General features: G+C 36.4%; 20 protein-coding genes across 20 annotated transcripts; 8 read left to right on the top strand and 12 right to left on the bottom strand.

Annotated features, from left to right (window-relative positions):
* Window positions 1–71317: 71317 nt before the first annotated feature.
* Window positions 71318–75588, top strand: HER10_EVM0006015 (ATPase). The gene is made up of 4 exons (XM_035475613.1): window positions 71318–71831; window positions 71890–72329; window positions 72392–73023; window positions 73084–75588. The coding sequence occupies exons 1-4, from the start codon at window positions 71415–71417 to the stop codon at window positions 73824–73826; spliced, it is 2232 nt and encodes a 743-aa protein (XP_035330703.1). The 5' UTR covers window positions 71318–71414; the 3' UTR covers window positions 73827–75588.
* HER10_EVM0007027 (WD domain-containing protein) lies at window positions 73952–75409 on the bottom strand (the record flags this gene model as incomplete). Its single annotated transcript, XM_035476594.1, has 1 exon — window positions 73952–75409. The coding sequence occupies one exon, from the start codon at window positions 75407–75409 to the stop codon at window positions 73952–73954; it is 1458 nt and encodes a 485-aa protein (XP_035330760.1).
* A 677-nt stretch (window positions 75589–76265) lies between the features above and the next one.
* HER10_EVM0012352 (uncharacterized protein) lies at window positions 76266–77806 on the top strand (the record flags this gene model as incomplete). Its single annotated transcript, XM_035481748.1, has 8 exons — window positions 76266–76629; window positions 76716–76741; window positions 76799–76927; window positions 77029–77131; window positions 77203–77216; window positions 77283–77520; window positions 77581–77675; window positions 77756–77806. Exons 1-8 carry the CDS (start codon window positions 76575–76577, stop codon window positions 77804–77806), a joined length of 711 nt encoding a protein of 236 aa, XP_035331049.1. The 5' UTR covers window positions 76266–76574.
* Window positions 77807–77905: 99 nt separating this feature from the next.
* Window positions 77906–81145, bottom strand: HER10_EVM0000006 (M protein repeat protein). The gene is made up of 3 exons (XM_035469804.1): window positions 80511–81145; window positions 78989–80433; window positions 77906–78911 (listed from the first exon to the last, which is right to left on the bottom strand). Exons 1-3 carry the CDS (start codon window positions 80683–80685, stop codon window positions 77955–77957), a joined length of 2577 nt encoding a protein of 858 aa, XP_035330328.1. The 5' UTR covers window positions 80686–81145; the 3' UTR covers window positions 77906–77954.
* A 934-nt stretch (window positions 81146–82079) lies between these two features.
* HER10_EVM0001609 (alkaline phytoceramidase) lies at window positions 82080–84400 on the top strand. The gene is made up of 9 exons (XM_035471353.1): window positions 82080–82813; window positions 82896–82934; window positions 83001–83148; window positions 83227–83366; window positions 83443–83508; window positions 83577–83691; window positions 83752–83898; window positions 83963–83965; window positions 84023–84400. The coding sequence occupies exons 1-9, from the start codon at window positions 82709–82711 to the stop codon at window positions 84151–84153; spliced, it is 894 nt and encodes a 297-aa protein (XP_035330439.1). The 5' UTR covers window positions 82080–82708; the 3' UTR covers window positions 84154–84400.
* A 360-nt stretch (window positions 84401–84760) lies between these two features.
* HER10_EVM0005551 (prefoldin subunit) lies at window positions 84761–85809 on the top strand. Its single transcript, XM_035475164.1, has 3 exons — window positions 84761–85072; window positions 85160–85326; window positions 85484–85809. Exons 1-3 carry the CDS (start codon window positions 85043–85045, stop codon window positions 85644–85646), a joined length of 360 nt encoding a protein of 119 aa, XP_035330673.1. The 5' UTR covers window positions 84761–85042; the 3' UTR covers window positions 85647–85809.
* A 1989-nt stretch (window positions 85810–87798) lies between these two features.
* HER10_EVM0006659 (uncharacterized protein) lies at window positions 87799–91535 on the top strand. The gene is made up of 2 exons (XM_035476239.1): window positions 87799–89597; window positions 89652–91535. Exons 1-2 carry the CDS (start codon window positions 88524–88526, stop codon window positions 89883–89885), a joined length of 1308 nt encoding a protein of 435 aa, XP_035330737.1. The 5' UTR covers window positions 87799–88523; the 3' UTR covers window positions 89886–91535.
* On the bottom strand, window positions 90121–91535 carry HER10_EVM0010968 (uncharacterized protein). The gene is made up of 2 exons (XM_035480412.1): window positions 91254–91535; window positions 90121–91114 (listed from the first exon to the last, which is right to left on the bottom strand). The coding sequence occupies exons 1-2, from the start codon at window positions 91288–91290 to the stop codon at window positions 90174–90176; spliced, it is 978 nt and encodes a 325-aa protein (XP_035330971.1). The 5' UTR covers window positions 91291–91535; the 3' UTR covers window positions 90121–90173.
* Window positions 91536–91549: 14 nt separating this feature from the next.
* On the bottom strand, window positions 91550–93568 carry HER10_EVM0003379 (Dor1-like family protein). Its single transcript, XM_035473057.1, has one exon. It carries the CDS (start codon window positions 93407–93409, stop codon window positions 92075–92077), a length of 1335 nt encoding a protein of 444 aa, XP_035330542.1. The 5' UTR covers window positions 93410–93568; the 3' UTR covers window positions 91550–92074.
* A 1060-nt stretch (window positions 93569–94628) lies between these two features.
* Window positions 94629–95697, top strand: HER10_EVM0007610 (TLC domain-containing protein; the record flags this gene model as incomplete). Its single annotated transcript, XM_035477162.1, has 2 exons — window positions 94629–95111; window positions 95179–95697. 2 exons carry the CDS (start codon window positions 94629–94631, stop codon window positions 95695–95697), a joined length of 1002 nt encoding a protein of 333 aa, XP_035330797.1.
* A 569-nt stretch (window positions 95698–96266) lies between these two features.
* On the bottom strand, window positions 96267–99875 carry HER10_EVM0000207 (SH3 domain-containing protein; the record flags this gene model as incomplete). Its single annotated transcript, XM_035470001.1, has 4 exons — window positions 96267–96292; window positions 96354–98186; window positions 98249–99605; window positions 99678–99875. 4 exons carry the CDS (start codon window positions 99873–99875, stop codon window positions 96267–96269), a joined length of 3414 nt encoding a protein of 1137 aa, XP_035330344.1.
* Window positions 99876–101522: 1647 nt separating this feature from the next.
* Window positions 101523–105197, bottom strand: HER10_EVM0001932 (AMP deaminase). The gene is made up of 4 exons (XM_035471664.1): window positions 105064–105197; window positions 103304–104880; window positions 102113–103233; window positions 101523–102053 (listed from the first exon to the last, which is right to left on the bottom strand). Exons 1-4 carry the CDS (start codon window positions 105068–105070, stop codon window positions 101705–101707), a joined length of 3054 nt encoding a protein of 1017 aa, XP_035330459.1. The 5' UTR covers window positions 105071–105197; the 3' UTR covers window positions 101523–101704.
* Window positions 105198–105616: 419 nt separating this feature from the next.
* On the bottom strand, window positions 105617–107251 carry HER10_EVM0003490 (AMP deaminase). Its single transcript, XM_035473165.1, has 5 exons — window positions 106941–107251; window positions 106856–106881; window positions 106759–106775; window positions 106360–106703; window positions 105617–106304 (listed from the first exon to the last, which is right to left on the bottom strand). Exons 1-5 carry the CDS (start codon window positions 107199–107201, stop codon window positions 105708–105710), a joined length of 1245 nt encoding a protein of 414 aa, XP_035330552.1. The 5' UTR covers window positions 107202–107251; the 3' UTR covers window positions 105617–105707.
* Window positions 107252–107807: 556 nt separating this feature from the next.
* Window positions 107808–111646, bottom strand: HER10_EVM0008103 (protein phosphatase PP2A regulatory subunit B). Its single transcript, XM_035477637.1, has 6 exons — window positions 110709–111646; window positions 110565–110605; window positions 110366–110463; window positions 109642–110293; window positions 108976–109571; window positions 107808–108899 (listed from the first exon to the last, which is right to left on the bottom strand). Exons 1-6 carry the CDS (start codon window positions 110750–110752, stop codon window positions 108876–108878), a joined length of 1455 nt encoding a protein of 484 aa, XP_035330821.1. The 5' UTR covers window positions 110753–111646; the 3' UTR covers window positions 107808–108875.
* A 1204-nt stretch (window positions 111647–112850) lies between these two features.
* On the bottom strand, window positions 112851–117802 carry HER10_EVM0005675 (putative MutS domain V). Its single transcript, XM_035475281.1, has 6 exons — window positions 117101–117802; window positions 116925–117038; window positions 116562–116869; window positions 116461–116481; window positions 116097–116411; window positions 112851–116030 (listed from the first exon to the last, which is right to left on the bottom strand). The coding sequence occupies exons 1-6, from the start codon at window positions 117642–117644 to the stop codon at window positions 115695–115697; spliced, it is 1638 nt and encodes a 545-aa protein (XP_035330682.1). The 5' UTR covers window positions 117645–117802; the 3' UTR covers window positions 112851–115694.
* HER10_EVM0012205 (uncharacterized protein) lies at window positions 112970–114004 on the top strand (the record flags this gene model as incomplete). The annotated part of the gene is made up of 1 exon (XM_035481605.1): window positions 112970–114004. The coding sequence occupies one exon, from the start codon at window positions 112970–112972 to the stop codon at window positions 114002–114004; it is 1035 nt and encodes a 344-aa protein (XP_035331041.1).
* On the top strand, window positions 114688–115483 carry HER10_EVM0010900 (uncharacterized protein; the record flags this gene model as incomplete). The annotated part of the gene is made up of 2 exons (XM_035480345.1): window positions 114688–114971; window positions 115042–115483. The coding sequence occupies 2 exons, from the start codon at window positions 114688–114690 to the stop codon at window positions 115481–115483; spliced, it is 726 nt and encodes a 241-aa protein (XP_035330969.1).
* Window positions 117803–118502: 700 nt separating the features above from the next.
* HER10_EVM0009256 (MutS domain V) lies at window positions 118503–121850 on the bottom strand (the record flags this gene model as incomplete). Its single annotated transcript, XM_035478747.1, has 6 exons — window positions 118503–119608; window positions 119662–120088; window positions 120143–120235; window positions 120326–120742; window positions 120799–121028; window positions 121088–121850. The coding sequence occupies 6 exons, from the start codon at window positions 121848–121850 to the stop codon at window positions 118503–118505; spliced, it is 3036 nt and encodes a 1011-aa protein (XP_035330885.1).
* Window positions 121851–122357: 507 nt separating this feature from the next.
* Window positions 122358–123592, bottom strand: HER10_EVM0005211 (transmembrane protein 32). Its single transcript, XM_035474833.1, has 2 exons — window positions 123174–123592; window positions 122358–123102 (listed from the first exon to the last, which is right to left on the bottom strand). The coding sequence occupies exons 1-2, from the start codon at window positions 123227–123229 to the stop codon at window positions 122718–122720; spliced, it is 441 nt and encodes a 146-aa protein (XP_035330649.1). The 5' UTR covers window positions 123230–123592; the 3' UTR covers window positions 122358–122717.
* A 263-nt stretch (window positions 123593–123855) lies between these two features.
* On the bottom strand, window positions 123856–126444 carry HER10_EVM0005462 (HMG box protein). Its single transcript, XM_035475078.1, has 3 exons — window positions 125592–126444; window positions 125451–125522; window positions 123856–125394 (listed from the first exon to the last, which is right to left on the bottom strand). The coding sequence occupies exons 1-3, from the start codon at window positions 125823–125825 to the stop codon at window positions 124156–124158; spliced, it is 1545 nt and encodes a 514-aa protein (XP_035330670.1). The 5' UTR covers window positions 125826–126444; the 3' UTR covers window positions 123856–124155.
* Window positions 126445–132626: the final 6182 nt, after the last annotated feature.

The raw sequence follows: 132626 nt of genomic DNA, 5'->3' as shown, positions 1-132626 counted from the left end.
GTGCTCGCTGTTGTCAATACTGGATACGGAACCGTTCTCCAGCTGCTGAACGCGCTCATCGAGCGCAGCGTTGGCGCGGAGGGCCTCCAGCTGCTTCTTGGTGCTTCGAAGCTCTGCAGTGGCTGTGCTGGAGACCTCAATGTTTTCCTTGGTCATCTCGTAGAGCCGCTCGGTGCTGTTACTCAGCTGGCCGATCATGGAGACCAGCACCTGCTCGAGCTGGTGCTGGGCGATGCGCATCTTCAGCTGGCTCTCGATCCAGGCGTGGAGGGCGACACCGTCGTTCTTCGCGTATAGATCCTGAATGAACTTGAGGTTGGCGGGGTGCTGCTTGGTGTCGCCGAAGAGTCCCTCGTCGCGAATCTGAACGGGGGCAGCGTGCTCATTGGTGATGCGACGGAGGAAATCGAGGCGGTCATTCTGCGCGATGGAGGGCAGAAACTGCTCGACAGGCTGGTCGGCGAGGTCGACTTCGGGGTCGAACACAGGGAGCTCGGCGGTCTCGTCAGCGCCTATCATGCTTTGGCGCTGCTCGTACAGGCGGCGGCCCTGCTGGAAGTCATCGGTACGGAGGGACATCTGTCCTCCCTGGCTCTTGTCTCGGACCATGGCGTCTAGTGGAGGGGGTGTGTGTTTGGGGGGGTGTCGATTGCTCTGCGCGGTTGATCGGTCGGCTGTCGCTCGGCGTCGCGCTTCTTCTCGACAAGGGTGGCTGTTCGCTACAGCGGGTTTTGATAGGTTGAGATATTGTCGTTCCGTCTCCGGAGAAGGATTTGTAGTAGACGTTGAGTAGTGTCACGAAAGGGAACTCGAGGCAGGTCGAAACGCTGCTATATTGACCTAATAGACGTAACTCAACGTGAAGAGGGAAAAAGTAGACCAGTGGGCGGAATCTGGGGCGCTGGGCTTTTGGGCTCAGCGGTCCAGTGGTCACGTGACCCGTAGGGGGTCCGCTCGGTGCCTGAGGCTCGAGCGCACAGGGGCCTAGCGCCCAGTGCCGTGACAATAGTATATTAATAGTATATATTTAAAATAAATAATTTAATAATAATAATAATAATAATAAATAAAAGAAATAGCGTTTTTAACTTTAATAAAAGAAACGAGGTAATTAATATATAATATAAGTATAAATTAACGTATACTAAATATTAATAAAGTTAGTATTATTCTTAATAATAATAAGAAGGGTATTTTTAATATTACTATTATAAACTACTATTACTTAGATAGGCTACGAACTTAGCTAAATATATAAATAAGTTTAAAAAATAATAATATCCCTTACCTAATATTACTATTAATTTATAATTATAAACTTTATAAAGAAAGAGTTTTTTTAAAAAAAAAGAAAGTTATAAAAAATAGTTTAATAAAATTATAAGAGTATTTATTAATATTATATATTAATACCGTCCCTTTGGGGTCGGCCCGCCTTATTAGGGGCTATTTTCGCCCTATAGGTAAGCTAATTTATGAGGGTTAATATTAAGTTTTTATTATATATATTACTTAATAAACTTTATAACTAATAATAGCCGGCTATAGCTATTAATATAGTTTAAACTATTATTAATAATATAATATATTAATCGCTTTCCGAATAGCTAAAAACTACTTTCTATTTTCTAGCCTTTTTAATAACTCTAAATTTCTTTTTTAGTTTCTTTAAACCTCTTATTTTATTATTATAATATTAAAATATTAATTATATTTTAAAATTAATTAAATATTTCGTTAAGGCTATATTATATAAGTTCAGTACTAACGATAATAATAACTATAAAGGTATTTACGTTTTAGATTTTTAAATTAATAATAACTAGCTTATACTCTCTAAGTAATCCTTTTATAAATCGATTATTAAGTATAATATTAATAAAATCGAATTACTAAGTATACTCCTAAGATATCCTTATAAATTAACGAGTTATTAATATCTTAGTATTTTAAGTATTCTTAAAATAAATAGTTTAATAATAATAACAATAAATAGCAAAAGAAGTAGTTTAATAAAAAAACGAAGTAATAAATATATAATATATAAAAGTTAACGTGAGGGCCGCCTCCGACCTTTGCGGCCGACTATTGCGGCTAACCATTACGGCCGACCTCTGCCGTCGACCTTTCCGGCCGGCGCCGCCGCGTGAGTATGTCGCTCAGCCTGTCGTTAGCAAGCAGCTAAAGAGGGCAGCTTACCCATCCCGAATTAAATAGCGGTTTTCGTATCGAAATCACTATATTACGTTAAGCGTACTTAGGGTATATTATGCGTATTATATAGTTAAAAAGTATACCGTATTATATAATTTCCTTGAAAGCGTGATCCTATTAAGGTCGATCTTTGTACTTATAAAGCCGGAAAAAACCACTATATAAAAGTTAACGTATACTAGATATTAATAAAATAGTATTATTCTTAATAATAGTAATAAGGGTATTTCTAATACTACCGTTATAAGCTACTATTACCTAAAGGGTAGTAAACTTAGCTAAATAAATAGCTTATATAGTGGTTTTTGGCTTTATAAGTATAAAAGATTGACCTTAATAGGATTATGCTTTAAGAAATTATATAATACATATTAATTATATAATATATATAATATGCCCTAAGTACGTACTAATATAATATAGTGATTTTAATACGAAAACTGCTATTTAATTTAGGATAAATAAGCTACCCTTTTATTACGTAATAGCGCTAGTTAAAAGGTTAATAGTAAAGGTTAGCTATAATAATTAGTTATAATAGTTAGTTATAAAGGTTAAAAATAGCTTTTAATAAGGAAGTTACTTACCTTAACTATAGAGGTTCTAAACTTTAATAATAACGTAGAGGTTTTTAGAAAAAGGGCTAAAAGGGCTAATATTTACTACTCTTTAAAGCTTATAAAGATTCTTTTTATCCTTATTATTTCTAATATTACTTAAAATTACTTTTTATTTAAACTAAACAAATTTACTAAATAAACTTACTAAACAAACTTATTAATATATAAACTACTACCTAAATAACTAATTAAATTACTAATTAAGAGGTTAGCTAGTTAAAATATTACCTCAATGAGAACCTATTTTAAAAATACCTATTAATAAGTCTACCCCTCTCGGGCTAGGCGCCTACTTCGGCTAGCTCGATACTATAGCTATTATAGCTAATATAAGTATACCTAAGAACTAATAAAGTACTTTTTAGTAATATAGAATTTAGCTAAGTAATATTATAAGTACTATAAATAACTAAGTTAATATAAATACTAAGATTTAATATATTAATATTAGCTTAGTTATAATAGTTATAATAAGCGGGCTAGAAGAGTATAGGGTTAGGGTAATAAGCTAGTACTAACCTTAAATAGTTCTTATAAGCCCCCCCGGGTAATAATAATACTTATATAAAAAAAGAGATCGTACTAGACCTAGCTACTTATGCGGGCTAGTACTAGGAGGTCCTATACGTATTAAAGTAGGTAAAGCTCGCCCTATAGACGGCTAGAAGTAGTAGAAAGTTAGGAGCTATTAATAAAAGGGAGATAATAGTCGAGTTAGTTAACTACTATTTTAGTTAATAATTAAGTACGGAGCACAATATACCTAGTTTTCCTTAATACGTAATATATAGTACGGCCCTAGTAGACTGCTCTATTAGGGGGAAATAAGTAGTTTATAAAATAGTAATATCGCTTAATATTATTATTAATCCGTAATTATAAACTTTATAAGAGGAAAGTTTAAAAGTAGAAGAAAATTATTAAAAATAGTCTAATGAGATAGTAAGAGTATCTATTAATATTATATATTAATACTATATAACTAATATTAAGAATTACGAGTAGTTAGTAAAGGTAAAAATACAAAACAAATATTAATACTACATAACTAATATTAAGAACTGCCTAAGTAATAAGTAAAAGTAATATATAAAAATAAATAACTTTTAAAATAAATAGCTAGTAGTACGGCTAGATATAAGTACTTTTTAATAAAAACTCTATATATATATAGGGTACTATTATACTTTTTAACTTAATATAATATATATTATTATAGCTAGCTAGTCGTAATAAGTATATTAATAAAAGTTAAGGCTACGATAACTAAGTAAATAGTATTATAATCGTAAATAGCTTTTAAAAACTATATTTATAAATTATAAAATAAATAAGGCTTTAATAATTAATTATATTCTTATTAAAGGGGTTCTTAATAAAAATAACTAAAACGGTTTATAAAATTTAATATTAAGTTAATTATTAAAAAAGTTATAAAAGTTTATTTTAAACTTAGTTTAAGTTTATATTATATATAAATCTCGTTTTTAAATATATTTTTATAATATTTATTACGGTACTAGGCACTAGGCTATACGCCGGGCCTCAGGCACCGGGCGGACCCCAGGTTACGTAACCACTAGACCGCTAAACCTAAAAACCTAGCGCCCTAGATTCTACTTATTAGTTTATTTTTCTTTTTTATATTAAGTTATATTTATTAGGTTAATATAATAGCGTTTTAACCTACCTCGAGTTCCTTTTATAATATTATTTAATATTTATTATAAATCCTTTTTAGAAATAGAACAATAATATTTTAATTTATTAAACTTATTATAATAAATAATTACTTTTTAAAAAAAGTATAATACTAAATAATAATTAATTAATTAATTACGTAAAGTAATTAATACCCTAAATACGTATTAAAAAGAAGTATAATACTAAATAATAATTAATTAATTAATTACGTAATTAATACCCCTAAATACGTATATACCCCTCTATTAAATATTATAATCCGAGATAAGAGCTAGAGAAGATAAATATCCTTTTATATTAATAATTTTAATAAAACTATTATTTATATAAGTAATATTAGAATATAATAAGTACTAATAAAATTATTAAGCTCTTTATATTTAACCCTAAAATTAACCTTACTAACTAACTTATTAAATAGTTTTTATTCTTTATTATATAAAATAATTATTTTAATTTCTTTTATTATATTATTAATAAATACGCAACCCTTATTTAAATTTATAATAAAGGACTTTTAATAATATTAAGTAGTACTTTATTAATTTTAAGTTTATTTAAGACTTATATTTTAAAAATAATAATATTACTTTTTATATTTAAATTAAAAGCTAGCTAAAAATACGTATTACTTAGTACTAATTTAAGTAAGTACTAGTCTTTATAATTAGCTAACTAAGTAATAATACTAAATAATTTTATAAAATAATTAAAAAATATTAAAGTTTTTAATATAATTATTATAAAGTTTTAAAATACTAAAAGTAGTTAAAAAGGCCCTTTATATTAATATTACGCTTAATAAGCGTATTTAATAATTAAAAACGGCTCTATATTTAGTATTAATAATAATAAGTATAATAATAATAACGAGGCTTATTACGTACTTAAGTAGTATTTTACTTACTTCGAGGTATAGAGTAGTTACGAAATTACCTTAGTTTTAATTTATTAACCCTTTATTAAATTAAATAAAATACTTAACATCCTTATTTTATTAATAATAATAATAATAATAAGGGCTTAAAGTTTTACTAGCTCTAGCGTATTATAAAGGTTTTAAAAATATAAATTATAATATTAATAATTATTATTTAGAATATATTATTAATAAGATTAATAATAGTATAGCTAAGTTTATTTATTTTATATTAATTATTAATAAAATTTAGATTACTAATTAGCTATTATATAAGCTAAAATTAGCTTATATTAGTCTAATTACTATAAATAATATTAGTTAAAAGTTAGATATTTTTATTAGTAGTTAAAAGTTAGATATTTTTATTAGTATATTTAAAAATATTTATTAAAAACGCTTTATATTTACTAAACTTACTTATATTAATAAACTCCTAAGTTTTAATAAAGCGCTATTTTTATAATAAACTCCTATATATTTTTAAAATTAGGTTATTTTTAAATATTTAAATAAGAATACTATTTTTAGAAATATATTAAGTACCTTATTTAGCTTATTAATATTATATAGCCCTAGTAACTAGTAATAGATTTTAAAAAGTATTATACTTATTTATATTATTACCTTTATTAAAAATAGAAAGGTAGTATTATTAAGTAGTATATTCGTAATTAAATTATTAACTACAAAACTATTTTAAAGCCCTATTTTAAAAGCTTAAGGATAGTAGTACTTATTTTATTTATAATAAGTTTAGTTATATTTTTAAAGATTACTTTAAAAAGCCCGCTATTACTATAATTATTATAAATATTATTATTAATAAGTAGTATATTTTAAACTTAGAAAACTAAGCCCCTTAATATAAATAACCTCTTAACTAGGATAAGTATAAAAAATAAAAGATTAGTAATTTATTTAGTAAACTTATAGAACTTTATAAAAGGTAACTTTTAAAATCGAGTTTATAATAATATTTAATAAATATAGAATTTATTTAAAAGCTTTATTTAATATAAGAGCTAATAAGTATAGATTTATAAATAATTACGTAACTTTATTATTATAAGATTTTTATATAGCCTTATTTAATAAATTATTATACCCTATCCTTATTATTAAATTTAATAATAAGTAATTAAAAGATATTAGCGTAGTATAGATTATTAACTTATATATTAACTATTAAGTTTTTAAAAATACCCTTATTTTAATTTAATATAAGGTATTATAATTTAATTTTTAAATAGAAGTAGTTTAAGTATTATAAAATTAATTTAAATATACGTTATAAGCGCTTAATATAGTTTAAGGATTTATTATTATAAAATACCCTTTATTATTATTAGGGATATAGAGGACTTATATACCCTAAGGTTATTAATATATAATATTAAATTAATACTAAATAATAGTAAGAAATATTTAAAATAGATATAATATAATATAATAAGTAATTATAAAAGAAGTGGATAATACTTAGGCTTATTAAAATATTTTATTAACTATAAGGCTTATAAAATTAATATATATAGTAGTTTAACCCTTTAGGGTCGGCCCGCCTTATTAGGGGCTATCTTCGCCCTATGGGCAAGCTAGTTTCCGAGGGTTAATATTGAGTTTTTATTACGTATATTACTTAACAAACTTTATAATTAATAATAACCGGCCGTAGCTTAACTATTACTAATAACGTAATATATTAATCGCTTTCTAAATAGCTAAAAATTACTTTCTATTTTCTATTTTTTTTAATAACTCTAGATTTCTTTAATCTCTCTAAGCTTTTTATTTTACTGTTACGAGCTTAGGGTATTAATTATACTCTAGAGTTAACTAAATATTTTAGGCTATATTAATATTATATAAATTAAGTACTAATAATAATAATACTTATATCGATATACTTATTTTAGATCTTTAAGTTAATAATTTTTAATCCGTATTCTTTAAAATAACCTTACTATAGTTCGGGGTTTTTAATAATACTTATAAAATCGAACTTCTAATAAGAAAGCCCTAGGGTCGATAAGTCTTAGTATATTAATAATATATATTTAAAGTAAACAATTCGATAGTAATAATAATAAATAATAATAAAAGTAGCGTTTTTAACTTTAATAAAGGAAACGAAATAATAAATATATAGTATAGGTATAAGTTAATATATATTAGATATTAATAAGGTCGGTATTATTCTTAATAATAATAACGAGGATATTTTAATACTACCGTTATAAGTTATTATTACCTAAACGGGCGCGAACTTAGTTAAGTATATAGTAAGTACTTATAAAATAATAATATCCGCGCCTAATATCGCTATTAATCCGTAGTTATAAACTTTATAAAGGAAAGTTAAAAAAAGTAAGAAAATTAAAAAAATAGTTTAACGAGATAGTAGGGGTATCTACTAATACTATATATTAATACCGTATAACCGATATCGAAAACCGCCGGATTAGTAGAGGTAGAATTAAAAATAAATATAGTAGTTTAATAATATTAAAAATACTTAAAAGATAAATTATACGCTTATTAATACGTTATTAATATTTATAAAAAAATAAAACCCGCATAGGCTTTTATTTAATAAAAAAAGAAAATAATAGTATTTTAAATATTATTTTTATTAATACTTTAGTATTAAAGATTAATTTAAAGTGCGAGGATATAAAGCTAGGTTTTATATTATTATACGAGCTAGATTATATAATTAAAAATAAGTAAAAAAAGACTTTTAAAGGATAATAAGAAATTTAAAACCTTATTATTATAAAGTTTTAAAAATATTAAGGTTTTAAATAGATATATTTAGTAAAATAACTAGTAATATACTAGTATTATATTATAATTATAATTATAAAATAGAGCTTATAGAGAGAGCTAAGAAAAGTTTATATATTACTCCTTTTATAAATAATTAATACGAACTAAGAGTAATTAAAGCTTATTTTTTAAAATACTTTTATAAAGGATTTATTAAGCTTAGTAATACCCTTTTATATTATTAATATTATTTATTAAAAATATAATAATAGTTTATAGTTTTATATTAATTTTAAAAAGCTAAATAAGATTATAAAAAGGACTAGTATTTTTATTTTTAATTAACGAGATATTAATATAGCTAAGCTAAGCTAAGGTATTTATTAAACTTGATATTAAATAAGCTTTTATTATATTTATTTTAACCCTGTTTTAGAGGACTTTATAACTTTTATATTTATTATGGGGTATATAAATATAAAGTACTATTTTAGTTTTATAATAAGCTAGTTATATATTAATAATATATAAATAATATACTAATAAAGTATTTAAACAATTTTTATATACGTATATAAATAATATCCTAAATTTTTAAATAACCCTTTATAATATTATAAGTACGTTATAAAAGTATTAGATTATTTATAAAAAGCTAGATTATAGGTTAATATTAAAAATATAAATTTAGTATTATTATTACGAAGTACTTAAGTTTCGTAGATATAAATTTAGTATTATTATTACGAAGTACTTAAGTTTCGTAGTTAGTATTAATAGTATATAATTTAATAAGGATAAAGTTTTATTATAAAGAACTAAAAGCTATTTATAATACTTAGGTATTTAGTTATTCTTTAGCTTTTATAATTTCTATAAGAGGTTTATAAAGGATTATAAATACTTAATTAGGCTATTAATAAAGTTAATTAATAAGGGCGTATTTTTTAATTTAATATTAATTATAATACTATATTTAAAGTACTAAAGCTAGCCCTTATAACGGCGCTTATATTCTATTATTTTAAGCTTAAGCTACTTATATACTTAGAGATTAATATATTAAATTTAGTATATACTAAAGCCTAAGTTTAATAATAAATATAATAGCTTATAATATTTAATAACGTTTTATTTAAAAATTATAAATAAAATAAAGCTTAATTATATTATATATAATAAAGAGATATTAATAATAATTATTTATTTAGAAAAGTAATATACTAAGTTTATTAGCTATTATTAAAAATTTAATATTATTATAAATTATTAATTATTTTTATTTTTATAATAAAGCGCTTACTTAATTTATAATAAGTTTACTAAGCTAACGCCCTAGCTAATTTTAATATTTAAATTTAGTACTACTTAGAATAAGAAAATATATTTACTAATATATTATTAAAAAAACGAGGATATTAAAACCTAATAAGTATTAAAAGAGGCTAACTAAACCTAGGTCTTATTATTATTAAAATTATTATTATTAAATATTATTATTAAGCTATAAGTATTATTAAAAACGTGGTATAATAGCCTGAGCTTATTATTAGGTTTTTATATTAGAAAATAAGCTCTAGGGTATTTATTAATTAAGAAAGTACTAAAGTTTAACTACGACCTATAATAATATTATTAATATTAATATAGACGTTAATAACTAAGGGTTATAACTAAAAATTTAAAATAATAAATTATTTATAATAAATAATAAGCTTATTATATTTAAAGAAAATAGTTTATATATTATAATAATTTATAAAGTTTATAAATAAAAGCTCTTATAAATAAAAGCTCTTTACGTACTTAGAGCATAATAAAGTAATTAAAATAATTAAGTAGTAATATTATTAGTTTAGTTTTATAACAAATATATATTAATACGTTAAAAACTATTATATATACTATTACTCTTCAAAACCTTATAATAAGCCTAAGAAAGCTAAGGCCTCTATTTATATTTAACTACTTATAATAATATATTTTAATAAATTTTATAATAATACTCTTTAATTAAAAAGCTATAATATAATATATATAATAGTTAATAAGCTAAATAAAAAATAATCTTAGTACTTTATTATAAAATTATTATAATACGAGATATAAGCTAAATATTTTATAAGCAGGTATTACTAATTTTTAAATTACCTAAGATTATTATTTTTAATTACGGCCTTAATTTATATTAAATTTTTAAAAGAGCTTTATATACTTTATAATATTAAGTTATAATTATTAATAATAAATTATTTATAGATTAATAATTAGACTAAAATCCTAAACTAATATATTTTTAATAGTTATAGCTAGTTAATTATTATTAAAATAATTAGAATAATATATTATTTATAGTAAACTTTATTTATATAGCTTAACTTAATAAAACTACAGTTATTATTATTTAAAATTAAATTTAATTACTAATTTTAATTATTTTTAATTAGGTTATTAAAACTTAATATTTTAATTTAAGTAAAAGAAGCTTAATTATATAAAGGCTTAGTAAATAGCTTAGGTATTTATAAAGTTTAAGAGATTATTAAAGATAATATAGAGGTTATTTAAATAAGATATTAGAAGTACGCTAACTATTATTAACGGCTTAATAATTTAAAAGTTAGTAATAAGGTATTTATAAATATATTTTATTAGAAAATTAATAATATTAATAAGCTATAGTAGCCCTAGGCTAGTCCTTAGTATATTATAAGTATTAGCTTAAGTAGAATATAAATTATAAAGCTATTTATAAAGAGTAAAGCTTACTTAGTTTTTATTTAAATAAACTTTAAAAGATTATAAAGGATTTTTATTTAAATAGTACTAGGACCCCCGTTATTAGTTTATTATAATATTAACGAGTTTAAGTATAAAGTCTTATAATTATTATAATTATAAGTATAGTATAATAAATTATAATATTAAGCTAATTAAAAGGGTATAATAACTTAATATAATATAATACTAAGAGCTTTTATTATATACTAATAGTATTATAAGCTTTCTATAAATAATATTTTATAATTATAGGATTATTATAGAACTTTTTATTATAAATAGAAATAGTAGCTAGTAATAGCCTAGCCCTATTATAAATTAATAATAATACCATAATAATTTTATAATAATAAATTTATTAGTAAATACTTAAGGGACTTATTAAACTTCTTTTTTATAATTTTTTAAAAAGCTATTATTAATAAATTTAAGATTATTATTTAAAAGCTAATTTTTGTTTTATATTATTATATATTCTATTAATAATTCGATTAGTCCTAGAATTAATAAAGAATTTTCTTATTTTTAATAATTAGCAAAATAGTTATTATAATATATTTTAATTTATTATTATTAATATTAAATATAACTAATCGCTTCTAAGCCCTTTAGTATAATAGAGGCCCTATAAGAAGTATTTTTATTAATAATAAGATCTATAATTTATATTATAACTACTTAGTTAATATTAATAATTATAATATTTTTATTATTTTTTATAAATTTTAATTATTAATAATTATAAAATTATACTATTTAGTACCTTATTTAAAAATTAAATTAAAAAGAGGATCTAGAGGATAATAATTAAAGAGGTATAATAAAGGATTAATATACCTAGGTTATAATAATAATTAAAAATATATACTAAGGTTAGTATTTTTTATTTATAATAGCAATATAAAAGATATTAATAATAATACGGATTATTAATACTTTATAAAGTTTATAATAGACTTTTTAAAATAAGCTTTAGCTTATAATAGTTTTATTATTTAATATTTAATAAATTAGAGCTATATTAATATTAATTTTTATTTTATTAATATTTATAAAAAGTTAAATACTAAGTTTTATTAATAAATAATAAAATAAAGGAAAATAATAAATAATTAGTTAGATTTTAGTAATTTATAAAGAGATAATTATAAAGGATTTAAATAGAACTTAAGTATTATAGATAGTACTTTTATACTAGAGGGGTAATATTATAATACTAAGTATTAGGCCCTATATACCCAGGCTTTAAGTACTAAGTAGACCCCTATAGGTTATATAATTACTAAATTATTAAGCCTAAAAGCTTAGTACCTAAATTCTATTTACTAATTTACTTTTTTTATATTAAGTTATGTTTATTAGGTTAATTATATAGTAGTTTAACTTACTTCCTTTTTATAATATATTTTTATTTATTAATAATTAATAAATAAATATTAATAATTATTTAGTTAGGGTAATTATAGCGATTACTTTATTACTTAATTACTCTTCTTATTTATATATAATTTATTTTATAGTTTTTATTTTATAAAATAAGTCTTATATTTTTAAAATAATATATATATATAATATATTATAACTACTATAAGCTTACGGGCAAGCCTAATCTTAATTATATATATTAAATTATAATATTAAGTTTTTTTAAAGGTCTAGTCTTATAAACCTATAAATAAGTTAATAGGGTCCTTATTTAAGTTACTTTAATTTTTTAAAAATACTTTTATTAAAATATTTATTAATTCTTTAATTTATTATTACTTTAAACTAGCTCTTAAAATAAAAGAGCGTAGTTTTAAAATTATAATACCTTATTTATTTCAGTACTTAGCGAGTTAGAGATATAAAATACTTAAAGAAAAATTAAATATTATAAATATACTTGTTATAGTCGTTCTTATAATATATTAGCTAGCGTAATTTATAATTATAAGTTTTTTTATATAGCGGCGTTTTTGTTTTATTAATAAATATAATAAATTATTTTCTAATTAAGGCTAATTATTTAAAATATAAAAAGAGATAAAAGAAATTCTTTTATAAGTAGATTAAAATTTTATATTAAGTATAAGTTAAAATAAATAAATCCTTATTAAAATTAGACTATTTATAAATAGTAAAGAAGATAATATTTCAAAGAGTAAGGCGATCCCCGGCCCTTTTAAAAGTAGCCTCTTTTAATAAGTCCTTATTAATATAGGAAGTATAATTTAGTAGCGCTTTTAATATAATTAATTAGGATATTATAATAGTTAGGAGTTTTAAGTTTAATTTTAATTTTAGTACTCCTTGAGAAATTACTAAAAGTTCTAAAAGTTTATAATAAGTTCTTAAGTATTTTTTTATATTTATAATTTTTCTATTTAATTAGGAATTTTATATTTTATTCTTAGCTTTATAATTAATAATTTATTTAACTTCTTATTTTAATTTATTAAGTTTTATAATAATATAATCTTTTATATATAAGCTTTTAAGTACTAATTTAAAAATAAAATATAAAAACTAAATAATACTTTATTATATTTAAAAGTCTTAACTTATAGTTAATATTTAAAACTTTTAAATAATTTTAAAAGTTTAAGTTTTTAATAATTTAATTTATTATTTAATTATTTCGTTTTAATATTATAATAAAAAATATTATTTCCTTTTTTAAAATTAGTCCTCTAATTTTTAATTTATTTATATTTTTTTATATATTAATATATAAACTCGAGATTTAAAAATACTTTTTTAAATTTCTTTAAGTTTTATTATACTTATTATTACTTTAATAACTTATAATCCTTATTATACTTCTTTATATATTATTAATTAGTATTTATAATTTAAATAAAACAGGGATTTTTATACATTTATTAACTATATTATTATATATAAATTAGGTTATTAATAATAATATTACTTAATTATTTTAGTTATAGTTTATATAATAATAAAAGTATATCTTAAGAATTTAGTTAATTTTTTTATTTATTTATTAGTTTATAGATAAAAAGAAGTTAATAGTTTATAATTTATATTAAGTTATAAAATTAGAGATTATAATTAATAATAATAACTCTAAGGAATATATATACTAATTCTTTTATATTACTTACTTTTCTATAAAGTGTAAAGTAAGTAAACTTAGTAAGTTAATTAACTATAATTAAAATATTATCGTATTTTATTTTTATAAATAGTTTTTAAATCTTAATAATTTAATAATAAAGTCTTATAAAATCAATTATTATATTTCTATAAGTAATTATAATAATTATAGCTCGCTATAAAGCTTATATAGGCTATTTTTATTTCTTTTATAAATTGCGTAGTCCTTAATTACTTTTATAATTTTAATACGTATAGCGAATTTGTTATAATACTAATAGATTCGTTTTTGTTACGGCACTGGGCGCTGGGCCTGTGCGCTCGAGCCTCAGGTACCGAGCGGACCCCTACGGGTCACGTGACCACTGGACCGCTGAGCCTAAAGCCCAGCGCCCCAGATTCCGCCCACTAGTCTACTTTTTCCCTCTTTACGTTGAGTTACGTCTATTAGGTCAATACAGCAGCGTTCCGACCTGCCTCGAGTTCCCTTTCGTGACATTTTTACGTTTTAATCCTTAATAACCGTATATAAATATGTTATAAATTTCTATAATAAGCTTAAAAATTATTTTTTAATCGGGATAGTATTAATTTTTTAATTATTATTAAAAGCTTTATAGTTAATATAAAGTTATTATCCTTTTTATTTAAAAATAACTCATATTTCTTTAGGGACCGTAATTTCGTAATTAAGTTTTTATTAAGAGTATTTATTTCACTATTTTTAAACTTTTTAATAAATAATCTAGAAATTATATTTAAATAAGAATTTACTCTATTTAACTTATCGTTTATTTAGGTTCTTATTTATTATAAAGTTTATAAGATTTTTATAGTTTATATAAATTATAATTTTATATTTAATTTTAAATAATTATAATTTCTATTCTTAAAATACGTTAATAATAACTATTAGTTCTTTATTATAAATTTACGAATTTAATTTTATTTTATAAAATATTTTAGAATAAAAATAGTATAAATAAAGCTTTTTTATTCGTTTTATTATCCTAAAACTACTTTTATAATAAAGTCCGAAGTATTAGTTTTAATTTTAAAAGGTTTTTAGGGTTTAGGATTATAATATTTAGTTTAGAAATAACTATATTCTTAACTTTAATAAATACTTTTTATATTTAAAATCTTAAATAAATAGAGTATCTTTTATATTAAGTTATTAAGGGTTTAACAATATTAATATAACTTTTAAAGAATTAATAAAAATTAATAAATCCTAAAAATCCTTATATATTTTTAATATTTTATAATATAAGCTAATCCTAATTATTTTTATTTTTAATATTTATATATATATTTATTTTGATATAATAGTATATTTAAAGAAATCTATTTTCTAAATATAGAACTTATATTTAAAGGGTTCGGTATATAGTTTAGTATCCTAAGGTATTTAAAATATTATATAAATATACTTCTTATATATTTTAAAGTTTAAAAAATATTATTGATATAAATAATAATAAAAATATCGATATACTCTTAGAATATATATATAGTTAACTATTATTTAAAAATTATTAAAATATTAATAAATCTAAAGGGTATAATAAAATACTTAAAAGTCCTTTATAAATCCAAAATACTATTTTTATTTATTTTTTTAATTTAAACTTAATTAAATACTTTTTAAAATCTATTATAATAAACTAATTCGTTTTATAAAATAAATCTTTTAATTTAGTAATAAAGAGTAAAGAATAGTAATTCTTTTTATAATTTTATTAAATTTCTTATAATTAATAATAAGTTTTTATTTTTTATTTTTTTAATATAAAGAATAGGGATAATATTATAAAAGATTTTAAAAATTAAATATATTTTTTATGCTTTTATTAATATATCTATTAAAATAATCTTATTTTTTTAATTTATAAAATATATAAAAACCTAGGTTATACTCTTTTAACCGTTAATCCGTAATTATAAACTTTATAAAGGAAAGTTAAAAAATAAAAGAAAATTATAAAAATCGTTTAATAAGATAGTAGGGGTATTTATTAATATTATATATTAATACTATATTTGTATTTTTATTCTACCTTTACTAATCGCTCAGGTAGTTCTTAATATCGGTTATATAGTATTAATATATAATATTAATAGATACCCACTATTTTATTAGACTATTTTTATAATTTTCTTTTACTTTTTAATTTTCCTCTTATAAAGTTTATAACCACGGATTAACGGCGATATATTAATATTATATAACTAATATTAAGAACTACTGAGCAATTCGTAAAGGTAGAATTAAAAATAAATACTCCTTTTTAAATTCGATTTTTATATCCTAATTACTATATTTTAATAATCTTATTTCTTTAGGTTCTATAAATAGTTTTAAGTATATTTAGTACTCCTCGGTATAATCTAAAGTTATTACGATCTTTAATTATTAGTACTAGTTATAAATATCTTATTATTTTATTATTCTAATAAAAGCTATATATTATATTTATTTTAGTTTTTAAGTACTATTATAAATCCGTTTAGTTATTTAATAACTAGATTTTTATAGGACCTAGCTAGTAATCTCATTTATTTATAAGTTATGCTTTTATAATTCCGAAACTCTTAGGATAATATTAAGGTCTTTAATTTTTATATTATTATATTATAATTAGTTTTTATAATTATTAATATATATTAAGAAGTATACGGTTTTTAATTAATATATTTATTATTATAGTTAACTTTTTCTTTTTACTACTATTTTATTAAACTTTACTTTTAGCCAACCTAATTTAATAATAATACTATCCTCTCGTTCTAGCCTATCTACTATTAATATAATTTAACCTTAATAATACTTAATTACGCACTATATACTAGTTTATTAAATACTAAGAGCCCTTATAAAACGAGTAACTATTATTATAATATTAATAAAAAATCATATTATTATTAATAAATTAGCCCTAATCTAAATAAAGTTTATATTTAATAATAACGTATTTAAGAATATTTTAAAAAGTATTTAGTCTTATTTTATTTTATATACTACGTATATAAAAAGCTACACCTATATAAGTATATCTTTATATATAGTTTCCTTTTAATAATATATACTAGTATATATATATCTTATTAAATTAAAAGTATAATAGTACTTTATAATACGTTAAAGCTTCTATTAAAAGGTACATATACGTCTAGCCGTATTACTAGCTACTTATTAGTTACATAGTATAATACCTGGGCGGGTAAATAGCTTATAAAGTTATTTACTTAATTATAGCTATAAATAATATATAGTAATATTATTAAAACTAGAACTACTTAAGGTTATACTACTATAATTTTTAAACCTTTTAGTTTATATTATGCTAGACTATTATAATATAACTAATATATTATAAGTATCTTTATTTATAGAACTTTAATACCCTTAAAGTAAATATAAGTAATTTATCGAGCTATTAAATAATAAGTAAATCCTTTTTATATCCTTAAGTCCTCGAATTATTTATTTTTAAATAACTTTATATAATAAATAACCTAATAAACTTACCTATAGTTTTTAATTTAATATTATTACTTTAATTTACTTATACTTAAATAGCTTTATTATTAGCTTCGATTTCTATTATATTTTTAAGGGTATATTTTATTTAATAATACTTTATTTCTTTTTTATATCCTTTAAAAAACGGGCCTTTTTATTATTTACTCTAGCTATATTAAAAATAAATAGTATTTATATTAAGCATTTTAAAACGTATTTAAATAAATTAGAATTAGTAAAAGTTTTTTTTTTTAGAGGGGTTAGGTTATTAATAATATTATTTTTTTATTAATATTATAGTAACGGCTACTTGCTTTATAAGGGCCCTGGGTATTTAACGCTGCTTATAACGATAGAATCACAACCGGTACGTGGCGCGTAGTCGAGTATTATCGAGGCTAAATTGTATTAATAGTAGATAGGGCTGCTGCGAGGATTGTAATAAGAGGAAGGCGTTATTACTAAATTAGTTTAGTTAGAAGTAAAGTGACTACTAGAAGTCGAGTAATAAAATACTTAGTACTTAGTCTAGTAATATAATTATCGTTTAAAAAGTTAAAAAGTTGGCTATTAGTATATAACCTTAAAAGTTATTAATAAAGTAGTAGTAAGCGGGCGGGCCCTATAAGAAGATGGTTATACTTTTATTAGTAATTACTCTTAGTAAATCACTATAATAACTAGAGGCTATTTTAAAAGTATAACGTTATAATTATTTAATTTTAATATATTTATAATAAATAATAAAAAGCTTTATTTTTAGGAGTATAAAAATAAGAAATAAAGTATTATTAAATACGAAATACCCTAAACTTATAATAAAAGCCTAGTATAACGGCCTTTGTTTTAAGTAATAATAAGCTAGATCTAAAATATAAAACCTAATTAATATAGCTAAGCCTATTAAATTAAGTAAAATAATCCGTATTATAATATATATTATTTATAATATTAAGTAGTAAAGTTATTATAATAAAAGTAAATAATTCGAGGATTTAAAGATTTAAGAATATAAAAAAATATAAAGGATATAAAAAATAAAAGGATATAAAAAATATAAAAGGATATAAAAAATATAAAAAAAAGATCTATTCATTATTTAACAGCTCGATAAATCTCTTATATTTACTTTAAGGGTATTAGAGTTCTATAAATAAAAATATTTATAGTACGTTAGTTATGCTATAAATAATCTAATATAACGTAGGCTAAAAATTTAAAAACTATAATAGCGTAACCTTAAGTAGCTCTAATTTTAATAATATTGCTACGTATTATTTATAGTTATAACTAAGTAGACGACTTACTATTTACCCTTGGGTATTACGCTATATAACTAATAAATAGCTAGTAGTATAACTAAACGTGGTGCCTTTTCTAATAAAAGCTCTATGTATATTATAGGGTACTATTACTTTTTAACTTAATAAAATACGTATATATTTGTATATATTATTAAAAAAACTATATATAGAAATATACTTATAGCTTTTTGCACGTAGTGTATAAAATAAAATAAAACTAAATAATTAATATAAATTATCCTTTTATATTTGTAATAAATTAAGCTTATTCGCTACTCTTAGTAATATAAAACTTCTTTAAGCGCCGATATTAATTATAATATATAGTTTATATTTATTTATTTTAAATTTAATTATTAAGTATATATTATTACGTTATTTAATTATATATAAGAACTTATTTTTAATTCTCGCCTTTTATTATTCCTTTATAATTAGGTTAATTAGTTTCTTAATATTCTATTTTTAATAATTTCTTTTATTTATTTATGTTTTTATTTTATTTTTACTAATTGCTCAGGTAGTTCTTAATATCGGTTATATAGTATTAATATATAGTATTAATAAATACCCCTACTATATTATTAAACTATTTTTATAAAAATTTTTTTAACTTTCTTTTTATAAAATTTATAATCATAGATTAATAACGATATTAAGTACTCGATACTACTACTTTATAAACTTATTACGTACCTAGCTAAGTTCGTAGCCTTTTTAAATAATAATAGTTTATAATAATATTTAGTAGTACCGAGATACCCTTATTACTATTATTAATAATAATATTAACCTTATTAATATATATTTTTAACTCTTATTTATATATATGTGTCATAGGTTTTCGCATTTGATCTACGTACTGTCTCTTCTGTTTATCTAAGCGTGCTTACATAATACCAGTGGATTTCCGGATCCGCGGGTCCCAGGTTGACCCAATACATTGCTACGTGTTTACATTACATAATCGCCCATACGCCTACGTCCGGGCAGTAGCACTTTTAAGCTAACCGGTTCGGCGCCACCCAATATACTGACTGCGATGACTAATCACATTACTAATCCGGTCACGTGACATGTCACGTGGGTCCGGTACACGATGTGGAATTTACGATGCGCGCACACGTGAGGTAACGGATTGACGTCACTCAATTGGCCGTGTGCAGCCGCCACCTTCCGAGTGGTCACGGGGTACGTATTTCCGTGCTTACGTAGTTGCCAGTTACGTAAGCGCAGAAAAACGTCGACTGCGGGCGGATTCGAACCGCCTTCCTTGGAATCGAGCTAAAAATTAGCCGAGACGCTTGGACTCCCCAGACTCACACCACTGAGCCACGCAGCCATTTATATATATATATACTATATATTCGTTATTTTATTTTTTTTATTAATATTAAAAACTACTATTATAAGCTATTATTATTAATTTTTTATTTAAATATATATAATTAATAATTAAGATATTAAAATAAGCTATTATTAACTTATAGTATTATTTTTATAATAAGAGGTTTAACCTAAGGCTATAATACTAATTAATATTATTTTAAAAACAGAAATCTATAAATATAGCTTTAAATAACTAAACTTAAGAAAAACTTATAATAATTAAAAAAATTAATATTACTATTATTAAAATATTAATTTTATAAAGGAGCTTTGATATTAAGATTGATATTAAAATAAAAATCGATTCTTTAGTATAATTAAGGAATTATATAGCTAAACTTAGGCTGAGAAGTAATTATTTAAAAAGTTAGAAATTTATAAAAAATAATTTTTAGTTATTTAAAAGTAATTAATATAATTTAACGTATTTATTAATATTTTAAGTTTGGTTAGTATTAGTAATTATGGCTAGCTATTATTAGTTATAATATTTATTATATACGTAATAAGAACTCGATATTAACCTTAATAAGACTGGTTTATTTATAGGGCAAAAATAGCCCTTAATAAGGTGGGCTAACCTAAAGGTTCTTTTTTTATTTATATTATTTTAATTATTCTCTTTAAGCTCTTAATATAAAAACGTAATAAATCTAGTATTAATCGTATATATATTCGTTTTATTTTATAAAATTATTATTTTACTATTATATAAGAAAGTAAGGTCTAATCTAAATATTACTTTATTAATTTTATTAAAGTATATAACTATTTAATTTAGTAATTAGTTATTAATATAAACGTCCTTAATAAGTTAATTATTATATTTTTAAAAATAGAAGCGATTATTTTTTAATAAGAGGTATAGAAGGTATTTATTATTTAAATATTCTATTTAAAATAGTTTTTATAAAAATTATTTTTAGTATTAAATAAGGGTAATCTTTTTTATTAATAGTATTATAAATACCTTTTAAATTCCTTAATTTTATAAAATTATATTATTTATTTATCTTTATATAGATTAATATTCTTATATTATAGTTTATCAGGTCCTTATTAAAGCTAATATTATTTATATTAAAATAAAATTTTTAATTAATCTCTACTTAAATATATTATTAAATAACGTTGCGAATTCGTCTAAATTATAAAATAATTTTTAATAAAAATAGGGTTATTAGAACTTATTTTAAGTTTATCTTTTTAAATTAAAATTTTATTTTTATTTTTAACTTTAAAATTAAAATTAAGTCTTTTAATTATTTTAATTTTATTTTTATATTCTTTAATTTTATTTTTATATTCTAAGTCTTTAAGCTAATTTTTAACTTTATAAATAAACTTCTTATTTTATTATTCTATTATATTATATAAATAGACTTAATTAAAATATTATTTAGTTAAGATTTTTTAATCTTAAGGTTATTTATTATCTTATTATATTACGTAAACAAGTTATTTATAATTTTTCTATATTAAGTCCTTTTTTTAAACTTAAAGAGTTTAATATAGTCTCTTTAGTAGAGGTACTCTAATAAAGGGGTAGGACTATAGCCTAGTTAGGTAGTTATATAACTAAGACGTATTATATAAAATAAGACTACGATTAAAAAGTAATACGGAAAATAATATAAAAATAGAAAATAAGTAATATAAAACGTACATTTTAATAATTATTCTTTTTATAGGAGGATATAATTAAGCTATATAATATATATAAAGGTTATATATTATATATAATTATTATAAAATAATTAAGGAAAATATTATAAGTACCCCCGTATAAAAATAACTATTTTAGTTATACTAAAAACTAATATTTTTATCTTAACTTTTTTTATTCTTATATTTTAATTCTAAAACTTTATAATATACTTTTTATTTATTATTATTTAATAAGTTTAAGTAAGCGCTAATTTTTATTTTTAGTTTTAAAAACTTATATTAATTATGGCTGAGTATTTAAAAATAATTTTAAATTTAGGGGTAATTATTTTAATTAAGGTATTAAGTAGGGGTTTAATAATAGTTATTTTATTAACTTTTTCTTTCAAACTAATAAGCTCGTTTATAAATTTAGCCTTAGTAATAGTTCTTTTTATATAGTTTTTTTAAGCTTTTTATAATAATAATAAGTTAGTTGTAGATATAAATATTAAGGGTAGGAGCTTATTATAAGTTTTTAATAAAGAATAGTTATTATACTCGCGTTATATATTATATAAGTAGCGTTTTTAAGTCTTAGTTATAATTTATAAAATAATAGCCCCGCTATTTTAATATTAATTACGTCCTAAAGTATAATTACTTTATATACGTTATTAGTTATATTAAACTTAACTTGATTAAAACGGATTTTAAGTTTAGTAACCTTAGTAGCGTAATCCTTAATATAATAATAAAAGTATTTAATTATTATAATAAACGCTTTATTTTTATTAATATACTCGATTTTATAAAGTATAAATAAGTCGAAGCGTCCTAGTACTACGAGGGTACTTATAATAATATTATTAACATAGTTCTTATTACTTATATAAATATTATTAAAAATTAATATATAAAAGAGAAGTACTTAGTCTAGGTCTTTTTATTTTTATATTTTATAAGCCTTAATATAGGTTTTAATAACTTTATAATATATTATATTAAAAATAGGAGCTTATTTATTATTAAAGCCTATTTTAGTTTACGCGTTTTTATAATAAAATCTAAATTATATATAAACTTTAGTTTAGAGAGTAGGATTTAATATATTTTTAAACTTATATTTAATACGCTTTAAGGTTTTATTCTAAATATTTATAGCCTTATGGGGTTTTTATAAGTATTATTAAAATTACGGAGTTTTTTTAAAGTACAGGGTATATAATAACTCTTTATAAATAGTACTTATAGAAAGAAATATATCTTTTTAAGTATTTTTTTATAAATATTAATAAACTTAAAGAAGTTATTATAGTTCTAGTAACTATTTATTTTATATTTTTGCCTTTACTAATTACTCAGGCAGTTCTCGGTATTAAGTATATAATATTAATATATAATATTAATAAATACTCTTATTATCTCGTTAGACTATTTTTTTAATTTTTTTAATTTTTTAATTTTCCTTTTATAAAGTTTATTATTATAAATTAATAATAATATTAAGTATAACGCTATTACTTTATAAGCCCTCGTACCTAACTAAGTTCGCTACCCTTTTAAGTAATAGTAGCTTATAATAATATAATACCGGAGATACCCTTATTACTATTATATACTGATTACTAATATACGCTTCTAACTCCTACTCGCACATATAGACTATATATTCGTTACCTTGTTTCCTTTATTAAAGTTAAAAACCGCTACTTAAATACATATAATTAATATTTAAAATACTAAGATAAGCTATTATTAATCTATAGTGCCGCCTCTATAATAAGAGGTTCGACCCTAAGGCTATAATATTAATTAATATTACTTTTTAAAAGAAATCTATAAATATAGCTTTAAATAATTAGATTTAAAAAACCTAAATAGTTAAGAAAAAGTAAATTAGTATTACTATTATTAAAATATTAGTTTTATAAAAGAGCTTTAATATTAATATTAAAATAGAAATCGACTTTTAATATAGTTGAAAAACTATATAACGAGGCTAAAGAATAAATATTTAAATAAATTAAAAATTTAAAAAAGATAAGTTTAAAGTATAGTTTTCGGCTATATAAGAAATAATTAGTATACTTTAATATATTTATTAAAATTAGTTAATATAATAACTACGGCCGGCTATTATTAATTATAAAACTTATTAAATAATATATATAATAAAAACTTGATATTAACCCTCGTAAATTAGCTTACTTATAGGGTAAAAATAGCCCTTAATAAGGCGGGCCGACCCTAGAGGGGTTTTAGTAACTATATTTATTATTATTATAAGTTTTAAGGATTATTTTTATATTAATAAATTTATTCTCGTTATGAAGGTATTTTTAGAGCTACTAAAGGACTTTTTTTTAATATATTTAATAATTTTAAGTTTATATATAATAGTTTTAATAAGGTCCTCTATAAATTAAAAAGCTCTTTTTATTAAAGAGAGAGAACTAGGATATAATTTTAATTTTATTATTGTTTTTATAGCGTAATACAGGGCGTTATTAATTATTAATAATATTATAATACTTTATAATAGTACTACTATTATTTATAATTTTATAGGGGTAATATAGTTATCAAGAGGGTAGTAATTATAATCTTAATATAAAGAATAGGGCTTATAATATTTATATAAAATACGTTCATTAAGCTTAGTATTAGAATTATTAAAAGTTTATATAGAGGGCTATATATAATTTTATTAAAGTTATTAAAACTATTATTATTAAAATTATTAATATTAGAGGCCTATATACGGGTGAGGGATTATAAGTCCGATATTATTTATCTACTTATAAATAATAAAAAGCGTTTTAAGTTTATTATTATTAAGCTTAGGAGATCTTTTAATTATAAAAAGTAGGTTAGTATATTATAAAATTAAGTATATTAATAATAAACTAGTTACGCGTTTTAAGTCCTATTTATTTTAAGTTTTATATAAAAATAAAGTAATATAATAAGTATTTGTAGCTCGTAAATATTATAAGATTTATTATAATTAATAAAAGTATATATATTATAAAGGAACTTAAGGTAGGTCGAAATACTACTATATTAATTTAATAAACGTAACTTAATATAAAAAAAGAAAAAGTAAACTAGTAAATAGAATTTAGGGTACTAAGTTTTTAAACTTAGTAGTTTAGTAGTTATATAACCTATAGTAGGTTTATTTAGTACTTAAAGCCTGGGTATATAGGGGCTTAGTACTTAATATTATAATATTACCCCCTCTAGTACGAGAAGTACTATTCGTAGTACTTAAGTTCTATTTAAATTTTTATAATTATTTTTATAAGTTATTAAAATCTAATTAATTATTTTTTTATTATTTATTAATAAAGCTTAGTATTTAACTTTTATAAGCGTTAATAAGATAGAGGTTAGTATTAATATAGCTTTAGTTTATTAAGTATTAAATAATAAAATTATTATAAGCCGAAGTTTATTTTTAAAAAGTTTATTATAGATTTTATAAAATATTAATAATCTAAGTATTATTATTTACGTTCTTTATATTATTATTAATAAGGAGGTACTAGTTTTAATATATATTTTTAATTATTATTATAACCTAAGCATATTAGTTTTTATTATACCCTTATACCTCTAATTATTATTTTTAAATCTTTTTTTAATTTAGTTTTTAAATAGGGTATTAAATAGTATAATTTTATAATTATTAGTAGTTAAGGTTTATAAAAAGTAATAAAAATATTATAATTATTAATATTACTTAAATAGTTATAATACGAATTATAAATCTTATTATTAATAAAGGATATTTCTTAATAGTAAATATAAGGGCCTTTATTATATTAAAGGGTTTAGAGATAGTTAATTATATTTAATATTAATAATAATAAGTCGAAGTATATTATAGTAGTTATTTTATTAATTATTAAAAATAAGAAAATTCTTTATTAATTTTAAGACTAGTTAAATTATTAGTAAAATATATAATAATATAGAGCGAAAAATTAGTTTTAAATAATAATTTTAAATTTATTAATAATAGTTTTTAAAGAGATTATAAGAGAAGGAAGTTTAATAAGTTTTTAAGTATTAATAAATTTATTATTATAGGGTTATTATAGCATTATTATTAGTTTATAATAAGGCTAGGTTATTATTAGCTACTATTTTTATTTATAATAAGAGGTTTTATAATAGTTTTATAGTTATAAAGTGTTATTTATAGAAAGCTTATAGCGCTATTAATACGTAGTAAAAGCTCTTAATATTATATTATATTAGGTTATTATTATATTTTTTTAATTAGCTTAGTATTATAATTTATTATATTATATTTTTAATCGTAGTAGTTATAAGACTTCGTACTTAGGCTTATTAATATTATAATAAACTAATAGCGGGTCTTAGTACTATTTAAATAAGGGATTTTTATAGTTTTTAAAGTTTATTTAGGTAGAAAACTAAGTAGGCTTTGCTCTTTATAAGTAGTTTTATAATTTATATTTTACTTAGGTTAGTATTTATAATAAGCTAGGGGCTAGCTTAGGTTATTATAGCTTATTAGCGTTATTAGTTTTTAGTAAGATATATTTATAAATATTTTATTATTAACCTTTAGGTCGTTAATTAGCGTATTTTTAATATTTTATTTAAATAATTTTTATATTATTTTTAGCAATTTCTTAAGCTTTATAAATACCTTAGGTTATTTACTAAGCTTTTATATAGTTAAGTTTTTTTAATTAAGTTAAAGTATTAGGTTTTAATAGCTTAGTTAAAAATAGTTAAAGTTAATAACTAAATTTAATTTTAAATAATAATAATCCCGTAGTTTTATTAAATTAGGCTATATAAATAGAGTTTATTATAAATAATATATTATTCTAATTATTTTAATAATAATTAATTAAGGGCCGTAGCTATTAAAAGATATATTAGTTTAGAATTTTAGTCTAATTATTAGTTTATAAATAGTTTATTATTAATAATTATAATTTAATATTATAGAGCGTATAAAGCTCTTTTTAAAATTTAATATAAATTAGAAGTTATAATTAAAAGTAATAATTTTAAATAGCCTAAAGATTAATAATACTCGTTTATAAAATATTTAGTTTATATTTTATACTATAGTAGTTTTATAATAAGGTATTAAGATTATTTTTATTTAGTTTATTAATTATTATATATATTATATTATATCCTTTTTAGTTAGGGGGTATTATTATAAAATTTATTAAGATATACTATTATAAGTCCCTTTGGGGTCCGGCCCGCCTTATTAGGGGCTAACTTCGCCCTATAAATAAGCTAGTTTACGAGGGTTAATATCGAGTTTTTATTTTATATATTATTTAATAAACTTTATAATTAATAATAACCGGCCATAGCTATCGATACTAATATAGCTTAAACTATTATTAACGACGTAATATATTAATTACTTTTTAAATAGCTGAATACTACCCTTACTTTCTCCTATCTTATTTAATAATAACCTCTCCTTAATATTCTTATTTAATATACTTACCTATACTCTTTTAAACTCCTAATTATATTATTAAGTTTAGGCTTATTTATATTATTATATTATATTAAAAGGTGCTAATAAAAGTAATACTTATTATAATATATTTATTTGTTTTTATAAATTAATATTATAAAAGTAATATCTATTAAAATAGTCTCTTTATAGCTCAGTTATTTAATATAATAATTATAGGATCGAACTTTTAGCTATTAAGGAAGCCCTAAGGGTTAATAAGTTATTAATATCTTAGTATTTTAATAAAATAGGCTTAAATAAGTAAATAATTTAATAGCGATAATAATAATAATAGTAGTAATAGCAGTAATAACAAACAATAAGGGAAGTAATATTTTTAACTTTAATAAAAGAAATAAAATAACGAATATATAATATATATATATATAAGTTAAAATATAAGTCGGTATCGTTATTAATAATAATAACGAGGTATCTCCGATACTACTATTATAAGCTGCCGTTACCTAAAAAGGTAACGAACTTAGCTAGGTATAAAATAAGCTTATAAAATAGCTGCGTGCTTAATATTGCCGTTAATCCGTAATTATAAACTTTATAAGAAGGAAAATTAAAAAAAAAAAAAATTATAAAAATAGTCTAACAAAATAATAAGAGTATTTACTAATACTATATATTAATACTGTATAACCGATATTAAGAACTACCTGAGCAGCTAGTAAAAATAGAATATAAAATAAATACTATTATAAGTAGTTAAGTATAAGTAGAAGCCTTAGTTTTTAAAGGCTTATTATAGGGTTTTAAAAGTAATAGTATATATAATAATTTTTAATATATTAGTATATATTTATTATAAAGCTAGGTTAGTAATATTACTATTTAATTATTTTAATTATTTTATTATACTTTAGGTATACAAAGAGCTTTTATTTATAGGCCTTATGGATTATTATAATATATAAACTATTTTTTTAAATATAATAAGCTTATTATTTATTATAAGTAATTCGTTATTTTAGATCTTTTAACTTATAACCCTTAGTTATTAGTATTTATATTAGTATTAGCGATATTATTATAGGGTTATAATTAAGCTTTAGTACTTTTTAATTAGTAAGTATTCTTAGAGCTTATTTTTAATATAAAGGATTTAATAATAAGCTCAGGCTACTATATTACGTTTTTAATAATACTTATAACTTAATAATAATATTTAATAATAATAGCTTTAATAATAATAAGACCTAGGTTTAGTTAGCTTTTTTAGTATTTATTAGGTTTTAATATTTTTATTTTTAATAATATATTAATAAGTATATTTTTTTACTTTAAGTAGTACTAGATTTAAAAATTAAAATTAGTTAGGGTACTAGCTTAGCGGGCTTATTATAAGTTAAGTAAGTACTTTATTATAAAAATAAAAATAATTAGTAGTTTATAATAATATTAAATTTTTAGTAATAGCTAATAAGCTTAGTATGCTATTTTTTTAAATAAATAACTATTATTAATATTTTTTATTATATATAGCGTAATTAAGTTTTATATTATTTATAGTTTTAAATAAAATACTATTAAGTATTATAAGCTATTATTTATTTATTATTAAATTAGGGCTTTAATATATACTAAGTTTAATATATTAATCTCTAAGTATATAAGTAGTTTAAGCTTAAAATAATAGAATATAAGCGCCGTTATAAGGGTTAGTTTTAATATTTTAAACGTAATATTATAGTTAGTATTAAATTAAAAGGGTATACTCTTATTAATTAGTTTTATTAATAGCCTAGTTAAGTATTTATAGTTTTTATAAACTTTTTATAAAAATTATAAAAACTAAGGAATAATTAGATATTTTTAAGTATTATAAATAGCTTTTAGTTTTTATAATAAAGATTTTATTTTTATTAAGTTATATATTATTAATACTAATTACGAAGCTTAAGTATTTTATAATAATAATACTAAATTTATATTTCTTAATATTAGCTTATAATTTAGTTTTTATAAGTAGTTTAGTATTTTTATAATATATTTATAATATTATAAGGGTTATTTAAAAATTAGGATATTATTTATATATATAGTATAGAAATTATTTAAATATTTTATTAGTACGTTATTTATATATTATTAGTATATAGCTAGTTTATTATAAAAGCCAAAGGGTAGTATTTTATATTTATATATTTTATAATAAGTATAGAAAGTTATAAGGTTTTTAAAATAAGATCGAAGTAAATATAGTAGAAGGTTTGTTTAATATTAAGTTTAATAAATATTTTAATTTAGTTTAGTTATATTAGTATTTTATTAATTAGAAGTAGAGGGTATTAGTTTTTTTTAATTTTATTTAGTTTTTAAAATTAATATAGAACTATAGGCTATTATTATGTTTTTAATAAATAATATTAGTAATATAAAGGTATACTAAGCTTAATAAATTCTTTATAGAGGTATTTTAAAAATAAGCTCTAATTATTTTTAATTTAGGTATTAATTATTTATAAAGGGGTAGTATATAAGTTTTTAGCTTCTTTTATAAGTTTTATTTTATAATTATAGTTATAATACGGTGCTAGTATATTACTAGCTATTTTATTAAATATATTTATTTAGGGTTTTAATATTTTTAAAAGTTTTATAATAATAAGGTTTTAAGTTTTTAGTTATTACTTTTAGGGGTTTTTTTATTTATTTTTAATTATATAATCTAGCTTATATAATAATATAGAGCTTAGCTTTATATTTTTATATTTTAAGTTAATTTTAAATATTAGGTACTAATAAAGGTAATATTTAAGGTATTATTATTATTATTTTTATTAAGTAGAGGCTTATATAAGTTTTATTTTTTTATAAGTATTAATAGTATATTAATAAGTACGCAATTTATTTTCTAAGTATTTTTAGTGTTATTAGATTATTATATATATTAGTTCTACGAGCTTTGTAGTTAATAAAGTATTTTAATAAGTTTAAGTACTATTTTTTTATAGTTACTTATTATATTATATTATATCTGTTTTAAATATTTTTATTATTATTTAGTATTAATTTAGTACTATATATTAATAATTTTAGGGTATATAGGTCCTTTATATTTTTAATAATAGTAAAAGGGTGTTTTATAATGGTAGATCCTTAGGCTATATTAAGTACTTACGGTATATATTTAAGTTAATTTTATAATACTTAAATTATTTTTATTTAAGGATTAGGTTATAGCACCTTATATTAAGTTAGAATAGGGTATTTTTAAAAGGATTTAATAATTAATATATAAATTAGTAATTTATATTATGTTAGTATTTTTAATTACTTATTATTAAATTTAGTAGTAAGATAGGGCGTAGTAATTTACTAAATAGGGCTATATAGAAATCTTATAATAATAGGGTTATATAATTATTTATAAATCTATATTTATTAGCTCTTATATTAAGTAAGGTTTTTAAATAAATTTTATATTTATTAAATATTATTATAAGCTCGATTTTAAGGGTTATTTTTTATAAGGTTTTATAAGTTTATTAAATAAATTACTAATTTTTATTTTTTATATTTATTTTTAGCTAAGAGGTTATTTATATTAGGGGTTTAGTTTTTAAATTTAAAATATATTACTTATTAATAGTAGTATTTATAATAATTATAATAGTAATAAGCTTCTTAGGGTAATTTTAGGAGATATAGCTAGATTTATTATAAATAAAATAAGTATTATTATCTTTAAGTTTTTAATATAAGGCCTTAGGGATAGTTTTATAATTAATAGTTTAATTATAAATATATTACTAGTAATATTACTTTTTTATTTTTAATAAGGGTAATAATATAAGTAAGTATAGTATTTTTTAGGGTTTATTATTAATTACTAGGGGCTATATAGTATTAGTAAGCTAGGCAATATACTTAATATATTTTTAAAAATAACGTTTTTATTTAAGTATTTAAAAATAACCTAGTTTTAGAAGTATATAGGAGTTTATTATAAAAAGTATTTTTATTAGAACTTAAGGAGTTTATTAATATAAGCAAGCTTAGTAAATATAAAATATTTTTAGTAAATATTTTTAAATATAATAATAAGGGTATTTAGTTTTGGGTATTTAGTTTTAATTAATATTATTTATAATAATTAGATTAATATAAACTAATTTTAATTTACATAATAACTAGTTAATAGTTTAAATTTTATTAATAATTAATATAGGGTAGATAAATTTAGCTACGCTATTATTAATTTTATTAATAATATATTTTAAATAATAGTTATTAATATTATAATTTGTATTTTTAAAACGTTTTATAATACGTTAGAATTAATAAGGAATTTTAGGCCCTATTATTATTATTATTAATAAAAGTAGGGACGTTAAGTATTTTATTTAATTTAATAAAAGATTAATAAGTTAAGGTTAGGGTAACTTCAACTACTTTATACCTCGAGGTAAATAAGGTACTACTTAAACGTATAATAGGCTTTATTATTATTACTATACTTATTATTATTAATACTAAATATAGAGCTATTTTTAATTATTAAATATACTTATTAAGTATAGCGTTAATATAGAGGGCCTTTTTAGTTATTTTTAATATTTTAAAACTTTATAATAGCTATACTAAAAATTTTAATATTTTTTTAATTATTTTATAAAGCTATTTAGTATTATTATTTAGTTAACTAATTATAAAAATTAGTATTTATTTAAATTAATATTAAGTAATATATATTTTTAACTAGTTTTTAATCTAAATATAAAGAGTAATATTATTATTTTTAAAGTATAAGTTTTAAATAAATTTAAGGTTAATAGGGTATTACTTAGTATTATTAAAGAGTTTTTATTACGAATCTAAATAGGTTATATATTTATTAATAATATAATAAAAAAATTAAAGTAGTTATTTTATATAATAAAGGGTAGAAATTATTTAATAAGCTAGTTAGTAAGATTAATTTTAAGGTTAAATATAAGGAGCTTAGTAATCTTATTAATACTTATTATATTTTAATATTATTTATATAAATAACGGCCTTATTAGAAATTATTAATACGAAGGGATATTTATTTTCTTTAGTTCTTATTTTAGATTATAAGGGGTATATACGTATTTAGAGGGTATTAATTACTTTATATAGTTAATTAATTAGCTATTACTTAATATTACGCTTCTTTTTAATAAGGGTAGCTATTTATTATAATAGGTTTAATAAGTTAAAATATTATTATTTTATTTTTAAAAAAGGATTTATAATAGACGTTAAATAGTATTATAAAAAGGAACTTAAGGTAGGTTAAAACGCTATTATATTAACTTAGTAGACGTAACTTAACGTAAAGAGGGAAAAAGTAGATTAGTAAGTAGAATTTAGGGCGCTAGGCTTTTAGGCTTAGCGGTTTAGTAGTTATATAATCCGTAAGGGGTCCGCCCGGTACTTAAAGCCCGGGCGTATAGGGGCCTAGCGCCTAGTACTATAATATATATAGTTTAATAAAGAGCTATATAATAAATTTAAGTAATTAATAAAAAAAGGGCTAGTTAATTATTATAAGTAATTTATTTAAATTATTACGAGAGGGTATATTATATTATTATAAATAAAAAAAGTTAAGGGCTATAAATAGTTAAGTAACTAAGTAAATATAAGTATAAATAATAAGAATATATAAATATAAATACTAAAGCTAGTAATATAAAAATAATAAGTACCTTAATAAATACTTTCTTTTTTATTTTACTAAGCTATAGTTCTTATAAATACAAAGAAAATTATAAAAAAGTATATTAAAAGAGAATTATTTTTATTTATAAAGGGAGTTAAAAGCCTTTTATTAAATTAAAGTTAGGTCTTGATAAAGGAGTATTTTATATTTTACAATATACTAAAGTTATTTATAAAAAGTCAAAGTTCTATAATAAGTAAAAGAAGGTCTTTTTATTAGCGTTAAGGTGATATAGTTATATTAAGTAGTTTTTATTTTTTTATAATATTCTTTTTTAATTAAGAGGGTTTATAACCTTAAATTCTTTAACGAGGTTATTAGCGTTTAGTAAAAGATTTTTATATAGTTTTTATATATTATAAGTTAAAGTTTAATTTATTTATTTAATAAGATATTTAATTAATTTAATTTATTTATTTAATAAGATATTTAATTAATAAGTATTTTTTTATTATATAACCCTATATTATGAGCTTTTAATTTTATATTTATTAATACTATTAATAATTATAAAATTAGGTAATAATTAGATCTTTTAAATAAGTTTTAGCCTAAGGTATTTTTTAAAACTATATATTAAAAACTACGGTGTGTATATTTTATTAAAATAAAAATCTAATTTATAAGTAAGTAAGTTAATTATATAGATTATATAAAAGGCCCGCTTATTTAAAGAATTATTTCTTTTTAAGTTTACTTAAAAATAATATTTATTATTTAGTTTTAAAAATATTTTATTATTTTTATTTATTTTTAATTCTACCTCTACGAATCGCTCAGGTAGTTCTTAATATTAGTTATATAATAAATATATAGTATTAATAAGTACCCTATTATTTCATTAAACTATTTTTATAATTTTTTTATTTTTAATTTTCCTTTTATAAAATTTATAACTACGGATTAATAATAATATTAAGCGCGCGGCTATTTTATAAACCCTTATACTTAGCTAAGTTTATTACCTTTTAAGTAATAGCTTTATAATAATAATATCTAAAATACCCTCGTTATTATTATTAATAATAATACTAATTATTAACGTATATTTTAATTTATATATATATATATATTATATATTCGTTACCTCGTTTCTTTTATTAAAATTAAAAATACTATTTCTCTTACCGTTTATTATTATTACTATTTAATTATTTACTTATTTAAATATACTTTATTAAAATACTAAGATATTAATAACTTATTAACCCCTAGGGCTTCTTTAATAATTAGAAGTTTAATTTTACGGTTATTATATTAAACGACTGAGCTATAAAACCGTTTTAATAAGTACTACCTCTATAATATTAATTTATAAAAACGGATAAATATATTATAATAAGAATCGCTCTTATTAGCGCCCTTCTAATATAATATAATAATATAAATAAGCTTAAACTTAATAATATAATTAAAAGTTTAGAACGAGTATAAGGAGCATATTAAATAAGAATATTAAAGAGAAACTATTATTAAATAAAATAAAGGAGAAAGTAAAGGGTAGTATTTAGCTATTAAAAGGTAATTAATATATTACGTTATTAATAATAGTTTAAACTATATATTACGGCTAGCTATTATTAGTTATAAAATTTATTAAGTAATATACGTAATAAAAACTCGATATTAACCCTCGTAAACTAGCTTACTTATAGGGCGAAGATAGCCCCTAATAAGGCGGGCCGACCCCAAAGGGTTTATTATTTTTATAAAATATTATATCTTAGTACTTATTATTATATTACTATTTTTAAATAGCCTTAGTAATATTAATAAATATTATAGCTTTTTATTAATAAACATCCCAAAGTATATTAACTAATTTTATTAATAATATTATAGTTCTAATATAGTTCTAATATAATTAAGTATTAAATATAGTTTAAACCTAAATATTAATTTATTTAGTAAGTAATTAATTATAACTATTAGTAAATTATTAAGTATATATTATAATACTAATAAGATATTAATTTATAGGATTTTTAAGGAGGTAAAAATATAAAAACAATTACTATTTTTATTATTTAGTTATTTTACTTACTTTATTCGTTTATTTAGGGTAGTATATAATTAAAATAAGTAAACTTTAATTACTTAGAATATTCCTTTTCAAACTACGGAAACGAATTTAGGGTCCCTATTATTAATAATTTCTTATAATAATCCCTAGTTATATAGGAGTAATGCCTAGAGTAGTACCTTAGCTTAATAATATATTTTATATTATACGTTTCTTAATATAAGTATTACTTTTTAAGAACTTATATATTATTAATAAAGTATTAAGTATTTAGAAATTAAGTAATAATTAAAAACTATACTTTATAAGGGCTTTTAATATATTAATAATAAAGTTAATAATAATATTATTATATAGGATACTAAGTTATATAATAAGTTAGAGATTTCTTATTAATAAGGTACACAATATATTTAGTTTTTATAATATACTAAGTAGTATTATATATAATTTATTATAAAGCGCTTTTTATAAAAATAGAATTATTATAGCTTTATAAAGAGTTTTTTTTTTATATAAAAGTTCTTATCGTAAGTAAAATAAATTATATCCTATATAGTAGTTTTTTCTGGCTTTATAGGTACAAAAGATCGACTTTAATAGGATTATATTTTTAAGGGAAATTATATAATATAGTATACTTTTTAACTATATAATATATATAATATGCCCTAAGTACGCGCTTAACGTAATATAATAATTTTAATACGAAAACTGCTATTTAATTTAGGATAAGTAAGCTACCCTTTATGCAATAGTACTAGCTAAAAAGGTTAATAATAGAGGTCGGCCGTAATAATTGGTTATAATAGTCGGCCATAAAGGTCGGAAGTAGCCTTCCTTAACTACAAAGGTTCTGAACTTTAATAATAACGTAGAGGTTTCTAGAGAAAGGGCTAAAAAGGCTAATATCTATTACTTATACTAGAGCTCGCAAAGATTCTTTTTATCCTTATTATTTCTAATATTACCTAAAGCTCTATTTAAACTAAATAAATTTACTAAATAAACTTACTAAATAAACCTATTAATATATAAACTACTACTCTAAAAATACCCGTTAATAAGTCTACCCCTCTCGGGCTAAGCGCCCACTTCGGCTAGCTCGATACTATAGCTATTATAACTAACGTAAGTATATTTAAAAAATAGTAAAATATTTTCTAATAATATAAAATTTAGCTAAGTAATATTATAAATATTATAAATAGCTAAGCTAATATAAATATTAAGATCTAATATATTAATATTAGCTTAGTTATAATAATTATAATAAGTAAGCTAGAGGAGTATAGGGTTAGGGTAATAAGCTAATACTTTAAATAGCTCTTATAAGCCCCCCCGGGTAATAATAATACTTATATAAAAAAAGAGATTATACTAGACCTAGCTATTTACGCGGGTTAGTACTAGGAGGTCTTATACGTATTAGAGTAAGTAAAGCTTGCTCTATAAACGGGTAGCGGAAGGTCGGGAGCTATTAATAAAAGGGAGATAATAGTCGAGTTAGTTAACTACTATTTTAGTTAGTAATTAGGTATAGAGTATAATATACTTAGTTTTCCTTAATACGTAATACATAGTACAGCCCTCGGGGATTGCTCTATCGGGGAAATTATATCCTATATAATTAACTTCGATATATAGCTTATAATTATTATTAATAATATAATAAAGTAATTTATTATTATTTAGGTATTATAATAAGACCGGTTTATATGCTTTTAATAATACTTCTTATAGTATTTTAAAAACCGTAATAACTTATATAAGTATATAATATTCCTTATTTAAGTTATATATTTATTATATAAAATTTTAAATTTTATATAATTTTTATTATTTTAATAACCTTGGATAATCTTATTAGTAAGGTTTTAGAGTATAATTATAACTATCCCCATAGCTTATTAAAATTATAATCTTTTATTAATTATATACTTTATAACTATATTTAATATATTTACGAATTTCTTAGGGCTAATATTTTTGAGCTTATTTTAGTACGGGAAGTGCTATATAAAATCTATACTTAATATTAATAATTTAAATAAGGCGTTAAGGATAATATTAAGCTTCTTAAGTACATAAGTAATACGGAGTTTAAACTATAATAAGTAGTTTACTATATTAATATGTTAAAGATTAGCCTTATTAAGGTCTATAATATATAATAATATATAAATAATAATACTCTTAGTTATTACGCAGTTAATAAGAATATTAACCTTATAACGATTAAATTATATAAATTTTCTAAGCTTTTTATTATTTAAATTACTATTATTATTTTTATTTTTATAGCTCCGAACCGTTTTTTATTATTATAGTTATTTAGAAGAAGAATATTACTAACTTAACGTACTTCTATATAAGGTCCTTATTAAGTATTAACATACTATCCTATTTAATATTTAATTAAAAATTATTAGTCCGAATCCTTAAGAAGTACGTATTAATTTTAAAAATAATAGCTTTTTAAGTTATAATAAGACCGTTTTATTTATATATAGAATAAGTATTATAGCGAGTTTTATACTTTTATTTCTTTTAAAATAGGTTTAAACGTTTCTTTTATAATAATTTACTTAATAAGTACGTATTTATTTATTTTTAAGCTACCCTTAGGTTTAGAGATTAGTATTAAGCTAAGTCTTTTTTTATTAAGAGGGTATATAATTACGTTATATTATAATATACTTATATAAAGCTAGCTTATTATTTTAAAATATATTTCAAAATTTTTAAGAGTTTATAAAAACGCGAGCTTTTAAGAAAACTAAATATAATTATTTATTTTTAAATATTATTATTATTTATAATATACTTAAATAGGACTATTTTTAAGAATTTTATAAAGGATTTAGCTATATTAATATATATATAGTTCTTATTAAGGATATTTATAACGATTTATAAATACTTAAAATACTCTTTTCTATTATTATTAAAGATTATAATATTATTATAAATATTTAAATAAAGTATTAATATTTAAAAAGAGGTAGTTTATAAAGTATTTAGCGTATATTAATACGTTTTAAATTTTATAAAACTATATTAGAGTACTCGAGCCCATGGGGGCTAGTTATAACTATATAATTATAATATTTAGAATATATACTTAACTAATAAAAACCTAGAAGTATTAAATATAAATATAACTTTTTTATTATATAGTAGTTTTATAATATTATCCTAGTTTAGTAATAAGTAAATATTTAGTATTATTTATTTATTAAGTAGCCTTATATTAATTACGATTTAGCCCTTTATTTATTTTTTATTTATATCGTATTTTTATATTATAAATAAGGAGTATATAATAGCTATTAGTTTTATATTATTTAGCTAGCTTTATTTAAAATATATTATTTTTAAGTTTACTATTTATAAATATACGATTTATATATTAAAAAAACTTATAAACTACTTATTTTTAATTTTATTATTTTTAAATAAGTTAATCCGTATATTATTTTTATTAAATATAAGGATAATCCCGTAATTATAATATAAGTCTACTTAGTTAAGTATTTTTATTAGCCTCTGAACGTATATCCTATTCTTTATATATACTTTAACCTTATATTTATTTTTAATTATAAATATTAATTTTAATTTTAAAATACTATAAGGGTATATTAGTATAGTATTTATATTTCATTTTATCTAAGTTTTTAGTAATTATAAAAATATATTTTTAGTAATATTACGTAGCTCGTTTCTTATTATTCTTATAATTTAGTTTAAAATATTATTATTAATTATTTAAGTAACTTTTTTTATTTTATAAAAATAAGTTATCCTAAGTATAATCCTTATTTAAGGAGTATAAGCTTATTAAAATAATTAAATATTTATATTATATAGGGGCTCTTATAATTATAAATAGATTTTAAGACTGCTAAGTAAAGCGGTTAGAATATATATATTAAATTTTTATTATTATCTTGTTTTTATAAGGGTAAATTAATAAAGTTTATTAGTACGATTTTGCGCTTTTTAGGTGGATAATATAGTTATTTTAATAAGTTATTCATTATATAATTAGGAAGCGTCCTTTAATAAACGTATTGGGCTATATTATATATTAATTATAATATAACTATTTACTTATTAAAGTTAATAACGAGGCTATAAGTATTATAAAATAAGGTACTAAGTAGTATTTATATTACGAAGTTATTAACTATTTTTATTATAATTAATACATAGGTTTTTACCTTTATTTTATAAATAAACTTTAATAAGTATAAGTTAAAAATAGTTTTTATTAATAATAAACTCCTTATTAATACTTTATATTTTCTTAGCTTTAATAAGGCGTATTATTAGTTTTTAAGTATACTATAAGAGCTATTATTTATTTACTATACTACGGATATACTAATATTTACGTAAATAATATAATTTTCTAAGCTTTTATTAATACAGGCTTAGATTTTTATTTAATCTTTTAATAATAGGTTTTATTATAACTTTTATAATTTAGCTCGTTACGTATATAAAATTAATTTCTTATTATTATAGGGACGTAATACGGAATTTAGTTAATTTTTTATCCTCTTTTTTCATTATATAAGAGGCGTTTAATATACTCTTCTATATTATTTTATTATATTATTAAGTTAGGTATTATGGTTATAATAATACTCGTTTCTTTTAAGCTAAATCGGTCCCTTCTTAATTTATATTTTTTATATATATTTAGGTAATAGTATTATTTAGTTAGTTATTATAATAATCGTTTTTATTTACATATAAATATATAATGAAAAAAATTTATTAATTAATTCGTTAATACGGGCTTTTACGTTTTTATCTTTTAAATAAGCTAAATATTTATAAAATTATTAGGTCCTCGTTTAGAATAATAAGCTTTATAGTACCCTTTATTACCTAGGTTAGGCCCTAAATTAGTTACTAGGTTTTTATTTAATAATAAGAATTATTATAATTACGTAGCCCGTTCCTCTTAGGGTATTTATTTCTATTTTAAATAAATTAGTTATATTATTAATTATTATCTTTAGGTAGTTATAGGGGTCGATTTATATAATCTTATATTTAATAATTGGCTTTTTAATAAACTAAGTCTTTACTTTTTTTATTAATATATTAATACTTAATATATATATTTTAAATATACCTTAAGCTTTTATTATAATACTTAAAAGATTTTACAATACTTTACGTTTTTAATAAGTATTATATATTTTTAAATATATTAGTTTTATAAGTTTATAAAAAGTTTATAATTTTAAAATAAAGTTTTTATAAAATTAGATAAGTTATTATTATAGCTATATATATTTTTATATTTCAATATATTAAAATAATCTTAAACAAAAGAGCAGGTCTTGTTAGTATTATAGACTTTTATAAGAGTAAAATAGTTATAATTAAATTATTTCTTAGCTTTTATTAAAATTTACGGAGCTTTTATAAATAATTATTTACTTAGCGTTTTATAATATTACTTTTTTAATTCGAAGAGTTAGTAATTTTATTAACTCCGTATTACTTTTATAAACTAAAGTAAAGCTTAATATAATTAACCTTATAATATACGGGTTAATTATAAATCTTTTATAATTTAAATTTATATTTTGATATTATAATAAAAGTTATTTAAGTTTTATTAAAAATAAGCTCTAAGTTATATTTTATTTTAGGGATCTAACTAAAAAGACTTATATTCTTTAATAATAATTACATAACTAGGGGCGTCATATTATACGCTCTTAATATATTACTTAATACTTATATTAAGGCCTTAACAAAGTTATTATTATTATTTATAAATAGTAGCTTATAGTTAGTATTAAAGATAAGTATATATTAAGGGCTTAATTTTATTAAATAATTAAGTAAATAAGGAGAGTATTATAATAAATACGCTATATATTAAAAAAGTATTATTAAAATTATTATTATTAATAAAGTTAATAGGGCGGTTAGTTATATAAGTTCGTTTATATAAAAGGATAGGGTCCCGGTTAGTATAAATAAAAGGTAACTAGCTTAAGTATTAATTTAATTTTAAAAGTACTCTTAAGAATATTAACGTTATAAAGCTATTTAATAATATTACTATATTAATTTATAAACTTAAATAATTACTTAATAATTTAATAAACTAAGTTTAATTCTCCTTAAGTTTAGTAAATAAAAGGTTTATAAAGAACGAACTTAGTACAGCTATAGTACGTATTAGTATTTATTATTATTATATAATTTTTAAATATTTAGCTTATAAGTATTATAATTTTTAATAAGAAATAGGGGTGGTTATAATAAGTTGTTAGTAATATAAATTTTTAGTTTTTATTATTATTATTTTTAAGGATTCTATTTTTATTATATTTAAGCGCTCCTATAATATATAATATAATATTATTATAATAATATTTAGTAAGTATTATTAAAAGTTTATATAGCGGTTTTAATAATATTATTCTTAAAATTACTAGTAGTATAGTTAGGTTTTAGCTCTAAATTAAGGCTATAAATAAAGGTTTTAAAAGGGTATTATAAAGCCGTTTTATAAATATAAGTATATTCTATACTTTATTAATTATTTTATTATATTATAAATTTTATATTATAGCGTCGTACAGTTTTTATTTTAATAATATAAGTAATTTTTAAGATTTCAGGTTACTTATTATTATAATAGGGAAGTAATTATTATTTTAATTAGCGTAATATAATTTTTAAAGTTAGTTTTATAAGATTTATTTATTAATAAATAATATAGCATAATATCTAAGTATTTATAAAAATATAATATTAATTATTAATAAGCTTTAATATAACCTAGCCTAAATATTACTTAGCTTAGTTATAAAAGGTTATATTAAATAGGGTATTTTTTAAGGTCCTATATTTGTTTATTTATTTATTCTACTCTACTAATCGCTCGGGCGGTTCTCAATATCGGTTATATAGTATAATATATAATATTAATAAATACTCCTACTATCTTGTTAAACTATTTTTATAATTTTTTTACCTTTTAAACTTTCCCTCCTATAAAGTTCATAACTATAAATTATTAACAGCGATATTAAGTGCTTAACGCTACCACTTTATAAGCCGCTTACTTAGCTAAGTTTACTACCCTCTAAATAATAATAGCTTATAATAATATAGTACCAGAGATACCCTCGTTACCGTTATTAAAAATAATACCGACCTTACTAATATCTAGCACGCTTCCAACTCTCACTCGCACACAACACACACATACTACACATTCATTACCTCATTTCCTTTATCAAAATTAAAAACCGCTATTATAAACTATTACTACCAATTCCTCTTAAACATATACAATTAATACTCAAAATACCAAGATAAGCTATCGTTAATCCATAGCGCCGCCTCTATAGCAGGAGGTTCGACCCCAAGGCCACAATACTAATCAATACCGCCTTTTTAGGGTCCTATATATTTACGCTATAAGCTCGTAAATAAAAAAAAAATTTCTTAAATTATAAAATAATTATATTATTATTTAATATAATCTTCTTAATAGAGGGTATTTTAATAAAGGGGTAGGATTATAGCCTAGTTAAGTAATTATATAACTAAGATATATTATATAAAATAAAATTATAATTAAAAGTAATACGGAAAGTAATACAAAAATAAAAATAGGTAATATAAAATATATATTTTAATAATTATCCCTCTTTATAGAGGATATAGTTGAGCTATTTAAATATATAAAGGTCACGTATTATACGTAATTATTATAAAATAACTAAAAGAAATGTTATAGAGTTATTCCTCGTATTTATTCAAAATTCTTATATAATTTTTTTAAAAAAGTAAAAGTATTTTTATAATAAGGTCTATCTTAGCTTTTTTTTATATTTTTATAAATCTAAAAGAGTATAATAATATATTTAATATTATTATTTTTAAAATAAGAGTTTAGTAAGTAAGTATTTTTTTTTAGTTATTATTAAGGTTTTAATATATAATATAATATCGTATCCTAATTATCTACTATTTTAAATTTTTTGAGTAATATTTTATTTATCTTTTTAGGTCGGCCCATTATTAGGGCTAACTTTACCCTCACGGGTAAGCTAGTTTACGAAGGTTAATATTAAGTTTTATTACGTACTTAATGAACTTCATAATTAATAATAGCTAGCTATAGTTTAAAATACTAACGATCTTATTATAATATATCAATTACTTTTTAATAGCTAAATACTACCCTTATTTTCTCCCTTTATTTTATTTAATAATAGCCTCTCCTTATTAATATTCTTTTTATATACTCACTTATACTCTTTTAAATTACTAATTATATTATTAAATTTAAGCTTATTTATATTATTATATTATATTAAAAGGGTACTAATAAAAGTAACGCTTATTATAATATATTTATTTATTTTTATAATATTATAGAGGTAGTATTTATTGAAACGGTTTTTATAGCTCAGGGTTATTTAATATAATAGCTATAAGATTAAATTTTTAGCTATTAAAGAAGCCCTAGGGGTTAATAAGTTATTAGTATTTTAGTATTTTGATAAAGTTTATTTAAATAAATAAATAGTTAAAGAATAATAATAATAATAATAATAATAATAATAATAATAATAATAATAATAATAATAATAATAATAATAATAATAATAATAATAATAATAATAATAATAATAATAATAATAATAATAATAATAAATAGTAAAAGAAGTAGCGTTTTTAATTTTAATAAAAATAAGGTAATAAATATATAGTATATATAAGAATTAAAGTATATATTAATAGTTAATATTATTCTTAATAATAATAATAAGGGTATTTCTAATATTATTATTATAAAGTTATTATTTAAAAGGCTACGAACTTAACTAAGTACGCGGGTTTATAAAATAGCCGCGCTTAATATTATTATTAATTTATAATTATAAATTTATAAAAAAAAAAAAAAAAATTAAAAAAATAGTTTAACGAAATAATAAGAGTATTTATTAATACCATATATTAATATTATATAACTAATATTGAGAACTACGAGCAATTTATAGAAGTAAAATTAAAAATAAATATCTTATTTATTTTTATTATTTTAATAAATAAAATAGTCATTATTATAATAAGCTATTTATAAGAGTTATATATAAAGGACTTTTTATATATATAATTATTTGATTTAAAAGGGTTAATATTAAATATACTTAAGTTATTAGTAATCTCTAGTTATATATCCTAATTTATTATAGTTTTAATATTTAAACTCTTTTTTTAGTAAGGTTATTCTTTTTAATAATACTTAAGTTTATAAGTTTACTATAATAGCTTATAATAATAGTTATAAGTTTATATTTATATCTATTATTAAGCTTAGGGTAATTATGTTATATATAGTAGTTTTTCTAGCTTTATGCAAAAGATCGACCTTAATAGGATTACGTTTTTAAAAGAAATTATATAATATAATATACTTTTAATTATATAATATATATACCCTAAGTACGCGCTTAACGTAATATAATAATTTTAATATAAAAACCGCTATTTAATTCGAGATAAGTAAATTACTTACTTTATCACGTAATAATACTAGCTAAAAGGTTCATAGCAGAGGTTAACTATAATAATTAGCTATAATAGTTAGTTATAAAAGTTAAAAGTAGCCTTCTTTAATCATAAAAGTTCTGAACTTTAATAGTAATATAAAGGTTTTTAAAAAAGGCTAAAAGGCTAATATTTACTATTCTTTTACTATACTAGAGCTCGTAAAGATTCTTTTATCCTTATTACTTCTAATATTACCTAAAGCTCTATTTAAACTAAATAAATCTACTAAATAAACTTACTAAATAAACCTATTAAACGAACTTATTAATATAAACTACTACCTAGATAACTAATTAGATAATTAATTAAGAGGTTCGCTAATTAAAATACTACTTTAATAAGAACTTACTCTTTTAGTATATAGTTAATAGTTAGCGAGCTAGGACTCTAAAAATACCCCTTAATAAGTCCCCCCCTCTAGGGCTTAATAAATTCTTAAGCCCCCTTAATATCTTAATTATTATAATTAACGTAAGTATACCTAAAGAGTAGTATAATACTTTTTAATAATACGGAATCTAGTTAAATAATAATATGAATATTATAAATAACTAAGCTAGTATAAATATTAAAATTTAATATATTAATATTAGTTTAGAAATTATATTTTATAGAGTTAAAAATCTTTTTAATATAGGTTATATTATAAATATAAAAGATTATATAAAGGGTCCCCTAACTCTTAATAAAAAGGAATACGTAATACGGGATCTAATTACTTATACGGGCTAGTATTAAGAGGTATTATATATATTAGAGTAAGAATAGCTTGCCTTATAGACGGCTAGAACTTAGGAGGACTTTACGTAGTAGAAGGTCGGGAGCTGCTTTTTTAGTTAGTAATTAAATACGGAGCGTAATATACTTAGTTTTCCTTAATACGTAATATACGGTACGGCCCCGGCGGATTGCTCTATCGGGGGGGTAATTACTCTATATATTCTATTTTTTATATTTAAAACGTCGTTTATAAAGTTTATTATTAATTTTAATAATTATATTAATATAGTTATAAAGTCTATTTAGTCGGTCCTAATAAGAGAGTTTATTCTTAACTTTTTTTTTTAAACTATAATAAAAGGCTATTATAAGTATTTTACTATTTTATTTAAGTTTAGAAATAATTTATTAAAATTCCGAAGTATATTTATTAGTTAATCCCTTTTAAATAAGGTTTATAAGTTTTTATTTCCCTTTAGGGTCGGCCCGCCTTATTAGGGGCTATCTTCGCCCTATAAATAAGCTAGTTTACGAGGGTTAATATTAAGTTTTTATTATATATATTACTTAATAAACTTTATAACTAATAATAACTAGCCATAGCTACTATATTAATTAATTTTAATAAATATATAGAATTATATTAATTACTTTTTATATAGCTAAAAACTATATTTTAAACTTATTCTTTTTAAATCTTTTAATTTATTTAAATACTTACTTTTTAACCTCGTTATATAGTTCTTTAATTATACTAAAGAATCGATTTTTATTTTAATATTAATATTAAAGCTTTTTATAAAACTAATATTTTAATAATAATAATACTAATTTACTTTTTCTTAACTATTTAGGGTTTTTTAAGTCTAATTATTTAAGGCTATACTTATAGATTTTTTTAAAAAAATAATAATTAGTATTATAGCTTTAGGGTTAAACCTCTTATTATAAAGGTAGTACTATAAATTAATAATAGCTTATTTTAGTATCTCGAGTATTAATTATATATATTTAAAAAGAATTAGTAATAATAGCCTATTATAATTTTTAACTTTAATAAAGAAAATGAAATAATGAATATATAATATATATATATATATATGAATAGGAGATATGAATAGGAGTTAAAAGCGTATATTAGTAATTAGTATTATTCTTAATAATAATAATAAAGGTATTTCTACTACTATATTATTATAAACTATTATTATTTAAAGAAGTAGCGAACTTAGTTAAATACGAGGGCTTATAAAGTAGTAATATCGTACTTAATATTATTATTAATTTATAATTATACACTTTATAAGAGGGAAAGTTAAAAAAAAAAAAATTAAAAATTTTTTTAATAAGATAATAGGAGTATTTATTAATACTATATATTAATATTATATACTTAATATTAAGAACTACTTAAGTAGCTAATAAAAATAAAAATATAAAATAAATAAGTTTTTATTTAGTAATTCGTTTTTATTAGGTTATTAAAAGTTTTTAAGTCTTTTTTAAACTTATTATAATTATTAAAAATCTTTTGATATTTACTTTTAGATTTTATATTTATTTTTAAAATAATCTCTTATAAAGGGTTCGAACTAAGTAAAGGTTTTTTTTAAAAAGGATATTATATAATAAACCTTATTTATTTTAATAATAAAAAGATTTATAATAGTATAAGTAAGCCTTAGTTTAAATAAAAAATTTAAAGTATATTTAGGATTTATTATAAAGTTCTAGTTTAGAGTACTTAGTTCTAAGTACTAAAAGGTCAGGATACTAAGAACTAAGTATAAAGCTACTTATTCTCGTTCTTAAACTTAAATATTATATTATATAATTATTATATAATAAGTATAGCTACTTAAGTAGGGTATATAGTACTATTATTATTAATAATTAATATATTTATACTATTTAGTCAGTCTTTTATAAAATGAATTTATTAAATAAAAGTAATTAAAGTATTATAACTAGCTAGTTATAATAAGTATATTAATAAAATTTAAGGTTATAATAACTAAGTAAATAATATTATAATTATAAATAGTTTTTTAAAGCTATATTTATGAATTATAAAATAAGTAAGGCTTTAATAATTAATCGTAGTTTTATTAAAAGGGGTTTTAATAAATAGTTAAAAATAATTATAAAATTTAATACTAAATTAATTATTGAAAAACTATAAAAGTTTATTTTAAGCCCGGCTTAAATTTATATTATATATAAATCTCGTTTTTAAATATATCCTTTATAATACTTTTATTTTATTTATTAATAATTAATAAATAAATATTAATAATCGCTTACTTAGGATAATTATAGCGATTACCTTATTACCTAATTACTCTTCTTATTTATATATAACTTATTCTATAGTTCTTTTATTTTATAAAATAATTCTTATGTTCTTAGAATAATATATATATAGTACGCTATACGCTACGAGCTTATGGGGTAGGCCCTAGTCTTAGTTATATATATTAAGTCGTAGTATATATATATTAATATATATTATTAAAAAAACTATATATAAAGATATATTTATATAGGGTGAGCTAGTTTATATACGTAGTATATAAAATAAAATAAAACTAAATAATTATAATTTAATATTATAAAATATATAAAGCTCTTTTTAAAAATCTAATATAAACTAAGAACTATAGTCCGAAGTAATAATTTTAAGTAGTTTAAAAATTAATAATACTCGCTTATAAAATATTTAACTTATATTTTATATAATAATAGTTTTATAATAAAGTACTAAAATAGCTCTTTTACTTAATTTATTAATTATTATATACTATATATTATAATTATTTTAATTAGTATTATTATAAAGTTTATTAAAATGTATTATTATAAGTAATTAAATATAAATAGAAGCCTTAATTCCCTAAAAACTTATTATAAGGTTCTTAAAAATAATAATATATATAATAGTTCTTAATATATTAATATATTACGAAAAGGAACTTAAAATAAGTTAAAACGCTACTATATTAACTTAATAAACATAACTTAACGTAAAAAAAAAAAAAATAAACTAATAAGTAGAATCTAGGGCGCTAGGTTTTTAAACTTAGCGGTCTAATAATTATATAATTTATAGGGGGTCCGCTTAGTACTTAAAACCTAGGTATATAGGGGCTTAATACTTAATATTATAATATTACCCCCCCTTTTAATATAAAAAATACTATCCATAGCGTTTAAATTCTATTTAAATCCTATATAATTATCTCTTCGTAAATTACTAAAATTTAACTAACTATTTATTATTTTCTTTTATTTTATTATTTATTAATAAAGCTTAGTATTTAACCTTTTATAAGCGTTAATAAAATAGAAATTAATATTAATACGGCTCTAATTTATTAAGTACTAAATAATAAAATTATTATAAACTAAAACTTATTTTTAAAAAGTTTATTATAAACCTCGTAAAGTATTAATAATTTAAGTATTATTATTAACGTTTTTTATATTATTATTATAAATAAAAAATACTAACCTTAGTACGTATTTTTAATTATTATTATAACCTAAGTATATTAATTCTTTATTATACTTTTCTAATTATTATCCTCTAGATCCTCTTTTCTAACTTAGTTTTTAAATAGGGCATTAAATAGTATAATTTTATAATTATTAATAATTAAAGCTTATAAAAATAATAAAATATTATAATTATTAATATTAATTAAATAATTATAATACGAATTATAAATCTTATCGTTAAAAATACTTCTTAATAATAAATATAAAAGCCTTTATTATACTAAAAACTTAAAAACGGTTAGCTATATTTAATATTAATAATAATAGGTTAAAATATACTATAATAACTATTTTATTAATTATTAAAAATAAAAAAATTCTTTATTAATTCTAGGATTAATTAAATCGTTAATAGAATATATAATAATATAAAATAAAAAATTAGTTTTTAAATAATAATTTTAAATTCGTTAATAATAGTTTTTAAAAAATTATAAAAAAAGTTTAATAAGTCCCTTAGGTATTTATTAATAAATTTATTATTATAAAGATCGCTATAGTATTATTATTAACTTATAATAAGGCTAAGTTATTATTAGTTATTACTTCTATTTATAATAAAAGTTCTATAATAATCCTATAGCTATAAAGTATTATTTATAAAAGTTTATAATATTATTAACACGTAATAAAAGCTCTTAATATTATATTACGTTAAATTATTATTATACCTTTTAATTAGCTTAGTATTATAATTTATTATACTATATTCGTAATCGTAGTAATTATAAAACTTTATATTCAGGCTTATTAATATTATAATAAACTAATAATAGGGGTCCTAATACTATCTAAATAAAGGATCCTTTATAACTTTTTAAAATTTATTTAAATAAAAACTAAGTAAATTTTATTCCCCGTAAGTAGTTTTATAATTTATATTCTACTTAAATTAATACTTATAATAAGCTAGGGACTACTTTAGGGCTACTATAACTTATTAATATTATTAATCTTTTAATAAAATATATTTATAAATACTTTATTATTAATTTTTAGATTATTAAGCTATTAATAATAGTTAATATATTTCTAATATTTTACTTAAGTAATTTTTATATTACCCTAGTAATCTTTTAAGCCTCATAAATATCCTAAACTATTTACTAAGCTTTTATATAATTAAGCTTCTTTTAATTAAATTAAAATATTAAGTTTTAATAACTTAGTTAAAAATAATTAAAATTAGCAGCTAAATTTAACCTTAAATAATAATAACGTAATTTTATTAAATTAGGCTACGTAAATAAAGTTTATTATAAGTAACATATTACTTTAATTATTTTAATAATAATTAACTAGGGCTATAGCTATTAGAAAATATACTAATTTAAAATCTTAATTTAATTATTAATTTATAAATAATTTATTATTAATAATTATAACTTAATATTATAATATAAAGCTCTCTTTAAAAATCTAATATAAATTAAGGGCTATAGTTAAAAATAATAATCTTAAATAGCCTAAAAATTAATAATACTTATTTATAAAATATTTAGTTTATATTTCGCATTATAATAATTTTATAATAAATATTACGGCTAGCTAGTCATAGTAAATATATTAATAAAAATTAAGGCTACGAATACTAAATAAATAATATAATTATAAATAGCTTCCCTAAAGCTATGTTTATAAGTCGTAAAATAAGTAAAGTTTTAGTAATTAATTATAGTTTTATTAAAAGGGTTTTAATAAAAATAACTAAAAGCGATCGTAAAATTTAATACTAAGTTAATTATTAAAAAGCTATAGGAATCTATTTTTAAGCGGCTTAAGTTTATATTATATATAAGTCTTATTCTTAAATATATCCTTTATTTTTAAATTATTTATAATTAATTTAATTTAAAATAATTATTTAGTCCCTAAGTCGTATTAAATTATTTTAATTTAAAATAATTCTTATTTTATTAATATATAACTTATTTTATAGTTTTTTTTTTACGAGTAGCTATATCCCTATTTTATTTATATATATAATATATTATAGCCGCTATAATTAGTAAACTAGCCTTTAGGTTAGTTATATATATTAAGTCGTAATATTAGCTTCTTTTTTAAAAGTCTAGTCCTATAAATTTATAAATAAATAATTATAAACTAAGTTAAGGTTTATTAAGTTTATTTCTATAATATCCTAATACTATATTAAGTTATATTTAAAACCCAATTTTTATAAAGCTCGTTATAATAAAATTAAGTACAATTATTAAGCTCTTAGTATCTTTATAGCGCATAGAGAATATAACGTAATATTATATTCTCTTTATTTTTAATATAATTATATATATAAAATAAATCTGTTTAACTCTAAATATTATAATAAGTATGCCGCTCGTAGCTTATTAAATTATAATAATAATAACGTAATAAATACTTATAAGTTTTTCTTCATATATTAATTTTTAGTACTGATTTTATTATAATAAACTGTTATTTTAAGGAATAAAAAAATAGAATGCGAGGAGTAAGAGGCTAAGGAGGCCTTAAAAATATTATAAACTTAGCTAATAACTACTTTAAGTTATTTATTTTATTTAAAAAATAAAAGCGTTTCTTAAAAGCGTAGTTTAAATCTTATTTATTATAAAATATAGTTAATAAAAAGTAAAAAGCTAAAAGAAATTTTTAAAAGTATAAAAATACGTATTATAAAGGATTTAGTTACTTAGGGCGCTCTAAATAAGACTAACTAGTCTTTTTAATATTAGCTTTATTAATTTAAAAATCCCGGTTATAAACAGCCTTTTAAGACTTAGCTATTTTTATAATTATTAAAAATTATTATATATTCTAAAAGTTATTATATAGTTCTTATATATTTTCTTTATATCTATAATTTTTTATTTAATTAAAAATTCTTATATTTCGTTCTTAACTCTATAATTAATAATTCGTTTAATTTTATATTCTAGTTTATTAAGTTTTATAATAATATAATTTTCTGTATATAAACCTTTAAGTACTAATTTAAAAATAAAATATAAAAAACTAAATAATATTTTATTATATCTAAGAATCTTAGCTTATAATTAACGTTTAAAACTTTTTAAATAATTTTAAAAAGTCCGAGTTTTTTATAATTTAATTTATTATTTAGTTATTTTATTTTAATATTATAATAAAAAAAATCCCTTTAGGGTCGGCCCGCCTTATTAGGGGCTATCTTTGCCCTACGGGTAAGCTAGTTTACGAGGGTTAATATTAAGTTTTTATTACGTATATTACTTAATAAACTTTATAATTAATAATAGCTAGCCATAATACGTAGTTTAAACTATTACTAACGACGTAATATATTAATTACTTTTAAATAGCTAAAAACTACTTTTTATATTTTACCTTTTTAATAACTCTAGATTTTTTTTAGTTTTCTTAATTTACTCTTATATTATGATTTTAAAATATTAATAATACTAGAGTTAATTAGGTATTTCGAGGTTCTAATTATATTATATAAGTTAAGCGCTAATAATAGTAATACTTATATTAATATACTTACTTCGGTTTTAAGTTAATAGTATTTAGGCCGTATTTCTTAAGACGACTTTGTTATAATTCTAGGTCTTTTAATATAATATTTATAAGATTAAACTTCTAGCTATTGAGGAAGCCCTAGGGTTAATAATTTCTAGGTATCTTGGTATTTCGATAGTATATATTTAAAGTAGATAATTTAATAGTAATAGCAATAGCGATAGTATAATAACGATAGTATAATAGTAATAGATAGCAAGGGAAGTAGTTTTTAATTTTAATAAAGGAAATAAAATAATAAATATATAGTATATAAGAGTTAACGTTTACTAAATATTAGTAATTGGTATTATTCTTAATAATAGTAACGAGGGTATTTTTAGTATTATATTATTATAAGCTACTATTACTTAGAAGGGTAGCGAACTTAGCTAGGTACGAAGGCTTATAAAGTAGCTGTGCGCTTAATATTGCTATTAATCCGTAGTTATAAACTTTATAAAAAGAAAAGTTTAAAAAGTAGAAGAAAATTATAAAAATAGTTTAATAAGATAATAAGAGTATTTATTAATACTATATATTAATACTATATAACCGATATTAAGAACTGCCTGAGTAGCTAATAAAGGTAGAAATATAAAATAAATAATAAAAAAATAAGTATTATCTCCTCTTTTAAAATTAGTCCTCTAATCCTTAATTTATCTATATTTTTCTTTATATATTAATATATAAACTTAAAATCTAAAAATATTTTTTTAAATTTCTTTAAATTTTACTACGCTTATTACTATTTTAATAGCTTATAATCCTTATTATACTTCTTTATAAACTATTAATTAGTATTTATAATTTAAATAAAACGGAATTCTCTTATATTTTTACTAATTATATTATTATATATAAATTAAGCTATTAATAATAATATTACCTAATTATTCTAATCGTAGTTTATATAATAACGGAAATATATTTTAAGAATTTAATTAATTTTTTATCTAACTATTAGTTTATAAATAAAAAAAGTTAATAATTTATAATTTATATTAAGTTATAAAATTAGAAATTTTAAAACTTTAAAATAAATAAAAAGCTTTTATTAAAAATAATTTCTTTTAGTTTATTATAATTAATAATAACGATTTTAAAAAAATATATACTAACTCCTCTATATTATTAACTTTTTATAAAATATAAAATAAGCGAACTTAGTAAATTAGTTAATTATAATTAAAATATTATTATATTTTATATTTATAAATAGTTCTTTAAACTTTGATAATTTAATAATAAAGTCTTATAAGATCGATTATTATACTTTTATAAGTAGTTATAATAACTATAACTTATTATAAGGTTTATATAAGCTATTTTTATTTTTTTATAAGTTACGTAATTTTTAATTACTTTTATAATTTTAGTACGTATAATAGATTTATTATAATACTAACGAATCTATTTTACGTTTTAATAACTCCTTAATAACTATATATAAGTATATTATAAATTTTATAATAAGCTTAGGTTATTTTTAATTAGGTTAGTATTAATTTTTTTATTATTATTAAAAGCTTTATAATTAGTATAAAACTATTATCCTTTTTTTAAAAAAATAATTTACGTTTTTAAGGATTATAACTTTATAATTAGGTCTTTTATTAAGAGCGTCTACTTTACTATTTTCTAAACTTTTTAATAAATAATTTAGAAATTATATTTAAATAAGAATTCGCTCTATTTAATTTATTATTTATTTAAGTTCTTATTTATTATAAAGTTTATAAGATTTTTATAATTTATATAGATTATAATTTTATATTTAATTCTAAATAATTATAATCTTTATTCTTAAAATACTTTAATAATAGCTATTAGTTCTTTATTATAATTTATTAATTTAATTTTATTTTATAGAATATTTTAAAATAAAAATAATATAAATAAAGCTTTTTTATTTATTTTATTATTTTAAAACTATTTTTATAATAAAATCCGAGGTATTAATTTTAATTTTAAAAGGTTTTTAAGGGTTTAGAATTATAATAATTAGTTTAAAAACGATTATATTTTTAATTTTTATAAATACTTTTTATAACTTAGGGTTTTAGATAAATAGGGTATTTTTATATTAAGTTATTAAGGGTTTAATAATATTAATATAATTCTTTAAAAATCGTCGATAAAAGTTAATAAATCCTAAGAATCTTTATATATTTTTAACGTTTTATAATATAAACTAGTCCTTAACTATTTCTATTTTTAATATTTATATATAGATTTATTTTAGTATAATAATATATTTAAAAAAGTTTACTTTTATATATAGAACTTATACTTAGAGTTCAGTATATAACTTAATATTTTAAAATTTTTAAAATACTATATAAATATACTTTTATATATTTTAAAATTAGAAAAAAAATAAGAATATTATTAATATAAATAATAATAAAAATATTAATAAACTCTTAGAATACGTAATTAATTATTATTTAAAAATTATTAAAGTATTAATAAATCCGAAGGTATAATAAAATATTTAAAAAGTCCTTTATAAATTTAGAATATTATTTTCTATTTATCTCTTTTTTAATTTAAATCTAATTAAATATTTTTTAAAATCTATTATAATAAACTAATTAGTTCTATATAATAAATTTTTAAATTTAATAATAAGAAATAAGGGTAATAATTCTTTTTATAATTTTATTAAGTTTTTATAATTAATAATAGGTTTTTATTTTTTATTCCTTTTTAATATAAAAATAAGGGTAATACTATAAGAAATTTTAAAATTAAATATATCCTTTTATAAGCTTTTATTAATATATTTATTAAAATAGTCTTATTTTTTTAGTTTATAAAATATATAGGGAGGAACCTAGGTTATGCTCTTTTTTAGTTCGATCTTTATATCCTAACTATTATATTTTAATAATCTTATTTCTTTAGGTTCTATAAATAATTTTATATATATTTAGTACTCCTAAGTATAATCTAGAGTTATTAAGATCCTTAATTATTAGTACTAACTACGAATATCCTATTATTTTTATCGTCCTAATAAAAGCTATATATTATATTTATTTTTATTCTTTAAGTATTACTTAAAATCTATTTAAACCCTTTTTTAAATTATTTAGTAACTAGATTTTTTATAAGACCTAGCTAGTAATTTAATTTATTTATAAGTTATGCTTTTATAATTACGAAATTCTTAGGATAATATTAAGGTCTCTAATTTTTATAATATCATATTATAGTTACTCTTAGTAATCGTTAATATATATTAAAAGTATATAATCTCTTAATTAGTATATTTATTATTATAATTAACTCTTTCTTTTCTATTATTTATAATTAATATAAGTTATCTTTTTATACTATATTAGGTCGAGTTTATTTATTATTCTTAATAATATAAAACTTCTTTATATACCACTATTAATTATAATACGTAATTTATATTTATATATTTTAAATTTAATTTATAAATATGCGTTATTATATTATTTAATTATATATAAGAACTTATTTTTAATTTTATTTTTTTATTATTTTTATAATTAGCTTAATTAGTTTTTTAAAAATCTATTCCTTAATTATACTTCTTATTTAATTTATTTTTTTTATTCTCTCTAAACTCATAATTTAAGAACATAATTGTTACGGCCAGCTAGTCGTAGTGAGTATGTTAGCAGAAGTTGAGGCTGCGATAACTAAGTAAACAGTGTCGTAGTCGTGGATAGCTTCCCTGAAGCTATGTCTGTAAATCGTAAGGTGGGTAGGGCTTCGGTGATCAATCGTAGTCTTGTCAGAAGGGGTTCTCAGTGAAGATAGCTGAAAGCGATCGTAAGATCTGATACTAAGTTGATTGCTGAAGAAGCTATGGAAGTCTGTCCTTGTGCCCGGCTCAAGTCCACACTATATACAAGTCTCGTTCCTGAACATATTCTTTGTCCGTATGTTTACCCAACGGTTCCCGTGTTCTGAACATACGGGTTCCGTATCGTGAAAGGACGGACCCCGTATCTCGAACGTACGAGTTCCTTATCTCTTATCGTCACGTGACTTGTCCCATAGTTCTTCCGTCCCGAGAGTCGCCCTGAGTTCGTGTTCCCGCATATATGGTGTGGTAGCCGCCGTAGGTCCTGTGGGGCAGGCCCTGGCCTTGTCATGCGTGTTGGGTCGTAACATCAGCTCCTCCTCTCAAAGGTCTAGTCCTCTAGGCCTATAAGTGGTCCCTTGTTCCCAGGTTGGGAATCATCAAGCTTGCCTTTCTAGCGCAATGTGCTGACACGATGTCAGGTCGTGTTGAAAAACGTTCTTTGAAAAACACTATCTCGAAACTTCGGTCGGCTTGTGACGACGTGTTTGATCGTTTTGGTTCTAGCGACGTTATGCCCTGCACTCGGTGTTTTCGCGCCAAACGTCCATGTCGGATGGCTGATGGCGCCAAAACGTGCCAAGGCTGCAAAACCTGAAGCGTTCTTGCGATGGTCTCGTTGTGGCATCGAGTCGTTCGTGCTTCCGCCGTTGTTCCGGTTTCTTAGGCTGACTATTTCGTAGTGCAACGGCTGAGTGACCAGCGTCAAGAATGGGAAGAGAAGGAGGAGCAGGCTAGCGACGCCTTGCTCGATCTTCATGAAAAACTGGCTCGGATACAGTCAGAGGTTGCTGAGGCAGCGGGCCGTCTTGCTCGTATCCGGGCGATCCGAAAGAAAGTGAAGGAGAGGCATGTGGAAACTTTTGCTCGTGGTATGCAGGAGTTGGAAGAAGAGGATGGTGTTCTTCCTGCGCTGGATGCTCACGAGCGGTGGGTCGTGAGCGATCTCCAGGCTGCTGGCGTTTCTAATGATGCCGACTGGCCTTCTTTCGGGATTGGCGACGAGTTCGCGTCCCTGGGGCCGTTGGTGTCGTCTTCTGGTAATCCTCGAGAAGCTGTCGAGAGTTCTGGAGGTTCGTGACGGGTTCCCATGTGTTTTCCTCGTGTCCGTAGTTTTCCATTTGATTAAGAATTCTTTTGTTTCGTTCCTGACTCTATGGTCGATGATTTTTCGACTTCGTATTCTGGTTCATTGGGTTCCACGATGATGCAATCTTCTGTGTGAGCCCTTAGGTGCTGGTTCGAGAAGTGAAATGTGAAAGACTGGATGACACTTCATCGTGTCTGGTAGTCTCAACTTGTAGTTGACGTTTGAGACTTTCTGAATGATTTCGAAAGGTCCGAGCTTTTTGTAGTTTGTCGCTTGGTCGTTTTGTTTTGATGTTGCGGCGAAGGAGGTAGGCGCTATCTCCCTCTTCAAGGTTGGTCCTCCAATCCTTGATCTATTCGCGTTTTTCTTCATGCGTTGACGTACAAACTCGAGATCCAAAGATGCTTTCTTCTGGATTTCTTTGAGTTTTGCCACGCTGGCCACTGCTTTAACAGCTTGTGGTCCTTGTCGTGCTTCTCCGTACACTGTTGGCTGATATCCGTAGTTCAAGTAGAACGGGGATTCTCTTGTGCTTTCGCCAACTGCGCTGTTGTATGCGAATTGGGCCATTGGTAACAATGTTACCCAGTTGTTCTGATCGTAGTTCACATAACAACGGAGGTATGTCTCGAGAATCTGGTTGATTCTTTCTGTCTGTCCATCGGTCTGCGGGTGGAAAGAGGTTGACAGTTTGTGATCTGTACCAAGTTGCGAGATCAGGGATCTCCAAAACTTTGAAGTAAACAGAGAGCCTCTGTCAGAGATAATTTCCTTCGGCGTACCGTGGTTGGCAACAACGATTTTGAGGAACGTGTACGCTAACTCCTCTGCGCTGCTGGCCTCTTTGTAAGGTATAAAGTGGGCGAACTTGGTGAGTCGATCGACTATAACCAAGATGCTGTCGTACCATACGTTCGTGAGTGGTTCTTTGGACTTTGGTAGTTTGACGATAAAGTCCCATGAGATTGATTGCCATGCTTCCGTTGGTGGTTGCAATGGTTGCAGCTCGCCATAGGGCTTGTGCGGGCTGTTCTTGCTTTTCTTGCAGGTCGCACAGTCCTTAATTGCTTCCGCAATTTCTGCGCGTGTGGCGGATTTGTCGTAGTGCTGGCGAATCCGTTTCCACGTTTTGGTAACTCCTTGACCGTGTGCAGGTGCACTGTGAATTTCCATGATGAGCTCAGGGTCATCCTTCCAGTCGGGCTGGTACTGATCCTTCTGGCTATCATAAGCTTCGTAGTTGGTACAAGGCTACCGTCTTCTTCTTGTTTGAGGATAACCTGTGTCTCCTCGGGGACCGTGACTTCGTGGTCGGGTCTTCTGCTGAGAGCGTCTGCTCTGCTGTTTTCTGAACCTTTCCGATAAATGATTCGGAAGTTGTATTCAGATAGGAACTCGCTCCATCTGACTTGTCGTTTGTTCAGGTTCTTGTTTGTCGTGAAGTTCGCGAGATTCTTGTGGTCTGTGTAGACTGTGACTTCATGCTTGGTTCCGGATAACTGTGGTCTCCATTCTCGAAATGCTTCGATGATGGCCATCAGTTCTTTGTCGTGGATTTGCCAATTCAATTCTGCTCCGTGAAATGCTTTGGAGTAGAAACAACATGGGTGAAGCTTTCCTTGTTCGTCTCGTTGTCCCAAGACCGCTCCCATGGCGAAGTCTGAGGCGTCAGTCTCGACTTCAAAGGGCTTCCGGGGGTCTGGAATTCTGGTAACTGGTTCCGAGACGACCATATTTTTGACCTTGGTGAATGCTTCTTCGCACTTGGGATCCCAAATGAATGGGGCATCCTTTCGTGTCAAGTTGTTGAGAGGTCTGACGATGTTGGCATAGTCCTTGAGAAATCGTCGATAGAAGTTGACGAATCCAAAGTCCTTGTACGTCCTTGACGTTCTGCGGTGTAGGCCAGTCCCTGACTGCTTCCACCTTTGATGCTTGCATGTGATTTGTCCTGGCGTGATGGTGTATCCGAGGAAGTCTACCTTCTGTACGTGAAACTCGCACTTGGAGGGTTCGGCGTACAGTTTGGCATCCTGGAGTTTCTGAAATACCATGTGGACATGCTCCTTGTGTGTTTCGAGGTCGGGAGAAGATGAGAACATCATCAATGTAGACAACAACAAAGATGTCAACGAACTCCCGGAGTACGTGGTTGACCATCGTTTGAAAGGTTGCCGGAGCATTGGTAAGTCCGAAGGGCATGACGAGGTACTCGAAGAGTCCTCTGCGAGTCCGAAATGCCGTCTTCCACTCGTCTCCTTCCTTGATTCGAATCTGGTTGAATGCTTCCTTGAGATCTATCGCGGTGAACCAGTTGGCTCCGTGAAGTAGGTCTCTGAGCTCAGTGATGAGGGGTAAAGGATAGCAATTCTTCTTCGTGATTTCGTTGAGTTTCCTGTAGTCGATAACTGGTCTCGATTTTCCTCCTTTCTTTGGTACGAAGAATAAGGGAATCCTGCGGGGATTTCGAAGGTCGAATATGTCCTTTTCGAGCTTCTCGTCGATGTACTCGTCGAGATAGTCTTGTTCTTCTTGATTCATAGGGTATATTGGATAGAACCGGGTTGCGTTCCTTCTTTGAGTTCGATTTCCATATCCCAGCTGCTGTGTTCTGGTAACCCTGTTTCTTCAGGTTCCATGAATAGTTTCGTGTATATCCGGTACTCCTCGGGTATAGTCTGGAGTCGTTGCGATCCTCGATCGTCGGTACCGGTGCGAACATCCTGTCGTCTTCTATCGTCCTGATGAAGGCTATGTATCGTGTTTGTTCTTGTTCTTCAGGTGTTGCTTGAAATCCGTTTGAACCCTTTTCTTAGGTCGTTCAGTGACTGGATTTTCCCATAGGACCTGGCCAGTGGTCCAATCTATCCGTGGGTTGTGTTTTCGTAACCACGAGATTCCTAGGATGACGTCGATGTCTCCAATCTCCGTGATGTCGTACTGTAGTTGTTCTTGTTGATCGTTGATATATGTCGAAAGGTGTACGGTCTCTCGATTGACATATCCGTCATCATAGTCAACTCTTTCTCCTTCTACCGTTTGTAGTTTGTATGGATTGTCCTTCCATACCCATGGTAGGTCGAGTTTGTTCATTACTCTTGGTGATATGAAACTTCCTTGTGCGCCGCTGTCGATTATAGCGCGCAGTCTGTGTCCGTGTATTTCGAGTTTGACCCATAGGTGTGCGTCGTTGCACTGTCTGGTTGCACATAGGAACTTGTCTTCGATTTTCGCCTTTCGTCGTTCCTTTGCGATTGGCCTTCCTAGTTTTTGACAGTCTGTTTCTCAGTCGTGCTTCTTGTTCAATTTGTTCCTCTCGTTCCTCCAGGCTTGGGATTTGGGAACGTAGTGGATCTGACAATGGTCGTGTCTACATTCGTCCCATTCCATGTCGTTGCTGTTCTGGCATCGCATAGGAAAGCATGGGTCTGGTTCGAATGTTGCCTTGTCGAGTCCATTGAAGTATGTGAGCGTCCAGTTCGGTAGTTGGTCGTCGACGTAGACGTCCTTGATAGGTCGGTCGTCGCGTCTTCGGGGTAAAGCGACTTTCTTTCTTGGGTGAGAGATGCCAGAGACACTTATCGTCGAGGCATTCTGCCCAAAATAATTCTTCGTGGAATGCGTCCTTGGTGTTGAGCAAGGAGCTATCTCTTTGACTAGTGGTGTCATAGGTACTTCCTTAGGTTGACTAGTTCCGTGGAACTGTACTGTCTGGTCGTCTTCGTACGGATCAATGTTCTTACACCGTGGTTCTTCGGGTTCCTCATCAGAGCTGGTGTCGTCCACTAGGATAGAATCCATGGTCGATCTCCGTCTGAGCACGTCGTCGAGCGACGTCGCGAGGTTCGTCCGAATCATAGGGTGATTCTTCGTCGAAGGTGTGGCTGCTGGAGCCGATCTCAAGTTCGTCCTTCTTGAGTCGAAAGTCTACCTTTCCATTCTTGATTTCGAAGTCAAGATTGGGCCTCTTGATTACTTCGATTTTGTCTTCGCGTTCTAGGTTCTTGAGTTGTTCTTTGACCTTGCGAATGAATTTTTTGTTTCCGTCGTCTCGTCGCATCACACAGATGGATTTGGTCGGGATGTCGTCCGATGGGGTCCCTTCTTCCTAAGGGATTGTTTCTTGTTGTTTCGTCGTGCCATGTGGGCGAGATTACCCATGATTTCTTCTGTGTCGGGCCTCTTTCTTCGAATTTGAGGAGTTGCTCCTTGTACTTGCCTGAAGTCTTTGCATGATTCTTTCTTCAAGGAGATGAAGGGTATCCTTCATGATGGGGTCTGTCTTGGCCTTCTCTTCTATATTCTGGCAGATTTGAGAGAGTATGGCGACATTCGATGTTGTTATCCTCGAGGGTGAGAGGTCGGTAGATGGGTATCTCTTCTTCTGGTTGCCACCGCTAGTCTTGACAGGTGGTGGGGTGGTGTCGTATCCGGGTCGTTCGTTGTTCTTGGGTTTTTAGGGTACCATCCGGTTTGTTCCTTACTGTCTTGGTGAATAAGGCAGTTGTCGTCGTGCAAGCCGTCCATGAGAGTTGTGCGTGGGAATTTCCTTGCTCGCGATATTGGCTCGTTTTTCTGGAACGGGTTGGTGTTGGATGCGTTTGGGTTGTCGGCAGTCTCTAGCCATGTGTCCTGGCTTGTCGCAGTTGTAGCATTTGAAGTCCTTCCTGGGGCGGTTGTCTTCTCTCTTGGCGACACTGAGATCCATGGGACCGTCATGTTGTCCGTAGGCAGTGCTTTGTCGGTTGTTGTTCCAGTTGTTGCGAGGTCGCTGGTTCGCCTGGAAACTGCGTTGAGGTTGCCATTGGTACTTGCGTCCGGTGTTAGGTCGTTCCTTCCTTTCCTTCTTGCGTTCATAGAGTCGGTTGTCAATTCTGATGGCGAGTTCTCCGTACTGAAGGAAGTCTTCTGGTCTGTCGAGCTTGACCAGCTCGTCCTTGACTTCGTCCTTCAGTCCTTGGTAGAACATGAACATTTTGGTGTCGTCAGTGAGGTCCAGTTGGGCACTGAGACGTCTGAATTCGGCGGAATATTCCTTTGCCGATTTGGTTTGTCGTAGCTGCGCTAGGTCGCGTTCAGCTTGTCGTTTCTCGTCAGGGTCCTGGAATAGGGACCTGAGAGCTTCTTCGAATCCATTGAAGTTACTGTAGATGTCGCGTACTTCAGTAGAGCACTCGTCAAGAGTTTCTTTGCTGAGATATTCTTCCTGGATAGGTTCAAACCACTTGAGGGCTCGTCCCCTGAGGAAGCTGGCGGCGTGCACAACTTTCTCGGTTTCGCTGGTGAAGTCTCCGTGATGGAAGTTCTGATAGTTTTTGACTTGAATCAGAAATCCCTTGAGAGTACCTGGGGTGCCGTCATAGGTGATGGGTGCGCTGAGTTTGAGTTTCTGTCGTCCTCCTGGATGGGGTACCAATGATGTTGGCAGCGGCTCGGAGAGTGTTGACCTCTCCTGAAGCGCCTGAACATTGGTACTTGCTTCTTGTTCTCTGAGTCGGATGACTTCGTTCTCCAGGTCCTGAATGCGCTGAGGCCATTCCCGAACTGCTGGATCATGATCTTGAGGTTTTGGAGCTCATTCGCGGTTTCGTTGTACATGGTCTGTACCTTGGCGATGTCTGCGTCTCCTTTCTTGACTCTCGCGGAGTCGATCGTGGGTCTCTTTTTGAGGTGACCTCATCGTCGGAGTCGACGTTCATAGGAGCTGTCTCCATTTCCTCGGCCAGGCTTCGAACAGGTTGTTTGGAAGAGGCTGAAGAGCCCGGGGTGGAGAGATTTGGCTGAGGCGCGGGACGACATCGTTCGTACTGTTTAGTTAGTTTTTCGTAGAGTGAACTTACTGAACAGGAGCAATCAAAGTGTTACGGCCAGCTAGTCGTAGTGAGTATGTTAGCAGAAGTTGAGGCTGCGATAACTAAGTAAACAGTGTCGTAGTCGTGGATAGCTTCCTGAAGCTATGTCTGTAAATCGTAAGGTGGGTAGGGCTTCGGTGATCAATCGTAGTCTTGTCAGAAGGGTTCTCAGTGAAGATATGGCTGAAAGCGATCGTAAGATCTGATACTAAGTTGATTGCTGAAGAAGCTATGGAAGTCTGTCCTTGTGCCCGGCTCAAGTCCACACTATATACAAGTCTCGTTCCTGAACATATTCTTTGTCCGTATGTTTACCCAACGGTTCCCGTGTTCTGAACATACGGGTTCCGTATCGTGAAAGGACGGACCCCGTATCTCGAACGTACGGAGTTCCTTATCTCTTATCGTCACGTGACTTGTCCCATAGTTCTTCCGTCCCGAGAGGAGTCGCCCTGAGTTCGTGTTCCCGCATATATGGTGTGGTAGCCGCCGTAGGTCCTGTGGGGCAGGCCCTGGCCTTGTCATGCGTGTTGGGTCGTAACAATAATAGATCTAATAATAATTATATTTATATTTATCTTATTTTATATAGTTATTATTTTAGTATTATATAAGAAAATATAAGTCTAATCCGAATATTACTTTATTAAGTTTATTAAAATATATAAGTATTTAGTTTAATAATTAGTTATTAATATAAATATTCTTAATAAGTTGGTTATTACGTTTTAGGGTAAAATTACTATCCTTTTAAATAAAAATATTAAAAGTATTTATTATTAAGGCATTTTACTTAAAATAATTCTTTATAAAATACGTCCTTAGTATTAAATAAAGAGCTATTTTTTTAGTTAGTAATATTATAAGTATTTTTTAAGTTAATTAGTCTTATAAAATTATATTATTTAATTATTTTTATATAAGTTAATATTCTTATACCGTAGTTCTTTAAGTTCCTTATTAGAACTAATATTATTTATATTAAAATAAAATTTATAATTAATCTCTATTTAAGTATATTATTAAGTAACGTTATAAAGTTCGTTTAAGTTATAAAGTAATTTTTATTAAAAATATAATTATTAAAGCCGATTTTAAATTTATTCTTTTTAAATTAGAAATTTATTTTTTATTTTTAATTTTAAAATAAAAGTCGGGCTTTTAATTCCTTTAATTCTATTTTTATATTCTAAGTCCTTAAGCTATTCTTTAATTTTATAAATAAACTTCTTATTTTTATTATTTTATTATATTATATAAATAAACTTAGTTAAGATATTATTTAATTAAGGTCCTTTTTTTAGAAATTATTTTTATTATCTCGTCGTACTATATAAACGAGGTTATTTATCATTTTTCATATTAAGTCCTCTTTTTTAAATTTAAAAGGTTATTTTTATACTTATTTAGAGCCTCTATATAATTCTTTTTTAAAAAAATAAAGTATTTTTATAATAAGGTCTATTTTAGCTTTTTTTATATTTTCGTAAATTTATAAAAGAATAGTAATATATTTAATATTATTATTTTCGAAAATAAGAGGTCGGTATATAAGTATTTCTTCTTTTTAATTACTACTACTAGGGTTTTAATATATAAGGTAGTATTATATCCTAACTATTCGTAATTCTTAAGTTTCTTTAGATAGTATCCTATTTATTCCTTATTATTTAAATAAATAAGGTAGTTATTATTATAATAGGCCGTTTATAAGAGTTATATATAGGGGACTTCCTTATTTATAACGTTAACTCGTTTTAAAATAAGTTAGTATTAAATATACTTAAGTTATTAATAATTTTTAATTATATATCCTAGTTTATTATAGTTATAGTATTTAAAATCTTTTTTAAAACGGTTATTCTCTTTTTAATAATACTAAGGTTTATAAGACCGTTATATTATCTATAAGTATAGTACTCTATTAGTTATTATTCTAATTATTATAAGGTCGTTAGGTTACTTAAAAATTACGTTAGGATTATTATTAATATTTATATTTAATATTAGGTTATTTTTTTTTATATATTTATAAAATTAGTTACTAATTCGGATAGCGAGTTTATTATATTAAAAGTTATTTAATTTATTAAGCTTAACTAGTTCATCTTTAACTTTATCTTTTAATCCTTAATAAAATATAAATATCTTAATATTATTAATAAAATCTAGTTAGGTACTAAAATATTTAAATTTAGTAAAATATTCCTTTATTAACTTAGTTTATCGTAGCTATATTAAGTCGTATTTAGCTTATCGTTTCTTATTAAAATCCTAAAATAAGGACCTAAGAACTTTTTAAATTTACTAAAACTATAATAAATATCGCATACTTTAATAAAATATTTATTAAAAATCTTTTATTAAGGAACTCTTCTTAAATAAGTTTAAATTATTTGAAAGCTCGTTCCTAAAACTAATAACATATATAACTTTTTAATTTCGTTAATAAAATCTTTATAATAAAAGTTTTAATAATTTTTAATCTAAATTAAAAACTTTTAAAAATACTTAGGTATTGTTATAAATAATAAGTACGTTAAGCTTAAGCTTTTATTAACCTTTATAAAGAAGTATAATAATAATATTAGCTATAATTTAGAGTATATTAACTCGTTAAATAAGGAATTCGGCTTTTTAGTTTTATTTTTAGTTACCTAAAAGTATCATTTAATATTTTTAAACCTAAGTAATATTATTATTATTTTTCTTAATTATTTTAATAAGTTTAGTATATATTTCTTTAGAGATTACAACTTCTCTATTTTTATAAAAGTTAATATTTATAAAGTTAAGTTCCTTAATAAGCTCCTTAGCTAAGGTCTTATTCTTATTAAAACCGCTCTTAAAAAAGTAAGAGTTATTTTAAAAATATCGTTCTTATTATTTAGTTAGTTATTATAAAATAAACTTATTAAATAAGAGTAATTAAAGTATTATAGCTAGCTAGTTATAATAAGTATATTAATAAAAGTTAAGGTTACGAATACTAAATAAATAGTATTATAATTATAAATAATTTTTAAAATTATATTTATAAATTATAAAATAAATAAAGCTTTAATAATTAATTATAATCTTATTAAAAGGGTTCTTAATAAAAATAACTAAAAGCGATCGTAAAATCTAATACTAAGTTAATTATTAAAAAGCTATAAGTCTATTCTTTAAGCCCGGCTTAAGTCTATATTATATATAAGTCCTATTCCTAAATATATCCTTTATCTCTTAAGTTATTTATAATTAATCTAATTTAGAATAATTATTTAGCTCTTAAGTCGTATTAAATTATTTTAATTTAAAATAATCTTTATTTTATTAATACGTAACTTATTTTATAGTTCTTTTATTTTATAAGGAGTAGCTATATCCCTATTTTACTTATATATATAGTGTGCTATAGCTGCCGTGGCCGGCGGGCTGGCCTCTGGGTTAGTTATGCATGTTGGGTCGTAATAACTACTATAGAACTTCTTTTTATAAATAAAAATAGCAGCTAGTAATAGCCTAGCCCTATTATAAGCTAATAATAACGCTATAATAACCCTTATTATAATAAATTTATTAATAAATATAAATAATTAAAAGACTTATTAAACTTCTTTTTTATAACTTTATTAAAAGCTATTACTAACGAATTTAAAATTACTATTTAGAAATTAATTTTTATTTTATAATATTATATATTTTATTAACGATTTAACTAGTCCCGGAATTAATAAAGATTTTTTTATTTTAATAATTTATTATAGCTACTACGGTTTATTTTAATCTATTATTATTAGTATTAAATATATCTAACTACTTTAAAGCCCTTTAACATAATAAAGGCCCTTATATTTATTATTAAAAGGTTTTATTTATTAATAATAAGATCTATAATTCGTATTATAATTATTTAATTAACGTTAATAACTATAATATTTTTATTATTATTTTTAAGCTTTAATTATTAATAATTATAAGATTATACTATTTAATACTCTATTTAAAAACTAAGTTAAAAAGAGGATCTAAAAATAATAATTAAAAAGTATAATAGAGGATTAGTATACTTAAGTTACGATAATAATTAAAAATACTTAATAAGGCTAATACTTCTTTATTTATAATAATAATATAAAAACATTAATAATAATACTTAGATTATTAATACTTTGAAACTTATAATATACTTTTTAAAAATAAGCCTTAGCTTATAATAACTTTATTATTTAGTACTTAATAAACTAAACCTAGGCTAATATTAATCTTTATTTTATTAATATTTAAAAAAGTTAAGTATTAAGCCTCGCTAATTAATAATAAAATAAAAGAAAATAATAGGTATTTAATTAAATTTTAATAGTTTATAAAAAGATAATTATAAAGGATTTAAATAAATAATTAAGTATTATAAATAGTACTTCTTATACTAAGAGGGGGGGGTAATATTATAATATTAAGTATTAAACCCCTATATACTCGGGCTTTAAATACTAAGCGGACCCCTTATAAGTTACGTAATTACTAAACTACTAAGCTTAAAAACTTAGTACCCTAAATTCTATTTATTAGTTTATTTTTCCTTATTAAGTTATATTTATTAAGTTAATATAATAGCGTTCTAACCTACCTCGAGTTCTTTTTTATAATAAAGTTAAACTAAGGCTTATAAATTTAAAAATTTATTAGTATTATATAAGCACACGCGCAATTAAATAAATAAAAATAATAGTATATAGATTAATACGAAATCTTATAATATATATATAATACCTAGGTAAGTAGATAGTAAATCGTTTATTTAATTATAATTATAAATAATACGTAATAATATTATTAAAGTTAGAGCTACTTAAGGTTATATTACTATAGTTTTTAACTTTTTAACCCGTATTATACTAAATTATAGCATAATTAATATATTATAAATATCTTTATTTATAAAACCTTAATATTTTTAAAATAAATATAAGTAATCCGTTAAGTTATTAAATAATAAATAAATCCGTTTTTATATTCTTAAGTCCTTATATTATTTATTTTTATATAATTTATTTATTTATTTTACTTTTACTAATTACTTAGGTAGTTTTGATATTAGTTATATAGTATTAATATATTTATTTTATATTCTACTTTTACTAGCTACTCAGGCGGTTCTTAATATTAATTATATAGTATTAATATATAGTATTAATAAATACTCCTATTATCTCGTTAGACTATTTTTATAATTTTTTTATTTTTTTAACTTTTTTTATAAAGTTTATAATTATGGATTAATAACGATATTAAGCGCGCAGTTATTTTATAAGCCCTCGTACCTAGCTAAGTTCGCTACTTTTTAAGTAATAGTAGCTTATAATAATAGTATTAAAAATACCCTCGTTACCGTTCTTAATAATAATACTAATTTCGTTAACGTATATTTTAATTTATATATATATATACTATATATTTATTACTTCGTTTTTATTAAAGTTAAAAACGCTTCCTTATTTTATTATTATTACTATTATTACTACTATTATTATTATTGTTATTATTGAATTATTTACTTATTTAAGCCTATTTTATTAAAATATTAAAATATTAATAACTCGTTAACCCCTAGGGTTTCTTTAATAATTAAAAGTTTAATCCTATAGCTATTATACTAAATAACCCTGAATTATAAAAGATTATTTTAATAAATACTACTTTTATAATATTAATTTATAAAAATAAATAAATATATTATAATAGGTATTACCCTTATTAGTACCCTTTTAATATAATATAGTAATATAAATAAGCTTAGACTTAATAATATAATTAAGAGCTTAAAAGAGTATAGGTGAGCGTATTAAATAGGAATATTAAAAAAGGTTATTATTAAATAAAATAAGGGAGAAAATAAGGGTAGTATTTAGTTATTTAGAAAGTAATTAATATATTACGTTATTAATAATAGTTTAAGCTATATTAATATTAATAGTTATTATAGCTAGTTATTATTAGTTATAAAGTTTATTAAGTAATGTATATAATAAAAACTTAATATTAACCCTCATAAACTAGCTTACCTATAGGGCGAAGTTAGCCCCTAATAAAGCAGGCCGGACCCTAAAGGGTAGTATTAATATATAATATTAATAAATACTCTTACTATTTCGTTAGACTATTTATTTTTATATAATAAATAACTTAATAAACCTACTTATAGCTTTTAAATTTAATATTATTACCCTAACTTACTTATATTTAAGTAGTTTTATTATTAACTTTAATTTTATTATATTTTAAAAGTACGTTTTATTTAATAATATTTTATTTTTATACCCTTTAAAAAACAGGACTTTTTATTATTTATTTTAATTATATTAAAAATAAATAATATTTATATTAAATATTCTAAAATATTTATTTATTTTTAATTCTATTTTTACGAATTGCTTAGGTAGTTCTCAATATTAGTTATATAATATTTATATATAGTATTAATAAATACCCTATTATCTTATTAGATTATTTTTATAATTTTCTTTTACTTTTTAACTTTCCTTTTATAAAGTTTATAATTACGGATTAATAGTAATATTAAGCGTATAGCTACTTTATAAGCCCTTATACCTAGCTAAGTTCGCTACCCTTCTAAGTAATAGCTTTATAATAATAATATTTAAAATACCCTCGTTACCGTTATTAAAAATAATACTAATATTTTAACTTATATATATATATACTATATATTTATTACCTCGTTTCTTTTATTAAAATTAAAAAACGCTATTTCCTTCGCTATCTATTATTACCGTTATTTATTACTATCTAATTATCTACTTACTTAAGTATATTTTATTAAAATATTAAAATATTAATAACTCATTAACCCTAGGGCTTCTTTAATAACTAATAAAAGTTTAATCCTATAATTATTATATTAAATAACTGAGTTATAAAACCGTTTTAATAAATACTACCTTTATAATATCGACTTATAAAAATAAATAAATATATTATAATAAGTATTACCCTTATTAGTACCCTTTAATATAATATAAAAATATAAATAAGCTTAGATTTAATAATATAATTAAGAACTTAAAAAGAGTATAAACGAGTATATTAAATAAGAATATTAAAAAGAGTTATTATTAAATAAAATAAGAGGAAAAATAAGGGGTAGTATTTAGTTATTTAAAAAAGATTAATATATTATATCGTTAATAATAATTAAGTTATAGCCGGCTATTATTAATTATAAAGTTTATTAAGTAATATATATAATAAAAACTCAATATTAACCCTAATAAAACTAGCTTATTTATAAGGGCAAAGTTAGCCCCTAATAAGGCGGGCCGGACCCTAAAGGGGTATTCTAAAATATATTTAAATAAATTAAAATTAATAAAGTTTTCGTTTTAATTAAAAATTAAATTAGTAATAACAATATTTTTTTATTAATATTATAATAATAATTATTCGTTTTATAAAAGCCTTAAGTATTTAATATTATTTATAATAACAGAATTATAATTAATATATAGTACGTAATATTTACTAAGATAGTAAGAGTATTTATTAATACTGTATATTAATACCGTGTAATTGATATTGAGAACTGCCCGAGCGATAAGTAGAGGTAGAATTAAAAATAAATAAATATTATAAAAACGCTCTAATATTTTATAAAAATAAAAAAAAAAATAAAAATAAGTTAAGCTTTTTTATATACATAATATATAAAAAAATTAATAAAAAACTAAGTAATTCTTTTTTTTTTAAATATTGAGTTGACGTTTTTATTTATTGAGAAGGACTACGAGTAATGCCGTGTACTGTGTGCTATATCTAAATCCTTGGGTCCCCACTATCTGCGTGGGTGGAAGTCTACGTGCTTTAAGCTCAACCTCCCTGTAAAACTACTGGTCCCTCGCCGCGGACAACACTGCATCGTTGACTACATAACTAGTTAATGAGTGTCTCAATTGCAGCATCTTATTGCAGCATTCAATGGGCGTTTCCGCAACCCAAACCGCTCCACATGGGCGTCGTCAATCAAAAAAGTCTACAGGCGTTGTCAGGGACGACTCAGATGATGAGCTTGGCATAGATGATCTTCCATGGGAATGGATTTTCGAGTCCAATGATGCGGATACCTCACAGGACCATGGCGACGACACGCAAACCTCTCGGAAGCGGAGGAGAGCCAACACTGAGACGCGGATCATGGGTGCCCGAATGGGCAAGTTTGAGTGCTACGTTGGCGACTGTGTTCTACTGAAGGCGGAAGGGTCCAACGAGGCCTGGGTCGCCATAGTCTGCGAGTTTCTAGAAGAAGAGGATGGCGAAAAAGCAGCGAACTTCATGTGGTTCTCGACAGAGAAGGAAATCCGTAACAAGGAGAGGAAACGGTCGGATTTCCTGCCTGTATGTCATCCGACCCAGGCTAACTGATGGTGCCAACGCTTACTCTTGAGTCATCTAGAATGAACTATACATCTCACCTTCGTGGGATGTAAATCCGCTCGCCGCTGTCAACGGCACAGCCGTCGTCATTTCTCATCGGGTTTTCCATGAAAAGTACCCGTCGGGCAAGATACCTCGATCCTCACCCGATTATGGTAAGACCTTCATCTGCCGTCGCGCATGTAACACAAGAACAGCAACCTACACAGATGAGTTTGTGTGGGAAGAAGTGTATCATGCGAGTGAGCAGGGCGTTTCTGATCTGATCGGGTTTGTCAAATCACAAACAAAGTCGACGCGACATCGTCAGGCAGCGAGGCAATCAACACCGGAGCAGTCATACAAGATGACCACAGATCGTTCGGCGGGTGCATCGACGCCTAAACGAACCCCGAGGGCCGAACATTCAACGCCCAAGGGAGACGCCCGGATAACGACGACACCTGGGTCTCGTAAACGGTATGTCTCTGCTCCATCCCTGATTCATCAGGCGCCTCGCCTAACCGGCCGTGTTCATGCAGGATCGTGGTGAAGAAGACACTCGAGTTCACGCCTTTAGGTACGAGAGTACTGTCACCAAAACGTTTGCAGTCTTCGCCTTTTCAGCTGGCTCGTTCCCAGCTCCACGTTGCCTCCGTACCAAGAAGCTTGCCTTGCCGGGAGAGCGAGTTCAACCTGGTGTATTCACACCTGGAGGCAGCCATTGCGGATGGTTCAGGAAGCTGCATCTATATTGCTGGTACTCCAGGGACAGGGAAGACGGCCACTGTCCGAGAAGTGATATGTCGCCTAGAAGATAGCGTGAAGGCCGACGAGCTTGACGATTTCATATTCGTAGAAATCAATGGCATGAAGATCACCGACCCTCACCAGTCCTACACCCTCCTATGGGAGGCACTCAAAGGCGAGAGAGTTAGTCCTACACAAGCCATCGACCTTTTAGAGAGAGAGTTCAGCAATCCAAGTCCTCGCCGGACGCCGTGCGTTGTGCTGATGGATGAACTGGACCAGCTGGTGACGAAGAACCAGAGCGTCATGTACAACTTTTTCAACTGGCCTGGCCTTCGACATAGCAGGCTCATTGTCCTAGCCGTTGCGAATACCATGGACCTTCCGGAGAGAACTCTGAGTAACAAGATCAGCAGTCGCATAGGTGAGTTCCATGCATGCATATTGCGAAAAGTGTTCAGAGCTGACGTGACAAACCCTGCAGGCTTGACAAGAATCACATTCCCAGGCTATAACCATGAACAGCTCATGAAGATTATTCAGTCCAGGCTGGAATGTGTGCCCGGGAGCATCGTGGAGGCAGACGCTATTCAATTCGCCAGCCGGAAGGTGGCTGCAGTAAGCGGCGATGCAAGAAGAGCCCTGGACATCTGTAGACGAGCTGTAGAGCTCGCCGAAGGCGACACCCGTATCGAGACGCTTGTAGTTGACCCCGAGGCACGACGATCAACCCCGAGCAAAGGCAGACCATCAGGTGCGCCAGTCAAGGTTACTATCGCCACAATCAAACGTGCCATCAACGAGGCCACGACCAATCCTGTCCAACAACACCTTCGGTCTCTACCTTTCGCACCCAAGCTATTCCTGTGTTCGTTGCTAGTCAGAATCCAAAGAAGCGGCACTGCTGAGACGACATTCGGCGATGTAGTGGACGAAATACACCGCATCATCAACCTGGACACGGCGACTCTCGAATCCACCATCCTCGGAGCTCTGTCGACGGGGCCATCAGGAAGTGACGTCGGCCAGGGCAATGGTAGTATTCGGGTAGTCCAGTCTCTGGCGCTTCCTCAGGCGGCGCTTGAACTAATGGGCGCTGGCATCATTGTACTAGAAGCGCATAAACCAGAACGACCAAGCAAGGTGCGTCTCGCTGTGGGTGATGAGGAGGTCAAGATGGCGTTTCGAGATGATGGAGAAGTAAAAGCCTTGGGTCTGTTTTTCTAGGTCACCGTCTGAAATATAGGTCCCGAATGCAGGCAGGCTTTGGGGTCGGGTATCTATTAATGACAAGTAAGGCTGGGGTTTCCGAGCCGATCCTACTTTCTTCTACATGAATCCTTTGCTAGTATCTAGAACTTGCGTCTGGCCAGTGTTGGCTGCCAAACAATGGGGTGTGACTCAGGTGTCGCCTTCTCATCCTGCTTCCATATCTTGATCGTCTTGTCGGCCTCTCCGCAAATCAAACGCAACCCGGAGCGATCAAACGTAGAACTCATGATGCCCGCCTCGGCGTCCAAAGACCCCGGCTGTGCCGTAGTATCTAGAGCCTGGAAGCGATGGCCTGTCTTCCAGTCCCAGAAACTCATGGAGCCATTATCGCCACCCGAAAACAAAACGTTTTCCTGGTTAACGCTGAGCGTATTGACGATGGCGTTGTGGCCGTCGAAATTCTGCATGAAGGCTCCTTCGGGACATTTCCACTGCTTGATACTTCCCGTGCTACCACTAGCAAACGTAAACTCTGAGGGATGCGTGGCCAAGGCTCTGACGCCCTTTTTGTGATGCGTCAAGACACCCATGGTCTTTCCGGCAGCCAAATCCCAAAGTCTCACTGTCGCATCTAAAGAGCCGGTCATGACCTGAGGATCGGCCTCTTGACACTTGACGTCCGATACGGTCCCGGTGTGGCCGGATAATACGTGAATGTTGCTTCGGGTTCGCATGTCCCAGACTCTTGCGACACCGTCTCGACCACCAGTGACCAGTACGTCTAAGGTAGGATGAAGCGCAAGTGTGTAGACGCCGCTTAGATGGCCATGGTAGTGGCGGATAACCTTGTTTGTCTCGAGATCCCAGCATTTGACCATCTTGTCTTCGCCACAGGAGAACAAGTAAGGGTGGCGCGGGCTTACGGCAAGGCCACGTACGGTCGATATATGACCAGTCAGAGTCAGGCGTAAGGAGCCGGTGGCTAAATCCCAGATCTTGATAGTCCTGTCGCCAGCACCACTTGCAAACCACTTATTGCCTGGCTCGACCGCTAAGCTCCGAACCCATCCCAGGTGACCAGAAATGACTCTCATTAGCTTCCATGGCGGATGCCACTCAGGCCTGGCGCCGTGAGGAGTTGACGCGCCCGCTCGGGTCAGACTTGTGGGCTGAGAAAGCTGGGAGTTGTTGTCTTTGGCGCCGGGTCTTTCGTTATTGATGGGAGGAGCGCCAGGGCCGGGTCCATTGGGGCCCTCAAGTAGCTTCTGTGCAGAGTTTCGTCTGACGACAGCCTGCTCTGGCTTGAAGTGTGTCTTGATTCGCCGTGCCTTCGTGGGAGCGGGCTGCTTAGCAGCAAGAGCTGGTGGAAGCTGCTGAACCCCGAAGTATTCGAGCTTGAAACGGCGATCGGCACTCGTTTCGTCGCTGGGCCTCTCGGTCGACGAGTCGCTAGGCTCGTTTCTTTGTCGTTTCCTGGAGGAGAGGCCGGGAGCCTGGGGGTAAATTGTTCTGGTCGTCTTCTGATTGCCGTCTAGGAGGGACCTTAAAGGGGTGGTGTCGGACGAGGGCGCCGTCGGTTCAGCCATGGCGGCTCCCATCGCAGTGGCGACCTTACTGGGTGAATGGAGCGGAAGTATCGCAGAAGCGCGTTCTGGTTGAATTTTCGTTGATTCGACGATCTTGTTTATGTGCCAGGTGCCGAATGGTTATTGTGGTGCGTCGCGGTATGGCGGAACGAGATGGGATGGATGGAAAAAGACTGACGCGCCCGAGTCTTGAATTGGATATCCATCTGTAGCGGTGGTCTGAGTGGGTACGTAGTTCTATGGCCGTGTACCTAGGTACCGGTGTGCGCTCCTACCTTACCTACCTTACCTTACCTAGGTAGGTACCTAACGGTATTTACGTAGAGGAGGGAGGTACCTTGCCTCAATTAGGTACCACCAGGCTTCAGGTACCTAATTTGGGACTTGGAGCAATGACCCTTTGAGGCGTCGCTTTACCGAGAGATCCATGGTCATGGATATTTCTGAACGAAGTCACAACCGTGAGTAAATGACGTACAACCGGTTTTCTTTAAGCTTGACTTAGCTGTTAAAGGTGTAAGGTAAGGTGCCTTAGCCTCACTACCTTGGACGTATACTACGTATAAACCTAGATCTCACCTATCATCTAGCTTCTCTCACTGGACAATGGTTCCAGACCTCTTTGTGGGCTTGGTCACTTACATGACTGAGAAATCTTGCTGCGTACCTTACTTATGTGAGGTAATGGTAGTGACAACGTTGCTCATTGCCTACTGGCTCCGGACGGCGGCTGAAGTGAATTCCTCGTTGCTGAACTTTGTACACATTGAAGAAAAGGTGGCAGTGACCAACTACCTCACCTTACCTAAGAACCTGCATTACTTGAGGACGGACTCCTCTTGGCTACCTCAATAACTGCCCTCCTTACCTTTCATCATTTCATCTCGGACAAGGGACACGCGAAAATTCCAATCGCTACTAGTTCCCTCTCGAACTCGGCTTCCTGGTACAATAGGTTTTCGTCCGGGTTGTGATCGACTATCTCTCGCGACTCCCTACAGTCTAATTCCACCTACAACTTTGCACTCCTCTCTCACCGAATTGACTTCCCCCGGTATTTGACCCCAACATCAACTTCACGCAACGACAGTTTTCTTCGTATCACAGCACGCCACCAACCATTGGTCACCATTACAAGACTGTCGGGGATTACAACCAGAAGGAGGTAGCAGTCAAAATGGCAGAGACCCAGGACAAGTTTCCTCTTCATACTGCAGCTCGGGAGGGCAAAGGTACTTACTCTGCCAAGAAGGCAGCCGCCATCGTTTTGCTTCTCAAAAACGCTTTGTCGTAAGAATGTGGCTAACCGGACTTGAAGTATCTATCGCAGAAACCATACTCAAGGTAGCTTATATTCTGAAGCCACGCAAGGGGTATGCATTGACAGACTTCGGACTATAGACGGAGCCCAAGCTCGCTGCACGAGAAGATGATGACGGCAGGCTTCCCATACACTGGGCCGCGTCCTCCAACTGCATCGACATCGTCATTCTGCTTACGCAGAGTCGCAGCTTTGACCCTGATGTTCAAGTAAGTGAGATTTCTAGGAGGCTTTGCTCTGAGGATATCTCATGATTGCCAGCCATCTACTTGAATGTAAACATACACTAAGCTCAACTCTCAACACTCAGGATGGCAGCGGCTGGACGCCGCTGATGATCTCTGCAAGCCTCAAAGATGGCGACGATCTCGTCAATTTACTTCTCCAAAAGGGCGCCGATGTCAACCTGAAGAGTAAGATATTCTCATTATGCTTGTTGCGCCCCCAGATTTGAACCCTTTTAATAATTACTTGCATTTTCCAGACCATAACGGACAGGTGAGTAGGACGGATTTTTATTGCTATCGCTATTCCTGTTTAGGACCTAATTCAGGTTGATCACAGAGTGTTATGCACTTTGTGGCGTCAAAAAACAACTTGGACGTCGCAAAGAAGCTTCTCAACCACGACCCGCCCGCGTCCACCAAGATCCGCGACAAACGCAGTCAGTATGCCATACATAGGGCTGCCGCCATAGGCTCAGTTCCGATGGTGGCACTTCTGATCAAACACGGGAGTCCTCTCAATGCCACCGACGCTTCTGGCTACACTGCCCTGCACCACGCTGTTGCTGAGGGCCACGGTGCGTCTCGTTCCCAGCCTCAGCTACGCGATATGAAGTACAACTGACATTCTATCTCAGGTGACACAGCAGTAGCTTTGCTAAAGGCTGGCGCCGTGATCAACAAAAAGGACAATGATGGATGTCTCCCTTTAGATTTGGCCCCTGATAAGGAGGTACGTGATGATATCAGCTCGACAGAACTTCTGCTTCACAAACTACATTGGCTAATCTGGGGGCTCGAGAGCCTTTGCAGGTTCGCCGATTCATTGAACGCGCAGCCGAGGAGGACGGCATAGAGCTATGAGTTAGCTGAGCTAGCCATAGGAATAGCATACATTCTTTTGCCTCCCCGGCTAGGGCGGTGGTGAGAACACACTCTTCCATGGACTCGCAGCAAATGACAGCCGCTTGAAGAATACGTTCAGTTTGTGTGCTCAGCACTTGATATTCCTTTATCTGATGGTGCGCTCTACTAAGTCTCGATACATGGCCTTGACATCCTGCACGTCAGCCCGCAACTCCTCTACTAGCTCGCTCTTCTCCCCGAGTAATTCTAGTGTTGTCTGGTATCTCGAGTTCAAATCCTCAACCTGTCCCTCCAACTCGGCTACCCGTCTTGAAGCCGTCTTGCTCGACTCCAGTTCCTTCATCAAGGAAACAATCTCGGCTCTAGCTTCGTCTCTTTGTCCCGATATGCGCGCCAGCTCTTCTCGGGACGTTACTTTCTCCGCTTCCAAACGACGAATGGCCGCACTCATTCTTTCGACCAGCTGCACTGAAGGCCCTGCACCAACCGTTGACACAGAAACCATATCATGCATCATTTGGCGAGGTGAAGACGATGTTTCCACGCCGTCAAACAAATCGTCCTTGTCGCCTGCATAGGATGTGGGCGTAGGCAACGAGTCTGAAGGCAACTCAAACGAAGTAATGGACGGCGCAACCGGTAGACTGGAGCCGCTGGGCAGCATGGGCGGTCTGGCTGGAGGCTGGCTTGACAGTCTTCTCCCTAGCTGTGAACCCTCTTGGAAGCCGTCTGTTCCGCTAGTCGGGGTCGATATCTTACGACCCTTGCCAGATACACTGTGCAGAAGTAGCAGGTCATTACTCATCGTGCGCGTAGGTACGGAAAGCAAGGGCGAGTCTGGGCGACTCTGAACTCTAGATCCAGGACCGGGTAAGTGGTCTTCCAGCCAAGGCCGACGGTCGGGCTCAACGGTTTCATTCTTCCAAGCTGTCTGCTGCTTTTCGAGGTCGAGCCTCGCCTGAGATAGCGCTGCCTCGGCGCTCTCTGCTCTTTTCTGCAGCGTCTCATTACGAGCTTGAACACTCTCGATATCCCGTTGATAGTTCGGAAACCTGCTCGTGAGCTCTTGAAGCTCCTCATCCTGGCGTTTGCATCGGGTTGCCTGTAATCGTTTAGAATAGTGATACTCAATGACAGTAGCTCCAGCAAATGGTCTGGAGGAATAGTCATGTGCCTTACAGTCTCTCTAGCCTTTTTCCGCATGTCTGATTCGCGTCGCAGAGCATCATCCCTCTCGCGCTCAAGGTTGGCTACTCTTGCGACCAAACTGGCCTCGATACCCTGCCAATTTTCGGCAGCAATGGCATGCTGTGTCTGCAGTGTTTCCACTTGACGCAAAAGTTTGACTTGAGAATCACCCACAGCGCCAGAGGACGCTTCTTCTGCTAGCGCACGCATCGCCTCCAGCTTCCCCTCCATTGCTTGAAGCTCCCCCTTCATCTCGAGTTCCTTGGCACGGGCGCGTTCGGCGGCGCGCGCTGCTTTTGCTTCTGCCTCTGCTGCACTTTCCTTTGCCCGGCCAGCGATGAGGCTTCGCTCCAGCTGCAACGCAGCAACGGTATCTTCAAGATCTTTGACGCGGCGTTTCTCGGCGGTTAGCGCCTCCTCGGTCGCTTTGCCTACAGCGGAAGTAGCCTGGTCAGAGGCCCTCCGGAGATCATCCCGTAGCCTCTGCATTGTTGATTTATTAGTTGACACTTCATCGCGCAACGCGCTTAGTTCATCTTGCATTCCGTTGGATTTGATCTGCAGTTCTTGGTTCGACTGTTCGAGTTCCTCAACGCGACTGGCTCGGGGCCGCAGAGTCTCCATGTCGGCAATCAGCTTTTCTTGACGAGCACGTAGCTCTCCCAAAGTTTTCTCGTCGCCTGCGATCTGCGCCCTGAGTTTCCTAATAATGACCCGATGTTTCTGCTCAGTAGCGGCCAAATTCCGGCCTTCGTCCATAAGAGCCGTAATCTTCATGTCCCTTTCGGCGAGTATTCGCTCGTGAGTCCCCGCAGCTGCCGCCGCTGCAGACGTTCGTGCGGCGTCTGTAGCATCCCGTGCCAGGAATTGCAGCTTTGCCTGCATGGACTCAAACTGTTCGACATAACGATGCATCTCCTCCTGTTGCTCTTTTGCTGACTGTTCTGCTCTAGCTTCCAGAGCCTCGACCTGTGCATGAAGTACGGCACAATCCTGGCATTCGAGACGGTTGCCAGTGAAGGTGGTGGCCGTCTCGAGTTCTGGTTGTTGGCCGGGGGCGGCAGAGACACTGTCTTGTTGAGCCTCCGAGTCTCGGCTCCTCTCTGGCGAATTCGGAGCTCGCTGGCTATCCAGAGGATCTTCTTTGGAAGCCTCGACGATATCGCCCTCATTCTGCACGGTGTTGTTGGGTACGGCGGCCTCAGTCGTGACAGCTACCGGCGTTGGAGTGTTTGCCAGGCTGATGGTATCGGCACCCCGTTTTGGAAGCGTACCGGCTCCTGGACGGCCGCCATCAGCGCTCGGTCGAGCACTCTGGGAGTCGGATGTTATGCTACGGGCATCGGACGGCTGGGTGTTTTTAGCGGCAATGGCCTTTGCAAGACGCTCTTGTAGGCGGTCGTTGGTACGGCTGCTCGTTGAGGATCGAGGCTGGCCTGAAGTAGATGTGGTCAGTACGATTGTTGTGGTATCACTCCATGACGGTTCGAGCCATAGGGAGGGAGTGGTTTACTTATTTGCTGGTCCTTGGAGGGAGCCGTGGTAGAAGCTGTAGCAGACTGGGGAGCTTGCGGTGGGATAGCTCCATTCTCTCCCTCAGCAAGCATGTTATCGAGACGGGCCTCGACGCCGGCAACAGCCTGCTGGAGGAAAGAGCCCCAACGCGTCGACTTTGCGGGGGCTGCCATAATGATGATCGGCTGATGTATCGGTCCTGAATACCTAGAAACGAAGACGGCTGGGCTATGCCTCGTGGCTGTTGTGTGTTTCGGAGGTCATGAACATTTCGAGTACGCCTTGAAAGACCGTGATACAATGGGAGTGAAACGAGCTGCCGTACAACCGACTCGCAAGAAGAGAGTTGACAGTCTTCCCTGTACTCGACAAGAAAGTGTGGAGGTTGCGCGTTCGGTGACGAAAAACAACAAGAAGCTTTGGGATTCGTGGTGCTGGAGGTGGGCCGGTTGCGACCAAGAAGAGCAGTGCAGTACAGCGCGGCAGCTAGTAATCGGGTTGAGCGTCGATCGGCTGAGAAGAAGTGGAAGGATGAATGTATTGGTTCTCTGTGGCAGGTGTGTAGACAAAGAATGCTCACATGGACAACCAACGTGGCATGTAAGGGAGCTGGAGCAATATCGTTTATTTAGGTTGGGCAGAGCGCAGTTGCGGTTCCGTGTCGGGTCGCGGCAAGGCAGGGAGGTAAGGTACTACGTACAGAGTACACTCGGCACCAATACATGAGAAAACCGCAGTTTCTTACAGCACGAAGATCTAGCTCAAGGAGGGGTGACCGTTTCACGCTGGGCGCCTCACTTACCCAACTCAATGGGTGTACAGCTCCGGTATTACATTGAAATTTGCCTCTGGTTCAAGTGAGGCAGTTTAGAAGAGTCCAACGTGATCGAATAGGCACACCTATAGCCCAAGGTCGTGATATTATGGTACTGTACTCCGTATGCCATCATCTATCTTTCCGGCCACCTGGTAATTAGCTCCATGGCACGGATTCATCAAGACGACTTGATGGGTAAACAGTACCTTTTCTGCAAGGATCCCTTGCTAAAGTGGCTAATGGCGTTCTATGGAGACCTTTTACACGGAGAACAACGCAAGTCGTGACTAGGTTGACGCGAACCATAGACTCTCCAAGGTAGATCACTGTGGTTTGTAACAGTCGGAAAGATGGTCACTGCGCTGCTATCACCACAATACCAACTCGTAAATTTTGAGAGACTCATTCCAGCGGGCATGAAAGTAAGCAGGAAAATGACCTTATAGGAGCCTCCAATCCGATTACCCATGCGAGTAACGTGCATATGTGCATCCACTGCATCCCGGTACGAAGTACCTACCTTAGGGGCTGCAAGAGGTTAAGGTACGTCATCCTCCACTGGGGCCTCGGAACGTCCACCGGAGCTAAACCGAGTCGTGTCTGCAACGTGTAACCAACGAGGTACCACGGATTGTCTTTGCTATCTTCGTTGATTTATGGGCAGAACTCATTCTTTACCTTGGGGTATAAGTCCGTAATCACTTGCGTTGATCGTAGTGCGTCTTCTTTCCTACTCCCACAAAGTTGCAGGCCCTACGCTCGTCGTGCTCTCATACCTCGGAATTCTAAACATCAGACAACGAACGGGCAAAGGCCACAAATTAGTCCAAGACAGTCAGCCCTCTTTAACTTGCAACCTGCAGTACCAACCAAAGTGCTTGTGGCTGTCTATCTCTTTACTGTGCAACTGGAGCTCAACCGACGGAATCTGGCCCAGTCTATTGCAAGATACTTACTGATTCAAATTCCCTCCGAGCGACCCGGCACTTTCTACAAGTCTAGTGGTACTCCCCCTCTTTACATCCCCCGTCTCCTTCTCCCGTTCTCCCGTTCTCCCTTTCTCTCGTCCTATTATTCTCGCTTGTATACTCCGTGTTTACCGGGCGTGCGCCTTGCTGTTCTGCTTCCTCACCTTTGTGTCTCCGGTGCCGCTTGGAACACGTAGACGGAAAGTTTAAAAGATTTTAGAGCACTCGGATTCCTTCACATTCTCTGCAACCGTGGCAAAGACCCAGTACAACCCTTTTTCTCTCTCAACAAAGCTGAAATCTGCGTTATTTTGAACCAGGGCCCATTTGAGCTGGACAAACAGCTGCTCACTTCCCTCTGCCTCTTGTCTCGCTCGCCCGGGTTGATCCGGCCAAGGTCGTTCGTTACAAATGGCTTCATCTCCACTGTTCCAGGCCTTGCGTGTGGCGTATAATGATGATTCTCCAGAGGGCTACTGGGGAGAGAAAACTTCAACTCTGAATTTTTGCGAAGAGGTGAGAAACTCGTCGTCCACCGGTGTAACCGCTCTTTGCCATTCTTGGTGTTGCTGACCCCTGCTTACCTTTGTCGACATAGGACTATGTAGTTTCTTATTACTGTGCTGAAGTTTGCAATGTAAGTTACTGCCATATTCTCCTGCTTCAGTCAGCTCTCATCTTTACTGACTTGACCCTTTAAAAGACCCTGACCAACCTCTTGTTCCTATGGCTTGGCTTCAAAGGCGTACATAACTGCGTATCTCAGGGTCACCCACGCATTTTCCTAGTCGCATATCTAGGATACATTATTGTTGGACTGGGCTCTACTGCCTTCCATACATCCTTGAAGTGTTCGTCCTCGCTCCTCGCTCAGGACATATTCTGCTATCTGCACGCGAAATACTGAACTGACAAAATTACATGGCTAGACCCTATGCAGCTTATCGACGAGCTATCCATGATATACACCACGTGTCTCATGGTCTTTGCAACATTTTCATTCTCAAAGTCTAGCAGATTTTCGGTCTTGTTGGGCGGCGGTCTCGTTCTCTTGGCTGGTCTTATCACGGTGGGTGCATTCAGAACCAATGCCATACACGGCGTGATGATTGTGAGAACCTAACGTTCTGACCACTGTGCAATAGTCCTACTACCACATCACCAAAGATCCGGCTTTCCACCAGGCCTGCTATGCGGCGTTGACAGCAACGGTAATACTTCGAACTCAACCAGCGCTCAGAATGCCTTCCTTGTCGAAATACTGACTGACGCTGTGCAGGTTGTTTTACGCAGCTTGTATGTCATGGAGACGCAGCTGCGGCCAATTCTGGCACGAAGAAACAAGGACAAGGCCGATATCATTCTCAAAACCATGTGGATCATGGTTGGAACAGGTCTTCTGGAACGGCCCCAAACCATACACGTTATTCTACAATGCTGACATGACTGGTTAGGACTCAGTGTCTTCCTCATGGGGTTTCTCATTTGGAATATTGACAATGCGTTCTGCAGCCAGATAAGGCAATGGCGACGACAGCTTGGTTTGCCTTGGGGTGCACTGCTAGAGGGCCATGCTTGGTGGCACTTGATGACAGGTGTTGGTACGTTTTCCGATTGGAGCGGTACTGTCATTCCTACTAAGACCGTTGCTAATGTGATGTATAGGAGGTATGGATCAGAGAACATACGGCATTCCCACCTCCGACATGTGCTAATGAGTTATAGCTTACTACTACATTACATGGGGCATATGGCTACGCAGATGTCTCGAGGGCCGCGAAGATGAGTACAAACTCGTCTGGCCAAGGTCGCTTTCGTCGATACCGCTAGTGGTCAAAGCAGAGAAGTCGGACTGAGAAATCCGGATATGAATGGTGGACAGACAGACAATCCGTAGCCTTCAAGGCAAGATTGCACCGGCACACCAGCCGAGGGCTTGGCGACAGCAGTCGCGTGCCTATTCTCAAGCAAAGGAAGACACAAGCACCTCTAGGAGCCCTGTTTAGAACCATTGGCAGATAGATGTATCTAGCAGCCAGCACTGCTGGGCGCAGATGGCAGGATGACATATGCCTGCACCTACGGCATACTAGAAATACCCCCATCAGTTGCAATCGAATTGAGTCAGACACAAAATGTAAAACTTGTGTGACCTTTTGCAAAGTGAAAGGAAGTGTAATTCCTTTTTTCTATTCATCTACCTCACCTCAGGTGCCCTACCTTACGCGGTACGCCAGTTAACCTAAGGTAATGTAAGTGCGGAGCCAGTGAGCATGACGCAGCGATAAATGCATAAACCCCTGGAGGTAGTTTTGCTTGTTGCATATCTTACCAAAACCTACTGCCACTGGGAGGTACCCACGGTGCCACGGTACCTTAGGAAGGCAAGGAGTGCCTTAAAGTCTGGCTTAATTTGTGACGGTCAATAATACCTTACCTGTATAGCTAGATACCGCCTTTCCGAATCAATCCACTACACACTAAAGGTACACGCATTCACCATCCACTAACTATCCCCACCGTGTCGCGAGCTTCAGCCAAACGAAAACCCCATCCCATACTTGCGATCTCACGCCTCAGCCTGCCCACAACATCGTCGCCAACGACACTGAGTTGACTTGCGAAAACCACAACTTCCTCCGCGACAGCTTTATCGTTTGAGCTACAAAGAGCCACTTGCCAGTACCAGGGGCATCGATCCAACGTGGCCCGCCAGGAACCGTCTCATTATTACATCAAGTCAACATGTCTATCCCGAACCAAGCGCTTGAAAAGGTGAGAGGACAACAACGATGGAACCCCTTGCCTTGGGTCTCTACGCTGCGCTTCAGCTACCGCCTACTCACACGTGTATCTCTCTAGCTGATTCGAGAAATCGAAAGCCAAGCAATGGTGGCCCAGCAGCAGATTGGCCAGGCACGCACACAGATGACGGCAAAGCAACGAGAAATGCGCATGGTCCGTCTGACGCTTGATGAGGTTTCCACCTTGCCCCCAAACTTGAACGTCTACGAAGGTGTCGGCAAGATGTACGTAAATTCCCTGCTGACCCATGTTCTTGTTTTTGTGATTGTGTGCGCTGCAGCCGAATTCCGTGTTTGACGGACGTCGGATGACGAAGCGGCTGCAGCCAGGACCAGAGTATATGGATTACATTGCTGACGCCGAGCCTCGGGGGCGGAAAAGGTTCGTCGCGTTGCCCACCCCGCAGCTTACACAGAAGCTGGAGGGCCAAATCAAGGATAGGGAGGGCGAGGTTGAGAAGCTGAGCCAGAAGCTGCACTACCTGGAGACAACGTACAAGAACAGCCGGCAGCACATTGACCAGATGCTCAAGGCGCAGTCATGATGACAGATGCTGTAAGAGACCAGAGGAAGGGGGGCCAAATGATGGGGTCAGGAGCTTATCGAATCAGGGACAACGGAAGAAGAGGCGGAGGTGGAATGTTTTGTCATGCAATCATCTTTAAGCATCGGGATGGGACGACAAGCATCACCGAGTTGATAAGCACTTCTGCGGCTCCGAGTACGGGTAGTACAGCATTTAAAGACGTATTTTCTCGAGCCATCGCTCGCAATGCGGCGCGGGCAAAGTACTTGTGCATGTTCGTGGCCATTTGATGCTAGCCTCGTCTGGGGGGGGTTCTTCTTCGAGCATCGAATTGACCACAGTTGGAACTGGCTCGGGAACATGAGGGCGCAAGCAGCGGTGCTGTGACGGACGACCGAGAGCACTCTTTGCGATGCAGAGCTCGATTCATGCGTGTCAGCATGCGGTGACGACTCTCATATGAGCGATGACTCTGTGAGGTGACTGAAGATCGGGACGAGATACTCGTACGCACTGACAAGAGGTGGGACAGTTAGACGAAGAGGAGCGAGTGTCGTGCGCTAACGATTTAGGCGCCGCGCCTCTCTCTCCCACGTCGGCAAAGTGCAATGCCAACGGTCTCGCGTGTATGTTCGTCTAGAGCAGATGGGTCTTCTCTGGGCGAGGTGGGAGAATAAGACTCTGGTGGGACATTTCGACAACCGCCGCCCAGGCGGTCTTGGGTACACTCAAGCGTATGTTACCTTGAGGTAGTACGACGTAGCCATCTTCTGTCCGTTCTCCGTCCATCGATGATACAATACTCTAATCGCTCTGGGCCTGCAGAAGGGTCTAGTAGGTCGACCATGCGACTGGGGCGAGTTTGCCGCCAACAGCTTCTGAAAAGAGCAGTCCCATCTAAACTATCTTGGTTGTCTCCCCTTACCTTCTAAACTACCGGCGGTCAACCCTCTTGTGGTACATGGCTGTGTGTGTGTACACCCAAGGTAAGACCCGGCGGCTGAGGTTCAGCTCTGGTGACCTGGGCCTGGCCCGTTGGTACTTGAGGGTACACGAGCTGATTCGGGCTGCTATAATTACCTGGGTACGTAGGCAGCCGCGAAAAGGGTGCTTCACGATATTGGTCCATGTTCGACCACCTAGCCAGGGCAAGGAATCCATGGCCTGAGTGAAATGTTTCACTGCGCCAGCCAGACTATTCCCGCAAGATGCCACGACTGGGCCCAAAAACGGCTGCCTGGTCAGGTGGGTTGGGTTGATGGATGGTTGGCGGTTTGCTGGAGCGTGAAGGCTTGCCGCTCATCGCTGGAGGACTCAGAGGGTCAGAGGTGAGGGGGTGACCGGGGTGTCGGGGCCGGGGTTGGAGACTTTGACCCCACAAGGGATTTGCAGTGCCATCCGCCTACAACATGTGCCTACCTTACCCTCTTTGCCTCCCTACCCAAGGTCTGACAAAGTATCACGGCAAGGTAAACGATGCTCTGAGAGCACCACCTACCCATTTCGCTTCCATTCGTACCAAGAAACAACTCAAGTTGCCTTATGAGACGTTGGCCTATAGCGAACGCCCTGTGCTGAGGTTCCCTAGGTAAGGTACCTTAGGTAAGAAGCCCGTCCTTCTCAATCTCCGTACTACGTACGTGCTCCGTCCATGCTCAGTACTCCGTACGGAGTACATACTACGTACAGGCCGTCGAACCCACTCTGTCAGCAATCGCGCAGCCCTACGACATCAGGCTAAGCCGTTTCGGGCCTCGAATGGGAGGATATCTGCGTACCTCCCCTGCCATGCCTGCCACCCGCCACCTGCCACCCTGCGCCGAACTACTACGTATGTACGAAGGTCAGGTCAAGGAGGCACCCAGTACATATCGAGAAGTCCAGAACTAGGTATCCGTATCGACGCATCTTCACCCTCCAGATGGGATGGCGGTCACCCATCCGTTGTGCGGATGAACCGACGAATGAACGGTTGGCCCCGTGCCTTGCCGACGCTGACTGCCCCACCATTGATCCCGATATACCAACAGATGGGAGTGAGGAAAGTACACTATCTCGAGGTGTATGTTTCTGGTCCTGCGTCCTCTTCGAAGATGCCAGGCTCGAATTGCTAGGCGCGTACGCCTGATACTCTTTCCATTGACCAAGGGTTGTAATTTATTAGGCCGGCATATGATCCTGCGCCGTTGGCGTCCGCCTATCTAGTGTACCCAGGTAGACTATCTCAGCCCGTTTTCTTCCCATCTCGAACTACCTACTAGTTATCTTAGCGGTCCCTGCCCCCGCGACGCCGCTCCTACATCACAGCCCCTCATTCACAGCAACTTCGTGAGGTAGGTAGGTACCCTACCTACCTTACCCTCCTCTAGGTACCTCAGCATTTTTCTTCTTTTAAATCACGCTTACCTTTACCTTGGGTTCCCTCTTCGGACGGTGCTGGAACCCTAGGCCCTGCCATCCTGTACAAACCCCCTCTCCTAACCTGGTCGCTTAGCTTCCCTCCTCGGCCTGGTGGGCCATCCCCTCCACCTGGCTCGATCCTCGCACTATGGCCAATCCAACCACTGGCTCCCCTTTCTACCATGCCAGCCATGTAAGACCGGCGACCACTACCTCATGTCGCGCATCTCGTCGCCCCCCTTCAGCTCTTACCTTACTCTAGTACCCTAAGCCAGAAAAAGCATAAAAGACCATCGAGTTGTACTCTTCCGCCCCCAAACCCTCTTAAACCACCTATCCCCCCTCCTGTTGCTCGCCGTCGTTGTGTCTTCTCTCATAAAACCTATCGTTTCCCACATAGGTATCTAGCGCCTGAACCTTTGATTCTCACTCTCCGCTGCTGCCCACACCATCCTATCTTCAACCATTGTTGAGCCGTTCGGCGCTTTAGGCACCATGAGTAACAGCTACTACTCCGATTCGGATGACCTTGACATACGAGTCTCGAGGCGTCGGGCACCGTCGCCTTCACAGGTTCACTATGTCGAAGCGAGATCGAGACCCAGTAGGAACTATTACCCGTCAGCAGGTCAACAGCCTAGCTTCTTGGCTCCCGAGCGCACAGTCATTACCACTCGCACTCGGTCAAGAGAGCGTTCCCGTGAGCGCCATTCCACTCCACCGGGTCCCGCTCCGGGTTCCATCCCCGCTCCGGCCCCGGCTCCTGTAATTATCAACAACCGTATTTACAACGAACATTCTTCCGATGATGAGGACGACCGCCACATGCAGGTCTACCACAGCCGTCACCGTTCTCACTCCCGTGGTCACTCGTCTCATTCCCGCTCACCTTCATCCTCTTACATGACCCGTGAGGATTATGAGGCAGAACGGGCTCGACAAGAGCTGGCGGAACTCAGAATCAGTCAGGCTCGCGAGAAAGAGGAACGCCGGGTTCAAAAGGAGTTCCGGGAGGAAGCTGAGCTCCAACGCGCCAAGCGCGATCTCGAAGATATCCGAACCCGGGAGGCTCGCGCTGCTGAAGAACAGCGCTTCAAGACCAAGATCGAGCTGGAAAAGTACCAAGAGGACATGCGGAAGGCAGACTTATCCAAGAAGCGAGAAAAGGAAGCTGCCGATGCCGTAGAACGCTACAAGAGAAAGGAGGCAGATCGACTTGCGCAAGAGAAGAAGGAAAAGGAGCAGCGTGAAAAGGAATTTCAGCAAAGGCTCAAGGAAGAGCGTCAAAAGGAGCTGGACAAGCTGGCCAAGGAGAAGAAGGAGAAGGAGGAGCGCGAGAAGGAGTACCAGAGACGTCTCCAGGAGGACCTACGTAAATCAGGTCTTGACGACAAGGCTATTGCTGCCATCCTCAAGAAGGAGAAGATTCCGGAGCCCCCGCGGCAAAGACCAGTCCAGCATGAAAGCGCGCTCGTTGCTGGGAATCGCCCAACCTACACGCGTATGGCACGGAAGCATCTTTCGATTGAAACCTTGAGAACATATCAGGTTGAATGGGAAATGGATGTTGTAAGCATACTCAGAAGGCGACTGACCTCTGTTGCATCTACTGACTTATCTCAGGATCCTGATTACGTGCTCATCAGACGATGGGTGCCGGAATGGGAGCAAGACACCCTTTGGAGACACACCAGGTCGATTCGCGAGAAGCGCTCATCCAAGCTTGTACTTGAGATCGAAGACAAGAAGTCGCACCGCCACGAACCAGAGTTCGAATGGGTTAGAAAGAAGAGTGATCGGAAGAGAAGCAAGTCACCCGCGCTCCTCATGTACCTTGCGGGAGCGAAACCGGCATGATTTGAGGAGGAAGGGGTGTCGGCGACATTTTGGTCAGCATTGGGACCGAGTACAACAACCCTCTTATCGCATCGAAGGCGAGGATGGGTGTTGGTGTCTGGGACAACATCTTTCAATCACATCACACAAGATCTCTTAGATGCCCAACACTCTATTAGGGCTTCCTGGATTATTTGTTCTTTCTCGGGGGGGATATATACCATCGGCTACTAGTACAAGTCGTCTTTGCGGGACGTTGGGTTTCTTTCAGTGGATCAAGTTGGGACTATATGTTGGAGTGCGTATTCGCTATGGCTCCGCTGTCGTTGTCGTCGTCAAGTTTGAGGACCAAGTGCGTTCAGCTCTTCTCATCAGTTCTTCATACACAGTCCAGGCCAAAGCTGAACTCATTGCCTTTCTGCTCATGCGGAGCGCAACACCATCCATAAGTGACCGAATACCTTCTTCCGAAACCATCTTCTGGCAAGCCTGGTACATGTTTCTGTAAACAGCTGGCTGCAGTTGGATCCTCGTTTTGATAGCATCGAAAGGATTCGAGATGACGGAGCACGCTCCACCCGCCATGACGGCAGAGCTGAAATTGACTAGCGTTGCATGTGATGTTGTAATGGCGACGGGGCGATTCGGACTGTGGCCGTCTCTTCGAGTAGACAGACTGCTAAGCTGCTTCTTGAGCAGCTCGTAGAACAATACATACATGCCCGCGTACGGTGCATCACGGACGGCGGTGGCACCGAAGCCAGCAAAGAATCCTCGCGGACCATTCGTCCTGTATATGTCCGAAGACGCGCCGAGCAGGGATTTGTAGGAATACAAATTGGATTCATATCGAACCTTGATGACGGTCAACGGCATGAGAACAAAACCGGCAAACGTCCTAGCGACGGCGCCGGCGATCAGGTTGGCCGATGGGGTTAGCGTCGGTAGTGAGGACGAGTGTGCTGCCCTGTTGCCGGCGGCTTGGCTCAATAAGCGCGACTGGGCAACATGCTGGCGGATGGAGTTGAGGGATGTGAAGTAAAGGGCCGAACCGAAGCCGGTCCTGAGGGCTGACGGGATTGTGCCGCGCCAAAGTGTCTGAATCTTGTTGGGAGCAGCGGCAACCTCCCTGAGATACGACGTCAGTGACCGGTGGCCAGATTGTTGGACACGAGTCTTGAGTAGGTCAAGCGGTTGCAGTAGCACTGCCGATGCAATGCCGGAACCTAGTCCAGCAACGAAATGTCGAGCTGTGAGAGGAGAGGGACAGGTCAGCGCAACCTCGAACACAGGTGAGTATAGAGAAGAATCTCAAAGTGGCAGCTCGCAGGGAGTCATGCATATGACCAGACAGTGACAGGTGATTGAGTGTGCCTGTCCTTTTCTTACATGATTTTGTGCGGCCCGGAGTCGCCTGTTGAGACATGGGGACTTCTGACAGAGCTGGTGTCGTATCTTTTAGACGGGGAGACGATACTGGGCGAACTGCGGTGCAATATCGGGTGGTGCGGCGGCGAGTTTGTTTTATGTGTGGAAATGAGTGTTACAAGCAAAGGTCATTGCGTCAATAACCGAAGATGTTCTTATCTTAAATGTACAGGTTGCCTAAGCAGATGTGACGGGCTTCGTGGCAGAATGAGAAGGGAATGATGATTACAAGTTGTGATGACTTTTCAGAACGGCTGGCAGGGTAGCTAGATATCTACATAAGCACATGAGGTAGCTAAGTTGAGGTAAGGCAAGGTCGTCAAGGCAGGTCGGTGCTTCTGACTCGCTAGCCGTATCGGGCAACGCTTAGCAGAAAGTCAGGGATGTAATGACGGTTATATACATATGAATCCTATGGGTCCGACCGGGTCTTTCCAGTCAGGTAGCCTCCGGCAGGCCCGGCGTTCCTGGCCCGATTCTCGACGTCTGCTCACACATGGAACATTGAAGGAACTTGAACCCCTGGTTGTCTTCTGTGAGCTATTTGAGAGCATATTGCTCTCGTCTGCCGATTTGATGCTGTTCGAGCGCAGCGAGAAACATAATGCCAACTGCTTACGATGGCTAACATGCTGTCGAAACTCCCTTTCATGAGATGGAGATGAGTTTCCGCTTTGTGGACTCGCCTTCCACCTTGCCTTCAACCCTGCCTTGCGTCTTTGTAGTCATCCTCCTTTGAAAGTGCCCCGAGCACGTCACCACGACTAGCAACAACTCGGGACTTATGCCTCTTTGGCCCCTGTCGCCTTGAAGTCGCCGATAACCGATTCAAGGCGTCCAGAAAGTAATCGGTGCCTCTTGACTATGTCAACCCATTCAGACTGTTTCGTTACTTCGTGTTCGTCCCCCAAGGTTGCCAATAACATCCCAAAATCACCCCCGAGCCTGCCCAAACTCCCTGAGCAGTACAACACTTGAGTGAGGATACTATCCCTTGCTGCTTGGTCTTTCACAACCGGAAGATATATTGTCAGGGTTTCGAGAAGCATCTCCACAAGATGAAGTGGGAATGTCGATAGCGTTGACGGCATGGGTCTGAAAGGATCCTCCTCGTCGCAAGTAGTTCCGGTCTGATATCCAGTGCTAGGAAATATGCTCTTGAACATGGAGACAACGCTGAAGCTCTGCTCACGGAAGATCTCGACATAGCGTTTGAGATACTTTTCTGTCTGCTGCCCGCCTGACCAGGACTGTTGATTGGCGCTCTGTTGCCTCTGCCTCTCGTCATCAGCTAGCTCACGAAGGGGTTGTAAAGCCCCCAAGGTAGCGTCCAAGGTGGCTACACGGCAACAGAGGAAAAGTAGTGAGAGGGTGTGTTCCTGAGAACTGCGGCTCGCGGAGCTCATTGAAGACATGTCCGGAAGCACTCTTCTGAGCCAGCTGATCGTTCGCAGTGATGCGGCCAGCTTGAGTCCAGGGGACTTGAGCGCAGCGATGAGATCGGCCGTCATCTTCACGATGGCCTCGTCAGCTTGTTGGGAAACGAGGTCGACCAGCGGCGAAGATGAATACAAGCCATGAAGTCTCCGAATGTGGGCATTGAGATCGAGGGCGGACGCGTAATTAGCAGGAACAGTATTGATGGCGGAAGAGAGGAGGGTAGGAAGTTCCAGCACGTCGACGAGACGTTCAACATTGCGCAGTAGCAGTAAGGCGCGTTTCCTTTCGGCCAAGTCCTCATTGTCCCTGGATTTACTGTAGGTGGTGGAAAAGCGCAGGGCCTCTGATTCGAGCTTGGGAATGGCATTGCGCAGGTCTGCCGTGTCTGCAACAAGAGTGGGCAATGCGCGGGTCAGGCCAGTGTGGTTTGAAGCCGAGTCGATGATGGATTTGTGAGAGCGCTTCGAGACCCCTTGGAGCGAGAGGAGAAGCGAATGTGATGTCTGGGCCAGGGATTGAGGCTCAGTCGAGGCTAGTGCTTCCGGACTCTGATCAGCGAGGTGGGACAGGTATGCGAGCTTGGTTGACCTTGTTGTCGGGTTGAACAGAGCATTGGCATCGGTATTGAGGCTCGTAGACTGCCGAGCATCGAGTAGATCAAGGAGAACGTCAGCCATATTGGCGAGATGTCCACATTGGAAAGTTGCTGTTGATAACTACCTTGGGCAGCAGGTAGGTGTCATTGGATGGAACAAGGGGTTTTCTGTCACTTTGGGGCAGGAGCAAGTGGTGGCACCACCAGCAGGCTACCTCAAGGTAGGTAAGGTAGCTTGGTAGGTGCACACCGAAAGGCATCCACCTGACTAAGGTAGTGTAGGGTCGGAGTAAGGTACCATAGCTTGAGTACCCTGTTGCCGAAAGCTATGCCGATGAATTTAAGCAGAAAACCATTCAAAGCGAGGACTCCAGCTAGGTATGCTGTTGGTCTCACCTGGCCTCCCCACAGTCTAGGCACCATGCTATTGGAGAAATCGCTTGGATAGGTAGCATTTAAGATCGGACACAAGGGCACCAGCACGGATGGCCGCGTGCGCAGGAATGTTTGAACCTCCTGGGCGCTGATTACTGATTCATTCAGTACTCATGTTGCAGTATGTAGGATCCCATACCCAAGCAATAAAGGGTTGGAACTGGGGCCAGTCCCCTTCCTTTACTACGGTTCACTTCACAGCACCGCCTCGATCAACTACACTGCGCTACCTAGGCGTGTGATGCCATCATGAGACGGACAGCTAGTTCTGGCCATGGCATCCCACGACCCCGACCATAGTGCAGCTGACGCGCAACGTAACTGAAAAAAAAAGTGACGGCCTTGGAAACAACTGCCTGAGAAACACTTCTTGTTCGTGAACCTGTGCTCACGGCCGCCCCCACCTCTGTGCCCAGTGCTCAACTAAGGGCACCTCTCAAAGTCACGACGCAGCTGGCGGGTGCCCAGGTGCTACAAGTCTTCAAGGGTCCTCCTCCATCAAGCTTAGCTTCCCCAACAATCCGTCTGCTCCCCGCGCGCCGACCCCTGCTTTGCCTCGCCTGCCTCATAGCCACACGAGACCTTGAACCACTCACTCATTGCTCACGTTTGTTTATCTTGTCTCGTTCACCTCAAGTATTTGATAGACTGACAAATCGATCCGGTGATAGAACCTTCCTGTCGAAGAATACCTTGAAGAGGAAGACATCCCAAACGTCCAGCGCTGCAATCAAGCCACGCAGCCCACCCTCGTCCGACTCCGCAGTATACCACAGTCTCCTGTCACTCCCGAACCGAAGCAGCTTTCAAGACCCTCTACAGCAGAAGCAGATAGCTGAACTCGAATCAAGGCGTCAATACAAAGAATGAAAGATCCTTTCTTTCTCGAGCCATTGCCATGGCTCGTCAAGGCGACTCAGCCCTTTGCTGACTACTTCTCGCTGCCGACACTACCGATCCACATCCACGAAGTTCTCGCCTCAGCCCTTCTCTACTCGGTCATCTACTACCCCGTGTCTCCGTTACTGTCGCGATTGATAGTGGGCCGCAAATACCTCGATCTACCCCGTAAGAGACGCATAAACTGGGACGCCCATGTCGTCTCTCTTGTCCAGAGCCTTCTCATCAATGGCTTGGCCCTCTGGGTCATGTTCGTTGATGAAGAGCGTAGCACGATGGATTGGCAAGCTCGCATGTGGGGATACACAGGTGCTGCCGGTATGATCCAGGGCCTTGCCGCTGGCTACTTCCTGTGGGATTTGGTCGTCACGAGTCTCAACATGGATGTCTTTGGACTCGGCACTTTGGCTCATGCTGTCAGCGCCCTGTTTGTCTTCTCTCTTGGATTCGTAAGTCTGCCTCGGACGAAGTGCTCTTTATTCATGTCTCTCTCGCTGACCTCTATCAATCAATCAGCGACCGTTTCTCAACTACTATGGTTGCATCTTCATCCTATGGGAGCTATCCACGCCCTTCCTCAACATCCACTGGTTCTTTGACAAGCTGGGAATGACTGGGTCTCGCGCGCAACTCTACAACGGCCTCATGCTCTTATTCACGTTCTTCTCCTGCCGCCTCGTATACGGAACATACCAGTCTGTCAAGGTCTTTTCGGACATCTACGCTGCAATCAATGCACATCCCGTCCTGCCCAAAGAGATTTCTCCGGAAACAGGCGCGGTGCTCGCTCCGACTGGTGTTATGAGATTTGCGACGGCGTCATCAACGGTGCCAACTTGGCTAGCCGTGACGTACCTGATGAGCAACATGACTCTCAACAGCTTGAATTTCTACTGGTTCATTATGATGATTCGTGCGGTTCGGAAAAGATTCCAGCCGGTAAAGTCAACAGATAAGCAAGCTACGATCGAGCCCTCTACTGCCAAGGCCACAGCAGCATCTCCCGCAACTCAAGCCCGTCGGCGCAAGGCATAGAGCGATTCTAGGGGAAGGGGCGGGCCATTTGCATGTCGTCATGTGTCGCAGAGTGCTTCCCAACTTTGACAGCGTTTTGTGTGAGGAAGCCGGATGATAACAGCCCTGGGCGGAGCAAGGAAGTGTACAAATATACGGTAGGATGCTGCCCAATCTCTGCACGTGGGTGGCAGGTGACTTACTGCTTATTGTTTTACATAATCTATAGACCAGTATTTCGTTTAACTTGCGCTGCTAAGACACACCAGCTTGAATGACGCGGCCTTTTTCTGTCTCATTTTCAGCACTGCCTACATGCCTCCCATCTCATGCTTGACTTTGCCATGCTCTTCAGAGCCAAACTTACTAGAGCGACGGCCTGAATCATCACGAGCTTCACATTGATGCCGAAAGCAAGGTCAAAGAAGTAGTATTAAGTACATCTATGCACGTACACTGGTATGACGGTGGTAAACACACATGGCACCTATGCTATGCAGGGTGTGTCCAGAAAGGGGCAAATACGGTTAGTTGATTCGCTCGCTCCAATCCTGAAGACGAGTCCATCAAGAACGGAGATGGATGTGCAATTAGAAACCGAAGGGGTTGTTGGGAGCTATATATTCCCGTTAGCAAAATCCTGCAGGAACCCTGTAGATGAGAATGTGTATACTGACTTGCTTGTGAGAGATTGGCCCGCCGGCCTGTAGCCTGCGGCATCAACTTCTTTGCGTCGCCTGTAACTCCGAAGCGAACCGGCGGAGGAGGACCTGTCTTCTGAGGCTGCAAAGGCTGCACCGGTGCTTGAAGCCCGGCGCTGCCCATATTGTTAAATCCTCCCATGCCAGTTTGCTGCGGTTGGAAGCTCGGCATGCCGGTTCTTTGCGGCTCCATGGCAGGGGGCAAGAATGAGTTGATACTTCCGGTGGGTTGCGCGTTGAAACCCTGGAGCTGGCCGAACTGACCAGGAAAGCCGGTAGGTTGCGCCTGCATTGGGGAGAACTGGCTTTGCCTTTGAGGATCCGCGAAAGGGCTTTGAGAAGGCGCGCCTGTCATCATTGGCTGCTGCATGGACTGCATGAACTGTCCACCAGTCTGCTGCATGCCAGGGTTGAAGCCCATTACCCCCGGGACTGGTTGCTGCTGGGGCACGGGATAGGCATTCATCTGCTGCTGTGGCATTTGTTGCTGTTGCTGTTGCTGCTGCTGCATGGTATACTGCTGCTGCAAACGTGCTTGATTCAGGTCATTCATGCTCTGCCCTGGCGGTGCCACCTGAGTCTGGAAAGTTTGGTGGGAGACGCCAGTCATTTGAGGCATCAGAGGTGGTGGCGCAAAGGCGCTCTGCTGAGCAGTCTGAGGTGCTGACAATGGTCTTGACGGCGGTGGCAGCATCAGCGAGCCAGTGGTCGCCATGGACGGAGGCGGGGCTGGCCTTTGCCGCTGCGTAGCTTGCTGGGATGTCGGCAAGCCTGTAGAACTCGGCCTAATGGTATCAAAGAATGACGGCGTAGCTCCAGTGGGTTGAGGCGCCTGCACCGGTGCCGGTGGCTGAACAACGACCGGGCTCGGCGCCGGCGGCTGGGCTGTCCGTTGCGGCTCCAGAGGCTTCGACAGCAGTGACAATTCCTGCATGGAGCCAGTGAGAGCAGGCACTTGCTGGGGCGGTGTTTGTTGTTCCGGTGGTTGAGTTGGAGCCGGAGTAGGAGCTGCAGTAGGGCGAGGGGGCTCTTGGGCTTGCTTTGCGGGCTTTACATCCCATGCATCATCATCAAAACCACTGGTCGTCTTGGCCGTCGCTGTTGAAGCAGAGGCAGGCGACTTGGAGTCGGTGTCCTCGCTCGGGCTGGACCCCTTTGCAGTGAATGCCTTGGGGTCCACAACATCACTCGTTTGCACTGCGGGTGCCGGTCTGCCTTTTCTGGTGTTGTTCCGGAGAGCCCCGCCAGGACCAGAGAAGAGACCTCCAGAAGCCCCGTCGCCTTCTCCATTTGCCTTGTCAGCGCCGTTCTTCACTCGGCCAAACTTCTGGTCCAGTGTGCGCATAACTTTCAGTATATCTCCTTCGCGAAGACCCAGATTACGAAGCACCGAGGCATCAACGTCTGGAAGTACACTTTCGTCCATCGAGTCTTTGGCGAAGGCCTGTGCATATCGCTCGCACAAGCCTACGGCGACATCGCAAGTGAGGAAGAACTGGAACCAATCGTACTCGGGCTTCTGCGGTTGTCCAACTGAGGCGCCGATCCCGGCAGGTGGCGAGTTTCTGGCTTGTGAGGCCCTGGCTTTCTTGACATTCGACAATGGCTTGTCTTCGTCCAGTGAAATGCCCGTAGCGCGTTCGACGTATTCGAGGTCCTCCACTGACATTTTTGCGACAGGAACTGCAATCTTGACGCCATTCATCTTGTGCAGATTAATCTTGCCGTCCTTGAGTCCGAGGAATTGCGCGTCGACGCTGAAAGATTTCGATCGGTCCGTCCACGTCCGCACTTTGGCGGGATCCGGCTCTGTGACAATAATGTTAGTACAGAGTGTACACCAGAACCTAAGACTGAGAGTCATTGCTTACTAGATTTGCCGGATCGGCCTTGACTGCCGCCTTCGCCACGTCCGTTTTCGCGTTTGCTCCGCTGCCCATAGTTATTACCATTTTCTCTTGCCATAAGACTGCTGCCTCGCTTTGGTAGAGGCATTCCTGGCCCTACCTGCTGTGAGCTGTCCCTCTGAGCCGCTTTGACAGCCTCCTTTGTCAACCTGATCTCTTCCAAGCGGTTCTGTTCAACGGTCGACTTCGCCGCGTTCAATCCGGTGTTGCTGGCGGGTGGGGCGATGGAGCCTGTGACCTCGATATAGCTACTCGGGACGACGCCCTCCTTGCCGTTTTTAACACGCCGAACCTGCCACCATTCTTCGCTCTTGGTATCGTCGATTATGATGACATCGTCACCAACGGCAACAGTAACCTCGTCGTCGCCTTGGGCCATAAAATCGTAAAGCACTTGACCTTTCTTCTGGGCCTTTCCTGAGCCTGCAAGAATAACCTCTCGAAGTCCCTCTGCTCTGACGGCACCTGCTAGTTCGCCTAGAGCGCCCACAATCTCTTCAGCTGTATCTTTGGCTCCAGCATGGAAATCTACGCTTTTGCTCGGCCTGACAAGCTCCAAGAACACGTGCTTACCCTCGCGAGAGTAATGGGTCATCTTCTCCGCTGTCCACTCTTGTGAGGGACCATCCTGGGCACGCTCCGGGGCAATCAATATGTTCCCAGTTGCTAGATTGATACCTAGAGTGGTGGGCATCTTTTTCCGCTTGCCCATCACGGATACCATCTCGTTGATATTGTACATGTGGAATCCACCAGGCGCACGATAAGGTGGTTCTTCGACTTCGGGTTCCTGGTCGTACAGACGGGTGTCAATTGATCTTTGAGACTGAATACGTGCGGGTGCCGGTGCGACCTGTGAAATTGGACGGGCGGGCAGAGCTGGGCTTCTAACCGGCTCCTCATCCGATGGCTCTGATGCTGGGGACTGCGGTGACATTGGGGGAGTAGCAGCGCGCGGTGGAGGGACAGAACGACCCGCCATCACACCTGCCAGAGCCGCCGCGGGATTGTTGTCGTTAGTATTGGTTGGTGTGTAGGCAGACTCCGGCCTCTCCGAATAGCTTTCCGTAACAGCAGAAGCAGAACTTATGCGCGTCGGTAACGTTGGAGGCGGCGAAGGTTGAGCCGCAGTGTCCTCTGCTTCGCCAACTTCAATGTAATTGGCAGGTACGAAGCCATAATCGTTATCTAGACCGACCAGAATCCAGTCAGGGTCCGATGTGTCGTAGACGTCGAGGACAGCATCTTCGGGGAAGGAAAGCTCCTCGTCTGTTTGCCTAGTATATTCAAACAGAGCGCGAGCCTTTGCGACCGGTTGTGCCTGAGATGAAGTTAGTATACACATCGCTACCCTCAATGAAGCCTCGGTGGGGGCGGCTTTGGGTGCGCCTACTTCTTCTACATAATTATTCGGAACGAGACCTTCGGGTTCTTCTTCGTCGTCGGCACTAGCCTTCTTCTTTGCTTTCCACCAATCATCCTCGGCGTTCTTCTCAAGCACGTAGAGAATATCTCCATCGTTGATGGCAAGCTCGCCTTCGGCTTGGGGAAGGTAGTCATAGACGGCCTTATAAACTCCTAAGAAACCCATGTTGGCGGGGCTTCGTGGGCTTCTGTGCGCCGGAATATTCGCGAGTAGGGTAAATGATCGCGCAGGCGTTTATGTGCGGTGAAATCCGCGTATCATGAGATGGAAGGATCGCAGTTCGAGTGGGTGGTTGAGGGTGCCGTGCTTCTAGCTGAAGGGCAGTATGGGGAGAAGCCGCTGCTCGCTGCCGGCGTCCCCGCGGATGGATAATGGTTCAAAACTCGCAATGATCGGGAGATCAGGCGTTGAAAGGCTCCTAGAGGCACAATGGGCCGAGGTCAACTTCAGATCCACCAAACAGCTAGACAACCAAGAGGGCGACCGCCGGGCCAGTGAAGATATATCGAGCATTGTGGAACGGATAGGCAATGCCGTACGATGACATCTGCCATAGACTACCCAGGCAACGTCGCGGAGCGGAGGAGAGTAGGCAAGTACAGATAGCGTGAACGGAACTAAATACAGCGCGAAACAATGGCCATGAAAGATATTCTTAATCAACTTACAAGTCATGAGGTAACAGTTTAGTATGCACTCTGCAAGTATGTCGGGTATCGCGATCGCATCAGTTCGTGGGTTCGTGGGTACGGATGATGGTTGAAGGCGAGTTGAGCTTGACTGGCGGTAACTGCGGCTGGAGGGATTTGGTAAGCTCGTGCAGTACCACGGGAATTGATTGTTGATTTAATGTGATAGGCAGGATGGTGGTTGGAGGAATCAGGTAACTTGACCGAGCAAAGGCGTATCGGTGGAAAGTAGAAGGTGGAATGGGAGATGGAGACGTGATTGTCGTGGTGGGTGCTCAGGTAGTTGCGGTTATCCGTTAGGCATTATTATTGCCATATGCGATGATGGTGGAGGTGTCGTGGCTGTGATCCATGGGCACTAGGAACCGGAGGAGCTGGGCTTGGGACCGGTACGCTGAGTGAGACTGGCCCGGTGTGGAGCATGACAATGGTTACCTGACTACTCCGTACCTACACACTGGGTGCTGAGCTGGACTGCGAGCAGCGCTATGGGGAGGGTGGAGGGTGAAGATACCTACCTACCTTGCGGTACTTTGTACCTAAGGTAATCAGGGTGGCAGGCAAAGCTGGGTGGGGGCCTCCGTTATCCGTCACTGCCGCCGTCATTGTTAGAAACCTGGCAGGTACCTGGCTGTTCATCCATGCCGGAAGACTTGAAAATACGGGTAGATGCATATACACACATACAGATGCGTCATGCGTCAAGTTGGCGCGCATCTTCGTCAGCATAGGTGCTCTATCCATGTTCTCTCGCAGAAGAATGTCAATGAACCTTCCTCATTGCATGTTTCTTCATTGCAACATAATTTGACGCAGTCATAACCTTTTCATGACAATGTTTGCATCCCATAACAACCTTCCTTGAATTGGAATGTGCCATGCCTGGTGTTGCGCTTCGAGGCACCCTAAGCTCAGTGCACCTCATATTTGCGGCCCGAATGGCTCTCCACCGTGCTTCGCTGCCCGATATGGGACTCTGTCACAGAGAGCGGTTCATGATTTGAACATCTGTCCCATGGCCTTGCCAGAGATGGGTATTTCTGGTTCATGATGACAAGACCATTGCGGGCCGAAGATCGAAACACTCTGCAGCTTAGCAGTTCACCTTGTTTGAACAAGCGATCAAATTACTCACTATCGCACACATGAATGGTATCGTGAATATCCGTAAAATGTCTTATATCCAGGTATCTCAACGCATTAGCCAATGCTTTCCCTTAACCTTGTCTCCGATCTCCATTCCCCCATGTCGGACTCGGATTTTTTTTCTCCATCTCTTTCACCACGTCAGCGCAGCTAGTCACCTCACTGACTACTCCCTGTTCTACCCCGGCTGAAAACACCAGGAAACAATTTGGGATCTCGTCCCGAGGTGTGGCCATCAGTTGACCACGATGCTTCTCCGGAAGGTGCGAGACTGGCAGGGGAGGCAACTACATCATCTTCAAGGACTGCTGCGCTGTTGGGTCCTCCCACGACGGCCATCTGCGGGCCACCTCCGGTACCCGCGTCACTGTCAACACCCGCGCTGGCCGGCACGCGTTGCACCGCTGGGTGGTGCCCACCGATGATGCTCTGAGCCACACTCTGCTGGTCAGCTGTGACGGCCGAGTCAGAGGTTTCATTGGCACCGTAGTTGATGTACTTGTGAAGCCTACTACCCGTTAGCATGCTCCTGGATCTTGGTCAGAGTTTCGCCACCATGATGCTTACATGTCATGTTCCTCCCTCAGGGTCTGGTATCTGAATTCTTCCCTGCGATCAGGCACATTGGTTTTCACCATGGCGTTACCTGCCTTGCCCGGAAGCTTGAAATTGGGTCCAAGCCACTGCTCCTTGATCGCACTTTCGAAGCCGCTCTGCTTGACTGAATTCTTTGCGAGTTCACACATGTCCACAGGGCTTAGCTTGTAGATCTGGGCTGCCACGGCGTACTCCTCCATCAGAGGCTCCTTTGTAAAAGCGAATTGAAGTGGATCGTCCGTCGACAACGAGACATTGAGACCCCGGCGGAAGTACTGGTAAAACGGGTTCCTCTCATAAGCAAGGAATAAAGCGTTGTTACTCAGCGGCGACATGGCGATGCCAATCTGTTCAAGATAGAAAATGTACTGCAGAAGCGGAACCTTGCGTAGCAGTAGACCATGACTGATGCTGTGGCAACAAAGGAGAGCCACAGCCAGATGCTCGCTGTCACCGGCCTCACCACAGTGTGGTCGCAGCACAAACGTGTTGAAACCCCGGCGTTGGCGCAGTGCGTTGAGTGATGACATGTTGGAGAACAGGTAGTAAAGCCAGTAACTGTAGGGAGGATTTTGCTTCGAGTCCCAAACCTTAGGCACCGGGAACTTCTTGAACAGGCGCCGCTCGATTTTGCTCTCGTCGTCGACACTGTCGAACCCAATCACCCTCTGCAGGAAGACATGCAGCTTCGGGTGGCTGGAGGGATCTCTTGAGACTTCGAACAGGGGCTCAAAGACATTCTTGACCACCTGTTCGAAAGTGTCCATGAGCCCGCTGGCCTTGTACACATCGTACAAACGAGGGATCTGAATGAGCCATCGTACGTTGTGGGAGAATAGCTTGTTGTCAACAACCCAGGCCGCAAGCTTATCCCATTCGTCAAGGGACTTTCCGTAAATGGAGATGCGCCATTCAACCATCTGGTATTTGCTCGATTCAAGATCAGCAATGACCTCCTTGGTGATTTCTGCCAAATAACGGCCGTTGATGAAGTTGTCCGTCTTGAGGAAGATTGTGCGAAGCCGGGATTCGCCAATTGGGTTGTACTTGAGATTGAACTTGTCAAATCTATGGAACGAATCCGTGTGCGCCTTTGGATAGGTATCAGTTAATAGGTTCAGAACATATCAAGAAAAGACAGGCTCCAGGACAAAAACTTACATGCATATCTAGAGTGTCAATGGAAAGGTCGTATGCGGTGAGGTTGATACTCTGGAACACCTCCGCTAGGGTTAGGTGCCTGTCGTCGCGGAAAAGCACAACCTCGTCCGGGCATTTCTTCATCTTGCTCTTGATGAAACGCAGGAGATGTTTTTGATTCATGCAAGCAGAGTGGTGAACGTGGGTGTCAACCTTGCGCACGTTGTAAAAGTCTCTGTGGGGGACTTTCTTGCTGTCCGCAGTCTCCTGGTACTCGTTGAGGAGGGCGTAAAGATTGAATTTGCCTTCGAGATACTGAAGTCGACGGAATGCGAAACTCTTGCTTGGTCCGTCTGAGGAAATGCTCAGAATTTGATCTAGGTCCATGTAAAACTCTCGGATAGTAGGAACCCGAATGACCGGATTTCCTCTCGCCTCGGCCTCTGTGTCATCGAATACTTGGTAGACACCACTATCGTCAAGCTTAAAAGTCATCTTGTCGGCGGAGGGGACTGGGAGCAGGTCCTGCATATCGAAGTCTTCTCCAATGTCTTGGCCAGGCTTCCGCTTCTTCGATGTGGGCTTAGCCTCGGAATCCTGTGCCCGACGACCTGTGTGGTCACTTGCTGCTGTGGCAGATGATGGCAAGACCATGCTGCCATTCAAGCTATTGGCGTTGCTAGTGGTATGCTCGGCAGAAGCCACAGCTCTGGCGTGCTCGGCTCCCCAAGCTGGCTGGGGAGGAGGTGGGTATATCGACCAAGTAGGATCATCCCTAGGATTATCATCAGGCCTTTGGAGAGAAAGCCCGATGTATCTCTCTCGTAGGTCCATGATGCTCTGGATATTCTTCGAGATGGCACTGAGCTCGGCCGTAATGTGCGGGTCGGTGTCTGAGAAGGCAGCAACGCCAAGCGCAGCAGGCTGGTTCGTAATACCAATACTTGGGCCAGGCTCGTGGCCCAGGCCCAGATTGCTGAACTCACTGTTCAAAAGCCTGGGGTCGACTTCGTGGAAAGGGTGGTTCCGTGTAGGCGAGAAATGCTCTGCACTGGCAGCCTGCTGCGTCGGTTCCGGCAGCATCATTTCTTCGTGTGCGAGAGCTTTGCCTCTTACTTGGCCCTTTCCTTTACCTAAGGGAGATGAGTCCATCGGATGGTCGAGATTCCGAGTGCCGGCAGGAACGTCACGATGCTCAGAGCCGACAATGACTGGGCTTCCGTGGGGCGTCGCATGGCCTTGAGACCACACACCACTACCCGTCTTCAGCTGACCAACCTGGCTACGTTGGTAAAACAGTTTGGCGTCAGTCTGGCTCATCTGGCGATCCGCAACAGGGTCGTAGAAGGCGGTCCTTGTGGGGAGGTCGCGAGGAAGCATGCCGTCTTGCAGACTCGCTCCATCGTGGTCCTGGCTGTGGGGTGACAAAGGGTTTGCGTCTGACGCGGGTGCATCGCCGGGAGTTTGCCCTCCTGACCCCTCGGAGCTGTTGTCGCCTCGAGAGTCCAGCGCACCCAATTCGCCGTCAGAGTCGGTGTCACCATCGTGGAGCGAGAACGTGGGGCCTCTTTTGGGGGAGGTTGAGGCGGACGTCGGGTCTTTTTGATTCAACAAGGCTTGTGTCTGATTACGGCAAACTGTCAGCACAATACGAAGCACGAAGCTATGCGCTATAGCATGGGAGAAGAACTCGGCCTTCTATGAGGAATGAGGGGTAGCTTACCAGCGTGAATTGAAACTACCATATCCGTTTGGGGGAAGAGGCTTCGAAGAGTACATACCAGCCATATTGAGAAGCGTGTTGAACCCTACCGTGGAGTTCTGCAGAGCCCTTCCCCCAAGAAAAAAAAAAAGAAAACAGAGATCCAGTAAATTCCCAGAGACAACGGCAGAATTATGATGCAGGAGCTATCGCAGTATCGGGTAATCGCATGCACTAGCACTCCAAAGTGGGATAAGAACCAGCGGACAATGAATACCTAAGCGGGTGGTGGAGGGGTAGCGGTTGGCTCCGACCTCCGACTCGCGACCACGGCGGGGTCCTAAGCTGCCACTGACCGCGACCACGGTGATAGGCTATCATATACCTACCTAAGGCAAGGTACCTACCTGTTATGCCTATGTCCGGCCCCTCAGGTAAGATGTTATGGAACCAATCTTGTCTTTTACTTACGGGCATCTACCCTGCCTGTCTAGATTTTTACCATTCAATAGTGTATAACCAAGCAATGAAGCTCGCCGGATGAGTCAAAGATTGTAGTCATAATGTCGGTAGGTCACTATCAGGAGGTACAAGCATCAACCATGCTTGCTGTTGAACGCAGCCATAGGTATGGATGTCCGAAAGTCTCTTGAAAGGGCTTTCTACTTGTATCTCTGAATCGTGTATGCAAGTCCGTCCAGTGACTGTCTAAACTTTCTAGCTCTATTTCGCACCCACATTCTTTTGTACCCTGGAGGTCTTGGCTCTTGAATCCAATGAGTATAGGCCTCCAGCTCCAAACACGATGATTGCCCCGACCAGAGTCCCCACAGCCAAGCGATTCCCGAAAAGCCATATGCTCAAAAGTAGACTGACCAGCTTGCGAATGTTCAAGACAATGGTGACAGTCAATGCTGAGGACACGGCAGCGAGCAAGTTTACACCCCGGATACATGCGTACTGGGTCACGACGTTTGTCACCAGATAGGCAAGTTGGCTCGGAATTTGATGTTTGAAGAGACCATCTCCAACGTCTCCTTTAAGTCCAAGGCCGGGAAGTTGCGCCATGGGTAGCGATAGAGGCGGACTGTTTGCTAGTTTTCGAAATTGGCGGATCAGTGATGGCGCAAACGGCAAGAAGAGCGGCAGTGATAAAAGGTGCGAGTAGAAGAGATTCTCTCGCCAATGGGGGCCATATTGTTTGTACGTCTCTTCCGTGTAGAGACCCATGATGGCGGAGAGGACCTGTGCCACGAACAGCACAACGAGGCCGGTCCCAAAAGCGGGCTTGGCACTGCCCTCGATTGCCTTAGAAGAGTTCTGGAGAGCGATTAGAACGAAAGAGCCCGTCAGGATTTGGACAACGCTTGCGTACCTTTGACTGCGAGTCCGACCACGCTGCGGTGATGACACCGAATGTCAGGAGAACGACAGCCACGATCTGTATGCGAGAGTACTTTTTTCCATAAAGAGACCCGGCAACCATGGTTGTAATGCTTCCACCAGACCGAAGAATGATATGCACAGGAACAGAGATGTCATAGCTGAAGGCATGATTGTTCAACACATTGATGCTGAAAAACAGCACAATATTGATGATCCAGCGGCGTAGAGGGACCTTGTTCTGCTGCAAGAAGAACGGTGGTCTCGATCGATCGAATTGGGAAAAGTATCCGGTGACAGCGACAAAGAGGAATTGGACAAACGTCAGGAGGGTTCCTGTACACGAACTTGTCAGGAGGGGCTCTAGATCGCGGGGTTCATGGTGACATACCACTTGCAGGTTCGATCCTGGAGGGAAAAGGCACGATTAGCAACTCCGAAGATTCAGAAGATTGACGGCAAAGCCGGAGTCTGGGAGCAGCGCTTACTTGATGATAGCTTCCAAGGCATACACCTTTACACAGTGAGGTCAGCACGTCTGTAGTTCTGATGGTTGAGCATAGGTTCACCAACATTGGAGCAGCAGCCGCCAAAAATCAGGCCAAGCATTACACCAACGGTGATCCATTGGGAAAAGAGACCAGCGACTATGCGGCCAGCAGTCTGCAGGGACTTTTCGCTAGAAGCATGTCCATTCATGACCGAACCTTTGGCGGCTTGATCGGCCGTCTTCTCGTCATCGTAACCCCGAGCAGGAGAATCCATCTTCTCCAAGGGGGGCGATGAGATGCCTTTCGGCTGTCCGCGTCGTCTAGTAGTCGCCGGAGAGGACATTGAGGCTGTTTTGAGCCTGCGTGCGAATAGTTGAAAGGATTGGACTAGACTTTTGGGGGGGTTCAAAGTATAATTGCAAAGGTGCGGCGCGCAGCGTGCAGCGTGTCCGAGACACTGGGACGCCGGTACAGCTGGGACGGGAAGCAGGTACGAGGTACGGAGCAAGGTACCTTCCTTTACCTTAAGGCTTAGAGGACAGATCAGGGCGAGAGTGGCCAATGACAGTGGCGCAATTGGGATCTGAGCTGCCCGGGCTGTGTCGGGACTCCGCTCGCCCCCAAACTTCCATCAAAGACCACGTCTGTGTCTCTCAGTCTCTCCGTCTCGAGTCTTTTCATGGTTCCATGGAGACTTTCACGATGGGAGTCGGGTGCTTTGGAAACCGGGCACGCCGGGCTACCTACTTTACGGCACTTGTACCCGACAGATCTTGGGAGCTTCTACTCGAGTTCACCTTGGAGTTGGTACATGCTCCCTTGCATTGGATCCAGCTGAGGCCCCTACCCAGGCTTTCCCCTCATGCTCTCCAATTTGGAGGCTTTACTTACTACCTGAATCGGTAAGGTAGTCTTGGGTTATTGTCAGAGTTGTACAAGAAGTCAATGAGCCCACGGTTGCAGGTTGGGGCGGCCACCTCAAACAACACGTCCCGCTCCGCTTGCTCTTGCCGTGCTCCTACTAAGCTTGCTACCATACCTCCGTCACGACTGTTTATCCGTACCTTTCATTACCTAGGTAAGGTATCTAACGATATGGCCTCAGCGTGCCTGTGTGAGGATCCACACTTTTCTTGGTTCCCTCGTCCTAGGTAGGCTTGTGACCTGACGGGAACTTCGAGATCCCTTGAGCACCAGTCTAGGTACCTCAAGCCACCCAACCCACACACCTTCACCTACCTGCGTAGATTAGTGCGAGTTTTTAGGTAGTAGGTAGTTGATGTAGATCTATCTAAAGCCGAGAAATCGAAATCTTGCGCAACGGGACAAAACACAGCCGTGGGACCAATCTCGAATGACAGCATCTACGCATCAGGTCGCTGCATGATTGTCGAATCGAATGCAGGAAGCACCGTCCTATCATGTTCAAATTGTAGCAGCAGCCTTTAAGTAACACTCAGGAAGGTAGATGGAATATCCGTTACCTTGGATAGTTCAGCATAAAGGGTATGGCAATAACCTCGGCAGTGCACACCTGCGACACCCGGATACTCCATCTCGTGTACTTGGGCTTACCATGACACGCCACCATATGCTCAGAACAGGCGAGAATCTCGTTGCCTCCAATTCTACTATAGAAATCAGGGAGGCGTTGATAACCGTGACGACGTGACACGATGGTCGGGTCCATCTATTCCTAGTGCTTCTTCCATATCTTTCACGTGTTCCTCCACCTCTGTCTTCTCCCCAAGCACTTTTCGATGGTCCCGAGTACCCAGCAAACTCTTTCCTATTGGTCGAGTTGGCCTCTTAATTCGAAAGTCTGGCTAAGACGGCGATTGTACAAGAGGCCACAGCTGCGACGTAGACCCGAGACACCTTCTCCTGTCAACCAAATCCCCCAGGCTGTAGGCGCGATAGCCTCGATCTACATCGTCCGGCTGTTTTGCTGTGCTTCGTCCGAGCATGAGTGTCCTCACTCGTCATAGTGCTCAAGGGCTTCGGTTCTTATTCATCCTTATAGTGCAGAGAAGACAAATAGCTGTTCAAGAAGTTAGCCCACTCAACCCCCAAATCCCAGGGATGGAAAGATTATTATCATGCCGCCAAGGACTTACGTTGTTCGTTGCCGCAATCGCGATGCTATCCTCAAATGGATGCCAGCTCATATGGAGGATCTTCTTGTTGAAGTCGATCTGGTCGGCATCGGTTTCCTTGCGCATCCTTTGGCCCTGGCCACCGGCTCCAGCAGCAGGACTACCAGCACGGGAACCTCCTTTCTTGCCACCGTTGGTTGCGGTTGGGCTAGTAGACGAATTGATGGGTGTCGGTACGCCAACCTTCTTAGCCTTGAAGGCAGACTTATCGGCCTGCAGCACCACCTCGACTTCCTTGTCGGGGTCTGAAGGATAGATCATGAAATTGTTGTTGTAGCTACCAGTCATGACGTTCTTGGCATCCCCCGAGAAGACAACCTCAAACTTGTCAAAGATGCTGTCGTTCTCATACGTATCGCATAACCGAGGACGCAGATGCTCGTGGATGGGGATCGTCTTGACGGGCTGTCGTTCCATGTTGATATCCCAGATCTTCACCGTCAGGTAATCGCGAGAGAGAATGTAACGACCATCATAGGAGAACCGAACGTCCGAGATGGAGGAAATGATTTCGGAGAAAAACGACCTTGAGGAGGGATCTTCCTCTTGCTCAAAGACTACATCGATGACAAATAGTTAGCGTCGAACAGATCGCAAAGGGTTCAGACGGAGGAGCGCAGTACGTACGCTTTGCGTGGCTATCACAGAGAGCACTCTGGCGCATGTCGGCAAGCTTGATGGTGCCCTTGGAGCTTGCGTACATGAACCAATTGCAGCTCAGAGGGTGAAACTCGGCAGCGGTGATAACCTCAGTCAGCTCCTCCATGTTTGCAGGCTTGATGTCGACAATGTTGAAGCTCTGATCCTGGATATTCAGGTTCCAGAGGTTGATGCGAAGGTCGTCCGAGCTGATAAATGTCTCGCCATCGCTGTTGACGGATATGCTGTTGATGTGATAGGCGTGGGCATTTGCATACGTTCGGCGAGGTACGGCGGCAACGACGGTGTCATGATGGGTCAGGCGGGGCATGATGAGGTCTTCAGAGTTCTTGAAACGATGCGCAGGTGACTGCTTGGGAGCACCCCCACCGCCAGCGAGGTTTGCGGGAGTCAAGTCATCGGATAGATTGTTTTCGGCGACGACCTTAAGCGACTTTTCGAAAACCTTCCACAGCTTGATCGTCTTGTCGTTTGTTGAGAGCAGATAGTGTGATGCATTCTGTCGACGACACCACTTGATCTTATTGATCTTTTCCTCAATTTCCAGCGACTTCAGGTAGTCAAACTCGGGTTCGTGGGACTGAAATTCGGTATGGAACTTGTATTCGCATGTCTTTTTCTGTTCAAGAATATCAGCATAAGGTTAAAAATGAAGAGTACGCCCTCCACTTGGATGCCAGGTTTGGCTCACCGTTTCGTTCCGTTCGAACAATACGACCCGGCCGCCTTTGTCTCCCGTCGCGAGATAGTTACCCGTGTGATCGAACTCGACCGTTGAGATGATATCAGCTGGGAGAAAGGGTTAGATCTACTGACGATATAGTCGACAGAACCTGCCATAGTAGCGGCGGTAGTGGTCGCCAGACAAGGGATTGCGGGCTGCATCTTACCTTCGGTGATGTCCTCCACATCGCCCTTGTCTCCAAAGCACCTATTGCGTAGCGTAAGCAATTATCCCAGCAATGGCGAGGGCGGGGCAGTCGAGATGAGGATAATCAAAGGAAGACATGGAGCCAAGAAGCAAGAGCACGTACTGGGTGAACTTCCACGTGGGGGAGTTCGTGTCGCTGTCCACCATGTTTGCAGACCAGTTCTGTATGGGCTAAGGAGTGGACTTGTCGATGTTGATATGGGCGAGCGGAAGAGGCGAGGTGGCGGGGTATGTCGAAGACGAACGAGGGGGCGAGCTTTAGTAGTGCGGAAAGAGAGAGAGGCTGTCTCTCGGCGCTGGGAGAATATGGACAGGGCTGAGATGGGCCACACGACAGTCGAGCTGGACGGCGCGAAGACTGTGGATTGGTGCTGAGGTGAGAATAACTGCGATGATGTGCGCAGAAGAGGGACCTAAAAACACGCAGGCAAAGTGGAGGAGTGCGAGAGGCAGTTGCGGGCGAAGAGCAGGCGAGTGGTTTCTATGTCGTTGGGATGAGGCAGAGATAGATCGGGCGGGTCGTAGTTGACGAGGGGTTGAAAAGGGAGGGAGGCCCGTAGCTCGAAGGCTCTGCGGTAAGGAAGGGTAGGTGCGTAGTGTTTGGCGTATGCGGCAGCGGGTGGGAATGCTTCAGGGATTTGCAAAAAGGCGTATTTCGTCGGATGCAGGTACGCTTGAGTATTCTGATGACGGCGAAGACCAAAAGTCGGTTGGTCGAGGGCTTGCACGTTGTTCGTATGGAGGGGGTATCGCGGCGCAGATTGCGGGTAGGCGAGAGCAGGGTGCAGACTGCGCAAGGTTGAGGTTGGGGTGAGAAGGTAAGGTCAGATAGGTAAGGTAGGTAGGTAGGTGGGAGTGGTGGAGTGATGATGGACGGGATGGAAAGAGGTGACGCTAAGGTAAGGTAGAGGGAGAGGGATGTTGCGTGGGCTTGATTTGCTTCCAGGTCTTCCAGATTCGCTAAGGTACGGATAGGTATCCAATCCGTACTGTACCTGTTCCACGCACCCCGGGCTGACTGATCGATGGCTCTGGTAGCAGGATAAGGTAAGGTAGGTGGGCGCCATGAGGTACGGGTGCTGCCCTCCCGTCGTCCACTGCGCTGGGTAACCTACCTACCTTACCTTAGGTAAGGTGCCTTGGGTAAAGCGAGGTACCTACGTAGGTTGCTGTCGTACCCAACCCAACGGGCTCCGATTTGTGGCTGCCATGAAAGCGGGCGGGTTGAGGGTGAACATGGGAATCTAGCGGGAATCACGATTGGACATCGAAGTACGAGCTACGGAGTACTTCCTACCTACCCAAGGCCGACCTGGAATTCAGTGGACAGTTGTTGACGGGACCGGGGAGGGGCAAGGTACATTAGGTTGAGGTGGGTGGCACGATTGGAATGTACCTGGGCACAGGCTCGCCCAGTAATGGACGTAAGTAAAGGTACGGATAAGTAAGCAGGGATACCTACTTACCCGTAACATGCCGGTATCAATGTATGCTCTGTGCTCGAATCGATAGCTAGGTAGAGTGGCTTACATGAATAACCTCGATAAAAGCGTGAGTATCACCCAACATTCACAGGCAAATCCCTCAGATAACACAGAGAGAGGCATAGAAATAATCCAGAAAGTCATGGTTCAAAAAGTCGACAACAGCAGGGTTCGAACCTGCGCATCCGAAGATAATAGATGTGGAATTTCAAATAATTCAAGTCTATCGCCTTGGACCACTCGGCCATGTTGCCTTGTTACGATGAGGTCTTGCATAGCTGAAGACGCCCCTCTTGACTGCGGTTCTGAATCCCCGCCCTGCGCTTCCCCCACTTGCGTTCCACTACCTAAGTGGAGTGGTGAATACCCTACCTAATAGAAGCTTGAAGCTGCCAGCTGCGTTGGGATACATTACTCCGTACGCAACTCATAACCGGGTCTCACATGTGCAGCCAAAGAGCCCGGCCGAATGGAGATTGCCGAAGAGACGTCAACTGCTTCCGGGTCAATTCTCACGCTTGGTGCCCATTACCTTGCTGTTGGTAGGTGCCCTAGGTACCGTTTATCACCTGGAACGCAAAGAATGTACCTGACCACGGTGCTTCGTACCTAGGTTACCTTAGGTACCTTATCCATTCTCCAAACTCAAGGTACCTACCTACCTTAGCTTAGCTACGGCCCATGGCCGGGACATCAACAATACAAGAAGCCCACGGCAGGCATGAACCTCGGTCTCTGTACGAATACATACCAGACATTTTGATCCCCCTCCCCTCGCACTTGCAATATCATGTCACCAACCCTCTTGTCTCGCTGAGCACAAGTTGCCGTTCTAGACCCCCAAACGCCCACTACACACCTCTTCTTCACTACTCTCAGCATGGTCGAGCAAAATAGTCGCGATGCCGCCTCCAGTCCCCCAGGCAAGGGCAAGGGCAAAGAAGCTTCCACTATCCCTTCCTCCGATGTCCAAACGGCGCCTGATGATGGCCCAGCTCTACATCAGCAAGGTGACCGAGATACACCGCCCAATCCCTCATTTGCATCCCGCCTCACGGCATCTGCAGCCAGTCTTTCTCGCACCGTTCTGACAGCTTCCTCTGCCACCGAAACCATCCGTAACGGAACGACGGGAGCGAAAGTTTCACCCCGAACCTCCTCCTACTCTGCCCAGGGCTCCGGAAGCCATCGAGATACTGCTACGTATCGCAGTCCAAGCAGCGTGAACCCCGGCATCGCCACGGGCTTTAGTTCGGCAACAGGTCTATCCACCGCTGGTGGACAGCAGTATGAAGACTTCATGGATGCTCAAGCTCAAGCGGTTCTCGATGACCCCTCTCAGCCTCAGAGGTCAGCCAAGGTTCAGGAAAGCAACTCTGGGACCGTCTCTGTCAGCGAACACAGTCAACACATGCCTCTCTCATCAGGCAGCAAGTCCGATTTTCAGATACAAGAGGCCAAAGACGGCCTAGGCGTTTTTGATCTACTAAATTCTCTCGAGTCGGATGGGTTTGACGTGAATGACGACGACCTGCAGCCGTATATATCCCCGGAAGAAGAATTGTCGCTGAGAAGAGCCCTTTTCGACGATGCCCATGGAAGACCTGCCTCCAATTGGTCCTCTCTCCTCGACTTCCAGCCTCAATTCCTGAGTGGAGACGATCCCAGCGAGTTATTGCAGCATTTTGGCGTCGCAGATGTGCAACAAGCCAGAGCCATGTGGATGGAAAGTTGGAACCATGTGCTTACGAGCTACACGGACGAAGTTTGGGGTGACCTCGGGTCCCTCGCCCGACAAGCGCACCAAGAAATTGAAGAGGCGCGCGGAGATGACACAGAAGCCACGACAGGCCCCGGCGAGATGCAGGCACTTCAACGACTCAGACAGATTCTGGCCCATGTTCGAGGCCGTTAATCGCGACGAGGGTGCTGTGCTGCGCGCAAAGCTTGCTCTGTGTACCAAGACCAGGGCCCGAGGGACTGAGGCCGGGGTTGCTCTGCCAACTGTCCTTCGCCCAATGACATCATGCGATTGCAACCCTCATTGGCGTCTTCCCTACCCCCTCACCCTGCGAAGCTCAGATGCCCAGCCACCTCACCCACCCTGGCGGTCCTTTTGGCCTGGGTAGTCCGAGGAAATTCGCATGCATGCAACCCACCTCACCAAAAGAACGAGGGCGGGGTTGGACAGCTCACCTTACTTTCTCACAGTAGTTCGTGTGCAGGGACGAGAAATTGGGCAAAAGCCTTGGCTGTGGCTGGCAACCAGCAGATTGACAGCGGGCAGGCTTTGACACTCGTGTAATCCTCCTGTTGGAGCAGCTTGAGAGCGACATACAAGTACTACTGTGTTAGCTCTCCGGTTCATCCATCCTCCACTCTTCCCACAACCACACCGAATTCGTGGCCAGCGAGACAACCACTTGATGCCATCCGAGACGGATAACTGACTATTCACTCCTGGATCGAGAAGACATCCGGCTTATCTATCACAAAAGTCAGCAACAGACACTCCTCCACTTCCGCACGGCTAGGGCGAGGAAACAGAAAGGCTACGTCAACTACGATCCGGGCCTGGCCCATTATATCCACGAAATTATGAGGTTATCACGATGGACAACGCGACTGGCAATATTGGAGACCACAGAAATGGTTTTCGCCCTGAGCCCAACTCCGACTTCAACTGGCACCAAGGCTATGGTTCCCACCGCCGCTTACGTGCTAGGCGGTGCGCCGTTGCAATTATTCAGACGTCAAGATTGCCCGGCTGGCACATCCAAATGTTCGGATTCACTAGGCGCGGCATTTGATGGAATATGTTGCGCCACGGGACAAGTGTGCGAATTGGATGATAATAACCGGCCAGCTTGCTGTCCCTCTGGGTATGACTGAACCTCCGGCATGACTTCGTTACGAGACAAAGCCCGGCTAATTTGGAGTCGCACGTTTTAGAGCTGTTTGTACCGGCACGGCTCCGACGACAGTACCGACTGCTACGGCAGTTTCATACGTCCCCAATGCTTACTTTCCATTCCCATACATAGCGACATCGCTCGATCGCGGCGAGTGTTCATCAGCCCTCAGCCAATGTTCCCGCAACTACCAAAGTTGCGTCACTCAATTAGACGGCAATGCGGGCTTCGGCGTTACTGTGATTGTTCCGGGCGGTGGTGGAACCACCGTCGCCGCAACCCGACCGGACGTCGGAACATCAGCAACACCTATATGTTCCAGTCTTAGCTCCCAAGCATGCTACGGCTTGAACAACGACCAGTGTGCTCAATCGACCACGGTGAATGGCGTCGTCATCAACGCCGCAGCACGTCCGACAGCGGCATGCGTGGCCAAACTCGCGGCGGGCTTAGGGATCGCCGTGTTCGGTGCCATGCGATGAAGGGCAAATCAGACGATTATCAGTGCAAGCAGTTGGATCAAGGTGGGAACAAAGTTGCTTACGCAGAGAAACGACTCGTGGAGTCCGGATTCTGTTACGTTGTTTTGTTTCTTTGGTCATTATCCGCTTAGATGAGATGGACAGGGAATACCCCGATCCTTTGCAGTAGGTCACTTGGCTATTGAATGCGGCGCCCCGACATCTTAGGTAATTAATGTTCGTCTCTGTCATCTTGTACACGGAGTCCAACAAAACGCCGGGTGCTTCGCACCGCGGTGTGGGCCCAAGCCTCGAGCACATCGCTGAGGATTTCAATCATGCGACTGAAAAAGAAAAGACTAATGAAGGAGATTCCGGCAATCACGGCAAAACAGACCCAGTACATCTTGGGGGTGTAGTGTTCCACCAAATCGGGTATTTCTACGGAGAAATAGCTGGTCATGAAGGTTATGGGGAGAAAGAAGACGCTCAGCTTGGCTAGTACGGTAGCGCTTCTGCTCAGGCGTGCAGTCGCCTGCGAGTCCCTTTGGGCCGTGAGATTGAAATACTGTTTAGCAGCATCGTCAGCAACCATTCAATACACTCGGCTCGAGCATGCTTCCCGGAAACCTACCGTGTTCGAGAGTGCGTTTTGCTCGTCTAGATACTCTTGGATTGTGTTGAGCATCAACAGTTGCAGTCTGTCTCCAAGGCGCTCGAAGCGACTTCTTGCTGACGACGATATATTTACCTCGCCGAACATACTTCTAGATAACTCTATGCGTCCGCATTGACCCTCGTGACAGGCATCTAGGGACCGAGGCGACCAGCAGATGCGCTTGATGAGGCTTTTATAACCCTCAAACAAGTGTTGGAGTTGGCTGAGCTCCTTTCTCAGAGTATGTAGTGATTCGATGATCTCCCCTGTCTTAATCTTGGTTCTTCGACTCTTACTTGAAAGTCAGTTCTCTGCTCCTGGTACGGCATCAGTTACCTACCGGCTTCAAAATCTGATCGCTCTGCAACGCAACTTGGTATCAGCAGGTATCCATCCTCGATTGCAAGCCATGGTCGTCGAGACTCGGTCTCCGTGACTTACCAGTCGACCCAGCTCTCGCTTGGAAGTTCTCAAAACTGGCAGAGCCGATGAATAATCCTCGAAAAGATAATAGAAAAGATTACTCGAGCCCTCGCAGGCAGTGTTGCTGTCGAGGTCTGAGGGAGGCATCGCTTGTCTGACCGGCTTCAGCGAGAGAAGCCTTCGTTCGAAATCTTCTGCGCCGTGCTTGGATAGTTGGCACAAAACGCTGGTGATGTTTGCTCTCGTATTGACGAGTTCTGCCATGGACCATTCTTCGTCTTCGGGGTGTTCTGACGATGGCGTCTCGTGGAAAGATACCACGACGGCTATGTCGGTAATGAGCACGGCACGACGATCCGTATGATCATGTCGGAAACTTACAATCGGAGCTGAGGGCAAGCCATGACCAGTGTCTGGGCGGTAACAGACTTGGACTATGTTCGGTGGCTCTAGACTGTGGCCGGGTGTGCAACCAGTTGGCACCGATGCAGAGGACTGGTCCATAATCAGCTATCTTTCTGGCAGTACATTTGGAATCGAGTTGGCCGAGAACTCACAGTTCTTCCCTTGGTCAATGGAGGTGTAATTGACCGTCTCCTTCACGAGTTGGTAGATCTGAAGCTCCTCCAACACTTGCGCCTGCGTCTGTCCTGGTGGTGGAAGTCCGAGGCCGTCAGACAACGACCCCTTCTCAACATCGCTTCCTTGCGGTGACACCTGCGTCGTGTTGGCCTGCTGCTTGATGAATGACAAAGCTGGAGCCGTCATGATGGCGAGAAGTCTCTTGGAGAACCCGTACTGGGCGCCGATGCGCTCCACGACTGGTTTCTGCATGCTCGGTGACCAGATATTGATCCATCGCACCGTGTCGTCTTTGCGCTTTCGGGTGGCGAGCTGTTCGAAATCATCAGAGGTCAGATTGAAGGCGATGAAGGCCTCGTGGAGGTTGAACTCGACGACAAAGTTGAGAGCCTTGTCATTGGCAGCCTCGGCCTTGACGCGAGTGTACACGGCTTCATCATCTAGATTCTGGAACTTGTCGTCCAACGTGACAGCAGCAGCGGCGGCGGCGGCGGCGGCGGCGACGACGGGTATCGCCATGATCTATGACCAGTAAACTTTTTGACGGATAAGTATCAGTCAGAGCATGTGAGACTGAGAAGACTGTTTTTGATGCTGAAGCCTGCGATGATGGCTTGAGCTGACAGCCTTGGCCAGCAGAGCGCTGCACGAATACCTCAGCCCTACATCTTATGTTGTTCCCGGCTGGTGACCCCATGCAACAGAGAGTCGGAGGGCGAACCACTCGCTCACATGGTCTCACCTGATTCGCTGCAGAGGATCCGCCAATGTTGGTTCGCGGCGGCTATGTGCACATGCGCCGGCGCCTATTTGAGGCCGCAATAACACCCAGCCCGTATTTATGCAGCAGGGGTATCGGAGGCTGCCCAACGGTTGTTGGATCGATTTACCCATCTTGAGAAAAGACATAGTTTATCAAAGATATCATGTGTGTAACATGGTGACTGGAGACGTGCGGCTGCCTCTACTCGCTATATGTTTCTCAACGTGCTGGTACTCATAACGAATAACATTGCCAACGTGTGACAGCAAACACCTTGGACTTCAATTGTCAAGCGATAGCATCACATCAGTAATGTAGAGTCTTCTAGGAGGCCACGGATGTAACCGTTGCACGAGTGCGAGACAATTGAGTCTGCGGTCTCTTGTTACCTTGGGTCGTACGTCTATACCGGGATGCTTTCTCAAACGCCGTCTTGATATCAGCTACTCGCATTACCCACTCAGCAAGACATTGTGACATTCTTTGCCCGGATCTGAGACTTAACAGAAATCTGCTCCTTTCGCGCATCATCTAACCCAGTCGTCATCCGGCACCGCGACAGGAACTCTCGTACTTTCCCCAATGCTCATAAAGCTCAAGTTCTCGCAGATACTTCACTCAACCACTGCCGGCACGAGAAGACTCTCCAAAATGCCCAGAGTAGACAAAGCACCTCGCCCTCTAGACTGGAAATGTCCAGGGCCATCCAAAGTGATTCGAAGAAACTGCCGGGCAACGTTCTCGGCTTCCTCAAGTCGAGCTTCATCTTCGGCATCTAATCTAGCACACATCACCCCAAGGTCTTCATTTCGGGCGAGGAGCAGTACAATAGCCTCAGCTCGCTCGACCACCGCGGTATCAATTCCATTCAATGCTGCACATCTGCTCCCGAAACTTGACGTGCTCCTTCCGGGAACTAGACTGTAAAGAAAAATCACTTGGTCCTCCATCTGGTTCGCGTCGATGTCAAGACGGACTTCCATGTGCGCGAGCGATAGTCCTGGTCGCTCTTGAAGAAAACCTCCTTCAAATATCTCATGATAATGTGTTGTGATCAGAACTTTGGGGGACTGTAAACCGAGGGTGCTGAAGTGCTCAATGAGGGCAGTCATTAAACCAGCTCCATCATCAGCTGCCGTCCCTTTGCCAAATTCGTCGATTGCCACGAGTGTTCGACGGGTAGCACGGTTCAGCAGGAAGGCCACCTGCCTCAAATCGGTACCAAATGCGCTCTCCGCTTGCGACACGCTTTCCCGCGTCGAGATACGAGTTAGAATTTGGTCCGTGAGACCAATCGTAGCGCCGGTAGCGGGCACGAAGCTGCCAATATGTGCAAGGTAAACAATGAGGGCAACCTGCTTGACATATACACTTTTCCCCGAATGATTTGGCCCTGTGATAACAAGAGTGCTGACGCCAATGTTATTGCTGTTTGGCATCGATGTTGGTGTTTTTGCTTCATCGGCAGAGCCTCCCATAAGAATACAGTCATTGGAGATGAATGCAGGCACCGCCAGCTCCTGGAGGGGGTGACGTCCTCCGTAGATTGACATAATGTTGTCTTCTGTCATAGTCGGACATACCCAGCCATATTTGAGTGCTCCGCTAGCAAGGGCTACAAGGCAGTCAAGTTCGCCGCAAACATCGGACACGCGACTGAGGGTAGCTTCATGTTCGAGGATCTTGCAGGCTAAACCGTGCAAGATATCAACCTCGAGATCTAGAGAAATCTTAGCTAGGTAAGCATCTTGTCAGTAGGACTTCGCCACGAACCAACAATCCTGCTGTAAGTGTCCCCGAAGTGTTCATCTAGCTCCATCATGAGGTTGTTCTTGAAGTAGACATTGTCGTTCGCCGTGAATCTTTGCTCCCAACGGTCACCGGACAGTCCTTGGCCTTCGTAGCCTGCCTGAGTGCCCTCGAGTAAAGGGACAACAGTGAGGAAGCCTAGTTGCGGCCAAAACACACAGCCTGTGACGAATTTGCGAGCCCACGTCGGGAGCTCCAACGACAACGTTGTGCTAACCTCGTTTAAGAGGGATTCTAGCCCTTGGTAAGTCTGTTTCAGTTCATCGAGTTCAGTGTTTACGTGTAATCTCACAGCGATGCGTGAGTTTGCTTTGGTTTCCTCGAAATCGACAACGTTCCCTACTAAATCTATAATTGCCGTCAGTTTGTCCACTGTGACGTCCTGGACCATCTGGTTGATAGAGTCAGCTTTCCCTTCGTCAGACGAGTTGTTACCATGGCTGACCTTATGTATGATGACAAGGCCGTTGGAGTTTTGCAGCTGAAGTATGGAGTCTCTGAGCCGTAGCACATGGAGCGAAAATCGAGTAAGTGTCCACTAAACACCACGCTCGATTGAAGCGCAACCAGCCGGAGACTCTGCTGCGCCTCTTTGCAACTGAGCCAGAGTTTTCTTGATGTCTGTGACCTTTCGTAGTCCCTGAGATATGCTCGAAAAGGCCTCTTCGTTCCCCGGTTGCAGGAATACCGCAATGGTTGCTTGCCTCTCGCGGATCACGTCGATATTGACTAGTGGGCGTAAGAAGAGTTGTCTGAGCCGTGCCTTGCCCTGAGGGGTGCCAGCGAGTGGGTGAAAGATGCCGAATAGAGATAGGCTCTCTTTCGAACCAGAGACTGCTTTTCCCGTGCCGGAGATCAGGTTACTCGGATGTAGTTCGGATTGGAATACTTGGAGGGAGGAGAGCGTGTCGGCGTTTACAAACATGAAGTCCGCCAAAGCAAACATCCGCAGCGACACTCCGAAAGCTCTCTCTATATTTTCTGCCGCCCGTTGAACATTTTGAAGTCGCATAGTCTCGCACAGCACGGCACCGGCACAGCCAATCTATATGTGTCAGAATTACATTTCACAAACATAGCATTTTCTTCATCAAAGCTTACTGATGCAACGCTCTCCAGATCTACGAAAGATCCGAGACGCATCGTTTTGACATCTTGGCATTCCTCTCCGGGACCCTGCAAGCCACGACTGGAGAGACCGAATCCTGTATTCGTCACCAAAGCATGTTCCGAGGCGGCGATCGGTAAATTCGTTAACCTCTCCATAGCAGCCGCGTGGCTGAATTCATTTGAACCTAGAAGTCGGAGAATGTAGTTGTCCCTTTCAGATCCTATGAGAAGAATTCATCAGCGCTCAAAATCACTGCCCCTGTCTCAAGAAATGACTAACCTCGGTCCACATTACTTTGATATTTCTCAAAGAAGTGAAGAATCACATCCGGTACTTTCAGGGGTAACAAGACGGTCGTTGGTTGAATGTGCAGCATGAGCATTTCGACAAACTGCAACGGCGCGGTACAGGACATATCCTGCAGAAGAAACAAGCTGTTTTCGTCTGTATCGTAATAGGCACACCCAAGGATACCTTTCACTTGAACGGAAATGGCCATAAGAACCTCGTTCCTCCGCTCGAGTTGACCCGTCCCTTCTCTGCCAAGGAGTGACGGTGTCTCGCACTCGCTGCCTGACGGTGGTAGGGGCACTTGACCATTGCCGGATTCGACTCTAGTAGCAATCGAGTGCAAGAGATGGTTCTTGGACGGTAGTGATAGTCGATTCGCGGGGTCCACGGGGTGATTTTGATATTCGGTATCTTCAATGTATTGTCCTGCAGATAGCGAAATCTTCTCAAGTGATGGTACACGGGTACCACGAGGGCTCGAGAAAATGGGCGAGGTGTGGTGTGGACCAACGACACTGGAACTGCCGTGCGATCCTCGATATGCACGAGCGGAAGATCCCCTCGAACGACGAGGTGTATACGAGCTCCCTCTTGAGCTGCCATCCGAGCCAGTCCTTGATTCACCTTGTCGGCCTCCCCGCGAGCCCCTCTGCGAGCCACCTCTCGACCGGTCTCTGGAACTTCCGTGGAGGAAACCCCTGCGAGGTCGACCACGCCAAGCACTGGACTTGGCGCTGCCTCGTCCCGGCATTGTTGGGCGTGCAGGTGAATGTGACGGAATGACGAGGCGTCTATGACTAGACACGGCGAGGCGCAACAGTGAGCAATATGTGTCCTTGAAGGAAAGAAACGCTTGGCAATACAAGCGTGGTTTATTATGTGGACAATCCGAAAAGCAGACGAAGAGAAGCCCAGAATGGCAGAACTTACCTAGGTAGTGGTAGGAGGCAGGTCGACTACCACGAACATGTCCAGGTAAGGGTGGCCTGATTTCGCTTGCGGAAGGTTCAGGTAATTCTCAGCTCCAAATGCCAGGGACCTGAACTTGTCCCAATCCAGTCGTTCTTGCCTCGGAGACAATGGGAAGGTTGGTAAGGCAAGGTGCCCAAGGTACTTGCCTAATCTTGTGTAGAAGGCGCTCCTGGCGCACGTTGACAACCTAGCTCTGCCGAGCCATTTGGGTGCCCCAAAGAAAGCACGGCGGAACCGCGAACCTTTGCTCATCTTCTTGATGGTTGCCTGCATGTGCAACCGTCGGGGCTACGTATGAGCGGGTATTTAATCTAGGTAATCAACTTTGATGAAGCCAGGTTGCCTCCCAACGCAACCTCGAGCACTTCTACGATGTCGATGTACCTGGGAAGTGGAATAGTCATCTCTGTCGTTCGTACCCCCTTGGGTTATCCTTTTCTACAATTCTTGATTCAGTGTTGAAAGAAGCACTGGGTCTAGATACCTTGCCTACTGCATGATGAGGGGTCAAATTCATCGTAGCCCGAAGCCGGGGACCTGTCTTCCGAGGCCATTGCGGTGAGAACTCTGATATGGGCGTGCCCACGTTGAAAATACGTTGCAGGGATGTTGTTGGATTGACTATATTCATTCGCCATTCCAGAGCTCAACCCGACTTGGCCGCGGTTCCAGCCTTTCCTCCAGCCTTGACCCAGTTCGTAAAGTCTCTCTTTTGTTTCCGAATGTCGGCGAAGCCGGGCCGGCTCTCCAGAATGCGAAACGGGTTGCCAACGTAGTCCTTCTCCACCTCCCCGCTGCCCGTCAGGAATCCCATCTCGCCCTCTCGTTCAATTTTGCCTGCCCACACGCGCCATTCGATCGGCCGGAGGTTGGGTGCGCCCAAGACCATACCCAGGACGACGATGAGGGTCGCCACGGCCGCCTCGATTGTGATGTCCGCCGGCAGCGACGTGGTGGCTGAGGCAGATGTTGCTAAAGGCGAAGCTGCTCGGAAGGATTGCAGCGCAGAGTGTTCTTGTGCAGAGTAGCATCTGTTCAACAGAGTAGGTGTCAAAATAATTGCGAGGCTAGCTGGGGAACGGAACGTGGGAGAGAGACTCACGCATGGCCGAGGAGAAGGAGGCCAATGGCCGTGATCGAGCGCGAGATCCACGTCATGATGTAAGAGCGTAAATGACGCGAGCCTGTTGGTGCAATACTGATCAGCTGCTTCAATATCAACACTTGTTTTTGTTGACTGATTTGATGCCGGAGAAAATTTGAGATTGTCCCAGACGTACCTTAGCAGCTCAAGAGCTCAGTATGTGGAGTGGGCGAAGGGTGACGTGCAGGATAGACCAGGCTACTAAGGTAGCTAGGATGGTTTCAATGTTGAGGTTGATGGCGCCGGGAGCTTTGGCAGTTGCTGTAGCCTCGTTAAAGTGGTTGAGTGTCACTTTGCGGAGGAGAAGATAGTGCACAAACGAAGCTCCTGATAACGTACTAAGACAGTTCCATACCTGGCTTAGTTACATACGGCGCGACCCCACGCGTACCGTCAGACTTCCTTCCCCCTCTGGATTGTCACTCGTGCATTAGCACCCCAGGAAACACATCAACGGCTGGACCTTGTTACCAGATTATAAAACCTCGTGTTCACAAGGAATCTGGAACCTCACTTCGCTCTCAAGCTGCCAGCCATCTCTAGAAGCGGACCCGAGGGACGTGGCGTTGGAATCACCTCTACTGATCAACAACTGTTTCGACTTTGGAGACGGCAGGTCTATTTGGAAGGCACTGCAAGCTGGAGCAATAAGTAGGTACTTGTATTTGGAGAGCCTTTAGCTAAGGTAGTATGGTGTGTGCGCCCTCGACGGGGCAAGTCCCGGGCCTCTCTCCTCGTCTTCTCCCCTTTTCTTACTGCACTCTCGTCTGCCCAAGGACCACCCTCAATAACATGGTTCATCTCCAGTCTCAACAAAACCAAACAGAAATGAGATTTCCGCCTACGTTCTAAGATACCCAATACTCCTGACGCCCTTCCTTTTCTCGGACAATGTTCAAACAACGGGAGCGAGTCGATTCCGAAGCAAATCTCCTTCCGCTCATTCTGGTTCTATCCAACTGTTGGTGAAGTGGCTGCTGTCAAGCTCCTCCACTCTCCAACTGCTCTCTGGTCCTCTCAGGATCTGAATTTGAGGGTCTGTCAGAAGACTTTCATCATAACCCATACCATCAATCAGTTCCTGCCTTCCGTCGCCAAAGTTGAGCGGATTCGTCCATCGCGGTAGCATGTGATTGCCATACATGTCGCCGTACGGATGACCTCCATGGCCCATTAGACCCGGATCGATTATCGGATCGATGCCGTCAGGATGCGACATTGGGCCGTAGTGGTCAATGCCGTCGTACCGGTGGTCCATCGATGGTGCTGCGTAGCCCATCGCTGGTGATGGCGTCTTCCTGATGAGCACGTCTTCAACAAAGCCGGTGGCGTCCTGACGCTGGTGGACGCTCTGCTGGTAGTACTGGCCGCCGCCAAGGCCGTTTTGACTGTATGGTGCTGGGAGAGGTTTTCCCGGGTTGCTGTAATGGTACATGGACTGTGTCTGCACGCCGAGACCCATGGGACTCGTCTGCAGTGGCGGGTAGTTGTGGAAGATGGACGCTGGTGCTTCGTTCCTGCCGTGTCCGGGTTTCCTTACTTGTCTGCTCCTTGAGCTTGCGCGGCTGCCATTCCATTCCATGTCGTCCATGTCGCCTTGGTCCGAGTCCTCTTCTTCTCTCGCCTTGGGTCTTGGTTTCGAAGGCGTGAACTTGTAGCCCGGGTGAGCAAGCTGGTGGTTCGCGCGCTCTTCCTTCGCCCATTCATTAAATTGGTCCCGAATGTGTTCCGGCTCCAAAGGCCAGCCGGCACCGCAGACCTGAGATACAAGTTGATGGTTATTTTGCGTACAGAGGCTTTTGGCGAGGTTCTGATACGCCTTGCGGTACAACATGAAGGCGTTCATCGGTCGCTTGATTCGGCCTGGGGTCTTGCTCTCTTCAACTTCCTTCATCCGTATTTCTGAAGATCGCTGGACATAGGCCCCAATGTCCGCAACTGGGATGTGCGGTTGCTCCTTTGCCAATTCGCTCAGTGGGCTCTTAACGACATCAACCTTTTTGGCAGACTTTGCCCGCTCCTTCTTCTTCTTGGGCGTTGACTTTTCAACACGTGATGCTCTCACTGCAAGCGGCTTGATGGTAGTCGGCCCCTTCTGTATGTTGAGACCACTACGTGTGGTCAACCCATCTGGTGGCCTCGACGGCGTGGGTGGCGACGTGTCAGGGGTGCTGTACGGCTGTCAGGAAGCGTGTGAGTGTCTGTATTGCCAAGTTTAACAACGAAGTTGCTTACCTGGTGGCTCAACTCCCCGGACATGGGGCCATATATGGAGCTGACGCTTGTGTCATATCCATGACTATACGACTGTCGAGGCCTGTTTAGTACATGCTATATTGACACACGTGGAGCTGAGCTCGGGACGGGACTGCTTACCATCTGACCATCATGTGGGCGATGTGAGTATGGGGAGTGGTGATCGTATTGCATTTCTTGTTGTGGACCAGGCGTACCGTATCGAGAGGGAGTTTGCATGCCTCCCATATCACTCGGATGTAAGTGTTCTCGCGGGTAGGATGTGGCTCCTTCCGGGCGTATCAAGTGATGCAGTCCGTTCGGGTAGATATCATCGTTCGAGGGAGCAGGAGACGGGGGACCGTTTTGTTCCATTCCACAGAGCTAAAAGCAATGAGGAAAGCTGTTGGAATTATCTGTCTTCGACTGCAACCAGTGTTGGCTAACCAGGTAGCAAGGAGAGGGCGAAGACGGTGGACTGGAAGACGATGAAGCAGACCAAGGGATTTCTCTCGATGTTGCCTGAATCTCAAGTGTTGCAGATCTTCGGGGGGGTTCTGCTTCTTTTCCTAATTCTGGTGGATTTGCTTTCGTCTTCACTTGCGGCTGTCTCGGCACTTGTGTATGGGTAAAGTAGTCGGTGGACGACAGGCAAGTGTTGAACTCCGATGGTAACACGAGGCAAGGCCTGGGTCAGGTGACGGATGTGTATGGCAGCCGACGCAGGCTCCCAGGTGAGTAAAGGCGAGAGGGAAGAAGACAGGTATGGCAGCAGTGGAGCAGATGGCTTGAAAGAGGCAGCTGCACCCACAGATTATCTACATTCAGTAGATGTCGAGGAGCCGATGGTGGTGTTAGCCAGGGGGTGGTGTGTGCATGAGAAAGGAGGAGAGGGTGAGCTAGGTGGGATGGATCGGACGGGGGAGTAAGTAGTAGTCCTCGGTAACCAAAGAGTGGAGGGAGGGCTACACAGAGAGAGAGAGAGAGAGAGAGAGAGAGAGAGAGAGAGAGAGAGAGAGAGAGAGAGAGAGAGAGAGAGAGAGAGAGAGAGAGAGAGAGAGAGAGGCAGAGATACTACGGGCAGCTCGTTCCTGAGAGGCCCTTGTGCCGTTGGCTGTCCAGCAAGTACCTGGAGTCTCTGCCTGTGTATGTGTCTCTGATCCGTATGTCTATTGCAGACGCAGCTGCAGCTGCAAGTATGCAGTGAGTTGCGGTGCGGTGTTGCAGGGACCAGGGATGGCCAAGATGGAGGGCGGGTGAACGAGGTTGCAAGCAGCCGAGAAGCAGGGATCAGTGGTGATCTGGAACCGTTCCCCTGGGATATGGGAAGCAACCACAATGTCCGACTGATGAAGGCCTGGTCAGGCCTGGTCAGGGTCAGGCTTATGAGGGTTGGTAGTATGACGAGAGGCCAAGCATACGAAACTCCATGAATAGCCTGTCTTCTTTCTCTTTGATGATAGGTGGGGGCGAGAGCAAGTGAGAGAGAGGCGGTAGAGTGCTGATGCTCTCGGGTGGTATCTTCGGGCTTTCTCTTATCGGCTTTGAGTGTTCTTGTTGTTGTTCAGGCGGTTGTTCGCTTCTCGTTGTTCCTCGGTGCTTTTCTTTCCTTTCTCTGCTCCTCTCCGGTGCACATTGGCTATTCTTCTGATCCCCGCTCTTCCGGTCCCAAGATAGCAACTTTGGGTGAAGATGGTGATGGGTTGCCGCTCCTCGTCTCCTTGCCAGCAGGGTTTCTTTCTCTTTCTTTCTTGGTCCTTCTCTTGGGTGAGGGCCTGGTCATGCGCACGCTGGACGGGAGTGCGGCGGTGTTGCAGAGGGGTAGGTGGGGAGTTGAATTGGGAATAGAAGGCAAGGGTGAGCTGACTTGAGCTGAGTTGAGCTGAGATGGCTGTATGTGTGGATGATGTGGGTGTGTATGTGTGTTAGAGGAGAGAGAGAGGGGGGGGGAGAGGGTGCCAGATGGATATCTGAGGGTCTCAATCTGAATCTGAATCCGAATCTGAATCTGAATTTCAAGCGAATAAGAGATCCTGGTCGTGTTCAAAGAACCCCAGAGGCATATAGAAAAAGCCAAGGGAAGTCGGTCTTTGTCAGAAGGGAGAACCGATGAGAGTATTCATTCATTCAACCCTTTGCAAGAGGGGAGGGGCGAGATGGGGAGTGAAAGAAAAGCGTTCGGCCGGGCTGGATGGTTTTATGTCTACATGTTACGCATGTGCATCTGGGCAAGTTGGGACTCTGCTTCTTTTGCTTTAGCCTCCCTTCTATGCCGTCGCTGGCTTCTCTGTGTCCGAAAGAGCATCTAGCTGATTGCCGCATTCGGACATGGGGTTGAAAGCGGCGCCGGGCGGCCGTACCAGCCTTACCAAGCCCTCACCACCGAATGGCAACCCATCTGTTGGTGCTGTTGTGTCTGTTTGGCCGTCTTCGGTTAAAGCGAGCGAGAAAGATCCCCGCCCCTGCTGAGGCCGGGGGAAGCTGGTGTCCGGTATCCTGGTGTTAGGTTGTGTGTCCATATCGCGAGCTCGGCCATATCGTCGGCTGCCATTATGATTACTCGTGTCAGGCGGTCCCAAGTGGCCAACGCGGCACGGAACCATTGCTATGTTATGCCATGCCATGCCTTGTTCCTGCAATGTCTGGGCTCTGGACGTGTACACGAAACTGGTCAATGTTGACGGGGGCGGTAAACGACGCAAATACACCAACATGAAATAGCGGCAGAGACGATGTGAGGAGGAGCGCGGCGCGGCACGACATTGCTCACCAACAAGCAACAGGGGATGTAAAGACAGGGCAGGCATCGCTAAGGTGGGAGGACACCTTCCTCCCATATGAAGTCTGAAGATGGATTTCCTGCCACAATTGCACGGGTGGTGCTGCATCTGCCTCGTCTGATGTTGCTACCGGCGCGGACATTCAAAAGTGACGAGACGCATCGCTTCCCTCTTGAACTGACGGCATGGCTCCCATTTTGAACAGGGATTCATGTCTCGCTCTCTCCCCTCAGCCTTCGTCATCTCATCCCGTTTTCCCCCACCGGTTCACGCTGATAGCCGGTCAGTTCAAGACCAAGATCCATCTTCTAGCAAAGCCAATTGCAAGGGAACTCAGTCAAGTTCTAACTTGACTGATGGCCTGTTCGCTTCTCTTCTCGCCTTGTCCTGCACCCCTGTCTTCCCCCCCCATCCTGCTATTTTATCGTGCCCATTCATACATGATTGAGCTTTTGACAATGTTTACTCTGACAGAGCTCCCCCCTCCACTCACCCCTCCCCTTAGCTGAGCCACGCCTCCCCGGATGTCTGTGCACGTGTTCGTCTCTCCCTCTCCCTCCACGGCTGAACATGCCTATTTTTTCTGATTCTTTTTCGGCATGAACACTTATGATGGAAAGCAGGGAAAGAAACACGATGCAGGCTCTTCAAAATAGTATCGGGAGAGAGCCGAAAGGAAGGGAGGTCATGCCACAGTCGATGTGATATCGTGTGAGGCAAAGGTCGACAGAAGGAGTTGATGATACACAACCGCTGGTGACCGGGGATGGAAGATGCGATGTAAGCATCTAAGGTTTGTTCAGGTACACTAGAATCAGCAGGATAAACAGGTTGAAGAGCGGCTAGATCTTGTAAGTACCTTGCGTAGCATCAAGACCAAAATGATCGGCAACGTGGTGCCCTGGCCTGGAGGAAGAAAAAGCAACGAGCCCAGAGGATAAAGTTGGGAATGGTGGGAGTGGGAGTGAGAGCGTGGGACGCACTGCCCTCCCGGTCCTCCACCAAGAAGCTACCTACCTACCTTAACCAACGCAGCATCTCACGCAAGTTGCAACCACGCAAGACGGTTTTGGCAGGGAAGGCGAGGCAGGCGAGGCAGGCGAAGCAGGCGAGGCAGGCAGGCCGCACAGGCAGGCAGGGCCGGCAGGGAATTGGAATGTTTGTTTGCTCCTTCTGCTGCCGGAAGTGTTGGTGGCGTCACGTCTCATTGGTCTTGTCCAGAAACAGAACGTGGCGCGCATTCCACCTCGCTCCTTCTTTGACTCTTCTACGTCGGTCTTTCCTTCCTGCCATGGTGCGTGGGGATCGGTGCATGTCCGTCTCTCTCTTTCCCGTCTCGTCTTGGGCAGGTACTGACATACCTACATACCTACCTAGGTACTTGACCTTAGCTTATTACGTGCCTACCTTAGATATCTGTTGGTTCTCGTCTCCTCCTTCCGGCTCGTTTTGTCTCTTACAACAGCAAGGTCAGGTACCTACCTTACCTACCTTACCTCAGGGTACCTTACTTTTATCTTGGGCGGCGCCCTGGGTTGTCCGTCCTTCCACCGAAGCATGAGATGCGGAACTCAAATACTTTAGGTCTCTCTCTTCTTCCCCCAAGGTAATACCGTAGGTATGTAACATCTTAAGCCATGGCTAACGTTCTTATCGCTATTCTCACTCGTCTGACTTCCTCACTCTGTTCGTTCGCTTCATCACAAACATGCAGCCCCGGTATCTGCATCGTCAACCGTGCCCTTGCATCAGCACCAGGCCTCGCCATTTCGGGCCAGACCAGCAGATGGCCATGACCGTCCAGCTGGTAAATGAAGACTACCTTACCTTGCCTTACTTTTCCAAGTTCCAACCGACAACATTTGAAAATACCCTTCCCCCCAGCCGACGTCGGAAGCCTGGCCTTGGTCAGTCGTTGCTGGGTACTCAGGCACCGTGGGTCCGTGGCCCGTGGGCACCTTCTCCAATTGCAAAGCAAATTTGTTTCTCGTTGTTTCCCATTCAAACCCACATCAATAGGAAACACTCGCAAATCATCCCCACAGTGTCCAGGGTCCGTCCGACACACCCATGACACCCAACGCGCGCAGCAGAAATCGGCATCTGAACTTTCATTTTCAACTATTGTGCATCTGCTCAATCCTTCATCTTGCATAGTACATCATCCACTCAGCAACTATCGTTTAGATTCTCCCCAATTCTGCTACGATGTTCTCCGCTCTTAAACGGTCTCGGCCAGCCGACCATGATAAAAATCATCAGGACCTTCTGATCCTGGGCCAAGACTGAGGTGAGGCATACCTGAGGTACCTACTTACGTAGTAGTGTTGGCCCAACCGGAGAGGTGAGAGTTTCCGGCCCATAAGGTTCATATTCTTCGGCTAGCCCGTTGTATTCCGCAGGATGCCGCCCTCTGCAGAGTGCGGGAGAGCTACCGCGCTCTCTCAGTCAGCCTCTGACCTAGTCGGCCTTCTCTGGTCTCTAGACTCCAGTTCAGCTTCTCCGTCTTCCTCGACTTTGGTCATGCCGCCATGCTTCCGGACGCCGCAAGAGACTCTGCCCGGTCGTCTGTCATCCGAACTACTTGCCCGTCATTCTGCGCTTGCGGCTTACGCCTGCAAGCTACTTTGCGCCATGTCTTCGTCCGTGCCTCTTGGCTCCAGATCTGGCCCTAGAGCTGGCTCAGAAAGCCCCCTAGTCTGCGTCTTAGTGTCTCGTCCTGACTCTTGACGGCGGCCCCATCTCGCCTCTTTTTCGCTCTCTTCTCCACATACGCAGGCACTGGCCGGCCGCGCTGCAGGCACACAGGAACGGCAGCGACGGTGACACGGTGGGATGGATGGATGGTGGGATGCTGCATCCTCAGGCCCTATGTCGATCCCAACGGAGCGTATCCAATAGCATCCGATGATTCCAGCCTCTGGCCCCCTCCAGGTCGAATCTACAAACTACCTACCACACTACCCACGAACACCACGTTCCAACAAACCAATTCCCCGACTCCCGTAGGCCCCTGCTCTTTGCACCCACTGGCACCTCATCACCAGACGTCCACAGGCTACGGATACCGCCGCATGCATCTGCGCATTCACTCGTTTTCCATTCATGCAAGGCACCTGTTCTTGCAGGAGCCGTGCATCACTAGGCTGCTGTAACGGCCCCCCCGGCCGGTCCTTAACTCTTCGTCAGTATCCGCAGGACTACATAGGAGTTGAGAATCAGATACTCACAAACTTGGGTGAGAGATGATGCCTGGGCCCTGGACTCACATGCCGCCGCCGCCGCCGCCTTCGCCTTCGCCTTCGCCCCCGCCATTCCCGCTAGATGGTATCCGTATCGGCGTTTACCTCAGGTCCAACACGACTCGGAATCATCTTGGCACTACTTACTTTTGCGAGGTAGGTTGGCTGATCATAGATGTCTTCCGGCTCCAATGTAGCCCGCAGCCGTCTCCATTCGCCTCTCCGCTTTTCCGCATGTGCATGCATAGTAGCATGGGCACGCATGCCTCATGGCAGACGTGCAGTTCTTTTTGGAGACTGTCCTTTGCCCTCCTCTCATGCTCTTCACTCATTTGCTTGCTCATATAATTCTGTTCAGGTCGTGCAGCCGGAAGCCATGCGGTGAGGTTGTGCGGAGATGCAAGCCCGCTCTCAACTGCCACCCTTAAAGTAACCATAATATCCAGGATGCCGTTGCTCTGCAACCCAAGGATGGCAATGTGCTATCCCCGGTGATTGCACACGGCGACGGCCGGGTGTGGCCCGTCGTGGTCCCGTAACGTAAGCGTGGAGAAAACACGCCAGTGGTGATGATAGACCACCACACGTCTACGATCATCTGCAACCTCAACAGCCAGAGACATCCCTCGAGACCAACGGGAAAGAGACCTCAAGGATTTGTGCCATGTCAGGCCAGGCAAATACAGCCAAAAACCACCCTGGTTATGCCTGTCCTCGTAGGCCCGTCTTCCCCGTCCTCCCCGTGCAAGACATGAGCGTACCGCTCCATAGGTTGCCGCTCAAACCATTGCCCGAGCCTGTCTCGAAGCTTAGACCATTGGTTCGTTGATCGTGCGACTAGATGTGAGTTCTGACTTTGAGTCTTCAACCTGTTGTTTCCAGGCCATCCAGATATGGCCTTGGGAGGAAATCATCGTGGCTGGCTCCGGTGCAGCTGGTTGTGCTCTCTACCAGAAAGAGCGGTTCACTTCTGAGACATGCGGCGGCATATCCATGGTCGTATCGAACTACATTCCAACGCATCTCACGAATACCTAGCGTGTACTGTCGCTCGTGCAGCTTCATCCGACCTGGAACACGACCAGTCTCTTGTACCGGATACTTGTTGTCATTCGCATATCCCTGAAGAAATGAACCCGATTAATATCCCCAAA

The sequence above is a fragment of the Colletotrichum scovillei genome (genome assembly GCF_011075155.1).
Source record: "Colletotrichum scovillei strain TJNH1 chromosome Unknown Contig00008, whole genome shotgun sequence".
NCBI lineage: Eukaryota > Fungi > Ascomycota > Sordariomycetes > Glomerellales > Glomerellaceae > Colletotrichum > Colletotrichum scovillei.
The sequence above is the reverse complement of the archived record's forward strand: the minus strand, read 5'-3'. Positions and strand labels throughout refer to the sequence as shown.

Bases quoted from the DNA above. Each gene is read 5' to 3' on its own strand.
- HER10_EVM0006015 (XM_035475613.1), top strand. From the start codon at position 71,415: ATGGGCGTTTCCGCAACCCAAACCGCTCCACATGGGCGTCGTCAATCA. The intron at 71,832-71,889 runs GTATGTCATCCG...TGAGTCATCTAG, and splicing joins AACGGTCGGATTTCCTGCCT to AATGAACTATACATCTCACC. The intron at 73,024-73,083 runs GTGAGTTCCATG...CAAACCCTGCAG, and splicing joins CAAGATCAGCAGTCGCATAG to GCTTGACAAGAATCACATTC.
- HER10_EVM0000006 (XM_035469804.1), bottom strand. From the start codon at position 80,685: ATGGCAGCCCCCGCAAAGTCGACGCGTTGGGGCTCTTTCCTCCAGCAG. The intron at 80,434-80,510 runs GTAAACCACTCC...CATCTACTTCAG, and splicing joins CTCCAAGGACCAGCAAATAA to GCCAGCCTCGATCCTCAACG. The intron at 78,912-78,988 runs GTAAGGCACATG...AAACGATTACAG, and splicing joins GGAAAAAGGCTAGAGAGACT to GCAACCCGATGCAAACGCCA.
- HER10_EVM0001609 (XM_035471353.1), top strand. From the start codon at position 82,709: ATGGCTTCATCTCCACTGTTCCAGGCCTTGCGTGTGGCGTATAATGAT. The intron at 82,935-83,000 runs GTAAGTTACTGC...ACCCTTTAAAAG, and splicing joins ACTGTGCTGAAGTTTGCAAT to ACCCTGACCAACCTCTTGTT. The intron at 83,367-83,442 runs GTGGGTGCATTC...ACTGTGCAATAG, and splicing joins TCTTGGCTGGTCTTATCACG to TCCTACTACCACATCACCAA.
- HER10_EVM0005551 (XM_035475164.1), top strand. From the start codon at position 85,043: ATGTCTATCCCGAACCAAGCGCTTGAAAAG. The intron at 85,073-85,159 runs GTGAGAGGACAA...GTATCTCTCTAG, and splicing joins CGAACCAAGCGCTTGAAAAG to CTGATTCGAGAAATCGAAAG. The intron at 85,327-85,483 runs GTACGTAAATTC...GGGGCGGAAAAG, and splicing joins TACGAAGGTGTCGGCAAGAT to GTTCGTCGCGTTGCCCACCC.
- HER10_EVM0006659 (XM_035476239.1), top strand. From the start codon at position 88,524: ATGAGTAACAGCTACTACTCCGATTCGGATGACCTTGACATACGAGTC. The intron at 89,598-89,651 runs GTAAGCATACTC...GACTTATCTCAG, and splicing joins TTGAATGGGAAATGGATGTT to GATCCTGATTACGTGCTCAT.
- HER10_EVM0010968 (XM_035480412.1), bottom strand. From the start codon at position 91,290: ATGTCTCAACAGGCGACTCCGGGCCGCACAAAATCAT. The intron at 91,115-91,253 runs GTAAGAAAAGGA...CTCCTCTCACAG, and splicing joins TCCGGGCCGCACAAAATCAT to CTCGACATTTCGTTGCTGGA.
- HER10_EVM0003379 (XM_035473057.1), bottom strand. From the start codon at position 93,409: ATGGCTGACGTTCTCCTTGATCTACTCGATGCTCGGCAGTCTACGAGC.
- HER10_EVM0001932 (XM_035471664.1), bottom strand. The intron at 103,234-103,303 runs GTAAGTTTTTGT...ACCTATCCAAAG, and splicing joins TTGACACTCTAGATATGCAT to GCGCACACGGATTCGTTCCA. The intron at 102,054-102,112 runs GTAAGCATCATG...AACGGGTAGTAG, and splicing joins CTGAGGGAGGAACATGACAT to GCTTCACAAGTACATCAACT.
- HER10_EVM0003490 (XM_035473165.1), bottom strand. From the start codon at position 107,201: ATGTCCTCTCCGGCGACTACTAGACGACGCGGACAGCCGAAAGGCATC. The intron at 106,882-106,940 runs GTTGGTGAACCT...CACTGTGTAAAG, and splicing joins TTGGCGGCTGCTGCTCCAAT to GTGTATGCCTTGGAAGCTAT. The intron at 106,305-106,359 runs GTACGCAAGCGT...ATCGCTCTCCAG, and splicing joins GGTCGGACTCGCAGTCAAAG to AACTCTTCTAAGGCAATCGA.
- HER10_EVM0008103 (XM_035477637.1), bottom strand. From the start codon at position 110,752: ATGGTGGACAGCGACACGAACTCCCCCACGTGGAAGTTCACCCA. The intron at 110,464-110,564 runs GTAAGATGCAGC...CCTTTCTCCCAG, and splicing joins TGTGGAGGACATCACCGAAG to CTGATATCATCTCAACGGTC. The intron at 110,294-110,365 runs GTGAGCCAAACC...ATTCTTGAACAG, and splicing joins TGTTCGAACGGAACGAAACG to AAAAAGACATGCGAATACAA.
- HER10_EVM0005675 (XM_035475281.1), bottom strand. From the start codon at position 117,644: ATGGCGATACCCGTCGTCGCCGCCGCCGCCGCCGCCGCCGCTGCTGCT. The intron at 116,482-116,561 runs GTAAGTCACGGA...GTTGCGTTGCAG, and splicing joins AGCGAGAGCTGGGTCGACTG to AGCGATCAGATTTTGAAGCC. The intron at 116,031-116,096 runs GTAGGTTTCCGG...GCTGCTAAACAG, and splicing joins AAAACGCACTCTCGAACACG to TATTTCAATCTCACGGCCCA.
- HER10_EVM0005211 (XM_035474833.1), bottom strand. From the start codon at position 123,229: ATGACGTGGATCTCGCGCTCGATCACGGCCATTGGCCTCCTTCTCCTC. The intron at 123,103-123,173 runs GTGAGTCTCTCT...TCTGTTGAACAG, and splicing joins CTCCTTCTCCTCGGCCATGC to ATGCTACTCTGCACAAGAAC.
- HER10_EVM0005462 (XM_035475078.1), bottom strand. From the start codon at position 125,825: ATGGAACAAAACGGTCCCCCGTCTCCTGCTCCCTCGAACGATGATATC. The intron at 125,523-125,591 runs GTAAGCAGTCCC...AGGCCTCGACAG, and splicing joins GCCCACATGATGGTCAGATG to TCGTATAGTCATGGATATGA. The intron at 125,395-125,450 runs GTAAGCAACTTC...GCTTCCTGACAG, and splicing joins CCGGGGAGTTGAGCCACCAG to CCGTACAGCACCCCTGACAC.